The sequence below is a fragment of the Aulonocara stuartgranti genome, assembly GCF_965226115.1.
Source record: "Aulonocara stuartgranti genome assembly, chromosome: 3".
Lineage (NCBI taxonomy): Eukaryota > Metazoa > Chordata > Actinopteri > Cichliformes > Cichlidae > Aulonocara > Aulonocara stuartgranti.
Genome location: NC_138941.1, coordinates 40,939,945 through 41,079,067, shown reverse-complemented (window position 1 = coordinate 41,079,067; position 139,123 = coordinate 40,939,945). Strand labels below are relative to the sequence as shown.

The following is a 139,123-nucleotide window of genomic DNA, read 5'->3' as shown; positions in this document are numbered from 1 at the left end:
AAGTAGTGAAAAGCTAGTACAACTAACTTTTCATTGCACTAATTTGCACCGATATCTGTATCAAGCCTCACTGTGCCCACTGTGGTGTCATAGCTTTGTTAGCTATTGGTTTTGTTTTTTATTAATTTATACATTATAATGACTATATTGCCAGGTTCGGTTTGCTGTTTGCCAAATTTAAGTTACTTATGTTGGTTTGCTAGTTATAGCTTACAATAACATTAGCTAACTTCTTGGCTAATGCTAACTGAATAAATGAACATCATTGGACAGTTGGGTCACTGATTCTGGACCAATGTTATTCTGATAATGTATGAACAACACCAACACTGAGATGTTAGATTGTGCAAATGCCACAGTACACATCTTCCAAAACATTTTCTTTGCGAAATCCTCCAAATCCTGCTTCCGTTTGTCAGCTTTGTTGGCGAAAGCCACTTTGTCCACCAGTTAGAAGATATCATGTGACACACAAACAAGTCCAGTTCTTCTTTCAACATTTCCCAGCTTCAATCAAACAATCAATCAAAACTAAACAATCAAATTTGTTAAAAACAATGAATTACACAATTTACCTTTTGGAAAATAATTCATTCAGTGACTAATATCCTTTTTCACTAAACCTGAACATATTAACTTGATTAAAAAAAAGAAAAAAAGAAGACCATGTCATTGAAAACAAACCATGTCAGATGAACTTGTTGGCATCTGAAGTCTGTAAATTACATTAAAGCTAAATAGAACAAAATCTAAAAATTAATCTACGCATAAAATCTTTGCCCAGTAATTTCTTGCCTTACAATATTTACATTTATTCTTATTTGAATACTTTATTTAAGTAAAGTCACCCAACAGTTGTTTGCTCACTGCGTGGTTCAGGCAATAGTTACTCGAAAGCTCTAAATGCAGAATGAAGAACATTTTACCTGCATGTTTATGCTGTTATGGGAATGTAAAAAACTGATTCTGCTGATCAAATTCACGTCATTTATAAATGAAAATTAAATGAAAATTTAGTTAAGCAACAGAAAATACATTGCTCGCAAAATCTCTGCAGGCTTTTGAGATGTATTATAATAAGATTCATATACACACACACAGACACACAAAGAATAAAAACAAAGAGAACATTAATCTTGAAACTGAGACCAATATTTTTATTTCATTTCAAAACATTTTTACTGTCCCTTATGTTTGAGACAGTGCCTCAGTTAATGCACTTCATTTGCCTTATATGGATCATGACCACGATGAAGCCACGAGCCTGGAGAGCTGCAGAGAAAGAGCAGATAAACATACATGTTAACATGTAAGCTACAAAAACATGACAGAGCATCACATTCTTCACTTGGTGAACTGCAGATTACGTTCTCTTGAGATTAAATGTTATTTTGCTTTATGATCTTTTCCCTTTATGATGGAAACAAAAAGTTTGAAGAGTGTGAGAAGTATACTGAGACATACAGGCAGTGTGCAGCGAGGGATTCATTTCTCTCAGCTCATTCAGCATCAGGTCTGATTTCACCGTCAGAACCTGCTGCTTTCAGCACATCTTCAAGACTGAGGTTTTCCAAAGCGATCTCCATGAGTTTCTCATCTTCTTCACTGACATTCAGGAGTTCCCCGTTGGCCAGGGCCGCCTCATCTCCAAGGAGTGCACCAACAGACATCTCAACCCTGAGTCCGGCAGCCAGAAGTGTCTCATTTCCAGACTCTGAGCCCAGGAGCTCTTCATATCCGTAGGTTGCGCCGAGGGGCTCATCCCCAAGAGCTGCTGCCAGAAGTATGTCATCATCTCCAAAATCTTCACCCAGGGCACCACCAGACATCTCAAGCCCAAGTCCTGCAACTAGAAGTGTGTCACTTCCCAACTCAGTGTCTAGGAGTTCTGCATATCCAAAGGTTGTGGCCAGAGACTTCACATCTCCAAAGCCTTCACCCAGGGCCGCCTCATCTCCAAGGAGTCCACCAACAGACACATCAACCCCGAGTCCTGCAGCCAGGAATGTTTCATTCTCCAACTCTGTCCCCAGGAGCTCACCGTAGTCAAAGGATATGCCCAGAACTTTGCCGTAACTCTGCACATTCTGTAAGAGTTTCTCATATTGTGTAGGATCTATGTCGAAGTCTTCAGGGTTGTACTCTGCTGAATCAGAAGGTGTGGGAGTGATGACATCTGTTAGTAAATGACAGGCACTCAAACAGCTCTAAGTTTAGACCTGCACCTTAGTAAATTTCTGCTTTAAATAATCCCTTACCTTCATCATATACAGCTTTGTCCTCTATCGGTGCTGCACTGGTCAGAGCAACAAGAGCAAAACCCATGAACAAGTCTTGGACCTTCATTTTCTAAAAACAAAACCCAGAAACTTCAACACTTTACAAAAATGCACCCAAACGCTCTTTAAATATTTAACACCTGATTTAGTGGGAGAAATGAAGGAACTACACTCACCTTTACTCTGTCAGTCGCTGAGTAGAAGCAGAAGTTAAGGTGTTAGATGTTTTCTGACTGTCTGACTTCAGTTATATACTCCTCTGAGGCGTGCATTTGTTTGTCCTGTTACTTTAGAGAAAAGCTCGTCCAATGAAAAGTTTCTACGCCTCTTTTGGTCACAAGGAGTGCTCCGAGATATCTGCTGCACCTCGTGCTCACATGCAGTGCAGAGAAACACAGTAACATCATCAATAAACTTCAAACACTGATCAGATGGACATTCAGAGGTGAAAGTGGGCTGAAGCCCTCTGCAGCAGAGCTTTAGATTCACGTGTTTTTGTTTTCTCCATTTAATTTAGTTTGAGTTTTTTTGTGGGTGTGATAACCTTTATGATAACTTTGATTCATCATGTAAAGGAGGCATATTTATTAAGGCAAGAGTACAGTAATACGTAGACATAAACATCTTACATTAATGCCTCCTCAGACTGGTTGTGTTGATAAATCTCACTAAACTTTAAAGAAAAAGTCCTGCATAATACTGTTTTTTGTTGCTGTTAATGTTGTGATGTGTTGCAGGTGTTCCAACTTTCAGCTTACCTTTGCTGAGCCCAGAGGGCAAGGCAAATACACGAGAGGAAAAATAAATATTTACATTTCTTTTTTTTGCTAAATATGTTTGAATGGTTTTTTTACTGGGTCCTGATAGAACATATTTAATTTATATATTGTTTAGTTTTAGCCTGTAAGAACCTTTACTCTGGCACTTGTTACCTTGACCTTTGACTAATGACATCTATCCAGTTCACTGAGGTGAGTCTATCTATGATACGTGTACGTTTTCAGACTCTGATAGGACGCAGAGGTGCGCGGAGAGGAGCAGATTCAAACCCAGAATCTTCATCATTCAAGCAGCAAAAAATAAAGAAATGTCAAGATCACTTTGTCTCTATCAGAACAGACAGTGTGGGTTAAAGCAACAAGATCCCAACACGCTAAATGTGGGACAGAGTGAATGCTTATGTGGGACAAACATGTGTTACAAATTCTGTATTTCGTTTTTTTTTCCAGAGATTTATTTGTGTTTTCATCGTATTCCAAGTCTTGTGACTTTGTGACACGTCATTCATGATGACAGGTTTTCTTTTACATCTAGTGAATAAAAGATGGACTTCAGTCAAGTCTGTCCTGCAGATAAGAGAGTCAAACAAAATGTGGGACATTTTCTAAATGTGTGTAATAGGGAGGAGGGCTAAAGATGTCCCATGCCTATGTGGGGCCAGGACCTTATCCCAGAAGACACTGGGAGATAGGTGCGGTACAACATGGACATGTAGCCCATCGATCAAAGAGAAGCAGGTTTAGGAGTCAGCTGAAAGCACATGGAAAACATGCAAACTGCACACAGAAAGGCCCACAGGTTTGACCCAAGAAGATCACTGTTATAAACGGATAAACTGACTGAAATCTCTCCAGACATCTGTGTGAAATGTTTCAGATTAAACACGATTAGTTTTGATGACTACAGTCAGGACCTTGATCACATCTGTAGACTCTTGATAAGATGACAGACTGTTGAACGCTTTCAATGTTATTTATGCACAGAATGAAGAGTCAATCCACGCCTGATCTTTATGTGGCAGGAAATATCTTTTTTCTATGAGAAGTTTCCCGACTCTTCTTTTTCAACGGCTCTTCTGCTTTCACTGAGACCCGGGGGCGAGGCAAATAATCCGAAACAAATATTGTTAACAAATATTTACTCTTTGTTCTGCTAAGTATATTTGGATAATAGATGTCTTCTTACAACAGGGAAATGTCCCATCCAGTGAAATGTTTTCTCATGTTTTGCAAGTTACGTGACACAATATGCTCCAAGCGCTTTAACACAGCGCGGAGGGTCAAGTGCAGATATGTAGCTTTGTAGAAGGTTGTAGAGAAACTGCTTTACACTTTCAGTCCACTGTTACTGTCTGTTTGATCTACACAGAGCATCAGGACTACAGGAGCACTCAGCATCAACCTGATGATGACACGAAAATGATGGAAAAATTAAAGCAGCTCAGACTTCGACTTCCACGTTAATAAGATGCTGTGGAGTTCTATCTGTCACAGGGCAGGAAGACATTTATTTCTAAAAGCAAAAGATGCAGCATGAGATTCCATGTTCCCACTAAATATATAGAAATAAATAGGAACTAGGACCTTCCATGTTGTTTTGTTCTATATCTGTATGATTGGTACGGGTTACTACAGATTCCCACCATCTTTGTTACTATTCTGTAGAATTCATTAAACTCCTGAATCTTTTCTTACCACAGAATCTGTAATACAGCTGTCGTAATCTGTACAGTTTTAATGTGCAAGTGTTAACAAAAAACCAAACAGATGCTCAGAACCTGAAGTGAAAACATGCCGAATTCCTTTTACACGGCTCGTCTACATTTAATGAGTTAGAGTAGGTACGCCCTCAGATCTGATGGAAATCCAGCTCAGAGATAAACCGTGTCAGTGTGAAGCATGCACTGCTCACTTTCTGCTGACACGCTCACCGAGGTGTTAATCCACCTCCAGAGGGAAAACTCAGTGATGCTGTTTCGGTCTGAATTATATTCCTGGAAGGTGTTAGAGATTTTTAGAGCCTCTCGGGTGCACTAAGAATTACTTTAATAATGATCATAGCAACAGCTCTCTGATGAAAACACAGCGTTTTTACAGTTTACTGTGTCACACTAAACTCTACAGTCATGGCAACAAAGCTTTGGGAGTGTCGCAAATTTGGCCTTTCATTTTTTTATTCAGAGGGTTTTCTACATTTTTATAAAGCAAAGAACAGTTTAAACATTTCACAAGTTTTAAAGACTTTTATTGGCACAAAGATCAAATCCTTCTAACCCCCCCCAAAAAATTCTTCACCTTTATTTAGCTTGAAGCAGTAATTTTGAGTAAAATGCAACTGAAATATATAAAGTTAAAGGTTTATTTATTATTATCATTTATCATAAAGGAAGATGTGCTTGTTATAAACTAAATGCATGACAAGCAGACACATTCTTACATATGACATTTTACACCATACTTTTCTTTTAGGATGGGGGGTGGGGGATGTGACTGACGGTGATCCATTCTTGCCTTATCAGTCCTTCAAGTAAGTTTTTTTGTCCATGAATCCAAAATATTAATTTGATACTGTCCAGGGGCGATCGTGGCTCAAGAGTTGGGAGTTCGCCTTGTAATCGGAAGGTTGCCGGTTCGAGCCCCGGCTTGGACAGTCTCGGTCGTTGTGTCCTTGGGCAAGACACTTCACCCGTTGCCTACTGGTGGTGGTCAGAGGGCCCGGTGGCGCCAGTGTCCGGCAGCCTCGCCTCTGTCAGTGCGCCCCAGGGTGGCTGTGGCTACAATGTAGCTTGCCATCACCAGTGTATGAATGTGTGTGTGAATCGGTGGATAACTGCATATGTAAAGCGCTTTGGGGTCCTTAGGGACTAGAAAAGCGCTATATAAATACTTACCATTTACTGTCCAGGCCTCTTAGTTACTGTCTGTGCATCGTGACACGGCGCTCCATCATGCTTGAAAATGGCCAGACTGTTGCTAAGTTGCTCCTGAAACACTGGAAGAAACCAGTGTTTGAAGATGTTTTCAGTCCTCATCCCTATCAGCTTCCTCCTCTGCCACACCAACCCTCTACATGTCCTCCTTCACTGCATCCATGAATCTTCTCTGAGTTCTTCTCCTTCTGCCTGGCTGCTCCATCTTTGTTCATAAGTCTTTGAAACTAATGATTTTTTTTTTTTTACAATAACATAGAAACGTAAACTAAATAAAAAAGGAATCAGCAAAGTGTGTAAACAACAAAACGTGTGGCACTGCCAGAGCCTTTGCCCTGACCGTACAGTACAACTGAACTTAATACACTCATCCCTCAGTGCCTTTCAACAGCTGCTGTTTGTGTTTAGTAATTTAACTCCTTTTCTGCTTGCTAGCACCAAGTTAACAACGTGTGATGAGATGCAGCCCACAGTCTTCTGCTGACTAATGAAAAGCACAAGTGCTACTGCAGCGTTCACTGTTTCTAAAGCCACTTTTGCCGCTAGTGATGTGTTAAAAACACAAAGCAGTGAGACCAGTTTTTTTGCATCTGTTCTGAAGACTGAAACTGAAATGTTACAGAAGCGTGAGGCCGGCCTTCACTTTACAGCAAGACATGTAACAAAGAAACATAAAACACAAGTTACTTTTTCCTACATCCAGCTTTTAACAACGTTTTTTGTTGTTCATGTGTTTTCTTTTACTTGCTTTCACTCGCTGAGTCTCCTTATTTTATTTTCAGTTCAATTTTTTTAATTTTATTTTTTCTATGTGTTTTATTTAATGTGTTTCGTGCTTTTGGATTGCTGTAATAAAAGAATTTCCCAACTTTCAGGTTCAGTAGAGTCGACTACATCTTATGTGGCCTTTTGTTATTTGAATTAATTTTTACTGAGCTGTGTGGTCGAATTAAAAGTGTCATTATTCAGAGCAGCTGTGTGAGATTTTCTCAGGACATCTTGGCAATGAAACGTTGTGTTTCCTACACGATCTAATGCCTTGTTTGTCCCTAAAGAACTTCATAGCTCCAGCCTTTGACCCGCGACCACAAGAGGGAGACAGGCCTCTGGTAAGAGCTCACTCACAGAGCCCAGCACACGCACAGATGCCTGAAACACACAGACCTTTTTACACTCTAAGTTTAGAGCACTGAACTTGTCCTCCATCAATATTGTAAGCACATACTGTACGGCACGGATAGATAATTTGCTCTGCAGGGTGGATAATATCGACACTTGGTCCCGGGAGCATAAATCTGAATTATTTCCTCTGAATTTAAGGAGAAATCGTCCTGGACACACGTCTCCCTTCAACATCCTCAAAGTCGGTTTAATTGGATGCTTCCTTGATTAAAACTTTCCATCATTTTGCTTGTTAAAAATTCATCCTTCCCCTAAAACCCACATTACTAAAACTGCAAGCCAGATCAGGTTAAACTGCTTTCACTGGTAATTTTATTAGGTACACCTTGCTAGTACCAGGTGGGATCATTTTCCCCTGCTGAGCTGCTTTAATTCTTCATGGCACAAATTCAACAAGGTGCTGGAAACATTGCTCAGAGAGTTTGGTTCATGTTGACGTGACTGAGATCTAGTGTCTGTGGAGGTCATTTGCATTCAGAGACGCTCTTCTGCATATGTGTGCTGTAAAATGTGGTCGAGTTACTACTGACTTCTTATCAGCTGAAACAGTCTGTTTATTCTCCTCTAACAACAACAAGGCAGAACTGCTGCTCACTGGATATTTTCTCCTTTTCAGAGCGATCTCTGTAAGATTTGTCAAAGAGAACGGTTAACAGCTTCCACAGATAAATCATCTTCCCCTCAGCACAGACTTTATGTTGCACTAGCATTCTGTAAAGAAAAGAATCGGTGAAAACGTGGCTCCTTCAGATGACTTTCAACTAAAAGTCTCCCAACCAGATTACTGGTTCTGCATAAGCGAAGCAGATAAAAAAAAATATATAAGAAAGCCAAATTCATTCCAGCTCAAGCTCAACAAAGCTCACTGAGCCCTGCTTCTACAGCCTCTCTGACAGAACTGTAGGACAAACTCCTCAAGTAACGCTTCAAAGTTCCTTTCTTGGTCTTCCTCCAAGCCCACACCAATTATCTCGCTCCAATAATCAACTCCAAATAGCTGGCAGCCGGACCAAGAGGAGACTCTCCACACCCACGTGGGCGTGGTTAATATCTCACATACACCTCAAACAAAAGCATGAATTAATCAAAACGGAACACAAGACTAAACCAAACCGAGTGTGTGGCAGCGAGGTTCCCTCATTTAGTGCCACATGTTGTAAGATAATCAGTGCAGAAACGTGTCCGTGGCTGGTTTTTTGATGATTTTGTCTGTAGATTATTACCAGTTTGACCAGTAAAGTACTGGGAAACTTTATCTGAAGCGCTCCAGGTCACATTTTTAACCTTTTCGTGCAGAAATCTCGACGTTATTTAAATGGTAAGTGAAACACTGTGTGTGGAGCAGGAGTGAAAATGGGTTAGAAGAAGAAAAGAACTCAAATTTGTACTTAAGTAGAGTACTTGAGTAAATGTATTTAGTTAGTTTAAAGCACTGTTTGGTTCACTAATAAGGAAATATTCTTGGAATCAGGGCTTTCCTATATCCTGTTAATGTCTCTGACATTTATAGGATTTCCTTCCTGGGTACACCATGCAGGTGAAAAATGCGTGGGTGTGCACCTAACCATAAACACTCCATCTTCATTACGTCTCACATTCAGCAGCACATTTTAAGGTCATTAAAAAGCGTCTCTTTCACCCCCGCGTGTGCCGAGTTTCACTTTACCTCTCATGATGTCTTAATTTCTCTAATAACTCGAGGCGTCCATTCACATCCATTTGAAGCAAATCAGGCTCATAAACACAATTTTAAAAAGATCTGTGAAAGAGCAGCCTGTGTACGCACGGCTTTATGAAACTGACAAACTCACATTTCAGAGTTTAACATACAAGTCTATCAGTTTCATGGTCGATGCGGCCTCTGTGGGAAATGTGCTTCAGCCTTAAACTTGTGAGAAGAGTGCCGCCAGTCTGACCCAGTAGCCAAAAGAAAGGGGAGTCAGAGGTCACGGCAGGAGCAGCGGCATGGTGCGACCTTTGGAGGAGGAGGGGGTTTCCTCAGCTGCAAGGAAGCACAGACTCAGAGGTCACATTCGAGATTATTGGAACAATATGTGGGACTTTCAGCCAGTCAGAAGCAATTTAGTCTAATAGTTTAATCCAAAGTTTAATATCCTGATTAAGTGGATGGGTTAGTTTTTCTTTAAGGTAGAAGAATGCTAATTATTATTATTTATAAGAGTGATATAAAATATGGGATTGGGAAATAGTTTACAAGTGAACACCGAGCTATGTTTGACTTCTGAGAGTCCGTACGAAGCGTTAAACGTTGACAGAAAAGCCTTTAACACGAGCATTAAAGTTGAATTCACTTTACATCTAAGCCGCAGCACTTTGTAGCAGCAGTGTCTGATAGATTTACCTGCACCACTGAAAGTCCACCCAGACTCACTCGTGGCACAAACAGCTTAAGGAAGAGAGCAGATGCTGTGAGCTCAAAGCCACATCGCTGTGCAGAGACATCGTTCGACACGTTTCGGGCTTTCAGCTCTCTGTGGCGCTCGACCTCAGATGAATTCTAATCCATAGGTTGCCTCTGTTCCTGAAGCAAAGCCGTGCTGTTCCTTTGATGAAAACGCTGAATTGTGCGATGGCATTTGAAGGTCACAGTCAGCATGTTGCTGTTTTGTGTTGCACAGCGCACCAGCCGCAAAAGACAGAAATGTATTTTAAAAGTGACATTTGTGTTGACCTGAAGGTGAAGCTTTAAATAATGATGGAAATGTAGAGAAAACTTAAAATTTCTGCAACACAATTCAATACATTTTTGAATTTTCTCAGCTTTTGAGGACTTTTGTTGTTGACTTTACTAACATTTACATGCTTAGACTAAAAGTCTGGCAATCTCAATTTTCTGGATCACCTTATTAGAATAAGTAAGTGATGTTAACAATAAAAAATGGCTAAAGCTGCATTTTTAACCTCCCTGAGGACGGCTTTGTTTTTCCTCCTGGTTGAAAAAAACGGGACTTTTAGTGTGCTGGTAAAAGTGGGTGTAGCAGAGTTTTGCAGTGGAAGTGTGCTGCACCCGTAACCTAGAGGTCGATGGCTCAAAAATATGATCTGCTATGAAAACATTCAAAGTCTAAACAACTGGAGTCAACCATGCACAGCAATGGGCCGCAAAGAGAGAAGTGCAGGTTGGGAGTCAAGCTTCAGGGGTGATTTATGGCAGAAAAATCACAGCAAGAGTGAAAGGAAGGCTGGTTTAGTTGAAGATGTTAAACTTGTTTGGAGAGAGAGAAATGAGTGTCTCAGAGGGTTGGCACGGGTTGAATGGGAAGGCTGAGAGAGGGGTGGTGGATGTACTGAACAAAGGGTGTTGAAGGTGGAAATGAGGAAGACCTCAGAGGAGATTCATGGATGCAGTGGAGGAGGACATAGAGGGTTGGTGTGGCAGAGGAGGATGTTAGGGGCCTGAACAGAACAGAGATATTAACTAAACCTCCAGTATTCAGTATTTGAACCATTCAAATACACTGTTAGTGCTCAGGTGAATGCACAATCTACACTGAACAAAAATATAAACGCAACACTTTTGTTTTTGCTCCCATTCCCCATGGGATGGACGTAGAGACCTAAAATTCATTCCAGATACACAATATAACCATCCCTCCCAAACAGTGGTCACAAATCAGTCCAAATGTGTGGTAGTGGGCACATCTGCTATATTGAGATAATCCATCCCACCTCACAGGTGTGCCACATCAGGATGCTGATCTGACATCATGAGTAGTGCACAGGTGTACCTCAGACTGCCCACAACAAAAGGCCACCCTGGAATGTGCAGTTTTTTGCGCTATTGGGGGTCTGGGGACCCAGAACCGGTCAGTATCTGGTGTGACCACCATTTGCCTCATGCAGTGCAACACATCGTCGCATGGAGTCTATCAGATTGTCACTTGTGGCCTGTGGAATGTTGGTCCACTCCACTTCAATGGCTGTGCGAGGTTGTTGGATATTCGTGGGAACTGGTACACGCTGTCGTATACGCCGGTCAAGCACATCCTGAACATGCTCAATGGGTGACATGTCCGGTGAGTATGCTGGCCATGCAAGAACTGGGACATTCTCAGCTGCCATCTGCCCTGAACAATGTGAACCATGATTCATCCGTGAAGCGCACACCTCTCCAACGTGCCAGACGCCATCGAATGTGAGCATTTGCCCACACAAGTCTGTCACGGCGACGAGCTGGAGTCAGGTCAAGACCCCGATGAGGACGACGGGCATGCAGTTGAGTGTCCCTGAGACGGTTTCTGACAGTTTGTGCAGAAATTGTTTGGTTGTGCAAACCAATTGTTCCAGCAGCTGTCTGGGTGGCTGGTCTCAGACGATCTTGGAGGTGAACCTGCTGGATGTGGAGGTCCTGGGCTGGTGTGGTTACACGAGGTCTGCGGTTGTGAGGCCGGTTGGATGTGCTGCCATATTCTCGGAAACGCCTGTGGAGACGGCTTATGGTTGAGAAATGAACATTCAATGCACGGGCGACAGATCTGGTTGACATTCCTGCTGTCAGCATGCCAATTGCACGCTCCCTCATTGCTTGTGGCATCTGTGGCATTTTGCTGTGAGACAAAACTGCACATTCCAGGGTGGCCTTTTGTTGTGGGCAGTCTGAGGTACACCTGTGCACTACTCATGATGTCAGATCAGCATCCTGATGTGGCACACCTGTGAGGTGGGATGGATTATCTCAATATAGCAGATGTGCCCACTACCACACATTTGGACTGATTTGTGACCACTGTTTGGGAGGGATGGTTATATTGTGTATCTGGAATGAATTTTAGGTCTCTACGTCCATCCCATGGGGAATGGGAGCAAAAACAAAAGTGTTGCGTTTATATTTTTGTTCAGTGTAGTTTTCCAGAGACAAATGTATTCATATATTTTACATGAACACTAAGCACAAGGAAGGAGACTAAATATTAAGGATAAGCGCTTCAGACACCTCCATGCACTTACAAGGACGGATACATACGTGATGCCTTCATCTGTGAAGCTGACTCCAGGGAAAATACAATCTGCAGTAGCTGCAACTGTGCATGACAAATAATGCAGGGCTGAAAAACTGTATTAGAGTGAAGCTTGGTGCAAATCGTTAATTCCGAGTGAGATAATTGTGAAAACTTTACTGAGAAGAACAATTGTTAGCTGCTATTTTTATTGTGTGTCTGGATCTGTTATGTTGACAGTTCAACAAACAGCAGTGTGACTGCCCATAGACACCACCCACACCCCACCCACAGATCACTCACACACTACAGGGGAATATAAACAGTAACGCAACTGGATAAAATTAGATCTAAAAATGTTCAGAGAACATCAGCAGAAAGTCACAAATTGTGGTTTATAAATTTAGGATAAATTTCTTTACAAGGATTCTAAAAACAAGTTTAACCGTTTAAGGTTTCACATTCCCACCATCCATCTATTTTATTATGACTATTCTACTCAGAGTCACAGGGTGCTGGAGGTTATCCCAGCTTTCATAGGGCAAGAGGCGGGTACGTCCAGGATAGGTTGCCAGTCTATCACAGAGTTAACACTGACAGGTGCACAACTATTCACTCCTACACGTCCTGGTCACGTGATATTTTGCCTTCACTGGATCATCCCCCTTCAGCCTAAATAAACTTCTTGCTTTCAGTTCAACTCCATCTGTCCAAACACGTCTGCTTTTGCATCTCCAGGAAGTTGGAGTACCCAGAGAGAACCTACACAAGCTCATGGTGAACATACCAGGCAGAACCAGGAACCTTGCTGCTCTGACGCAGCAGTGCTAATTATCACACAGAAAAATCAATTTAAAAACTTCAATTTTGATATGAATTCCTACTTCGATTACTGGATTATTGCCTGTGAACATCCATTCTGCTGTTAGCATGGTCGTCAAATTTGATATTTTGGTTGGATGGCACAGGAGATGTGATGAGGTCACTAAAACTGCAGGGTTCATCATCTGGGGACCACGTAATGCAACCAGAAGGGTTCATACCTCTCTAACTGGCACGTTTAAGATTAAACTGAACATTTTATCGTGTGCTAATTTTGTTTTAATTTTGTAACTACTGAAATTTTTTGGGATAGGCTCCGCCCACCCCCGCGACCCTGAAATGGATAAGCGGAAGCGAATGGATGGATGGATGAAATTTTTTGGGATAGGCTCCGCCCACCCCCGCGACCCTGAAGGGATAAGCAGAAAAGAATGCATGGATGATTTTTGTTTTTTTTGTAGCATTTTGGAAATGTTTCATAAAAGAAGACTTTGTAACCTGCACCTCATTGATCAATGCTCGATGTCTCAGTTAAACTTCTGACCTCGTGGAAAGACTATTTGAAATTATGAATTTCCTTTAAGTCTTCTTTGGACATTCAATTAAAACTTTGTCTTGAGAGCATTATTAGAGCCCCCTCAGAGCACACACCTGCTGCTCTCATTACAGGTCTGACTGCACAGTGCAGTTATTAATGTGCATGCAAAACACAGCATTTACTGCTGCACTTTTGTGTTTCTTGATTTTTAATGTGAAGATATTTAAACAAAAAATAGAAAGCAGGCAGTAAACCAGACAAACTGCATTGCAGTGGGTCTTCAAAGTGAGCGGATGAAATGAAACAGAAGATTTATAAAGATCATAAACACGGATCTTTATTATGTTCTTTAACTTTGACGGTGTCGCATATGTTGTGTTTACAACTTCTACCTTTGCCTACAGCACCTGAAGGCAGCACTACCGGAAAAAAGCGGAAAAAAAAGAGAAGCACTGCGCATGCCCAGAGCATCCTCCACCCGCACAGTGAGAGCCGCTGCAGAGGAGATGCTGGTGCAAAGAAAAATCATCTCTCGCATGTTTGCAGAGCAAACGTCCGGACCGAGCAGACTTTGTGACTCTGCAGGATATCCACCTGTCCTCCTCCTCCTCCTCCCACCCAGAGAGCAGCAGAGGAGGAGGAGGGACACCTTAAAGAGGAGGGAGTGGGGGTGGATGCAGCTTTATCAATAGCAGGTTGCCGCTGACGATCCAGTTCAAACTAGTTTGCTTTGAGTATGCGACTGTGGCTCTACAAAGAGCTGCGAGCTGAGAGCCAAAATAAATCTTCCACGTCCGCTGAGCTTCAACTTTTACTGATGATAGCGCGAGAAAGGCTCGGCAGGACACCAGGAAATAGTTTGGTGATGCCCAGTAATGTTTATACTAATATAAGGAATGGATGTTATACTTTTAGAGTGTATGACATCATCATATGTTCTCAGTGGGTTTTTTGCCTCCTCTAATAGGTGGTGACACTTTTTAGTCTAATCATTGTTCAGAAACCGCCTAAATAAAACTTTTTGCTGATTCTGCACAATAACCATCGCAGTCACACACAGGGAGTGCTGTGGGGGGGAAAACAAAGGAGCAGACCAAGCATCACCATCATCATCCTCATCACAGCTGCCACGGACGCGCGTAAAGCCGGCACTGCCGCCGATGTTGATGCGCGACGACTCGGCGGCAAATCGGTTAATGGCAGGTTACAAATGCGCAGTAAGCCGAGACACGATGTCCATGTTGGGGGTGATGTATGACAGGAGCTGGGCGACAAAGCGGAGGGAAGCTGTGGAGGAATCACTGCAGTGCAGCAGAGCTGTCAGTCAACCGGCAGAGGAGGCTGCACACAGCCCACTGAGAGCCGCCGCCGGGCGTTAGGCTGACCGGCAGCTGATTTCACACTTTATTGTTGAATCTCTGAGGATATTGATGCTTCCGTATCACATCAGGGCATTTCCCCATCCCTTTATTATCACAGCAGCCTCCTATCTGCGCAACAGCAACGGTGACGCCAGCTTAAGAGTCTTTCATTTTTTGCCACAGATTTATTACTTTAAGCGGCTACAGTCACCCTTTAACTTCATAAATCCCACAGGAGTTTTATTTCCTCCATCTCTCCCTCTGATCTGCACTCTCCCCTCTGCTATGATTTCCTCCTGTTTTACGCATCGCCCCCGCTTTACCTTGCGCCTTTGTGCTGCATCTCTCGCAGCCACTGTATATCACAAAATCGGGGATCCTCCTCATTGTAAGACAGCACGAAGACAGAACTGCTCAGAAGCAGCCTCTCTACGCAATCTCGCCATCGCACCCCCTCCCCTCCTCGTCGCGGGCCCACTTTCTCAAAATACACACTTCTCTGGCACACATACATAAGCCTGCTCAGATGCGGAGGGAATGAGCGAGCCTCCCTCCTCCCTCGTCCATCAGCATCTAACAGCGCACTGCCTCTACCAATCTGTGCAGCCGGAGGACCACCCCAACCCCGTGAACCCGAATCTACCCGCCCTGCTCGCTTATAAATACCGCTCGATTTACACCGGCAAGTCTTGGTCTTCGGAAACGCTCAGGGTTGCAGCAGAACATCCCCCTTTCGTCTTACCCCCCCTCCATCGTTTCGCTGTTTTTTAAGAAAATCTCACGAATCATCCATTTTTCCCCCACTATCATTACTACCCACTCTTTTTCCCCCTCCCTCTCTCCGAACTGCACTTTTTTTTCCTTCTTCTTCTTGCGGCCAGTTGCATGCATTGTTCGTCTCCCAAAATGGTTTGCGAGACTAAAATTGTTGCGGATGAACACGATGCTATACATGGGACCAAAAAAGAGTCGATCCTGTGGAGCTCTCCTCCGTCCAGCACGCCTCTGAACCCCGCCGAGGCCAAGGATGTGAGGAAAGACGTGGTTTTTATCCGCGAGTTTGAGCGCGGGGATCAAAAGGAGGTACGCCGCATCTTTTACGAGGGTATTATGGAGAGGATACCCAACACAGCTTTTAGGGGGCTCTGGCAGCAGCCCAAGACCCAGTTTTTATACGTTCTTCTGACAAGTAAGTACCCTCACACTTCCGTGTGCCGTGCAGCTTATGTGTGTTTCAGACCAACTTTTTTTTCTGGTCATACGCATCTCAAAAACTTCAAATGTAACCTCTAACATGGATTCATGTGCGCAGGTAAATGTCGCTGTTGCGCGTTTTTATTAGGTCTGCGCCCTGAAGCGATTCCTTTGAGGAACTTGCCTTCAAAATCATGCAGAAATCTGATGCTTCTTTGTTGTCGTGGCTCTGTGGGCGATGTGCAGTTAAGTTGAGAAAAAGGCTGTTGCTGCAGCAGCAGCAGCAGCAGCAGCAGCCGCCTCATACTGTGCCACACCGGCCACGCTGCTCCTACACGCCAACAAAAGGCATGGCAGGCGGCATGGTGCATGTGTTTAACCGATGTGATGACATGCCGGTGCTTCAATGAATGACTGAGTGAATTTGAGGATTGGCCCAGAGGGTGCGCGCACGTACCCAAAAAGCACTCCCCCGCCGCGCCGCCAAATACACACAAACACACATGAACACGCACGCACGCACTCCCCCCCAGTCGCCGCCTCGTCACCACCACCACCTCCGCCCCTACACAGCAGTCAATGCGCCACATCTCGTTTGGCTTTTTGTTGATGTTGCCGGTTTAGGTAAACGCGTCTTGCGTCACAACATGTACGGTTACGCACATTAAAGAATAAAAAATCGCATGAAATCTGCTTCACATACCCCCCTCTTTTTGTTGTTTGGATATTTGTCTCGATCCTTCCAACCAAATTTGATCCTGAATACTGAAAACCTCGCCTGAGCGGAAGCTTACTACCCCGCGCATTTTAGCGCTTTCTGTTTCGCTCCACCTGGAGTGCAAATGAGCGAACAAAGTAGCAACTAGGTTACTGCATGGCACGCAACATGCTACGCGCAGCATCCATCCTGCTTGCTTCTGTCTCCCTTTGCGCCCCCCAGCGTTACATCTTACTAATAACTCCCAACATGGACTGCACTGGTTGGATGAATCCAGCACTAATACGCTCTCCTCAGGCAGAACAAACTCTGTCGTTCTGTTAACTTTTGTCTCCCAGAAAATGTTTGATGAACGCGGGTTTGTGTGAAAAATTATCCAAATATTTGATTCAGCTGTTCCTGATATTAATGCTTACAGATGTCTTGTTGTGTATGTGTGTGTGTACGGGTCCGGCAAAAATCAAACATGTGATTTTCTCTTCTGACAGGTTTTGTTTATTTTTCTTCCATTTCTCCATAGTAATGTGCTTTTACATGACCAAATCCCTCACGCTGACCTGTTGTGCACCCCTCATTCTCATGGGTGCGCGCTACTACTACAGCAGGAAAGTTATCCAGAACTATCTGGACTGTGCTCTGCACACGGACATGGCTGACATAGATGCATATTACATGAAACCCACAGGTAAGAGGCAGGGAACACATCACTGTTTTCACACACACACACACACACACACACACACACACACACACACACACACACACACACACACACACACACACACACACACACACACACACACACACACACACACAAAATGTGTGTGGTTTTGTCAGTTCCCAGTGCTCCACCATCACCAGCACGCAGTTAGTGGGTGAAAAAAATGCATTGGCGCACTGAAAAGTTTGGGCCTGTAACTTTTAACAAGACAAAAAACCAAAAACGCTGTTTTTAAACACAGCTGTGTCTAAGAGTCTTCAGGCGATGCAGAGGCAAATCATCAAATATGCAGGTCGTCTCCCTGCTTTCCCACCCCTCCTCCCATATCTCTGTCTCCACTCCTTCCCCCACTCTGCTTCCTCTCTGGGCTCTGCTTGGACACTGAGGTAGGGGGCGGGGAGTAAAGGGTGGGGCGGGTGGGGGTGGCATCACAGGGCTATTGATCGTGCAGAGGAGACTGCTGATACACTTTCTGCAGTACACTCGGTGTCGGCAAGGCTCATTTCCTGCACTAAAGCTTCTAATTGGAAAAATCAATCCACTTCTGGTGTCATCTCTGACTATTCATTCTCCTCGGGAGTTTAACTCCGGGCAGCACCGACGGACAGCCACGTACACGTGTGACACACTTTTTTTCAGACATTCCCCTGCCTTGTTAACTTCGACACATTTATTCCCTGTTAACCCAGACCACGTGGCAAATATAAAAAGCAGGTGTTCATCAATTGCCCCCCCACCATTGTCTGCTTCTCTCTGACATTGTGCCCTTTGGCTTGGTAATCCAGTGCATACACAAATGCAATTTAGCATTCCCATTATTGCTGCAGGGCTGTGATGGTTTAGATGGGGTCAGGCACCACTGCTCTTGGACAATGCTAATGATTATATCCGTGCACTCTGAATGGGCCCACGGGGATGAACACCTGGGTACCAGCACGCGGTCCTGATGGAGAGGCACCGCTGACGTCACTGTGGTGCTTTGTTTAAAGTGTGTACAGAATGGCATGGCACGTAGGGGTGCGTGGTTATATAGAGGAGGAAACATTTGGCCAATAACGGGGAACTTGTTGAACTTAAAGGCCCTGAAAACAGATCATATAAGTCAGCTTCTTTCTAAGAGGAACGGGCTCTAATGCAAACACACACTTTACTGCTTAATGAAAACTGGATGTGTATTAATTTAAGGAAGCCTGCATAGTTTTGATTATTTGCACTCTTTGGTTTCTTATGACATCATAGAGAGGGGATATTCCTAATATGGTCATCTCAGGGTCACAGTTCTGGCTGTGAGCACAAAAGCCCACCGACTTGCTGTTCAAACCTGTTTGTGAGGGGCAGCCAATGAAAAAAAAGTTGGCTTAAAGGGGGAGGGTGCACTGAGGGACTGCACCAAGGTTAAGTATAAGATAAATAAGGATTATATTAAACTGTGAATAATGCAAAGCTACTTTAAGAGAGTTTAAGAGTAAACATGAGCATGCACACAGCCCACTGTATGTATAACAGTAATTAGCCCTCTTTAATGCAACGTTGGCCAAACATGGTGTTGGTTTGTTGACAGCTACGACACTATAAGCACATAACGACATTTTCTGATGGCACTTGGATGATATTTATCTGTTGCATTTCATTTGCTGCTGCTTTAATATTTAAAAACAGTGATTAAGGGATGAAAAACCCCCCCAGACATTTAAGTTAAAAAAAAAAGATAATTAATTTTTTTCCCTGGTACAAAATGAGAATAATGAAAAAAACAAAACAAACAGGTTAGTTGTTGTTATTATACTATATTTCTTATTGAACACCTATATTGCTATCGTCCCTGAATTTCAGAAGGACTTGGACAATAAACTGTCAAATCAACCTACTGGGTCCTATAAGGAAAGTTTCAATAAGATAATCAAAGTGTCTAAAAACAAAAAAGAACATGATCATGCCATATTTTAGCTTGTTAGCAGCAGATAACAGCAAAAGAATAAATCACAAGATAAATAACACGAGTTCATCTCTGAGGTTTACTTGACAACCATGCAAACACCAACTCTGTGGACTGTAGCTCTCTACGTGAGCCAAGTAGCTAACGAGTTAGCTGTGTCTGTGTGGGTGGGTCTGACAGGGAGCGTTTAAGAGTTTGCAACAGATGAGATAAGGACTTTTGTGTTCAATAATGTGTGTGTGTCTTCGAGGACTTCAAATAGGAAGTGATACAATGTTGAGTGTGTGTCTGGTGCTCGAGGCTTCTCTGTGTTTTGAGAGACGGTTTGCTGAATGTGGGAGGTCAAATAGTTTGAAACTCAGCATTGAATTTCACAATGCTTGTTTTCTTTTTCACCTTGAATGATGGGGATGTATGAGATGTGCTGCTTTAGAAGAAAGATAGAGCCAAACACAGGAAGACACGGAGTTCTTCGTGACACTGAAATAAAATATAAAAGGAATAAACTCCAATAAGCCAAGTCCACAGAGTAATAAAAGAAAAGCGATTCCTGACTGAAGACACATATCCCTCTCCACATGGCACAACTACACTAATTCATACTCTCACTTCCTGTGATCACTCACTCTGCAGCCTCTTAAGGCCAGCTGTCACTGCTTTCATTAGACCTGTAATGCTGTGTGTGTGTGTGTGTGTGTGTGTGTGTGTGTGTGTGTGTGTGAGAGCAGGCAGACAGGTTGTGAAGTAAATTGAGCTAACAATGGTTGAGAGGATAAATATGTACGTGTGTCTCAAATAAAGACTGGAGGCTTATTTCAATCCATCCATCCGATTCAGGGTTGTGGTGGGCTATCTTACCCAGCTGTTATAGGGTGAGAGGCGGGGTACACCCTGGACAGATCTGGTACAAAAATGCCACTTAATTGAAATTAAATTGATTGATTGATTATTTCAAAAATTATCTGATTTGCACTCAAACACACAATAATGTTTATAAGCTTAAATAAAAACAGCATTTAAAAGTACTCAACAAACCCTGTGAAGTAATGTAAATTTTAATCCGTTTCCTCTATTCAGTTTCATTTATATAGCACCAATCAGGAAAAACAGCTGCCCCAAGGTCAGGGGCGTAATTTCCAGGGGGGTTAGGGGGGTTATGACCCCCCCTCAATAATCACACCCAACCAATATAACCCCCCCCCCCAATAAAATTATGAATTATCTGCATAAATAGGCTGTTGATTTTCTTTACTCATTTCAGGTATTACCAGCAAAATAGTTGCATGTTTAATCATCTGGGAATTTACCCACATTTATTTATTTATTTAGACAGAGATCATGACCCCCCCCCCCCCGCCAATGTTCAGCACTGTAATATTAGAGAGAAAAAAAACAACAATTTGGCAGTCCCACATGGGCAAGCTCTTGGTGACAGCGGGGAGCAAAAACTCCCTTTTAGCAGGAAGAAACGTATAGCATGAGCGCAGATACAAAAGACTAACCAGCTACAGAAACTATTTAACAGATACAGGCGAAATAAAAGCTGACTTTATTTATTTTTCGACAAACTTTTCTTTTTGACCACATCTAGTCATTTCATTTTGGAAAGTTTAAAATCTTTTTTGTTTCTTAACAAAAAGTAGCAGCTAAAACTTTTGGTAACTTGTAAAAACAACCCAGCTGGGCTATAATATAATGAAGTTTAGTGCTGAGACTATTATTTGCTACATGTTGGAGAGACACCAAGAGATACCAAAACCCAGCTTTGTGACTGATTGCTCGTTACTAATGTGCAATTTATAGCTGCCATTATTAAGCCTTTCTACTGCTCAAACCCAAAGATCTCCAAAGCAGTCAAAGCATGCTAAAAGACTTCTTTTTGGAGTAATTAAAAAAGTCCCGGCAGCAGTCGGATCATTTATCCCCTCTTTAGTCGTTACTTGATGTGTCACTTTAGGTCATCCTAAAGCCACTTACAGCCTAAAAAGCAAGTGTAATGAAATGAGGGTGTGAGCAGACACTGAACCAAGCTCCCTGGTGAGGCGAGATACCCGCTCATTAATAGCGGCTGTTTAATGAGGCGTCATGATCACTGCAGGGTCTCATCGAGGCAGCGGACATTAAAATACCTGCTCATCTCATTGTAGCCCTGTATGTGTGTGTCTATACATTTATGCATGTGTGTGGAAGAGGGATGGGGGAGGTTTGAGCTCATTCGGTTGCAGGTGAGGGCGCAGCTTCCTCTGCTGGTACTTGTCCTTATTTTAGGACTGAACGACAGAATGAGGGAGAAAGAGTATAAGAGAGAGTGTGTGAGGGAAAGAGGTGAGACAACGGGGCATCTGAGGGAGGGGTGTTGTAAAGTATAGCATTTACTTTATGCGTGTGGGGAGGGAAGATAAATCTAGGGCTTGCTGGCCAGCAGATAGACCAGATGAGTCACAATCATGGCCTCTGCGCCAAACACAGCTCTTTACAAATTTCAGTTTAGCTTCCTTATCACTTTAAAATTCCCAATAAATTTGGGCTCAGCTGGTTGTTACTGTAGTCTGCACAGTCTGCATCCACAACAGGAGTGTTTTTGTTGACTGGTATCGCACTTGAGAAGAGTATGAGCGACATGTATTTTATTTTAAACCGAAGCGTCCAGCCCATGTTGTGATTGTCATGTCCAGTTGTGGCCCAAAATGAAACTGCAACACACAAAGGAACCTCTATGGGATATTTCATGCACATCAGCTGGGATATCTTAGTTTAATGAGCTTCTTTGGATGCTTCCCTCTACTATTCCTTAATCTTTCTGGGATTTTTTTTTCACCCTCACACCTGTATCACTCCTCCTTTTCCTTTCCTATATACTTCATCTGTGCTGAAGGGGAGCAGGTGTGGTGGAACAGCTGGGCTATCTAGAATTCTGGCAGACACAAAGTAATGTCTTTGGTCATGAAGGGAAATGAAAAACACTCTTTACTGGCTACAGTAAACAGTTTATCAGTCCCTAAGTTTGTTTGACTGAGACCTAATATTAGGGAGAAAACCTCAACAACACTACAGTCCTCTATGAGGATGGACTTGGCAACAGTGGGGAGGAAGAACTCCCTTTTTCAAAGGAAGCGGCCTCAAGTATAACAAGGCTTGGCAGTACTCTGCTGGGAGTGGGAAATGAAAGTGAAAAAAGAGAGGAGCACAGAGTGAATCGGATCATGTTGATTCCTTTACATCACTGTGTGACTGCTGTTCTCAGACTGCACACGTCCAGGTTTGCTTCACAACTTAAAAACTAGACTTTTCTCCACTTAAACAAAGAAAAATTAATACAATTTCCACAGCAGAAAAAAAGCTAAATCAACCTTGTATGCCATTTTATCTCTGCCACAAGTGAATGCTTTTTCATGTCTCGAGTCAACACCGGGGAAGCGTCGCTTAGAAAAGTCCATATTTGACTTGTTGAAAATACGCAAACGCCTCTTTGGCCTTCAGTGGTGCAGGTGGCACGCTGTTATGTCTGCGCTCCAGAAGAAGCAGACATGAAAACTCTTTGCCCTCAGAGCTGGTGCTGCTCTGATTTCATAATCAGCTGAGTGGGGCTCAGACTGCTTTTATCCACATATTTTGTCCCAGGTTCAAAATATTTTCAGCACATCTTAGAAACCACCTCAAAGCCTTGCTGGTACTTTTAATGTTGGAGCTAGATGTCCTTAAACTTACACCTTCCGTTACCAGTTTGAGGGTTTGTGCCCACATAAATAACACATTACTTAAAAAATATAATATATATCTGATTAAATACTAGGACATGTTTTAGTTTTAAGTACCATCATAAGCACGATTCCTTTAAAGGCTCTGCTGGACGCATACCACCTGGAGAATACACGCTTGTCTTTTAATTTTTCCTGCACGCTGAAAACACGTGAGCATCTGCCACTTGTCGGTTCAGTGTTTTGAGGAAGTCGATCCCATCATTAATAATAGATTGCAGTCTCGCTACCTCCGGCTTTTGTCTTACATTCTGCTTAAATCAATGGCGAACAAAGGTGCTCGTCAGAGAGACTAGATGGCGTGTCAGCGGCTTCATTAGTTTTCGCATTGTGTATTTTCTCGCTGTCTTGACTCGCTCATTACAGAGGAGCCTGTTATCAATAGACGAGAGACTACGTGCATGAAGATTAAGACTGAGTCTGCAGTTTAAGGGTCGCGATTTCTAAAGGAACAATAAATGTAGATGTAATAGGTTTGAGCTCCAGTAACGTTAAAAAGAGATAAAAAATTATTATATTGAGCAGAACTGAGTTCAGCTTATTGAGCTCAACAGTCCCAGATTCTCACGTGGCCCCTCGGACAGGAAGATTAATCGCCCACCTCTGGGTTAGATTAACATTTTGCATTCGGTCGTGAAGCCCACACGGGTGACCTTTGACCCCGAGAATCAAACCAGAGAGAGATCGAGAGAGGGCAGTCGGAGCAGCAGCTGTACGCTGATGGATGCCACGTACACATTAAAGCGCAAGTGTGCAAGAAAAAGGAAGCGTACTCGCACGCTTGCGTACAAACAACATGGAGACGTGCTGGCGGACAGGCAGGCGGCAAGACGAACAGTCGGGCGTGCGTAATGAGTTCCTCTGTGTGTGTGCTCATGAAGCGTGACAACACACACGTAGGCGCATCAGTCTGCTTTGCATTGATGAGTGCTCACGCGCACATCTGGAAACCGTGTCCTTTGTGTGACAGTCATCTCTTCTCAGCATTCGTCGCCCGTGGCCAAGGAAGATACTGCTGACGTGTGGGGTTGTGCGTGACAGGTTAATCCATATTCCCAGCATGCACTCTGACCTGAGGAGTACAGTGTATCTGTGTGTGAGTGCATTACAGAGACTCCGCCTTAAGTCTTTTTGCTTTAAAGTGAAAATAAAACAGTATTAAGGGATTTTTATATATACAAAATAACTTGGAACCCCCCAGGTCTCCCCCCCCCCCCCCCCAACCATATAAACATAATGCAAAATGCTACAAATTGAAACTCATATGTGCAAATTAATGTTTAATTAATGTTTTTTAATTTGTCATTTTCAAAAAAATGTAGTTTCTGGCGTTTATTTCATGATTCGGGCTATAACGGGTTAACCATATGTGGACCACTTATGCTAATGTGCCCAGTGGAACAAAGCGCAACATATGTGTGTGTGTTTTTAGCACTACAAGTGACAGAATGTGACCAGAACTGTCGGGAAGAAAAATAATCGTATAACACAGTCTGATAGGCACCTGATGAATACCACAGGGAGATCTCATTCCCCACAGAAGCGCGAAATGTAATGTCTGGCGGGGCCGGATTAATCGTGCAGCGATACGACACTTTCAATCCAAAGCCATAAATCACTGTTGCTTAAATTGACTTTAATGTTCCCTGCAGCAATGAGACGCCTTCTGCAGGGAAATAGAAAGAAATACTTTGGTCACTAGAAGCCTAAACAATTAGCAAACACGCCCAAATCCAAGCCGCCGCCGATCTTTCGCCCAAAAAGCATTAATACGGTGTTCGCTTCACAGAAGAGTGAGCTCCAGCAGAGCGAGGCAGCGTCTAGACGGAGCCCTTACCATATTAGGCCTCCAGGACAATCATCTTGCACACAATAAAGCCCATTCCTGTCTATGTGCTCATGTAGTTTGTAGGTATGTGTGTAATTTTTAAAATTTAATGGAGGGTTCATATCACAGCATCAGCCAGTATCTAACACTCCCACGCGCATGCATGGAGGATTATTAATATCTACTGAGCTACTGAGAGAAATTAGATCCGCCGCATTAAGAATACAGTAATCAGATTCTTACTTGTGAGAGAAAGATTTCCACAACTCAGAGCTCTTGCTCCCTTTCTCACCCTTCACTCTCTGCTCAATCTATTTCTTATCTTGACATCATCTGTATTCTCCGTGACCCCCACCCCACTCCCCCTGTAATAATGGCAGACCCCCTCCTTTGCGTTTGTATGCCCTAGCAGCAATAATGGATCCTTTCAGTCTCATCGCATTTACTGTTAACTCAGATGCTCGCCTTCCTCCTCCTCCTCTGCTGCTGCGTCTTTCACACAGGACAGCTGAATGACTTCTTCTTTTTTTGTTCCTCTTTGCTCTCTTTGACTAACTCCTTTTTCTGACTGAGTAACCTCATTCATACAACCTTCCAGTTACACACACTCGCTCACACACCAAAACATAGGCGGTACACTGTAGTACCGCTCCACTCTTAAACAGCTGCGGGAGCATCAGAGAGCTTAACGCTTTTCTCAAAGCGAGTTCCTCCTTCACTCACTCCCTCTTTCTAACTCGTGATACCTTGAAAGACTAAATTAATTGTTATTTATCATATTTAGCAGAAAAGTGGAAGCGTGTAGAAGACAGATATTTACAGCTTTAGTTAACTATTGCCCTCAAATATTTTTATGATGACCCTTCCAAACTCTAAGACAGGGAAAGTCTTTGACTCAGAGAGCTCGCCATCATCCTGTCTTAAAAGAAAGCCACCATGGGTGTGAAGTAAAGCCATGCTAGAAGCTCTGAGAGGCTCTACTACCCTGCCCACACACAGGAGTGTGTTTCCATCTTAGTGTAATTACTATGCATGCTTAGATTTGCTAACAAGCACTAAAAAAACACAGCCTCCAAGGCGGGCAGTCAAACCAGGCTGCACTGCTTTGTGCATACGTACACGCCACACTCCTCAGGTCATCAGGACACGTTTCCCAAATTGTCTGTTTAAACTGCTAAGTTTCCAACATGTTCTCATCTTGTACCAGTTTTTCAGATAGGATCGGATCTTCCTTTTACGAACAAGCTGTCCTTTAATACACCAGCTAAGACTGGTTGCGTAGAGATAACGGTCCAGCTTTTGGACCCACAAAGTCCACCTTAGGAGTTACGAGCTGCAGGTTTCTCAGGCGGGACCCCATGGGTTCACCTCTATTTTTCTTCTTGGTTAGAAAAACAGTTTGGGAATGCCCCATTCCTGGTAAAAGATAGCCGCACATCAGTGCATGAAGCAAGGCCCAGAAACACATGGATGAGCGAGTGGTGTGGAAGAACTTGACTGGCCGGCAGAGTCCTGACTTCAACCCAACACTGTACCTTTGAGATGAATCACAGAGACTGTGAGCCACGTGTTCTCATCCAAAATCATTGTTTGACCTCACAGATGTGCTTATAGAAGAATGGTTAAAAATTCCCATAAACACTCCTAACCCTTGTGGAAAGACTTCCCAGAAGCACTGAAACTGTTATAGCTGTAAAGGATGGGCCAACATCATATTAAACTCTATAGATTAAGGATGAGATGTCACGCAAGTTCAGCAAATACTTTTGGCAACATAGCCTGTGATATTCTGTGATATCAGCAAACTGCACAGTCATCTGACCCACATTTCCAGAGAGGCAGACAAAATCTCTGATCTATCGCTTCTAGTCTGCAAAGTGTTCAAATCATTGTTTCTATATCCGATAATTAAATCCAATTTGGCTGCAACATCTCCACACTTGGGGAAACTCGAGGGGCTTCCAGCTTATAATGTCAGCACTAGGAGAGTGGGGATCACTTGGGGGCTGCCCGTTGCCACAGTTGTTTGACTCGCTAACAGAAGCCTCTGGATCAGCTTAACACAAGCCTGCAGGGCCATCAAATCCTCGCGAACACGTGGGACTGATGCATGATGTCAATTTCACCGCCTGTTTAGTGTGCGTGTCTGTGTGAGGGAGCAGCAAACAGAGAAGAGGGAGATGTTGTGTGTAACGGCATAAAAAGTGAGAGTAAGGACAAAGAGAGAGAGTTAGGATTCAGAGCTCGTGAACAGATGGAGGCAGATTTCTGCTGTCCGCAGGTCGGCCTCTGCCGGTCACAGAACAGTCAGATTTACTTTGTCTGTCACAAACAGATGGCATTTTAGTACAAAACCACAGAAACACTGCCAGCACATGGAATAAGTGCTGCTGATGTTAGTTATCTGACCACAGTTATGCAACACAGCAGAAGGTTTAGAAAGTCTTTTTCTTTGAAAGATTACTGCAAGGGCACATGCATTGTCATGTTGGGTTTAAAAGTCACAAAGCTTCCAGGCTCCTAAAAGTGTCATTAAAACATCATGAATAGCACAAGTTTCTACCTCAGAAACATTTAAACGAATGTTAAATTACACTCAGGATGATTCACATCCTTCTGGCCTCTGAACCTGAAGTATTATCACTGAAAAGTTTCAGAGGGGAAAAGGAACAATTGCTCTGTATCAAAGCGAACCGTTTACAAACTGCAGCAGGAATAAAGATTGATGGTAAAACGGGCTGATATTCAGGCTCTTAGTGGTTCTGTGGTGGAGGAGCATTGTCTGCTGACATTTTTCTATGTCGGTCAAACCTCATTTGTCTGCCTGGACGTGTGTTGAGTGTCTTTGTCTGTCTGTCATCAGTCTGATTAATCCTGAGATGCAGCAAGTCCCTGATAGTGTATAAGCATCTGTAACATGACAGTGTTTTGGCCCAAAAACTCATCTTTAATTGGTATCTGACATCAGAGTCTCTGCTCCAGTATGCTGTCAGCTTTAAGTGACTGCTCTGTCATGCCTGCACTTTTAATCAGCAGTCCTCACTGAGTGGATAACGTTATTAAGCTCCAGTCAGACCTGCTCATTCAGCTGCTCCCTGCATCCCCTTTTTTCTATTTTCCATTCATTGGTTTTTCTACCCAGAGCCCTTAAGTCATTACAACAGCCATGCAAGGCGACGTTCATCTTGAGATCAGTTCCTGCCTCATCCAACTATTTTGCAACCAGTTATAGTTTTCATGTCCTGTTTAATAGTTTAAGACAGTTATACTGCTTGTTTTGTGTTCCATGCAAGAGATATTTCAGAGGTCTGACATATGATCAAAGTCATGGCAGTGTACCGGAGCAGCTGACTGTGAGACACCTTTATCCAAAAACACAAAAAGATCACCATCACAGGCTCTGTTCTTCACCTTCATGTCAAAGTTAATTATTTCCTCTCATACATGGATACAGTGATGTTAAATAATGAGGTCAGTGTATGTGCAGCTAAATACTCGGTTTCAGACAGTCTGTTTTCTGCTCTTAGCAACCTAGAGAGAGTAAATATGGTCGCTTGCTATTCAAACCTCCTGTTTGATATGGGTGGCCAATCAGAAGAAAGATGGTCCAAACAGGGGCAGATAGCCTATCCTAGAATGGATTATTTTGAAATGTACAACTATTCTAACAGAGGAAAGAATAAAAATATGGAGCTATGAGCTTAATAGGATGAGAGGCTGACAGGCTTAGCACAAAGACAGTAAAACCCTCAAAATTAAGAAACGTAGACAATAAAGAAAAACCAAACACCTGCTCTCAGCAGGTTCAGCTCCACTAACATTGGAGAGATCCCAGTTGGCTGTTTGCAGTGTTTACACGAAGCTTGGCTAACAGGCTGCTAAATCATGTCTAATATAATTCTTGCTTTCGCAGTAAGACTGGATTTTGTTTCCTGTTTCCTCCTGTTAGGTTCCTGTTTCTGGGTGGCAGTGCTCGATGGTCGTGTGGTGGGCATCGTGGCGGCGCAGGGCCACGAGGACGAGAACACGGTTGAGCTGCGGCGGATGTCGGTGGACTCTCGCTACCGCGGCAAAGGCATCGCAAAGGCGCTGGGTCGTCGCGTCCTGGAGTACGCAATGCGCAACAACTACGCCGGCGTGGTCCTCGGCACGACGGCCGTGAAGCTGGCCGCCCACAAGCTGTACGAGTCGCTGGGTTTCCGCAGAACGGGCCAGAGCGAAGACTACCGGCTACCCGGGATGAGCCGCTCGCCGCTGGAGAGGCTCTTCTTCCAGATCCGCCATACCCGCTATCGCCTGCAGCTTCGTGAGGAGTGAGAGGTGACAGGGAGAGAGAGAGCTGGAGAGTTGGAGATGGAGAAAGAGAGGGACAGAGAGAGAGAGAGCAACGACCCTCCTTCACCTGAGAGCCCTGACCACGTCCTCTCCTCTGACAGCTTTTATTTATTTTGTGTCATTAGGGATAACTTTGAGTATGACTTAACACTTCTACTATTTCACCCTTAAGTCACTAACGTTTTTACTACTATTATGCTTTTTTTTGTTGATTTTTGTATTATACTTTGACATTTTAAAGAAGAGTTTGTTTCTATTATTAATAATCTTTTATTTTTTGTATCTTTAATCCTTCCTCTCACCTGCGGGAGAGAAAAATTGGCTTTTTCCAGAAGACATCTAACTGGCACCCCCATCTCAGCACCCTCCCCAGCCCCTTTGGCATCAAGAAAATGTGATTTTGATCAACATTACCTTTCATTTACGTTTCTCTGCTCTCCTCAAACCTTCCCTCCCCACAGCAAAATCATGTTTAGTTGCTCAAGAGTGCAGTTTTCTATGTGGGGTGGGTGGATAGAGCAATGCGTGGACCGGGGGGAGTACATAGACTCCTCAAAAAAGGGTTAAGGGAGTTTTTAGCACACACTCTCCTTCATAAAAATGATTTGGTGTGTGAACAGACACACAAACCGAGTGATCCGGCTTTTAGCCACCTCTCCAAGGCACCATATTGAAGCACAGCGAGAGTGTGTTACTGACCCCGACAGTGAGAGAGAAGAGATGGCAAGGATGGTTACTGGAACATGTGCTGTGTGCATCCTGCATCATGAATAAACACAGCGCATCTTCCTCACACACACCTTCCTCTTTACTCTCCTCACTGATGGTCCGATTGGATAACAACCCCCCCTTTTCTATGTTCTTTCCCGGATCGATGAATCACCTCCTTTTCTCACTGGAGCTGTGGGGAGGGTCTCTGACTGGTTGCGGTGACAGGAGGGTGGCGCTTTCTCGCTGCAGTGTGTCACACTGACAGATCCCGAGATGAGATATAGCTGCACGTCAGAGCTTGTTATGTGTGTGTTGTGAATATGTGACTGTGTGTATGTGTGTGTACGTTTGACGAGGCTCTGGTCTGACAGCAGACCGAGTCTCAGCTGTGTGCGATGAACCTTTCTCACTGAATCAAGTATTATGAAACTAAACATTAGTACTTTCTTTGTGTACTTTTAAAATAGTTTACTGATTGAATCAAGGTCAATTCTAACACTTTGGATACAGTTCAGTGTTTAACTGATGATTAGTAATTTTATAACTTTGAAGAGGAAACAAACTTCATTTAAATATGCAAATTTTACTGTCAAAACTACAACAATTACAAAGTCGCTGCAGTCTACACTCCGCCTGCTTAATCCAGGTTATTGGGGAGCAACTTGAGTAAGACTACAAGCAATACTCACAAACCTACAGTACATGACTGAGCACAAACAGCAGTTGATTATTTTATCTGATCTATTGGCACTAGTGTTTCCCTTTCCTCCATGTACTTATATTGTGTATACAGCTGAAAAACTGAAAAACTCATGTAGCGAACGTCAGAGTTTCTCCCATAACACCTCTCTCCATCTCCATCCTCCGAGCGTACGACCACCAGTAGATTCAGCCATCCATACTCTGAGCCTCAGTTATGTTATTAAACCATTTGTAAAAAGTCCAACCTAAAGCAAAACATAACAAAAAAAAGCACATAATATATAAAAAGGGAAAAAAATACAGATGTAATTGTCACAATCTTAGCACTGGCCCTTCTTGCCTTGCTTTCCTTCCCCTCCTACCTCCCATTCATGAATCTGTCTGCAACCCTGGGCTAGACCATGCACCCTCCATTTGAACCCTCCGCTGACCTTTGACCTATCCTGCTCAAGTTTCCAGCCATTCCTGGCCCCTCTCTGCATGTGCCACAGGAGCCTTGCTGCACTGCTTTTACTACTCCATTTGAAGCTTGTCGCATCAGCCGTAGACCCCCGCCCCCTGATCTGATGTCATCTAGGCAGTGTGGCGCTGCCTGGACTGGCTGGAGCTAAGTTGCACATGATGTATGGTTGTATGGGTGTGACGCAAAAGACTCAGAGAGTGAGGGAGAAAATGCCTGTGTGTGTGTGTGTGTTCAGAGTTGGTGCAGACACTCACCAAATGCAGCACTGCCTGGATGACATTATGCCTGCCAGCCAACCAACTGTAGAATGCAAAAGCAATGCAAGTGTGGCATGCCTCTGTACCCGGTGTGTGTACGGTGCCTGCCCTAGAAAAGTGTAGAAAAAAGTGAATTGATATATATATACTACATATATATATAAAAAAAAAGAAAATAAGCTTCTTCTTTGATATAAACATATAGAAAACAAATATGTGTTTCTTTCTTCGGAAAAAAAAAAGAAAAAAGTTGTACCATTTGCATGAAATGTGTCTTTGAATGCAAATATAACTTTTAGGAGAGAAACTCCTAACACATGAATTACAATGGAAAAATGGACGTATTTTATTTTCTCTTGTTTCTTTTAAAGTAATGGTTTACGTTCTTAATTGTCATGACAAGGGCGTGAAATTAATACCAGCCACAAGCCAGTGCTTGTAAACCTTCACCGCTGTATCCGAATCTAAAAGCCTTGCAGAATTGGAAAGTAATCAGATTAATCGGTCACCAGCTGGGGGTCGATTAGCAGTAGATCCTTTCATAAATTGGAGCAGGATTGAAGGAATGTGACTCAAAGTGTGTTCTTCTTTGGTAAGATTTGCTAGATTTTCATTGAGCATTTGAAAGTTGATGATGCAAAAGGGGGAAAAAAGTCCCTGCTAAGTTGACACTAAAGGAAACACAAGTTAGATGATTAGATTTTAATTGTGCTCAATGCCTAAAATGAAACATGCACTCGTTTTCTTCTGCATCTAATTCTGAATTACACTCCCCACAATATTATAGATTATATATAAGGATATTTGTATATTATCCCCATAATGAAGGCAAGACCCTGGACGCTGGGTCCGATGACACTAAGGCTTCTTCTCCTTAACTCTTCCTTAAATTTGAGCCACGAGAAACAACGCTCTTGTAAAGGAGGCTCAGCCGCTGGTACGCTTTTATCTTTAAAATAGCGCCAATTCAAGAAATCCCACTGAAGCACTATAGAGTAAAAAAACGAGGCACGAAGGCACTGAAAGCATCAAACAGTTCTTTCAGATGTTTTCACTGGGCCGACACGTGGAGGATGCCTCACACCACCTTGATGCATCTGCTTTGAACTTGGTTGTTGCTGGAGAGTCAAAAGGGAGCCACACTTTATTTTATTGTGATGTTTCTGGAGCAACAGCTTCTCGGGAACTTCACAGAGTACCGAACACAGAAGTTAGAGCCAAACTACAGCATGAACACTAAAAGCTATGGATCAGACTATAACATTTATTTCACCTCATGTACAATCAGATATCACAGTCAGTGGGACAGAAAACACAGTGGTTATCCCTGCCAGTGTATTCAGGTCCTCCCTGCATGGCTCAGCCCGGTCTTTATCAGACTTGCTTGAGGTTGAGCCTTCCTGAGGTGGACTGTTAAAAAACGAAATAAAAAAAAAATCCTGTCTAGATCTTGTGGAGGAATGTGAAGTCTGTCGATTCTGAGCCATTTCTGCTGCTGCCAATCTCAGTTTTCTGCCTGATGAAATTTTATAAAGCTCCTTCGTGTATTATGGGAGGAACTATTATCCACATTCATACATATTCTGAACAAAAAGGGACGGTATTCAAAATGCCTTTGCCAAGGCCTTATGCACTGGAATCAAACACTGGAGTTTAAAAACGCTGTGGACTGCATGACTTGAGGTAGTTGAAGGGTGACTTTGAATTGTAAAAGGCAAAGTGCACTGACTAAAATGCATTTATTTCTAGTCTGAGTAATGTCTGTTTTCTACTTAATGTGAATGCTACACCCTGTGAAGCCTGACCTCCGTGTAAAACTGGTAGAGCATACTTAATGTTAGAATGTAGACGGTATGCAGCGTCTATCAGAGTGTATATTTAGTTACGCACCGTTCCTATGACGTATTTTGCTGATGTACAATCCAAAAACCAATCTCACCGCTGGTTTCTGTTTGTTTTTCCTGTGATTTGTTTGAGCGTGAGCTTTCCTTCCTGAGAAGGTATGCTGCATGGACGCCTCTCCTGCTGGAGAAGGCTCTTTTAGTTCAGAGGGCTTTAAAATAATAACAAAAAGATCACCTGATGCTCTTCTCTGATGGATAAAACAGAGGCACATCTTCAGCATTTATGTATTTATTTATTTTAACTCAAGTGGCCGCTTCAACTTCACGCTAGGTACAAAAACGGTTCCAGTGTCACGATTATGTCACAATATTCATTCAGTTTATCTGCTAGTAAAGGAGCATAGACCTGAAAACTGCACAAATGTACAGATCCTGTGGGTGTGTTGCGTTACTCTGATGCTGCGTGTCCGTGCTCAGCCGCTTTGTGGGCGAACATTCAAAGGCATGAATGTAAACTACCGACATTTTATGTATGTTTTTTTTTGGTCTGGTTGCTTTTTGAACGAGAAAAAGTGTAAAATAACAAAAAACAGAAAATTGGGTCTTTTGTTAGATGACTCAACCTCTCAACATTAGACGTTAGACTTTTCGTGCGATTGTAAATAGCCGCCATCTCTTCCTGCTGCTTATGTATTATTTACTGCAGCCTATCATCCTTGCTGGTTTTAACCGATCCCGATGGAGTTTTTTTTTTATTTTAGTCTCGGAAAATGGATGTCGCTTGGACTGTTCCACCTGACGAGGAGGGCGAGGGGCGAGGGAGGAATGTGCCACGTTGGCAATTGACGGCGGGTGGGGTGGGGGAGCTGTGGAGGAGGGTGGAGGAGGCAACAGAGCTCCACAGCATGGACTCCCTCTCTCTCTCTCTACCTCTGGTGAGGACTTTGCTCCACTGTGGAGAGCGCTGAAGGACTCACTCTGGACTGAGGCCACGGGTGCCAAGAACACATGAAGCACTTGTAGCACAACTGTGTCTTGTTTTGCTAATACAGTACAAGGTAGTTTGATTTTTTTTACCATTTCCTATAAAGAACATGGATAAAGTTTCTCCTGTATCATCAACTGTATGTATCATAAAGATATATATAAACAGGATACAATGTAATAGTTCATGCTACAACCCAAGGCTATTTTAGGAGGTGGAAATTTGCCAAAGGTGACAGAAACTGCTGCATTTTTAATTCCTCACACGGCTCCATTTTGTTCAGCACAGCCCTGTAATTTACTCGTTATTATCTGGAAAACTTCTGCCCATGTGCCATCTAAGCAAGCAATAAACACAAGGAGGCAAAAGAACAGAACAATGGCAAGGATTTTATCAAGAAACATGAAATGCTGCATTGATATTTACATGCCCGACACTGTAACAATTAGTATTGTAACATTACCGCTCATTTATGCTGAAGCCTGAGGGGGTGTTTGATTGTAAAATGTTTGGGGTTATTTTTTTTTTTATGTGTCTTTACATAGGGGGTGTCAAAGATCTGCTTTTTAAAAGGGGTACCGCTACATATTTGTACAGAAGTCAAAGGGAAATGACACAAAGGGGCTAATGGATGCTAAAAAAAGAGTTCAAGCAGACAGGACCAAAAAAAAAAAGATTGTGTAGTCCCACTCTGTAAATGCTTGCTTCTGTAAATCTCTTAACAGAGCTTTTATTCAACCATAAGGACTTTCTGATTAACTCGCACCATTTAAACATGCACTGCGACTTCACTTCCTACAGTCTGTCAGCACGACCGAAGCTAATCAATTAAAACCGTGCTGCAGCCGCCGAAATCACTGCTCTCAACTGCGTATCTTACCAGTGATTTTCAAAGGCTTCTTTTTTGTTTTTTAATCTACGATTTATTACCTGTAAAGCTGTAAAGTATATTTTACTGTATATAGCATCTGGGGGTCATTTTTACTCCTTTTTGTAACCATGCTTGTGGATTTAAAAATATATAAAAATATATTTTTAAAATAAGAGAATTGATTCTGCAGTAGTGCAGGTGTCTTAATCTGTGCTACCTCACAAGAGTCACACAGAAACAGCAGCAGCCACTTTCAGAAGCGCCGCCATTGTGGACTTCCTGTCTGCTTGAACTCTCTGGCGTTGTCGTACTGCGAGCCCGAACACTGCAGCTCTTTTAGCTTGTAGCACGCACACACACCAGCCATGACCATGAACATCAGGGGCTCTGGAGCTATCTAGCTATAGTAAGCTGCTGTAATGCAAAGAGGGCTTTCTCTGCCCTGGAGCCTTGTCATTGCTGTTGTCTGTTGCCAGGAAACTGACCACACAAAGCACAGCAGGGGGACTGATATGCAGCCACACTGTGGGGAGGCAGGCAGGTCAACAAGCCCGCCATGATAAAGAAATGGAAGGAGCGTAGATGGATGAGATGGATGGACTTGAAGTAGGGGGGTGGAGGTTAAACAGCATCTGAGGGAACTTTGTACCCGAGGGACCTGAAGGGGATGAAAAAGAGGCCCCTTTTCAAGTAGAACAGCCAGTACACAGCACCAGGGGCCCAGAAGGTTCACATGTATGAAGGAAGGAGGGTTAAAATCCAATCTTGCAACATGATTCTAATGTACATTATTAGACCAAGCATGGTGTGGTGATTTTTGCATATTTATTTATTCCCAGGGAGTTTGAGAAGATGGAGCATGAGATAGACAGAGAGAGAGAGAGCAAGACAGTAACACCATGTGACCTCTGTGAGACTGCAGTGGCATTTATTGAGATCTATTAGCTTTCAGTTCCCTTTCTGCCATTCGTTTGGAAGACTTCTGCATCACCACATGGGGATTACTCTTAATATTGTGATTATTAACCCTTTCTTTTATACTGAATACAATTGGAACACTGTATAGATGTAAAGATGGGATTTCTTGCATTATGATGACTGAAACATGGATGTACATATATTGTATCGATTAAAATGATGATGCATTTTACACGGTGCTGGAGTTGTTTTTTTCCCCCCAAAGAGAGCAGAGGGGAGGAGAGAAATGAGACAGCAATATTTGAACTGAAGTGACATAAATGTCAGCTGTGGGTGGGTGGGGGATATACTGCAGGTTCTACTTACACACCTCCTGGCAGCGAGGGAGAAGCTCATCTGGAGTCTTGAGAGGGATTCGGGATCGGCTCCTGTTAACGGCACAGGTCGCTGAGGTGAAGTTATCACTTAAATGACCACACTCAATAACCTCAATTACATCCTGGAAAAGAGATTAACGTTCAAGAAGTCTAATTACGTTTTTCATTTTAATTTAATGCCCGACCATTTTAACCTATCAAATCAAAGGTCAAAGCCCAAGTCAGAGTGGAGCAAAAGTGGGATACCAGCACAGTCTGCTGTGCAACTGACACTGCTAAATAAAACACACTCTGGAAAAACAAAGAAGTGTTTGTTTTACCTCCCTCGTGCTTCGAACAACTCCAAAAGCGCGAGTGTCCTCTTGAATTTGCACATACCAGGCTTTCGTTTCCCTCGCAAAGAGGTGGAGGAGGAGGAGGAGGGGGGGCTTTCACCCTTTAACCACAGAACAATGAGAGAATAGAGGGGCAGATTTCCATAACACTGTCCCTTGGTCTGGCTCTGAACTACTCAGACTGACCTGGTGAGAAACACTTCTCTAATGGAGCGGAAAAGGGAAGGTTGATTCCTCTGGAATAAAAACAAAAAACAAGGGAAACTACAGGAATTTAAGTGCATGACAAGACACTACTCATGTTGGATCTGCTGGATGTTCCACATGCACCTTTGTCCCGACAACTCCTACAATTAGCAGCCAACGTGATGTGACATTTCAAATGCATAATGGGGGGGTTAGGCTTTGTTGATCTTGTCACAAGGCGTATGGTTCTGCCAGACACATTTTGCAGGCTCGAAGGGTCTTAATTGCAGGACACTATAAAAAGTGTCTAGCTGTGGCTGCCACAGATAAAGAAAGTCGGTCAGTGTGCCTGGAAGCCGCTGAATGTGCGCGAGCGCATTCATTTCGGCTGCACGGATGGAAAGTGTGGGTGTCGGTGGACGTGCGTGCATGTACGTGTCCATACGAGCATTTGTGGAATGTGTGCGTGTGTGAGAGAGAGAGGCAAAAAAACAAGACAAAAGGGGCGAGTGGGCTGGAGCCAAGTGAGCAGATAAAAGATGAGCTGCAGAGAGCGAAGAGCAGAGAAAAATTAGATCATCTGCTCTGAGTCATGAATGCAGCCAACACGAGGTGAAGTTTATTACACACAAGTGTCTCTGAACACATCGAAGCTTCGTTGCATTAAAACAGCAAAATGTTTTAAATGCAGCTCATTTCTGTTTTAATGCTTTTTCCAAGTATGATTTATCCCTCAAAGGACTCGATAAACACGAATCCACGAAGAGCTTGCTAAAATGTAGCATGCAAATTAGCTTCAGAAATAAATGCATGAAAATGGGAGATAAACGGTGGGACCGGGAATATTTACAAGAACATGTGAGGTTTATTAAACACACACACACAAAAGGCAAAAGAACAATAAATACAAGGAAGTCTTTTCTATAAAACACCACAGAGATAAAGAGGTTAACTACTTCTTTTTTTTTTTTTAAACCTGAAACAATTTTATGAACCGATAAATATCACGCCCTCTCTTGAACATGAAGTGTTCACCTTGGCAACGACCAGAAAAACATCTAAGAAAATAGTGAGAAAACGGAGGAGGAGATGAGGAGGAGGAGAGGAAGAGGACAAGGAATCTTTTTCTGGAGGATGGAGAGAGAGCAAGAAAAAAAAACACCGAACTGGTGCGATCCAGTCTGAGGCTCCTGCCGTTGCCCCCGGATACGGATGGAGAAAAAGTAAGTGGGAGCTTCAGCTGGCTGGTTTCCATAGTGATGAGGATACAGGACAAGTGAAGGGGTACAGATGAAGAGGAGACTATGAGGGGAAGAAAGGAGCTCATCGAGGGGGAGAAGAAGCAGATTCAACAGAGAGGCGTCGCCGTCGAGGAGGTGAAGGGAGGGAGGCGACGCGCTCAAAGAGAGGGGAACATTGGAGGGACGTCAAGCTCAGACATGGACCCCCAAGACTTGCCACTGGAGACTGCCACCTTCAGGGGCACCTGGGAATCACACAGATGAAAAGGAAGGGCGTTGGCTCTTTTTTTTTTTTTTAAATACATTTTTCTTTAACATGCACCAAACACCACAAAACAACAGCAAACAAACAACAATCTGCTCCTTTTTATCAAAACATGGCAACCCATGTCCTACATCTCAAACCTTCATAAGGTTTAAAAAGAACAGCCAAATTTTTATCTTCTAATATATCAGTAATTTATTCACGTCAGACTTTTTCACTAAAGGGAAAAGCATCTGACATTTTTGTAAATTTGAGCTTGTTTATTGTGGAACATGTTTATTCTGTTTGGGCTTTCAAAAAGTGATTTGATTCAGAATAGTAGGACCCAGTGTGTTAGTTCAGTCTGTTTGCAGTAACCTGCTTACTGACTGCTTTAAGCCACAGTCCACTAGCAAGAAAATCTACAGTTTCCCATCAATCCTGCACTCCACTTGACATGTGACAAGACCATACCGCCATCTGATTTCAATTACACTTCTTTTACTCACTTTCAGATGGACTCCCAGATGATCAATGTGCTGTAGCGACTCCATGCTACTTCTTACCAGAGCTGCACAAACAAAATCTGTATTTATTTTTGAACAATAAAAAATAATGGTGCATAGCAATTATATGTTAAAGCTTAGGAAACAAGATTTTAATTCACTTAAAAAAATCTTTATTCAAATCTCAGAGTGATCTAAACACTACACTGTTTAAAACACCAACTTTACACATTTCAGGTATTTTCAGTGTGTTATATACTGTCCCCACTGTGACATGGCTCCTGTGTACAATACATTAATGCAGAGAGACGGCCCCGGAGACTGACGCACAGACAATTGGCTGAAACATATAAAGTGAAACTAATTTAAGAAACAGTTTTGCTTAAAGAAATAAAAGCGTGCTGAAGCTATTGGACTAACCTTTATTTAAGTAAAATTTGACCTGGACCTTTTTTTTAAATTGTCAATAGCTGATAAAATGATTTTCTTTACCTGCAAACTGTTGCACCTGGGAGTCCTCCACTTCATACAGAAGCTCATCATGGAGCTGAGCTATAAGCCTACACACACACACACACACACACACACACACACACACACACACACACACACACACACACACACACACACACACACACACACATAGAGTAAACACCACTGTTGCTATTAAAGCTACTAAAAATAAAGAATGAGGCATCTGACTGTTTCAGCAGACTCCTCCGTTTACTTCGCACACTGCTCTGTAATTTTGTTATATATTGGCTTTTGCTTCAACTTTGTTTACTCCAGCTGATTGTTTGGCATCATTACCAGCATTAATCCAGGATCATGCCTCATCTCTACAAATGTAGCTGGCTGGTAAACCACAGCAAGTCGTTTGTGTGTTTTGGTAAGACAAGCTCTGTCAGATCTCCTGCATAAATATGGAACATGAGCAAGTTCTGATTGTGTAGATTTAGTCCGGTATGGAGAGCCAACACGCATTTGCGTATTTTGTCTCGTCAAAGGAGAGAGGAGATTTTGGTAGTCTGTGCATCTTTGGTGAGCAGTGCCATGTTTAGAGGTGGTACCTGGCAGACAGCGAGCTGGAGGAGGAGACCAGGTTAAAGATTCTGATCATGGCCATCTTACAGAGATCCGCAGCAGAACCTGTACATACAAATAAAAACACATACACAACAAACAAGAGGCAAACCCTCCAGGTCAGAGAAGCAGTTTGAAAGCCTACTTCACATGTGAAATATAAAGAGAAGCTGAGAAAAGCATACACAAAGAGTGCTATCAGTCTTCCTACCCTGGACCACAAAGTTGACAGCTTGCCTCTCAGCTTGCATGCGGATGGCCCAGTCTGGGGAGTTGATATTGGGGAGGTTCCGTCTGCGACCCATAATGGACAGCACATAACCTAAAAGAATTGAAAAAATGAATATTTAAATGGAATAATTAATAATGATTTTTCTAAGAATAGTACATTACTTGCTCTGGTTTCCTTGGAAGATATAGTATTTTTTTTTAATATCAAAGATCTGATGATCTGGAGGTGTGTGTTAACACAATGGACATTAGGGTTGGGGGGAAAAATTGATACTGTGTAGTATCGTGATATTTTGTTTGCTAATAATGTATCGATACAGGGACAGCAGAAATCGATATTTTGTTACAAAAAAAGTTTTTGTGGACTGGAACATGCTCTGACTTCAGAGCATGTTGATCCTTTTCTGAGCAAGAATCCTGACACTGTCCAAATGTGTTTAACTTTTTTTATTGCAGCAATAAACATGACAGTTTGCTTATTTTAATTTAAGACATGTTTTATTTTAATTAAGTTTAAAACTTTTTTATTTAATGTAAAATTATATTTTGTTTTAATTTACTTTCAAATTCTTCAGTTGCTGAAGGGGCTGCATAGTTTTCATAAATTGCATAGTTCAGAATAGCTATAATTGTACCAGATGGTTGCATTCAGTTAAGTTGGACTAGACTGTAATACAAACCGTTCAGTTTGTCAACAATAAAACTGACTGAAATGAGAGAAAGACTGAGTGTGAGACTTTGATATTAGATAAAATGAATATTGATAAAGTTTAACTTTATGTACAGAATCTGAATATCGCAAAATATTTTTAAAAATTGCAATAATATCGTATCGTGGGATGTATGGTGATTCCCACCTCTAATGGACATCCCAGCAAATTCACCCCAAGGTCAGAGCATGGAGTGCTCAGAGAGACTGAAAACTCCCAAGAGCTAGATGCAAAACTCTACAGGCCTCAGTCACCAAGTTAAAAATCTAATGACAGAAAAACGAACAAGCATGGTGCCAGCTGCCAGGAGTCATGTGAAGTAAATGTATTTATTCATAGGGTCATTTAAAAACAATAAGCGTTGATCAAAGTGCTGTACAGATAAAAGATTAATATGAATAAGAATTGTATTTGCTCCTTGTGGATAAATTCAGTTGTTTTTGTCTGAGGATAAAACATCATAATACCAAGTTAAAAAAAACAAAACATCAACTACAAAACACAGGTTTAAATGCCAAATAGTAAAAATTAATTTTCAAATGGGTTTTGACGATGTGTTGGTGAGGTCCCAATTTGAAAGGGTGGATGTTCAGTTTAGGTGTAGCTACAAAAAGCTTCTCTCTAAAATGAACACAGCACAAGACGCCTGGAACAATGACATGAACACACAATGATGCAAAGACCACATCTGGAGAAAAGCTCAGCATATGAGCACAAACACCACCGGCTGTCAGCACGGTGGTGGAGGGTGATGAATGATGTGAGAGACCATCAAGTCACAGAGAAAAAGATGAATTCAAGTTATTGTTGCTACAGGTGGTTATTTTTTTTGGGGTTTTTTTACACACTAGAAAAATGTTACCTCAGTATAATCATTCAAATGACAGAGGAAAAAACAGACATAGCTACCTTGGCCTGGGGTTGCCTTTACTTGGTATCCACAGTGTGAAATCATAAATGTAACATTCCCTTTGTGTAGCAGCGTTGTACTGACAACGGTTAATGCAGCCAAAACAAACTATATTTTTTGTTTATTTCATGTTTATTTTATTCCTTGTAAAATCACAGAGACTTCATAGTTCACAAGTCAACTGTGTCAGCTGTGTTGAAGCTGCAGATGTGTTATGCTAGCAGCGGCTAACAACACAACCTAAAGCTTTGAGCCTCAAAGAGAGAGCTGCAGAGATGAGGAGCAGTCTGAACTGATAAATTCCCTTCTTTCTAATTCCACACACAATTTTTATCTCCCACATTTTCAAACTTACAGCCATCAGCTCCAACTAATACTGACTTAAGAGGCATCACTTTAGGCAAATGATCAAAATCTGAGCAGCTCCCGCTGGAGAAACAGAAGGCTTTTTACAGCCCAAGATCTACAAACAGATGGATGCAAGCAGACCTGCAGACGAAGAAAAATGCCAAAAATGGTGGTTTTAAAGCGTGCTGTACACTCGATGACCTGTCAAGAAGCAGATTATCATTCAAAGCTAAAAAACCCTTTGAGTCTTCAAACCCCCCCCAGTAACAAAAGCTGTTTTAACAACTATACTGAAAGATTCATTTACAACCACGTTTATACAGCTATAAATTTACATAGAATAGAATGCCTCTATTGTCACTATACAGTTGTACAATGAGATACAGAGCATCTCCTACTCAGTGTAAACATGCTGGGGGGGGGGGGGGGGGGGGGTGTACAGTTCTGTAGTGCTATATACATATTAACATAGGGAAAAAGACATACACACATATACATATATATATATATATATATATATATATACACACACACACACACACACAGTGGGGCAAAAAAGTATTTAGTCAGCCACCGATTGTGCATGTTCCCCCACCTAAAATGATGACAGAGGTCAGTAATTTGCACCAGAGGTACACTTCAACTGTGAGAGACAGAATGTGGAAAATAAATCCATGAATCCACATGGTAGGATTTGTAAAGAATTTATTCGTAAATCAGGGTGGAAAATAAGTATTTGGTCAATAACAAAAATACAACTCAATACTTTGTAACATAACCTTTGTTGGCAATAACAGAGGTCAAACGTTTACTATAGGTCTTTACCAGGTTTGCACACACAGTAGCTGGTATTTTGGCCCATTCCTCCATGCAGATCTTCTCGAGAGCAGTGATGTTTTGGGGCTGTCGCCGAGCAACACGGACTTTCAACTCCCGCCACAGATTTTCTATGGGGTTGAGGTCTGGAGACTGGCTAGGCCACTCCAGGACTTTCAAATGCTTCTTACGGAGCCACTCCTTTGTTGCCCGGGCGGTGTGTTTTGGATCATTGTCATGTTGGAAGACCCAGCCTCGTTTCATCTTCAAAGTTCTCACTGATGGAAGGAAGTTTTGGCTCAAAATCTCACGATACATGGCCCAATTCATTCTGTCCTTAACACGGATCAGTCGTCCTGTCCCCTTGGCAGAAAAACAGCCCCATAGCATGATGTTTCCACCCCCATGCTTCACAGTAGGTATGGTGTTCTTGGGATGCAACTCAGTATTCTTCTTCCTCCAAACACGACGAGTTGAGTTTATACCAAAAAGTTCTACTTTGGTTTCATCTGACCACATGACATTCTCCCAATCCTCTGCTGTATCATCCATGTGCTCTCTGGCAAACTTCAGACGGGCCTGGACATGCACTGGCTTCAGCAGCGGAACACGTCTGGCACTGCGGGATTTGATTCCCTGCCGTTGTAGTGTGTTACTGATGGTGACCTTTGTTACTTTGGTCCCAGCTCTCTGCAGGTCATTCACCAGGTCCCCCCGTGTGGTTCTGGGATCTTTGCTCACCGTTCTCATGATCATTTTGACCCCACGGGATGAGATCTTGCGTGGAGCCCCAGATGGAGGGAGATTATCAGTGGTCTTGTATGTCTTCCATTTTCTGATGATTGCTCCCACAGTTGATTTTTTCACACCAAGCTGCTTGCCTATTGTAGATTCACTCTTCCCAGTCTGGTGCAGGTCTACAATACTTTTCCTGGTGTCCTTCGAAAGCTCTTTGGTCTTGGCCATGGCGGAGTTTGGAGTCTGACTGTTTGAGGCTGTGGACAGGTGTCTTTTATACAGATGATGAGTTCAAACAGGTGCCATTCATACAGGTAACGAGTGGGGGACAGAAAAGCTTCTTACAGAAGACGTTACAGGTCTGTGAGGGCAAGAGACTTTCCTTGTTTCAGGTGACCAAATACTTATTTTCCACCCTGATTTACGAATAAATTCTTTACAAATCCTACCATGTGGATTCATGGATTTTTTTTTTCACATTCTGTCTCTCACAGTTGAAGTGTACCTCTGGTGCAAATTACTGACCTCTGTCATCATTTTAAGTGGGGGAACTTGCACAGTCGGTGGCTGACTAAATACTTTTTTGCCCCACTGTATATACACACATATACATATATATATATACACAAATATACAAGCCGTTCTTTTAAAAAAAAAAAGTAATATGTAATAAATAGTGTTGTGTATATACAGTTGAGTTACTGCACATAGAATTGGTATTGCACAGTGGTGGTCCATAGAGGAAGTGCGAAGAAAAAAAATTGGGGGAGGGCTGTGTTATTGGTGCATGTGTTTGCTGCTCTGCTGAGGCAGTGGGAGGAATACATGCCCATCAGGGAGGGGAGAGGGCAGCCGATGATCTTTTGTGCTGTCTTGACCACACTCTGAAGCCTCACTCTATCCGCCTTGGTGCAGCTGCCGTACCATACCGTGATGCAGTAGGTTAGCAGGCTCTCAATGGACGAGCGGTAGAAGGTCAGCAGCAGGTTGTTGGGCCTTCTTGACGGCCGCTGAGATGTTGTCTGTCCAGGAGATGTCAGCAGAGATGAGGACACCAAGGAACCGGAAGGTGTGGACCCTCTCCACACACTCCCCGTTGATGTAAAGGGGGGCCCAGTCAGTGCTGTGTCTCCTGAAGTCAACAATGAGCTCTTTGGTTTTCTTAGTGTTCAGTGCCAGGTTGTTTTCTGAACACCAGGCTGCCAGCTTCAGGACTTCCTCTCTGTAGTCTGCTTCGTCTCCCTTCGAGATGAGTCCGACTACCGTGGTGTCATCAGCAAACTTGATGATGAGAGTGTTGTTGTGGGTCGAACTGCATTCGTGGGTGTAGAGAGAATACAGGAGGGGGCTCAGCGCACAGCCCTGTGGGGAGCCGGTGCTCAGTGTGCGAGTGGAGGAGAGATGAGGGCCGAGTCTTACAGTCTGGGGCCGGTTTGTGATCATGATCAAACCTGCACCGTTTCATCCATTTATGAGAAATACTCTAGTCTAAAATAATCTAAGGTCAGTAATTATGGTTAATTATGGTTAGTTATGGTCAGTAATTAAGTGTTAAAAAAACAAACTGTACAAAGAAAATTAGATTTATTGAGAAAATGATCTTTGTTTCAAAACTAGAAACAAAAAACCCTAAACTTTAAAACATAGTGTTTTATTTTAGTATTACAGTATGATAATGTCATTTTAACACCATTATTATAAATTCACTGACCACTTTATTAAACAACAGCTTACTCCCTTAAATATCCAATCAGCCAATCACATGGCAGCAAATAATTTTGTTTAGGCATGCAAACATTCATGACTTTGAATGTGGCATGATCGTTGATACCAGATACGCTCGTCTGAGTATTTCAGAAACTGCTGATTGACTTATTTTACCCACACAACCATCTCTGGTGTTGACAGAGAATGGTCTGAAAAACAGAAAATGGCCAGTGTGCTTTGAGGTGATAGGAAGGTAAGAGAAACTCTAATAAACACTCTTTACAGGTCAGGTATCCAGAAGATCCTGTCTGAACACATAACTGCCACAGCAGCAGAAGACCACACCGGTTACCCCTCCTGTCCTGTTAAAACAGGCTACAATTCACATCAGCTCACCAAAACTGGACAACATGCTCCAACATTCAGACGGTGGGATCAGAATTTAGCATAAACAACATGAAAGCATTGATCCACCCAGGCTTAAATTACCACTTCAGCCTGTTGGGATATTTTCTTGGCATATCTTTGGGCCCCTTAGTACCAACTGATCATGATTTAAATACCACAACCTACCTGAATATTGTTGCTGACCATGTCCATCCCTTTATGCCCACAGTGCACCATCTTCTGATGGCTGCTTCCAATAGGATAACAAACCATGCCACAAAGCTTAGATGATCAAACACCACACACAAAAATATTTAGATTATGGAAATACCTGACAATTTTAACTGTCAAAACTTACTATGAAATAGTTACAAACAAATCCTAACATCAAAGCATCGAATTTAAAAAACAAACATCCATAAAAAACAATTTCCATTAGTGTGGCTACACCAATCTCTGCCATCTACCATTTATTAGTTATATTAAAACATATTTTAGGCTTTAAATATCTACAGTTAGACAATGAGAATTTTATTTATATAGCAAATTTCATTATACGCATATTCAACTCAACTTACAAGCTTGTGTAAAACAAGTTACCAATGTTGAGCACCTGTGTAAAATCTCTGCAGGTTTATGATGCCTTAAGGCAATAAAACCCCAGCAAAATATAAAAAAACAAAGAAAACAAAACAAAACAAAAAACACCAGTGATTTTGTGTGAAAAGCCATTTGTTGATAGAGCATTACAGGTGATTATGGTAACAGCAGGCTTACAAAGACACACGCAAACGGCCATCCGCACAAAAACACCGACATCCAAACGAGTCGCACCGTAAAGAAAAGAGAAACACACACATTCCTAGAAAAGTGACACGAACACACAAAGGGCAGCAAGAATGTGCACTGATGTGATACGTACATAATACACATTATCATATGCAGGTATGCAACACACACACAAGCAGCCACACTTACACACAGTGGGCCAGAACATTCCACTAACTGGACAATGGAGCAGGCTGTACAGCCAAATCCCTCTGATATCCCTTACTATGAGCTAATCCAGCTAGGACATGAAACCTGAATGACCCTCTTCCCTGAACGCACACACACACAATCCCGCACACAAGCATAAATGCGCTGGAAACAAGTGCTCTACAGATAGCAACAAACATTAACACTCTGCTCATTGTGAACTGACCCGTGACACATGCATGTGACCTTTATCCCCAGGTATGGTGGTGAATCATACTGGAATGTGTTTGTTTTCACTCCCAACAGGCTGTGTTTTTCCACTGAGAGTGACACAGGCCAGTGTTTTTCAAGTTCAGCCTGTTTTTGTGGTCAGCCTTTTGGAAGTGTTACGGCAACATCACAGAAATCCACGGCTGGGTAACCACGCTGTAGTATAATTAACATCTGGTAAATATATGCTGTGTTATTTCATAATTCATCACCATCCTCCTAATCAAATTAATATTTATAACAAAGACATAAAAAATGAGTTATAAGAGCCCATTCAGCATCAACATTATAGTCAACAAAGGCTGCGCTTCCATGCACCATAACAATGCTTAAACTAAAACTGTTTGACAGCTGGTGAGTTTCTGCCATTCAAACACAAACCCACGCAGTCCTAATCAAGCAGACTAGTTAAGTGTTAATGAACAACACTTACAGTGTTTTTTTTTTTTAATTTGTTACTTTAATTGTTGCCTTTTGTTGCCAGCAAACAGCTGCTCTTTAACAAACCCAACATTTACAATGCAACATGGCGTTTTAATTTGTTGTTTTTTTCCTGCACAGAGGAGTATGTGGACCTCCCCTAAGAGCTTTTACCAAGAGACAAAGCATGACCAGGAGTGTACCTAGTTTTATTTTTTTTTCTCAAATCGGGTTACAATCATTCAGTTATTACAATCTTTGCAGATTGATTGTGCTTAAGAAGGTAATCACCCCCCTAAAGACCCATCATGAGTAAAAAACTGCTTGAGATACATTTCTGGGTAACAGATCAACTGAAGTCCAATATTTACTGTTTTAGCTTAGCCAGTTATTGGTCATTACCAACACCTAAAGAAGCATTTTTTTCTAGCTGATAGATTTTATTTTTGTACCCGGACTCTTGCCTTCAGCTGGGACAGGCTCCAGCTCCACTCCGACCCTGATAAGCAGAAGAAAATGGATCTACTGATGGATGAGCCTTCAATTATGTTTACCTGGTAATTGCTGAGCAAGGGTGTCTGCACGTGAAAGCTGTTAGGGTAGATAATGTTTAAAGTTAACTTGAGGAGTAGTTTAGTTTAGTTTTGACGTTCCAAATACATCAATAAAAAGGCAAAACTCATAATCCAAAAGTAACACTAAGTCCATGAAAACGCAAGTAACAAAACAAACTACAAAGAAAATCAGACACATGATGATATAACAGCCACCAAAGGAATGACAGGATTATTTATACACACACTGCTTGAGGATTGAACACAGGAGGGTAACGAGTAACAGCTTAACCAAATCTAAATAACTACACAGAAGAAGTAAAACAGTGAGACTACTGACTGAGACACAAGACAGCAAACAAAAGGAGCCCTGTGGAAACTAAACAAATAACAAACTCCATTAACACCATCTAGAACTGTCACGGTCCTGGGTCTCCTGACCCAGCGTTTTTAGTTCCTTGTGATGTTTGTAATATTGTACTTGTGTGATTTATTCTATGGTTTCTAGTTTCGATCCCTTGCCCTTCATGTTTCTCTGTGTCCCCTCTGTTCTGTGTAAGTCTGTGTCTGCATGTTTGAGTTCCCCTCTGTGTCCCCTCTGTTCTTAGAGTCCTCTGCCTTATGGTTTATGTCTCTGTGTTTCTTAGTTGCTGTCTCCACTGTGTCAAGTTTGCGTCTCTGTGTGATACTTCCTGTTTTACTTTGAAGGTCCGTGTCTTATGTAAATGTGTCCTGCTTTGCTTGTCTCGTCAGTCCTGATTTCTCCCAGCTGTGCCCTCCTTCTGTGTCTCATCCCCCTCGTTACTTCCCAGTGTATTTAAACCCTGTGTTTCTCTGAGTCAGTGTCACGTTGTCCCTAATGCTGTGTGGATCTCCCTGTGTCTCCTTGTGAGTTTTAGTTTGTTGTTCCCAGTTTAGTTTAGTTTGTATGTTTTTTCCCTGCCAGCAAATAAAGCTGTGTTTTGAGTTCACTCCCCCGAGTCTGTGAGTCCTGCATTTTGGGTCCAACTCCTGCCTGCCGCACAGCGATTCATGACAAGAACTTTTATGCGTTGTGGTTAGCAACAACAGTAACACCATCGCGTGTCCGCTTGTTTATGTTCCACATAAACCTTTCACAATAAAGCTCAAGATCCTGTTGAGACTTTTCAAAATAAACTGAATCACGTGAAAGAGCAGATTATTTACGGATGAGAAGTAAAAAAAGAGCCGCCAGGTGCTAAAAAATAAACCTTAGACTCAAACATTAGAACAGGCTTTCCCCCGCAGCACGCTGCGTAATGAATACTCACAAAGAAAACGGCGGCCTTTACAACTTATGTCTAAAATGTAGAGTTTCATGCATCGGTTAAAACACTCGACTCCAGCTACATGACGCGGAGCTGGAAACACTTCCCGCAAGTCGAGCTGCCCAGATTCACAGAATTTACAGAAAATGTTCTATTTTTGTGATTTATATCGTTATCGGCCGATAGAATTCTTATATCGGGATATGAGAGTTTGGTCATATCGCACAGCCCTAGCTCACGGTGAAAAAAGACACAGAACATTTGATTCTAAACAAAATTCAAGACATTGAAAGGTTAAAACTCTGGGACCACGACAAAGACAGCTACACAAAAGTAAGTTATAAATTATGTAAGACAGAGTGGGAAAACCTCTGTAGGCTCGATTACTCCATGTGACCAGTCAAACTGTTATGTGATCAACTGTTGGTATAAAAACACAGCCTATAACAGCTTTACTCATATATAAAACGACTCTGAATATGAATCTGATTTTTATTTCAGTTTAGGTATGTAAAATATTGTAATATTTACTGACAACAGAAAAGATTTTATTGGTACTGATTGTGGTGATGTTGCCTAATGTACTGAAATGTTTTCAGCTTAATCTTAAGGTTTGATCATGTAAAATAATTAATCCCTGAAAGGTTTTCAGGGATTAATTATTTTATCACCACAGCACAAATCTTTCTCAGTCATTTCAGACCCCTGTAGGTTATAATCTATATCAGATATTATTATCATGTTGCAACCATCTAGCGACAGTGAAATACATCCACCATAAACTGAAAATCTCAAAATATTGGTGAAGTAGTATTTCAGGATTAAACTTATCTGTGAGTTACGTAGTTACTGAACAAAAGCTGTGTGCACAGCTGAGAGTTGCAGCCATTTGAGACTACATGTGCAGAGCATGAAATGTGAAATGAGCAGTGAAACGACAGCCTCCTTTTATTTTATTTATGACAAGTATTTCACAGTTCTACTGTCTGCAAAAGTCTGCAGGAGAACTGCACGCACCTGTGCATGAACAATAGGACATCGCAACAGGACGTCTTCATGAGAGTGTTTTCATATCCTTGCATAGCTAGTCCTCCCTATGTCAGTGTAGCCTTAAGAAAGCTTCACTGTTTTTTGTGATCTCTGTGATTCCCTGAATCTGAAGAATTTCAATAAAAAGTGCATGATGTGAGGAACAACAGCAGAGGCTTACCCACAGTGGTGGCAAAGAGTGTCAAACAGAGTGTCAACCATTATGAGAAATGCAGCTGTGACTGAATCATTTTTGTGGTTTGGCATAAACAATCAAAACAACCCTGGTTTTTCTTCATCTCTGCCTTGTTCCTTCTTGGCTGATGCCCTCATTTACTTCCACACAGCTCCTCCTTTTCTTGCCCCTCTGCAATTACGCCGACACCGTGATGCTGACCTCACCTTCGTATTGCCCTTTCCAATACATTTTCAGCAAATATGACAGCAGATGAGGTGGCTCTGTTCATCTCATCTCTGCTCAGTCAACATCCTTCTGAGCAAAACATTGTAGTGTCAGATCAGCTGTGCAGAGCAGGCGAGAGGCTACAGCACATATTAATCCCTGCTCCCTGAGTCACAGCACAGCAGCTAAAACAGCCAGGGACTCTGGTGTAATACAGTATGCTGCCGCTGCTAGCATTGATTCAAGAAGGCTGTTTTATCGATCAGCTAACCTGCTGCTGTGGTATAAGGGAGGGGAAGAAAAGGGAAAGATGAAACATAAAGACTGTAGCGTGGATCAAAAACGCGAGGTTGAAGAGAGAAAGGAACGAAAGAGACAGACTGATGGACAGGATGAGAGAGGGACACACAGACAAAGAGTGTGGGGCGAATAACTTCTAGAGCCGTCCCTGATGGGAGCATCACCATGGTGATGGGCTGAATTAAAGCCCCTGTTTGGCACATCATCGCTCTGGCCCTGAGAACGAGGAGGCTTCCACTGCGATCTCTGCACGGCAGTCTGAAAGAATGAGTCCATTACGGTGCTTCGATCGGCGCCCGTATTGCAGAAGAAAGGGGAAGTGATGAGCAGGTAGTGGGCTGTGTCACCAGTGCTGAGGGTGATGGAGCACCTGTCTGTGTGTAACGGCGTGTTGGTGTTTGTGGAAAAAAAAAAAGGTGTGCGCCGCTGCAGCTGGCGTGAAACACATCCACTGGTCTGACCTAATTTTTGATGTCTGCTACAAAATGAGGTTATTTTTCAACATTTATTAGACCAGATAAATGCTGTTTTTCTGCGCGGCCACAGCCTGACAAAGAATCTGAAGCTGACATAGTGACACAGCTGAATGTTTCTCACTGATGTCAGCTAATTTATCTGGTTTACTCTGTAATTAGCTAGTGTTTTTCTTAGCGAGAGGAAAGTCATTATAGCACACATAAGATAAAGTTAAGAAGGGATTAGATCCTTGGCTGGAGGGTGAGATTAGCTCAAACAGCAGTCAGTGAGTGTCAGAGGGTCTGTTCTGAAGCATCCCGCCCCCTGTTCACGCTTGGCTCGTGCACTATGCGCAATCAGGGTTAAAGTGCAGACTTTACACTATTTTGTGTTCAAGTCTCAAGTGTGCTGCGCTGGCAGTTTGGTTAGAATATAAATAAAGGGTCTCGTCCTAACCATCAGACCCTCCAGCCCCTCCCCTCTTATCCACCCCGTCCCCTTCAAGTATTGACCCAGGGCAGTTCGTCTTCTTCCTGCCAATGCAAGCACATCTCCAGCCCATCCAGCACATCTCTTCATCTCCAGCCAAACACACACAAATCCACAGAGGGTGTGGATGCTTAAGAAACCTAAAGTCTGCTATGCATGTCAAAAGTGCAGGCCTAATCAGACTGACACACACAAACGCAAACAAACCAGCAAACACTTTTAATTTTTTCTTTAACTCTTGATATATTTCTACTGAGTTCTGTGAAGTAGCTTCTTTCCTTTCAGGAATACATATTCGTTAACCTTGAGGCAAGCTTCTTATTAGATACAACACGACTGTGAATGGACACAGACCTTGTTTGTGGCTCTGCTGGATGGTTCTCTGGATGAAGCCCTGGACGTCTCTGTAGGTCTGGAGGAAGCGATCTTGGAATTGGCTGGCCTGCTCACTGCTAACCCCCAAGATACCCGACAGACGCTCGCGACCTACATGTGATAAGACGTATCAGGGAGGAGGAAACAAACAGTTCAGTCAGAAAACTATGAAATTATTGATTTATTACAGCAGCAGGAGAGCAGAAGTTACAGTTTGGCGTCTAGGCTGCGAGCTCATCACTGCCCACAAACATAACACATATCAAACTGGCGAGTGATGAATAAAATATCCCCCCCGGAGCATGCAGGCAGGCAGCAATGCAGGGCAGCAGTGGCACTGACATGCCAGTGGAGAGATGGGATATTTGAGAGGATGTGTTTAGTCTACGATGTCAGGAGACTCGGGTGTGTTAGGGTGTATGATGCAGTGTGCATTTCTCAAATGTTTTGAATTGGGCATGATGTAAAATACATGCATGTATAATCTGAGTAATGTCTGGTACATGCAGCGATTAGCTTTGTGACATTATTCACTTTCCTTGGATTTCCTCTCACATGCAAATTACTTGGAAGATGTATTCTCTGCAAGGAGAGTTTAACAGGTGGTGCTGATCACATTCACCTCAGTGGAGATAATTATAATTATTAGAATTCCTGACCAAAGATGGTGGCGACAGATAGGTGAGGCCTGAGCCCGAGAAGTTGAGAGGAGCTAAGTGAACAGAGGACAGACTGGACCAGAGGGCAGGAGAAAGGCAAAGGAAAAAAAGTAGAGCAAACTGAGGAGTGGGAGGATGAAAAGGACAAGATAAAAGATCACTGGGAGACTTAGAGGTGAGTATTTGTGTGTCGAGATGAAGACTAGAACACAAAAACCTAGTGTGGATGTGTTTGCTCAGGAGGTGTTAAAGGTGTGCAGCCTGTAGCATGAGCACAAGAGCAGGGCCCGAGCAGAGGAGTGTAGAGGGTTTGCTAATGGGCAACACAGTTACTATGTGTGTTTTTCAGTGATGGTGACAGTGATTAAAGCAGGGACTCAAAATCACAACAATCATGTAACAGAAAACACACAGCCCTATTGTGTTGGATGTGTAGGATGTCTGACCTTCACAGACAAACATCAACTGTGATTGCAGCTTGACTATTGAAATGAGAAATATTTCTTAAAATCTGGATTCCTTGAAATAAATTTGAAAAAGTGGTTTAATACATCCCAAAAACATATAAAAGGCAGTAATTTTGACTTAAAGCACATCAGGGAGAGAATGTTTACTGGGTAGCAGTGTGATACAAGGATCTGGTCAATTACACAATTTAGATACTTTAAATTCAATAAAATTAAATAAAATCAAATAGACTTTTACTCAATATTAAGTCTGTATTTGCATTGACTGGCACATTTATGCAGGAAAGAATATATATATTTAGGTTTTTTTCTATTGACATAAATACTATAAAACATACAAATACATACATCATGCACTCATATCAATATTAAAATGTATATGAGTTGGTATGCCTGTATTGCAGGTAAACAGTTTTTTAAGGAAGTATTTTCAGAAATATCCCTGGTTCCCTGGTTTTTAGCAGGCGGATGTTGGATAGATATTAATTTAGAAAGCCCCCTGCTGGCCATTATAAAGAATGCAGGTTTAAGTCGCTTCCATATTGGCATCTTTTATGTACAGTCTATAGTCTATCCTACCTTTTGTCTGTCAGCATCATTGCGTGGCCTTCTTATTTGTGGCCCCACTCTATGTATGTATGTGTACGGCTGTGCCCCTCCTCCCTGACCCGATTATTGTCTTGTTGAGCAGGATTCTTTTAGTATTCTGTAACCATAGCAACACATCCCTCCATGAAGAGCCGTCTGTCTGCGTGGATCAGCGGCTCCTTACATTCCTCTTCTTGTTTCCCTCTCGGCCCCGCCTGCTCTTTGCCAGTGCATTTCCCCTACATTACCCTCTGCACAAATCGCCACATTTTCCCCTTTACTGTATATTTTGTTCATCTGACTACCCGCTCTCACGTTGTTGCCCTCTTTCAAACACTTAATACTGACTCTGCATTTTTTCTTTAACCTTTTCCTGTGCGATTTGTCCGTGCATGTTTTGCCCCGCACGCATGTCTCACATGAGTAGCTTTGATATGTGCCTCTCATTGTTGTTATTGTTAAGGGTTTATTGAGTTTACAAAAAATGATTCATTTAGTATCGCGTGTCTGAGAGTGACTGTGTTTGAGCTGTGAGTCCAGCTCAGACTGAAATGCCACAGAACAATAAACCATCAGATTGAGAGTGTTTTTTAATGAAGCATATTAAGTCCAAAGCATGAATCTTAAATGCAGATTCTGTGTTTCAGATCATTGTCGTGATATTGTCTAACAAATCCATAGGAGCAGTAGTTCGGTTAGGTCCAGTATAGTCAGAATAAGATTGTTATTTCCAACTACATACTTCATGTTTGGTGAGACATGATCATCTTTCCATGTGCAAACACAGAATACTGGAGACAGACAGAGCAGCAGCAAGACCACTGTACAGAACAGCGCACGCAACATTAATGACAGACTTTAACTAAAAAGAATGATGGGAGGGGCTGGGGTGGGTTGCAAAGTGGCTTGCAGACCAACGCAACCTCGAGGTGGTTATGGTGACAACAAGATTAAATAGTTTAACTTTATTTTACTCAATGTTGAAAGTAATATTATTTCTTTTTTTTTGCTTTGTCCTAAAGTCAATTATATTGTTTTATTAAGTGAATTTTTTCATGTCCTACTTTTGGTTATGTAGCTTCAGTTAAATCTATAATATTCTTGATCCACAGATAGAGACACATGCTGAGCCAGGACGCCAGTGGAGCATATTCTCTACCAAGTCATCTGGATCTACAACAAAACAGAATCAATTCTTTCTTTGTCCATGCGCCACCTCTCCAACAGCTTCATGACACTCATGGCTCAGACGTTTATGTGTAATCCTGATGACAAGCATACAAACAGCAGATATTTCAGACACCAGAATCAAACAAGCAAGCTCCTGTGACACTGATCTGTGGTCACGTGTGTCCATGTTCATAAGAAAATGCACCTGTGTGTGAACCATAAATGGGTCACAAGTCACACAAACAAGTCTCTTTAAGGGCCACATGGCTGTTTTATGTATTTATCTTCCTTTCAGCTCTCTTCTGTCTATTTTTATATTAATCTTTCCCTCCATCGCCCATCCCTTGATTCAGGACTGTGATTCAGTACATAAAAGGAACAGGAAAACAGCTACAGTATGTCCCAGCAGAAATCGCTGGACATTTCTGAGTAAACACCAAGGAGCAACCTTCAGAGGTGGAAAACAAAGACAACGTAGAAATAACAAAAACTGCAGTTCCTCCATGTGCCGCTTAAAGCTGGCTTCAAAAAACAAAGTTGATCCACACAGAATAAAACTGCAGACTCTTCTTGCTGTTTTTCTTTCACTTAAGTGCTGCACAGCACTCTAAATTATCTATAATGCTGATTCATTTACCCTCTTTAAACTATGAACTGCTTGCATTTCAAAACCAACGACACTTAAACCTGTTATTCTTTCATTTGGAAACATACTCATCATTTGTCCTATTCATTGACAAAACCACTTTTCTGTGAGGTGTGTTTGTACTCACCTGCTCCATAAACAACAGAGTACACAACGCGTTTGGCATGCTCTCTGTCCTCAGATGTCACCTCTTTCTCACTCAACCCCTTCCTGAGAGACAGATTCAGAGAGAGCGAGAGATGCATTATTCCATTAGTGACAGAAATTTCACTAATATTTTATCCATTTTCACTGCTGTGGAAGTGAAGAGTTATGATTTAAAGTCGACTGAAAACACCGAAGTGATACTTGCTTTTAAAGAAAAACTGATGTTACAATAAAATAAGACTTTTTGTTTTAAAGACAAGTAAGAAAATGAAGTCTTTGGCTGACAAGTATTAAACATTTACAAATGAAAAGATGGCTACGACTAACGAGGGATGTGGGGTAAGATTTCTGTCACCAATCAGAGATTAAATATTGTTCAAGCTGATTGAGGTGTTATTGGCAGCAATTTTAAAGAAATGGCCAAAGTGACACTCGGCAGAGAAAGTAAAAAGACAGAAAGAGTAAGGGCAAAGATAAAAGCGAGAAAAAGCCCATCAGGCAACAGATTATAAGAGCAAGAAAGAGAAGCGCAGTGTGAGATGTAGACGTTAAAGCCGCATAAATACAGAAAAGAACAGAGGCTGCAGGAGAGGGGAAGACAGACAGTTATGTAATGTGACTTCCAGACAGCCGTAGTACTGGGGATCAGACTGGGTGGGATGACACGTCTGCAAAGTGGCATTTCTGGAGGGGCTGACAGGGAGCTGCCACAGCTGATCAGTGTTGCGGGAGTGCCCCACACATACCCACACTACAAGTCTGGTGAGCTTCAGTGCCAGCCTTGCATAATGACATGTGACTTCTTAGATATGATGACAGTACAGTACACTAAAATACCTCTCTGCTGTTTTCTCTCTGTGGCACACACACACATGCACAGATATGTATCTGTTAAATGACATGTGGGGGTAAATGGGGGCAACCTATGAGGTCCAAAAGTGAGCATTATCCTCCAATGACATCTGGCTGAAGAAAAAGCTATTCTGGATTTTCATTGCCCCCTGCTGGAGTGGCATCAATGCACTGAGTAAAAAAAAAAAACTGCAAAAATAAGTGTCTTTAATTCGTTGCAAGGCTAAATAACAAGCAGAGCAGCAAGTTGTCCTCTTAAAGAAGAAGTCCACATGATATTCAATCAATTCATTTTGTAATATGACAAAAACAAAAAATAAAAGTCCGGTAACAGCTATCTCTAATCAGAGAAAGCAGAGGAACATTACTGTGCTTTAGCTGAATGATGGCTGAGGCGAGGGTGAAAGTTGACCAAATATAAGTAAAAATGAGTGACAGAAAAGAAAAGAGCATAACAACAACAGGGGCAAGAGACATACATACACACCACAGCAAAAGCTGAGGGACAACTGGATGAGCAGAAGACTAATGATGCGATAGAAAGAGGAAGAGGTCTATAAGAGAAAGACACCGAGGTGGCGTAATCCCAGCGGTGCTGCGGTGACTCCAGTTAATTTGTTTAAAGGTGAAAGAGAGATAATGAAAGAGACACACTGCAAAGCCTCAGTGGAGCTGTTAATATGGTAATCTGTTTAACCGGCGCCCTCTGACACACACCTGTCTGAGATGGATGACAGGAGTGTAGGTATGACACACACCATATGCACATCATCAAAGAGACAGCACAGACCTGCACCAACACAGACACACACTCACAGAGAGGGGTAAGAATACACACTCACACACACACAAACTTCAAAAGCCCAACAATGTAATCAGCAGGATGACCAGCCCCGGGTGTCCTGCCCAGTGAAGAGAGACAGAAAAAGGCCGTTGGCATGGTAGTCATGGCAACCAGACTATTAGGATGTGAAGTGAAACAAGGGAGATTGGGAGGCAGAGAGGGAAGGAGAAACCCTGTATAGGACCAAAACTCACCTTGGCAAGTCGATCAAGGGAGAACCTGAGTGTGTGTGTGTGTGTGTGTGTGTGTGTGTGTGTGTGTGTGTGACTGATGGAGACCCACCACTGAGAGGCCAGCATGGTAAAGACGTCGGCCTGCGGGTTGGTAAAAATGCGAAGCAGCTCAGGGTCAGAGGACAGGTGAGCCAACAGGCGCAGCTCCACCTGACAAAAGTCTGACACACACATACAAACACACAGACACAGCCATGTTTATCTCTGACCGCAACCTCTAACGAAACTTCTCAGATTTAAGGTTTAATTCTCTGTCCCAAAACACGAGTCGAGTCTGTGAAAGGAGATTTACTTTGTGTCCCCACAACATGAGTAATCCCAGGCCACAAACACATGCCTTATTTGGTCATCATCTAATCACAACAACTCCACAGAAAGCAAAAGGAAAAGCTTTAGATTGTGAATATTTTAAAAAGTGTTTGACATTTTGGGCAAAGGGCTTTTTCACTCACTGGCAGTTTTGAAGATCAATACCACTTTCATGTCTGGATAGTTGATATACAGCTAGAGCCAGCAGTTGGTTAAAACAGCAAGTGTGTTTCCTTTTGAAGGTAACAACATCCTACCACCTCCACATGAAGTTACTCCCTTTTACTGTTTACAATTAATCTGAGACATTTCTATCAGAGGAAAGTGTTACTGGTGCGAAAACTACTACTTTCTGTTCCCCAACCTGCCCTCCTGAGTGGAGCAATCAATACAGACACCAAGGTCTAAAGAGCGAGAGCTTCCAGGAAGAAATAAGAGCTAAAATAAAACTGTGTGTAGAACATATCTGCGTCTTTGTGAGCCACGTGTTTCTACCAGCTGTTGATGCCAGTGTTCGATCACCAAACCAAAATGTATATGTCAAACTGCTAAGATTAAAGGTGATTAAAGACACAGTTAAAGCAGCCACTCCACAGTCCACGGGTGGTGCCATAGAGGTTCCCAGTTGGATCCAGTTGGACCAGGAGGAACCCAGGGCATTTCATCCTGGTATCTAACAGAAGTCAAGCTACTGTTGATTAGCATGTGGAGGCCTGTGCTATCCCCCCAAAATATGCCTTTCCATACAATCACTGACCCACATGATAATGGTGCTAATAGCATAACATTCACCATGGCATCTGTATAGTCTTTCATGTCTGTCACACATGCTCAGTGTGGACCTGCTCTCTTCTGAGACTGAAGCACCAGAGGCAGATCTCCCAGTTCTGGTGTTCCAGCCAATCATGATGCACGATTCTGGGCTGTGAGCACAGATCCTACTAAAGGACATCATGCCCTTATTCTGTTCATCCTTGCACAAAGAAGCACATACTGGGCCTGTTGTTGTGTTGTCTTGTTGCCTCTCCACTGCAGGATTTGTCACTTTCATTTGCACCAAAACAGGTGAAATAGATTCACAATGGTTTCTAACTAACTGGACTGACTGATATTCCTGAAGTTTAACTTTAATTGTGTTATCCTCTGATGATCAAGTGTTCCCTGAAATGAATCTCACATAACCACAGAGAGTACATAAAACAGCAGTAGTCCGAGTTCGCTACTTACTTGACATTTGACTTCAGTAAACACTTTGCTGGGGAGTTTATGACCTCAATTGCTAGTTTAAAAGTTAGGTTATAAAACATAACCTGGCTCTGATCCCCCAGTCAGAGCCATTCCTCACTAAGAACATGTGGGTTTAAAATATAACAAAACAAAAAGATGGTTAACAATGTTCAAATCATGGCTTTAAAGCAAGACTTCCCAAACCAAAGGTGCATATCACAGTCTCATATCCATCATTTATATACAGGCTATGGAGACAACACAGACAAGGCAGCCAGATTTACAATCAAAGTTTTCAGTGTCTACTCATGTAAATCAAAAGAATTGATCCAGAGGCGCTCAGCACATTTACTGACCCCGACGATCTAATTTTAGCCAGATTCAGTGAGTGCTGAAAACCAGCTGGAACATCACAAAGAGCACCTAGAGAGATTTTGTGTTGGCACTTTGGATGAAAGTAATCTTTCTCCCATTATTCCTGCCATTACCGGCCTGGGAATAAGCTACTTTCCTTACAAACATCTGCTTTATTGTTCTGATCTGGAAAACCACTGTGACTTAGTGCATAAGTTTCCACTTAATAGCACAGCCCTGAGCTTTTTCAGCCGAGTACTTTAAAACTTTACTGTACGCAGGTGTCAAAAAGCTCCCAACGGGAGCTGACTTTCTTACGTGACAATGTAATGAAGCATGCTGCAATTACACTATTGTATCTTGCTCCCTAATTCTCCATAATGCCCCTAACAACAGGGTTTCCTGTGAATACATCAATTTGATTTCACAAGGCACTTTGATTTTACTTTCCATGTCATAGCGTAATTGACGTGATTTGGATCCATTTCACTGCATCCGCCTCAGAGTGAACAAACTCTGCCACGTAAATGTGGGCTATTAGGGAAAGGACACGCAACTTTCTACATAAATGCTGTTATTAAAACCTGATGTGACTATGGGCAGCGCACATTTAAATGTCACACTGACTATAAAGTATTTTAGTTCATCTAATGGTAATTACATTTAGGCATTTGGTGAACGTGTCACCAAAATGATAAGGCCATGTACTGTGAATGACTTTCATGCTGTTTAAACTCATTGATCTCCCAAGAGAACTCACGAACTAAAGAACAAGCTAATATCGACCTACCGTGGTCACGGCCAAAGTTTTAAATAAGTCACTGATGGCATCAGTCTACTCTAAATGCTTCGTTTTAAACTGTTTATTTTACTTGTAGCTCTGTATGATGTCATAGGGAGGGATTAACGTGGCCACCTCAGGCTCACAGCTCTGTTATAAGACCATAAGCTGCACCCAGAGAAATATGTTTTCTTCAACCTTAAAAAAGCTAAAACAGTATTTTAAATAAATCTGATTCTTACTTGCAATCCAAAATAGGTGAAACGCATATTTTTAAAGACTAATATTAGTCAAAAAACCAAAATAAAAAAGTGGCAAATAAAATAGAGATAGGAGAGGAGTGAGTAACTGCAAAAGAGGAAAACAGTTTCATGGGAGTACAACTGCAGATCAAATACATGAATAAATAAACAAATAAATAAATAAAATACCTGAACTAAAAAGGCCTCTGACACCTGACCCATTTCGGAAAAGGCCTTTTCATAAGCAGAAAGATAACCAGAGGCTGAAACTACGGACAAACACAAAGAGTACACAACATGCGCACAGATGCAAACACAAACACACAGATCAGCATGTTAGGGCAGCTGCTCTCTTGTCAGTTTGGTAGATCTAAATTGAAACACCTCTTAAGATGTAGTCACACATACTCACACACAAGGAAACCCAAACACACATTTCTATTCACTCTGACAAAGCCACTGCAGTACATTACATTTACTGGTATTCCAACCAGACAGATCCCTTTCCTTTGCTTCCCTGCTCCAAAATTAAATTAAAGTCAACCAAATGTGGGGAAAAGAAACTGGAAACAGGCAGAGGAAAATATTCACTCAGGATAAAAATACCAGCTGCGGTAGGTTTCTGTTGGTGTATATGTGGATGGTGTTCTGAGGATGAATATTTTATATCCTAGTGCATTAAAAATAAGCAGCATTAAATTTGTCATTATTGTGCTAAGTCTGACAGTTTATGTAATGCTGATTTCAGGTCAAATCATTCAGTCCTACAAAGAAGGGAAGGAATTTGTAATAGCCTCCCTCGACTGTTCGGCTCACAATGTGGGTTCAAACAAACACTGATTTCCATTTAGCCAAGCTCCGAGTATAAATTGCAAAGGAAATTTTAAAAGGGATGGATAAAGGCAGAGACTCCAGGGGGTTGAATGAAGAAAAGAAAGCAGGGTGGAGGGGTGATAGTGAGGTGAAAGATGGAGGAAAAGAGACAGAGTCTTGGTTCTGCTGAGATGAGCGAGGGAGTTTCTAAAGATATCATCTCATTAATGTTTCATGAGCTCGATCACACTTCCTCCAAGCATGGCTGGCAGCCTAAGAAACATATTGCTGACCAGGATCCTTGTGTGTGTGTGTGTGTGTGTGTGTGTGTGTGTGTGTGTGTGTGTGTGTGTGTGTGTGTGTAAAGAGAAACAGAAAGGAGAAGAGAAAGTTTCTGGGCTGATATTATAGAAATATATGCAGCTAGAGTATGAAACACGTGAATCTGTGATCCTGACTTAGCCTGTGTGTGGTCTATATATGTTCTCCAAGGCCTGCAGTCAGGAAACCTTGAATCGATCCACACAGAAATAACCCTGACAGACAAAACGCTTCTCTTTAACTCAACCCTGCTTTGTTTCTACAGCACTGCACCCACCAGTAGTGCAAGAAGCTCATGCTAGTGACAACTTGACACGACTTAAACATTAATATGGACAGCATATTAAAAGAAACTGAGTAGTAGTGCCATTAGTTTTTCATGATTGAGAATAAATTCTAGAAAGAGAAAGCTGCTGATATTTTTAAATATATATTCTTTGTACATTTTTTGTGCAAATGCAGCCAGGGTTTATTCAGGAAAGAAAACAGTATCAGGATCAATAGAGGTAATCTCCCTGTAATCTGTTCAGCACTTTATTTCTTTCATTGTTTCTTTATTCTGATCAGCTTTGCTCTGTCCTCTTCTAATACTGTTCAGCTTCAGTTTGTGATAAAGAAATAAATGATTTTTTTAAACTGAGCTGCTGACTTTGAAGCTCAAAAGATACCATGGAGTAAATGTAAACAATTTCAGTGGTTCCACCAATGAAAAACTTCATAATTTTTACCACTTGTACTTAAAAAAACAGGCTTCAGAGACTTAAAGCCAAATTAAAGCCAGGGAACTAATAAATATGCTACATGAGCCATGTTTGGAGGTCAAGGTGAATTTGTTTCTCTAAAAACTTAACTTAAATTATAATTAAGTTAGCAGATTATGAGTCATGCCCGCACACAGATGTGAACAAAGTCAGCCTTTGATCTCTAAAATGTCTGCTGATACTGTAAAAGAGCACATTATGCAGCTGCTATTAACATTTTAATTTACCTTCAACTTTGTCATTCATCTGCCTGTTTGATAGTCAAACCATTTGAAAAGCTTCATAACATATTTGAATGAGGCTTTTTCTAAATTAAAATCTCTGATGAAAAGCTTGCAGGATGGCCAAAAGTATTGCTTTTATCAACTTAGAAAGCTAAAGAAATGAAAATAAAACCAATCTAATTGCAGGCCTTTAAGAAGGCTTGATGAGGGTCGGAAGCTTGCCTTGTTCTCATCTTGGCTAGCTCCCTTTCTTCCTCACTCTGCAGCTCCCACACACCAGCAGACATCTCCCAACAGAAAACAAACGAGTTCAGAAATGTAAAAATAAACAATGACACATCAGATGCACACAGGTTGCTTTGGGAAAGGGAGGATGTTCAAAATGTAGTACGAAGAACAGTTTGTTTATCTTAGGTGAAATGGGGGGGGTAGGAATCAATAGACACACACTGCTTTTACAGACTAGAAATTAATATTCAGATACCTTCTGATGCGTCTCATTGAACTTTTTATAAGGACACAGTAAAGGAACAGCGGTTGCTTTCCTGTGTAAACACACACACGGATACGCACACTGTACCAGTTCCAGTTTGGAAAGGACATCAGAGGACATGCAAGTGGCGGGGCTCTGCGAGGCCTCCCTTGGAGGGGTTGTTTCCATGGCAATCTTGCCTCTAAGTCCATGTTTTGGTGTGGGCATGTGTTGGCTTGCTGGCGCGAGCGTGTTAGAGCCTCCCTGCTCTTTGTGTATGTGTGGGATCCTCACTCTTACTCTGCTGCTGTCCTCATGCTAACCCTGTTTTATCTGCCTGGTTATGTAAGTGTGCCACACTGTCAGGACCAGCAGACACCCCGGCTTGCCACAAAGCTCTCCCAGACTGACAGTGTCCCGACTCTGCCCTATCTGCCTGCACAGCTACATCACCATTGCACCCAGGAGTGACCTTCTGATGCCAGTCGAGGTCATGTCAGCAAAAGAGGGCTGTTTGGGCTCACAGTTAGAAACTTCAGCTGAAGTACGGGACCTGAAGTCAGAACACTGATGCTGCAAATGTTTGTCAGAAAATAAAAGAAGATCAGTGAAACTTGTGTAATGCTTTAGAGTCAGATCTTTGCAACATGCATTAGTTGATAGGCAATTATATACCTGCTGATAAGAAACATGTATAATTAATGTATAATAAAATATTTAACTAGGAAGGACTCTCTCTTTAGCTGCAGTAGCTACAAAAAAACACTTAGGTCAATAAGCACAGAGCTGAATACCAATAAATACATAAATAAAGCATATAACAATTCTAATAAAGTAGCCTTTAATTTGCATTCTTAAAATGTCTATGAACTTTTGCCAGGTAATTCCTGAATCTAAATTCAGAAAAACCTGAGGTTATTGTACTCTGCCCTGAAATTCCAAGAAATACAGTATCTAATCAGATGCTTACTTTGGATAGCTTTACCTTGGTCTCCAGCCACACCGTGAGGAGCCTTGGAGTGATTTTTGACCAGGATATGTCGTTCAGTGCACATATTAAACAAATATGAAGAGCTGCTTTCTTCCATTTGCACAATATCTCTAAATTTAGAAATATCCTATCTCAGAGTGACGCTGAAAAACTAGTCCCATGGATTCCCATGATGCACTGAGTGTTTATTCTTCACTCAGCATATGTTTATACACTCTGCATTTAAAGATGAATTATTATTCATCTGTGGCTCTTTTGTCCTGTCTTCCTCCCCTCACTCCTAACCGGTCACAGCAGATGGCTGCCCCTCTCTAAGTCTGTTTCTGTTGGAGGTTTTTCCTTCCCACTGTCGCTTACTGTCTGCTCATAAAGGGTTGTTGAATTGTTGTGGGTTTCTCTGTATTATTGAAGGATCTTTACCTGACAGTATAAAGTAGCTTGAGACAACTGTTGTTGTTTGGTGCTATTTAAATAAAACAGAATTAAACAAGTGATTTTGTCTAACAAGGGCTTATGATGCTATAATTAACACCTTATCGAGCATAATTAACACATAATACATGCTGCTATTGTATGACAATTATCTTGTAAGTACCTACAATAGTCTTATTACAACTGACATTTATTACTGAGACCTTTCTTTTTACTAAGTGTTACTGAAAAGGCTTTAATTAGTCTTGTTTTACTCACATATCTCATTTTAATCTGGGCTGCTGTCAAAACAGATGTTCATACTCTTCCCACTAGGCTAGGCTACAAAAGCAGAACTAATGCTGGCACTACTACGGTGCAGCAATTCTTCCACTCTCTTAGACGTAGTTACTGTCTGGCTCGACAGTAAATGCAAAGACATGCCTGAGCAGGTAATTTCTGTCGACTCGAGAATAAATGATGTGTCAAAACATGAGCAGTGATTAAACTGCTCATGTACTCTAAGTACAAGTACAGGAGATACCTTTGTGTCCAAAGCAACATTGGGTTATTCTGCACTGACAAAGTGCATTTAAAGAGATCCGATACGCTGTATGAATCCCAAAATAAACAGATCTCTGGAATCAAAAACAAACACAGGAAGATAAAGATACCAAATGACTCTATAATATCATTTCACATGCACTTAATTAGGTTGAATTACAAGTCGTTCCATGGTGTAGTCGTGTACACATCCACTGGCAAGTAAAAAGGCTGCTGGTTCAATTCCAGCCAGAGACACAAATCCAATTTGGGGTTATGGCACAAAGGGCATTTGGTATAGAACTTTTCTAAATCAAACGTGTGGTGCTACCTGCTGTGGGAACAAGCGAGGAGCCAAAAAGGTTATGTTTTGATACGTCCCATTTCCTCACCTGCAGCAAGAAACGTGCAGCCCTCCTGAGGAATGAACATGGCCCGAGGATGCACAGTCACCACCTCGTCTTCTTTTCCTTTGAGAACCAAACACAGGCGCTGAGGAATAACTCTGTAAATCATCATTTACTGTAAAGCAAGAGATACTCCAAACTACAAATGTATAACTATACACAGGTTACAGCCTCTTGTCACTTGTCCTCAAGGCTGGATTCAAAACAGGTTTTTGCATTAAAAGTTGAAGGTGAACAAAACTTCTTGTCCAATTAACAAGAAAAAAATTATAATACACATTTCAAATGACTAATTATTGTTTTTCCAACTTAATGCAATTTATTCATTTATGATAGGATATCAACACTAATTTAGCTTGCTAGTTCATTGTTATGGAGGTATAAAATTACCCTTATTAAATTAAATTAAAGTGAAATAAAATCTCTTCTGGATCCCACTTTTACTGCTCCCTGTTTATTCTTATTTCCCCATAAACAGCTAATTTAATTACTTTTTAATGACCTCATATACTGCTAGCTTAATTTATAAAAATGTAAATATAACATAGATGTGACATAGAACATTTTTTAGGTATTGCTGTTTAAAAGAGACAGGGTGGCTGCTATCAGAGTGCAGGAAAGTTTAAATGCATACTGTATACAGACAGCTTGTTCTTAACTTACTCTTATCTGTGTTGTGATGTCGTTTATTAATATTTTTAATGCGATAATACTGGCTTTAAATAAAAAACTACTCAGTGAATGCCATCTGGTTTGCTTCACAGGTCTTTTATGGCTCAGTCACACTGGAATAAAAATAAAACTCACGATTTATTACAAACAGACTGAATGTAATTGCCAACTTGACCCCAGTTAATACCAAACTGCTGGCAGACTGACTCCGTCTAGCTGCTGTTTTATCGTCACCTTCATGCACCAAAGTTGCTTTGAAGATGGCAACTGACTATGAGCGTCCGCAAACCAGGTTCCCGTCTTTGAAGCGACCATTTCAAAGGCAAGATAAGCCACAATCTTAGCTGTTTTGTGGTCTTAGTCACTGTTTTCCCCATTGTGACTATAACATTACTGGACCATTGATCCACTGAGTGTTAATGAAGGTTATGCACTCTTTGTGCAATCAAAATGTCAGGCATTTAATAAATAATGATCAATATACTGTAAACCACACAGATGCTGAGCTTAATGGAAATGTCTTTGCCCGCTTTATCACTTCCCCTTCTTGTTAGAAATGCCATGGCTAATTGAATTCAAATTCATTTGACCCACTATATATATGTGTAGAATCTCAGTGTGTAATGTAGGGATATCTTTCTCGGCACATTTAAAACCATGAACAAAACTGAATGAAGAGTTTGTGGAGTATACAGAAAGAGACACTCAGAGGAAATGTAAGCAGGGGATTTAAAGGAGCAAGAAAAACACTTGTATCTGACTTCATAAAGGGTTAAGTTACGCTGCTGCAATACACCTTTAAGAGGAACCCAATCAGGACCAGGCTATCACAGCCCTGTGCTGAACTGAAGTGCTGACCTTTGTAAGGGAGAAATGACCACAATAACAGCCATCACACTGTGTGAACCATCACGGCCCACGTCAGCGTGATTAAAATCCCACTAAAGCTGCACACACACACACACACACACACACAAATATCATAAACACAAACTGATGCACTGCTATCCTTTGTGATTAGTGTCTCCACCTCGCACCTCAAGTCACAAAGTGATAACTGATAGGAGAATGACAGAGGGAGGGAAGCAGGGATAGTGATGGAGGAAGAGCGCGGATGATACGAGGGATGTAGCAGAGGCTGAAGAGGATTTGATGACAAGGACCTTTGGGAGCCTGAGTGAGAGGGGAGCAGAGGTGCTGATGTTAGCACCTATGAATCACTCACACAGGAAGAAATAAAAAAGGCACTGAGAGGACAGAGATAAAGCAATAAAGCTGAGTGCAGCACCAATGGCTGTGCCTGACAGCAGCGGTGTCTGTGTCAGTGGTCACGCCAAGACGGACGGACTTGTTTTAATGTTTTATTCATCATCTTGTGTTTGGGACTCGCTGTCAGCCGGCTGATCTGGTAGCTGTGAAGCAGGCAAGGATTAAACTGACTCTCCAGATACCAGATGACCTCATAAAAGCAAGGAAATCCATCCTTAAATAGGAGCTAGTAATCTGTCACAAGCTCTTTGCATCACAGTTGCATGAAACAAATGTTAGGTTGAGATGTTCAGTCAGAGACATTATAGAAGGGAGGCACAGCAATAAAGGAATGAAAAGAAAATATAATATAAAAGCAAAGACTGTAGTTTTCCCGTCTCTGTCCCCAAAGAGACAATCAACAGCTGGAGTGCTAAACATGATCAAAATGTGTTGTTGAGCTGACATACGCATTACAGCTTCAACTGTACGTCGATAACTATCTGGATAAAGACTCAATCTTTGTAATTCAGCATCTGTACATTACCACAGAGGATTTTAATGTTGTAATGTTGTAATAAGAGTATTTATTCTGATTCGGTTTCTACACTTTTTATCACTTTGTGGGCCCTTAAATTAAAGTTATGGCTCTTTTCCCATTTGTTTAGACAGGGGCCTTGAAAACTGCCCAGAGACATCATCAAGTGCCAATCAAAGATTTACTGTACCTGGGTAAAAACAGATTAATTACACTCGATTAATGTGTCGTGAGTGTCTAGTTTAGTTTATGGGATTTGGAATTTAACAAATCCAGTTCTTTAATAAATGATGGTTGTGAAACTTAGACTATATAAATATAAATGTAATGTAAAGAAATAATGTCTTAAAGGATTTAAGACAGATTCAACATCATTTTTAACATTTTAAGCTGCATTGATATGAAATAAAAAGCACTGATGAACCCTGTTCTGGACAGAGCTTCAACCTATAATCTACTTATTCGGCCTATAAACTGAAGAAAACTTCGTCTGCTCTTGCTCTTGACGAAGGCGGTCGCACTTTTCTCCTCTCCTCCTCCTCTCCCTTAGCTTCCCTGCTTAGCCTCTTATGTCCTTGTCTAGTCTTGTGTTTTTTGTATTACTTTTCCCTGGAACATTCTCTCACAGTCTGTTCTCTAAAACCTAAAAGAGGAATTATGGATTGGATCAACTGGACCCTAGATGCAATTGACACCCCTTCTCAATGAGAAGTCTGGGCTCGGGTGAGCCTGAGTGCTGAAGATATCTACCTATTCGGAACCATGGTAACAGGGTTCTTGCTGATCGGAGCAGGCTTGGCCCTGGCTTACCGAAGAATTAAGGAAGTGGAACCGGCTGTTCAAACCCCCACAAGGCTGCCCGCTGGGATTGAAACGATGGGACGAGGCGTGAGTTTCTCAAAATGGGCTCATTGAGTGCAGCACGGATAAGATCTTGGAGAGGCTACGGCTGCTGTGAATACTCAGAATAAGATCTCTGACTGCAGACTGGATTACATCTTGGAAGGGCTAGCCCGGAATAACATCTCTGGGCGCAAATTGGATGACATCTCGGGGAGGCACACTGCCGTGAGTTCTCAGAATCGGCTCCTTGAGCACAAGAAATGACAACATCACAGAACGCAAGTATGGCGAAGCTCGCGGCTCACCAACGGGAGATTGAGAGACCAGTGTTGGACTGTAGAACTGCTTTGAAATTCATATGAGCTGTTCGCACTAAAGTAAAAAATACCATCACTTATGCGGATACCCCTTTGGCGCCAGCTGCTGTCTCAAGGCTGGAGCTGAACAACAACACCCTGATAACGACTGTGTCAGGTTTTGTATTGTTGATTGTCATTTATGCTTAGAAATATCTACTTATATATGCTTAGAGTTTTATAATTAGTTTTAGATTGGTAGAGGGTTGATCCTTAATAGTCTGCAAACTTTGTGTGCATTCCAGAGCACTCTGGGAGCACGAGAGAGGTCGTACCTTGTCTTATTGTTTTATGGTAGGATAACGTATCTATATCTGTTTTAGTCTAAGTGCCTTTTGTTTAGATAAACTGCTGGACTTCCAGACCAGCAGGTTTAGGGAAGTTATTTATGGGGTCACACTCTGACCCCCACACACACACACACACACACACTTACACAACACACAGGCAAGGTACTCAATGTTTGTATGTCGACGTCATATGTTAATGAACCTATGTATATTCATGTAACCTCAATAAAAGAGCGGTGTTACGGGGGAGCAGACGAGAGCAACTGGGGTCAAGCAAAGGAACGGCGTTTGTCCGGTTCTCTCCCGTGCACGAGAAACATGAAGAACTTTGCCTACTTCGTGTCTTGCTTGCTGTGTAATTATATTGTCTTCAACGTTCCAGCGAATAGGTTCAAGCTACAAACCTATCAGACTGTGTTTAGTCTGTTCTTTCCCATTCCATGCAAGGCCACCTGGGTTGGCTGGAAGACTGTTATACACTGACACTCATCCCCCCTCCCTTTCCAAACGCCTTCAACGCTTATTCCCTTCCGATGCTGACGGTGGATCAAGGAGACCAGCGCACGCAGGCCCGGATGTACTGTCTAAATCGGCTGTCTCTCACCCTTTACCCACCCCTGTTGCTTGTCATGTGTTTCTTTGGTGTATTAAGAGTTTTTTCATGTGCTATGTGCAGAGGTGGGGTTTTTTTTCTGTTCTCAAACTGATCTCCCTGTTGGAGCTCAGTCTGAGGGGAGTTATTTTTTTCTCCTTATCTTTCCTCGTGTGGTGCATTTTCCATTGTTATACCTCTCTGACCCGTCTTCCCCATGTGATGTTTTGTGTAATGTATGTATGGTCTGATGGTAAGATGGCGCCGCCATTGCGTGCAATAGGTCGGCAGCCTTATGAAATTTCCCCTTGTAGAACTAATAAAGGTATATCAATTCAAAATTCAATCCAATTCAAGTTTGCCATCATAGCCAAATTCTGTCATAGAGTAATTTTTCTGTAGAGTTGTCAAAAAACTTTCATGTAAACTGAAGACTCCTGCTGTTTTCATGCTGGCAGTTTGAAAGTATTTACCAAATATTATAGTGTGCAGCAAGGGAAAATCACAGTAATTAAAGCTTGGAGAAAGCCTGACAAGAACACTTACTGGAAAAATAATCAGGTCTAAAACTGCCAAGTGGATGCTTGTGTTCATATGGATCATGAAAGGAACACCACATGCAGAACGGAGATAGACTGGTTTTCTGTGTATGATACACTATACAAACCCAAGTTTGTATTTTAGTAATAAATGCAACCTTAATAATGCATCCAGAGATGTTTTAATGAAAATGCGCTCTAAGAAGGAAAAATATTTCACATTCTGGTATGTTCATTTGAGGATCTTGGTACTATGTGCAGAATTACACAAACACCCATCATTGGCATGAATGTCATGTTACGTTTGGGTTTTTAATGACTTCTTGGAAGTGCTCTTTTCCCAGGGTGGAATGATTGCACAGCATACAACTTTAATGACTTGGTGCACAAGTTTGAATTTATTTAGATTTTCTCTAATTCCCACAGGGTCAAAGGTATACCTTCAAGCTACAGCTACAACCCAAACACCTTCTGGAGAAAAGTTTTATGTGAGATGTGAAAAATATCCAGTCAGAATCAAGCCAGAAGCTTGTTGATGGCTACCAAAAGTGTCTGGTGGGCGTGGAGAGGATATTTAATGAGGTGTCCGTGTAGAATGTATGCATAAATTTGAGCTTGTATATATTCTTTTCACCCTATGCGGCTATCTGAAAATCCAAAATAAATTTAAACTTGTGCACCCAACTCTTTTTAAAAGTCATTTAAGTTGTATCTGGTACTATCGTTCCACCCTGGAAAAGAGCAGTTCAAAGAAATCATTAAAAACCCCAATTTACCGCGACATTCATGCCCACGATGAATGGATGTAAACTTCTGAGCTGTACGTCCATAAAACTGATTATTATTATAATTAAATGCAACAAACTGCATTTTTAATTATCCACAGGCTGAAATCAGAAGTGTGCTACAGCTGCAGTCCTGAACTAACAAGCAAAACAAGAAGAGGCTACAGCAGGGGGGTAGTACACAAACATGTAGGAAACACATTTGACACAGTTTGGTAAGAAGGCCTTTGCTGCTGCTGCTTTATCGTCCTTTGGGTTTTTTTTTTTTTAACTTGTTCCAGCTTATTCTGCATGCTCCAAAGGAGGTCCTCCTCACTCTCTAACATACACTTGCACTGCACTTCCAATGCATCATTGTCACTCTCTGAGGTGTGTGGGAGGGTTTTTTGCTCTCTCTCTCTATTATAATAAGTGTGTGTGTGTGTGTGTGTGTGTGTGTGTGTGTGTGTGTGTGTGTGTGTGTGTGTGTAGCATACCTTGGATGTACTGCTTCCTGGTGATTTGAAGTGGCTGCCTTGGCAGGGCCTGGAAGTTCTAGTTTAGGAGAAGACATATTGTGTAAGTCAGATGGAGTTAACTCTAGACCTGTAACAGTGTCTCATTATTCCGGGTCTCCCTGTTCCTCTAAGTTATTCTCTGAAGAACCCTGAATAAGATGATCTAACTATACCTATGAAGGAAAGGTCAGAGTGCACAGTACATCTACAGACACTTGGAGCATGCTTATTAAAGCTACAAAGAAGACACAAGGTAGACAAGTAGTGTCTTTAGTCTGCAGTACTTTTGATGTTATGTGTTTTTATGGAGTATGTCAGAAATCCTCCTTTCAAAGTGTTTAAAGGAAGAGTAAAAAGAGTCCAAATCAAAGTAGCAGACTTCCAAAAAGATTCCCAGACTTTTAGTTTCAAGTTTAGATTGAGCTACTATGAAATTGGATCCTACATTTTCCACAAAGCTAACTGGGAGCATATTTTGTTAGGTTATATTTTGCCAGTTATACTTTCCAACTGGTAATGGTTTGATTTTGGCTTTGATTTAATTGTTGTTTTTATGCTTTAGTGTTCCAGTTTTCTGCCATGTTTGCCATGAGTCGTCTTTGTCTGCATGTATTATGTGTAATCTTGTAGGTTGTTTCTTGTTCTTGGTTTTACTTCCTGGTTGGTTGTCTTGATTAGCTTCACCTGTGTCTTGCTTGCCCCTAATTTAGACTCTTCTATTTGTCTTCAGTGTATAAACAGTCCTGCCTTATTCTTTGTCTTAATCTCGCTATCATTTGCGTCATCTGTTATGACTTTCCATGTTTATTACCTCTATGTGTTTTGAATTTTACAGCTTTTTGTTCATCTACAGTTACTTTTTCTGAACTGTGGGCATCAGTATGAATAATTCTTGCTTTTAGTTTTACTCTAAATTTTTGCTGTGTATTTGGGTCCTTGGGACTTTTTTTTCTGTGACAAATGCTTGTTGTAAAAAAAATGTATAGCCTAGGCTTGGTTTCTCAGATTTGGTTTCTCAGACTTCCAATATACCCACACCTTTAACGGATGCTGTACTTCAGGAAATTCATGGTTGCAGATGTCTTTATAGGGTTAGGGTTACATGTAGCTTCTCTGTTTGGCTTCTCAAACAAGTGTTACTTTTGCATCCAGTTGACACCGTGTTGTTAAAGACTAAGCCTGATATGTGTTCTGAATTTGGAGAGTGTAAAGTTATATGGATGTAAGGATTAATGTCACACTCACAATGATGTTAATGTGACTGGCTGACTGTTTTCATTAGCCCTCCAACTAAATGTTGACATTTTTTTGATGCTACAGTGGAGAAAAGTTGAGCAATTAACCTGATGAAGGTCAGATGGCCTGAGATGTTGTAATTTATTAAATAAACCAGTAACAAGCAAAGTGATGTCTGGAAGTTACATTTGATGACATTTCTAAAAACATTTGCATAATATTCATGTGCTGCATGTCCTGCTGTCTGGTTAATGTAGTGTTTAACCTTCTGGTCTCAATAGACGGGACAGCACGTACAAATCACAGGCTCGCTGACTTGTATCAAAAACGTGAACTTCAAACAACATAGCAGTTTTAATCCCAACATTGCAGTTATGTGGATTTTATTAACAGTTTGATTAATGTGAGTTCTGTGCCATAAAACAAGATTGAAGCCAACAAAATAGCCATGCTTATGCTAACTACACATCATTTTGTAAATGAAACACAAGCTTTTTAGAGATTTTATGATGTGAAAATTATAGCATTAAACCATGTAAAACAATACATAACCAAAATCTGAATCATACTTACATGTTATATTTTAGATCATCTCAATATACATTTGGACTTTAGGTTTTTGCTTTACTTTAATACTGCATTTGCTAGCAATACTTGGTGCTGCTCTCCTAGATTGTGGAGTAGGATTAGGGGTTTGCACATATGATGACTTTGACCTCAGAGGGTTAAACCTAGATTTGCTTCCAGGACGCCTAACCTGCACCAACAAACCACAAAAAATTAAGCAACTTGTTGTAAATAACTAAAATATAAATTTGTAACTTTATGGTTGGGCAGGATGGCTGCACCAGGAGCCTGATATTCCAGTGAATGCAGGCGAGTCCTTGAGTGTCCTTGTCTTTCTCTGCACCACATCACACCACCTCATTTTTATTCCTATAATTCAATGACTTGCAGAAATCCTGCGCAGCATTTATATACTGCTGGCTGCTTTGTTTGGCTAAGATAACAAAAAAGCTGAACGCCAACTTGACTCACCTGCCAACACTACAGAAGTTTTCAGAGACACATTTTAAAAGAGGAAGAGCCTGATTATCACTGGGCTCTTAGCCCACCCTGCATCCGCCCACTGAGTAACATAAGACACTGTCAATACACACACACACACACGCAAAATTACACAGATAGAGGAGGGTTTTTTTTAGCCTGAAGAAGGATGAAACGGGACAGGATGATTTCCCCAGAATGCATACATATAGTTTAATGGAGGGAGTAGAAAAGCAGGTTCAGACTCAGCACTTCCTTTTTAATCCCTGTTAATCCCACTGTACTCACCCTTTGAAATATACCTGCACAAACAGCACAGGGTCTGTGTGTGTGTGTGTGTGTGTGTGTGTGTGTGTACAAGTAGGGTGCTTGGATGTTAAAGGTTATTATCAAGGACGAGCAGGACTCATTGCACAGAAGCACACAAAAACATTCACACACAAGATAGGTTAACATGGAGAAGGAGGCACGCAAAGTAAAACACACACTAACTGAAGCAAACGCATGTTTCCGGTCATGGTCAGAGTTCGATTTGACCCTGTAATGAGCGTGTGCGAATGTTAAACACAGAGAAAAAGAAACTGCTGCCTGCTCATGCCACTAATTAATTATTTAGTAGAGGTAAGGAGAGAGATGGGGGGAGGACTGCAGTGCCAGAGAGTGGGCAGTGGAAAGAATACATTAGAAGCTGGGCAGACACCAGTGACGCGCACACACACACACACACACACACACACACACACACACACAAACGCTACGAGATACGTGACCTGGAGTGTGTATTCGTGTTGGAGTGAATGGGAAAAGGTGCAAGTAATTAGAAACATGTGTCTGCTATGTGGGTACATTGTCCTGATGTGACATGCAGTGTGTCAGGTATGACTGCTCAGCTTTCCCATCAGACACTATTGCATAGTACCGTGATGGCAGCATAAATCAACACACACACAAACACACACACACACACACACACACAATAAAAATTACAGAAACTAGTGGAGATGCTAGTTTTTTTCTAAGGTGCACTTAGAGTTTTTCTTCATTTTTCTGTTAGTGCAACACCTCATAAAGACAGCAAACAGACAGAGAAGATTTCCATATGAATGTAAATGTAAAGGCTGCTTTTCTGCTTTATTCTGTCACTTTATTCTATGCTTTGAAGAGCTTTTCTAACATCAAACACACACAAATGCTCAAATGGATGCTTCGGGGATAATCTAGGGTTCAAAATCTTGCCCAAGGACACTTTAACAACCACAGTAGAGGAGTTAAAGATCAAAACGCCGCCCTTCTGACTGGTGGATGACTGGCTCTATCTCCTGAGCCACAGCCATCCTTGATAATTCGCACCTGTTGTGTCACATTTATCGATAACAGCTTTTCTCGCTGTTGTCATTTTGTCAAAAGAAATGCTGCTTTTTTTTTTTTTTACAATCAAATCGACTGGATGGTCTTGAAGAGCAAGTTAAACCTGAGCCTGTTAAAGAGGTGATAGAAAAACAGAAGAAAGCAAAGACAAAAGAGAAAATCAAAGAGATACAAAAGGCAGGAAAAAGAGCGGGGCGGAGATCAGGAGATAAAAGATAGATAAAAGAGAAAAAGACGAACAGAGACAGAGAGAATCAAAGAATTTCAGAGCCGAGGTGCAGGAAGGCTATAGTACATGCGTCACTGCAGCTGAAGAGAGCGCATGAATGAGAAATTGTAAAATATAAAAGAGTCCAGGTCAGCTTCGTCTGCTCACTGCTGACTGTACAGTTTGGCAGAGATCCTCAAACGTATTTATAGACAGTCACCTTCCCCAGCTCTGGTCAGTACATATCATCCATCAATACACACACACACTTACATGGTTTATGCACAGTTACGCTTGAAACACGTAACATAATCATAACGTATAAATAACAATGCACCTGTTATTAAACACAGATGCTGCAATTACCTAAGTACATTCATGTGTGCCAAAGAAATTGATTAAACATTTTACGACAGGATGAAGAAATGTTGCTTTGTATTTGACTTGATGGGAGAGCAACTCCCGCTGATGGCATCACCTAATGGAGAAAAGCTTTCACTGCATCTGGCTATTTAAATATAACTTAGAATGTGAATACAGACACACACCTGCTCTGCATGTGGTCTAAGTCATTATCGCCCTTACTGTGTCACGAGGGATGGAGATGCAGTTCATTAGCAGACGCTGTAGGAGTCAGACTGAGAGGGCGCGCTCTCGCACCTTCCTTCTGATGTATTCTGCCTTCAGATTGTTTATAATTCACAGCTGAAGCACAGGCGTGCAGCAGCACAGCCACAACAGGTATACAACAACAAGCTCATGTATGTACATTTAAATGCACAGACACACAAACACAGCGGAGACACATTAGCGTTGGCACAGGAAGGGCTGTGTTAAAAAGTGGCTGTGTCGGTTCCTTTCCTCATCACATCACTGTGTGTGAATTATACAGAACTGACACATACTACTGCTGCACACCTACAACACACACATGAAATATTCTGGTTTGTTGGTCTCACACACGCATATACACACTTGTAGGAAATAAATCTGTACTATCAACTCCCAAACAGACCAACACGCTTTGCTGTGTTTTCCCTCCTGGGCTCATTGACTATGATTGAGCCACTTAATCATACAGATGTTTGTATTTTTGAGTTGTCTTCCCACCACTGGCACTGTGCACAACATCATTTTTTATTCAACATTACAACCCAGACTTGGTATTCTTCACTTCCTCCTCATGTCTTAAGCTGGAATGGGTAAATGCGTATGAAGCTGAAAGTGGCCCCTATTGGTCCTTCACTGGAGTCTGCATGGATCCCTGAAGGGACCACACAATGACACTGGTAGCTAAAGCATCTGTCAGCACAGCTGAACTGTGTTATTAAACTATAATAAATATAATAATGATCGCTTAGTTAAACCTCTAAAAGTAAACAAACCAACGAGAGATTTTGACTATACCGTCCTACCACGATAGCCATGTTGATGATGTCATCAAGCTGTGCCTGTTTGCATGGCAGCAGCTGCAAGCATGGAGCTTCCAGGTGGGGAGGAGGAGGAGGTGCTCATAAAGAAGACCGGTGCGACGTCGGTCATATGGAGCTGGTTTGTGATTAAGCAGATGGATGTTGAGCAAAAAAATATCATCTGCAAATTATGCTGGGCGACAGTAAAGAATGGCCAAGAATCAATCCAAGTGATTTATTGAATCTAGACATTCAGGCCACACTTTTAGGAGTAGAACTGGTTCATACCAGAGTAAGTTCAGTATTCACACAAAAAAACTGATCCGAATCATGTATGAGAAATCCTTTAAAGTGTCTTCTTATTGGTTAATTGGACCGTAACACCTAATTCTGGCTTCTGTAATTTCCCACTTTATTTTATCTTTAAATAAAATAGGTTCATAAAGACCTCTTGAGCTGGAATTACAGCTCTGTGTATGTTATACCATATATTCCTTTGTATCAGGTTAATGCAGTAATTTACAAGCATGTGATTTTTAAGTGATCAGCTCAAAATGAAGTGATTTCGACTTCTATGAGTGGTCTGGCACTAACTACACACAGATTGTGGGTGCAAATTGAATGAGGGGTTCACTAAAAATTTTGCCCTGCACTTCCATGCACGTAAATCTGGCCCACAGCGAGCCAGAGTGCGAGTCTCAGAGGAGCGGTGCCTTGTTAAACAGATGGGGACGACTGAATCACGCTCGTGTGGGGCAATTTAATCACACAGTGGCGATGTCATGAATCACTGCAGAACACGCGCACACATTAAAATACGCAGGCGTGTTTGTGCGCACACATGCCTGCTACGTGCGAGCACAAACATGCTGAGACACAGTGACACTGCAACAAATACACATTCACCAGAATCCATCTGCTCAACATGAGGAGAAAAGCAAACTCCTAAAAATAAGACCCATCCACTGGATACTGAGGTGATGGACAGAGGGGTAAATAAAGTTTATTTCTCTTAGACTGCAAGTTTACAAGTAAAATCATGTGAAGCCATGCTACTCTCCCAGTCTGTTCTAATTTCCAGGCGTTTACTGGCATTGCTGGAATCTCCAAATTTTCTTTTTTCCTTGATGTCTCAGTCATTTTTACAGTGCTGTTTTTCAAAATGTAGGATCAACGATGAGGTGTCTTAATGGCTGTGTGAGGCAGGCAGGAATGGAGCCAAAATGCAAGACTCACTGAGATGAAATCTAAACTCAAGAAACTAAAAATCGGAAAATACTAGAAACTAAACTTAACAGACAGACTGGCAGAACACAAACATTGAGGGAGATCACGCAGACATTAAATACACAAGACAAAAAGGGAACAGACCACAGGTGGGAACACAGCTGAACATAGTCTAACGAGACAGGGAACCAAAACAGAACCTGCTGAACACAGGAGACTATCAAAGTAAAACAGTACAACACATTTAGAGGAAGACTGACTAAATACAGGGAACAGAGGGAGCGAGACACACACAGATTATTTATGCTTATACCTTGGGCTTCTGCCAATCCTAGATTCTCTGATACTGGCCTAGTGAGAGCTGGTCATTCTTGCTAATAAACCGTAAGTAGGATTACAGAAGACAGAACAAGGGTGAGAGAGCGAGAGACAGGACTTACCAGACAGGACAGGCCACACAGAAACATGAGCGGGAAACAGACAAATTAACATGGAGACAAGACCGACTTCAAAGAGAGCTACTGCTGCAGGATGCTAGACACAGGAGGAGCGGGAATGAGGACAGAAAGCCTAAGGCTAGATAACAAACCTGGGAATACAAACATAGATCAAAACTGTAACAATTAAACTCAGAATATTAAATAAACCAGAATCAAGTCTACAACAGAAAACACTGGTGTATTTTCACCTAGTTCACAACCTTTATCTGAACCAAACCAAACCACGATGAAGACAAAATAAATGAGCTAAAAAAGTTCAAAATGCAGCACGCCTAACCAGAAAGTGAAAGGAGTCCCCAGGCTGACAGACTGCTGATTTATCCTGCCTCTGGTTGTTGTGTGAAGGCACTGATGGCAAAGGTTACTTAGTACATTATTCGGAGACATCAGTGGCATCAGACAGAATGGCAGTGCCTGACAGCCTGAGATGAGAGCACTGTTGGCAGTTCCCCTGATGATTGACAAGCTCCATAAAATTTGAGCACACACACGTACGTATGATGTCGATTAGAACATTTTAGGTGACTTCCTTCAGTTATCACATTCACAAGATTTTCAGAAAACTTGACCTCCGAGATCGAGGTCACTGAGACTCAAACTCGTCCAAGATTGTTGGTAGATACACCTACTATATCATGATCGTAATCCTACATCACGTTGTCCCAGTTATTGCTTTCACCGTCTGCCTGCCCGGTGCGGTGACGGAAATGCACCGTCAGTCTTTTATGGAGTCAAAGTTTGATGATTTGCTGGTACCTCTTTTTGTTGGTTAACTAAATGCACAGACAGAGACAAAGACAAAGGATGGGTTGCAATACTGCCTGCTATAATTTCAAGTTAAATAAAATAATAGAGGTGTGTAGTAGTATATGCAAAAAAAACGTATCCCTGCATGTTTGGCTTTGTGTTTCCAACCACTCTGGTGTCAGCAAAGAACATCACGCACACTTCAGTGAAGTGCTGGTTCAGCCTTGAGAGAGCTGCCTGTGCAAAACACTTAACGACTGAATGCAGAGCGGTCTTAAACAAAGGTTAAACTGCTTGACAAGCCCTGGAAGAAACTTAGTTGGCACTATGGGAACAGACACGGCTGCACAGTCTTAACACCAAATACACAACATCAATAAAGCAGCTCTTTTCTAATGAATCATCAATCTCGACTGAGATAGACTGCATCATATAATTGTACCCGAGACACTGGATTGATTAGGTTATGATGTGAGGAGGTAAATGTGCACAATCTGTTAGGGGGCGAAAAAAAAGTAATGTTAACTTTAAAATTTAAGAAACCGTTACTTTGAAGCCTCTGAGCAAACAACAGGGAAAAAAATAGAAAATGGAAGCAGAACAGAGTGTTTACATCTTTCTTTTGCCCTGGATCTGCATGAGTAAGTGAGCATGTTTGATGCATTTGTGGGTGCCACGAGTGTATAAATTTTAAAAACCCATAAAAGGCTTTGAAAAAGAAGAGGGGACACAAAAGGATAGCTGATACAGTGCAGAGTAGATTCAATCAGAACTATGGTTTCCTCTCTTAGAGCTGAAACCAGCAAGACCAAGGGTAAGGGAGGGGATGGAGGCGGTGGGATTTGTCTTCTTTGGTTTCACCATGTTAAAAATTATTAATATAAGGGGACGAGTACATGCGGGAAAGAGCGTTAGACAGAAGCAAAGCAAGAACAAGAAAGAGAAAGACGTGGATAGAAGAGCCACTTGGAGACTATAAATGACAAAGAAAACATACTTAAACAACAAGGGAGCAGGAAGAAGGGGACCAGGAGAGTCATAACAAATGAGAGAAGGAAAGACATGGCACAGACACGGGAGAAGCACTGAGGCTCAAACATATTTTCGCTTTCAGCAGATAAAAACAGACGAGCCAACTTGTCTCTCCAGCAAGACTCACTTCTCGCTGCGCTTTAAACTCAGCACCAGTTTCATAGCTGTCCTGCTTTCATTCAGGCGCCCCTTTGTTACTGCAGACAGCCTTCACTGTGATTGAACCCACAACAGATGAAAGCGAAACCCCCTCTGCAACGCTCCTCATTTGAATATGTGCGTGTATGTGTGTGCAGAGCGGAGAGTGGCAGAGCAACGTCTTTTTCTACCTTAAACACCAACTACAAGCTGAACCTTTTTCCACTAAAAGCAGTGGGATGTGACGTGTTAATGATCACTGAGCGAGTCTTCAATTAACGCCCAGCACATTCTGCTCTCCAGTATGATGAGAATAATAATGAGCTGACTTAAATTATGCCAGAATAAGTTTGACTCTGAAGTTTCTTCCTTCTTGCTCTCTGATGGAGAAAGATTCTTATTTCAAACCTAGCAGCACAATTTATCACCATGCTCTGCTACAGACTACCTGACATTTTAAGTAGGATGAAAAAGATATTTTATATCAACTCATATCTGCACCTATTTGTATGTGTAACATCAAATAGGGTTACCCAGACTATTTAGATCTGCATTGCTAGAGGAACTAGTATAAGATAGTTGATCTCAACCATCAGCGTGACGTGTACACAGGCACTGGGAGCAGGTGAGAGCAATTCTGGAGAGGTGGAGGTATACTCTGGAGAGAAGAGGAAATCAGCAAGAAATGAGACAGAATACATGTATGAATGAGAAGGAGACGATTGGAAAGGTGAAGACGCAAGGAGTAAAGGTACTGAAGATGGATGAGCTTAAATACCTGGGGTCTACCATCGAAAGAAAGAGGGACGGCTCAGGCTGAACAGTTTGGAGACAAAGAGAAGCAGGGCGGAGATGGTTTGGACATGTGCAGAGGAGGGATAGTTGATATATTGGGCAAAGGATGTTGAAGATGGAGCTTCCAGACAACAAGAAAACCACAGAGTGGATTCATGGATGTAGGAGGACATGTAGAGGGGGATGCTAGGGATGGAGTAAGATGGAGGCAGATGATATGCTGTGACGACACCTAAAGGGAGTCGCTGAAAAAATACGTGCAAAATTACCATAATATACTGATATTTCCTATTTGAACTGCGCTGTTATTGTATTACTCAAAGATTGGCGTATATCTTGCTATACGCTTCTGTGATTGGGTCAAACCATAAACAGTATAAAAGATGGCGGTAGCCATTGTTACTTCACCATGAGTTTCTGAAGCCTTGAGCTGAGTCTTTTTATCACTGTAGCTTAGGAACAGCTTTACTAATGTGTGCTCCAGTGGAAACTGTGTTTTCGCTTAAAAAAAAGTACCACTGGTATATCAAAACTGCAAACTGTGAAATTTCTGACATTTAGAATGACCCATGAAGTCATCACAAAAGCGTTTACAGAGGTCGGGGCAGAGGGCCATGTTCTCATACTCTTCTACAAGAGAGAACATTTGTTTGTAACCACAGGTATTGCCCCCTGGTACTGATCAGAGAGGAATACCAGCACTTCCATGTTGGCTGTATCCATCTTTTACACCCTTTAGTGGTCAAAGTGAATTATTTTATGATGTTGTGGATAATTTTGCACTCTAGGAGGAAGTGCCCACCGTCCACCATCCATGGCTGTTAGATGAGTATCGCTAGTGTCTGTCAGGCTTTTAGAGCCACAGTGTTGGATTCAGGATGATGGTTATAGAAAAAAAACAGGCGAGCACACTATCTTTTTTGTAACATTAATAAACATTAAAACATATACTAAAACAATTCACGCTTCAGATGTAACCTTCTAGTATTCTGAGGGAAAAGCATGGCATAACAATTCCTTGGGCATTTTTAGCATGTACTGGCTGTGGCAATAAGAGTTTGGAAGCAAACATGGCAAAAAAAAACCTAGGACAACATGAAGCAAAGGCCACTATGACCTCTATTTCTGTAGCAATAGAAATAGGAAAACAAGAGTAAATATACATGGCATGTACTTTAATCATTTGGTCATTAAACTTCCACATAACATGGGCACATCCATATTGCCTTGTATTATTTATTGTTGGGAACAAATTACTATCACAGTACAATAAAATCACTAAAGACCACACTGGCGCACAGCACAAACCACAAGCATTCACACGCTTAATAAGATGCTCAACCAAATCCCACATCTGAGTAACAGCAGGAACAGAGCAGTGATAAACCACAGCCGCCCACAGTCACATATATCATTTAGTAGCAGCACAATCAATTCCATGTGTAGCTCACATCGCTCACAATTTGCCCGGTGAGATTAGAAAAGTTCAGTGTCTTTGAGGCTTGGAGAGGATCTAACAGGAGAAGAACCAGCGGAGCCTGACAGCTGAGTATTGTTGAAATGAGCTATCGACCTCCCCATACCGAGACAGAAGTCGAAGTACTTTTTTGCAGTTGTCTGTTTTATAATATTATTTATTACAGGTATTTTTATTTATATTTATTATTTCATTGTCATAGCGTCAAGTTTATTTTCGCTCCCACAATTCGATCATATGCAGCCTTCAAATTGGCTTTTATAATGAACCACTGAAACTGATGATGTGACTTTTCAAATGCTTTTCAACAGTACATAGAAATGCTGCTAAATTAATCAAAGAAAGCCATCAGCACAGCTTCTCAGTAGAGCAGGGCGATATGACCAAAAATATTTATCACAATATACATTTGAAAATTTGCGATAACGATATAACTGACGATATAATTAACACTAGACAAAATACTTTACAACTCCACAACTTTATTAGTGCAAAAGAACCCCATCAATGTATTTTCACTTAAACAAGCAGCTGTTTTTTATGTGCATTAAAGCTACATAAAAATGTAACAGTGTAAATGCAAATTCCTTACTGGCAGTTTAACCAAAAGGCATTTCCAGTGGGAATTGGCCAACATGTCCTCAGCATAACCATGTATAATATCCACAAAACTTAAAAAGAGGTTATACACACAATACGGTAATTTTATGTTGAAGCACAGTACGTATCACTCTGCAAGGCTCCTGCCTACGATGGCCGTAACACTCCGACAATCCATCAAGTGGTGCGGGTTCGTAGCTTAGCAAAATCGTACTAAAACATTTGACAGATTTTCGAGCGCCGTGTACATACAATCGTTTCGAGGTCAGTAAACACAACCAGAATTCATACATAAAGCACACGGGATTATAAGGTAAGGGGGAACTGTCGATTTTCAGAGAAATCAAAGGGTTGATTTAAAGTGTGCCGTATTTTCCAAAAGACACGGTAATAACAACAGCCCACTAGCATGCTCTACCAAAAATAGTGCTTTGTTGTGTATCTGACGGACGAAAGCCAAACCAGCTCTGGTTCATCCGTTTCATTCAATGATCCTCGTTCGCCCTTCTCATTCTTCGTCGCCGCCATGCTTTTTCCGCCACGTGCGTATGAAAACAAAAGCACTGCGCATGCGCATTTTACCCATATTCTATCGCGATATTTCATTTTCTTATCGTTGCCCAACATTATACCGGTATTACCGTGAACGGTATGATATGGCCCAGCCCTACTTCTCAGGCTTACAGAAATAAAGCTTTACAATTACAGAAAAAGCACTGAGTGCATTTGGCTCAAACTATTAAACAGAGGGTGTTTACCTTCACTGTTAATACTGATAGTGTGTGTGTTATTTCAAAATGCCACCTTAATGTACCTGTACTTACAAATATAAAGAATCAATTCAATAAAAAAAACTGTATCAAAGAGTACTGGGCGACAACTATAATTTTCTGAGGTTTTTCTTCATTAATCTATGACCTCAGCACCATCTGTGTGCAATCTTACAAAGGACTGGGTATCCCTTTACTTTTGTACCAGTTACATTGTAATTGGATAATTGCCTAAAACGCTAGGCTTTAGTTTTTTTTAGCGAGGTTACCACAGGCTTTGAAACTGAACAAAACAGTGGTGTGAAAAGGTGTTTGCTCTCTTCCTGAATTCCTGGTGTTTTGCATATTTATCACACTTACATGTTTTAGATCATCAAAAAATGTTAATATTACACAAAGACAACTTGAAAAATAAAAAAATGCTGTTTTTAAATGGTGATTGCATTAATTAAGAGAGAAAAGTTATCCAAACCCACCTGGTACTGTGTGAAAAACTAATTTGTGCCTCTTGTTAAATCGTGAATTAACTGTGATTAACCCCTTCTTTTTTTTTTTTGGAAAGATGTGTTCACTTTCACTAAACACACTCAGGCCTGAATACTGGCAGACCTGCTGAATCGAGAAATCACTTAAAGAGAAGCTGTCTGACAAAGTGAAGCAGGCTAAAAGAGCTCAAAAAGCAACACATCACACCATGATCTAGAGAAACACTTGAGAAACAAAGTCACTGACATCTATCAGTATGGAAAGGGTTACAAAACCATTTCAAAGGCTTTGAGACTCCAGTGAACACACATGGAGAAAACTTGGAACAGTGGTGAAGTTTCCCAGGGGTGTCCGGCCTCCAGAAATAACTCTAAGAGCACATCGATGACTCATCCGGGAGGCCACAAAAGAACCCAGAACAACATTAAAAAACCAGAGGCTTCACGTGTCTCAGTAAAGGTCAGAGTTCATGATTCAGCAATAAGAAAGAGGCTGGGCAAAATGCTCTGTGGACTGACAGGACAAGTGAATTAGGCCAGGAAAACCACTGCATAATAATTTAAGTCAGTTTAAAAACATCAACAACACCAGTTTCTTTATTGAGATGTTACTGCTTACATTCGGAAAATCAACAATTTATATCTGTTTTCTACTTGATTGAGTCTACTGTCATTACACTTCACACACTCGGCATAAAGTATTTAACATTTTTTTGATTCAAACAACAAATCCAGATCCAGCACTTTTAACTTTCATTAGCTCTGACATCACCACAGAATGAATGCCAGTGCATTTTATGAAAAATCTGAATAATTAACGAACTCGCTGCAGTTTTCACACTTTGCAAAGTCATTCAGTGGACAGAATTTGCCCATTTCACGCATTGGTCCTGGCCCCTAGGCCTCATATTTGATTTACTAGTTACACAGACCACATTTCTAATATCTCTACCAAGAATATTATATTGCAAAGACAACTGAAGCCAACGACTGCCTGATAAAAAGGGGAGGTATATATAGCTTCTAACTAATTTTCATACCATAGAGGATAACAGTAAGAAAATGATAATTATCAACTCCGTCAAAAAAACGAATGTCTTCTTAGAATGAAGTCTTCCTCTTTGTGCCTCACCTGCTCTTTGCTCCAGGATGTATGAATATTTCAGCAGGACTATTTCTCTGACTCTGTAAAGCCATTCTAACTCAACATGCTCCCTATCAGCCAGGCGTCCAACACCCGCCCCTTTATTCACACTCATGTTTTAATCATTGAGCTGCTGTCTCTCAGCTACACCTCATAAAAAACTCTGCTCATAGAAACCTCCAGCTTGCTGTTACACAACAATCCCAAAACATCTGTTTCTATGAGAACTCAGCATTCACGACTGAGCATGTAATTACTATGCAGTCAGCTTCCTTAAGGAGTTTCTCTGACAAGGGAGAAAGCCAGAAAGAAATAGCCAATGAAAGCTTAGTTATAAAGAACACAAAAAGGAGAAGATTGTTAGGATCTTAGAAATCCACGAGCAGAAGATTTGTGTGTGTGTACAAATCTTTCGTGAGATTTTTCAAATATTATTTCTGTTTAAATACTTTAAGCAAAAAGCTCTGAAAAAGGCTTTCCTCACTCCATAAAAATGTAAAAATATTTTGCGCTGTAAGTCATTAAAATGCCAAATTTTAATTTCTCATAGATATAATCCAGCGTTTCTGTTTCTATTAATGCACATTGATGTGGCCTTTTAGGTATTCTATGCATGTGCCTTGAACTCTTAGAAAGAAACTTTCCCAATTCAGTGCGCTGAATTTTCCCAATTCAGAACCATGGATAGCTCCTCCAAGGATGCTTAATCCTGTTGCAGTGTTTTAACAGTCCAAGATGTATCAACTAATTCCAGTGCAATGAAGGCTGGGAGAGATGGGTAGGAATGCAAGGCAAGTTTGACTTACTGGGTGTTTTGCAGAGATTCTCCCAGTCACAACACTGGTCTGGTGCCACGTAGAGGAAATGTAGCTCTGACATGAAGAGACAAAGGGAGTCAAATATGAATTAAAAACAGGGAGAACCTGTAAATTTAACACATTATCACATGAACATTGCAGTCAGCTATGTTATCACTAATGTTTCCATATAGCCAAAAACAGCCTGAAAACAACAGCTGCGGTCTTGATTGCCCTGATCACTCTGATCCCGTGTTTGGACCCACACGCCTTCAACAGTGTCATGCCCAATCTGAACAAGCTGCTTGCAGAGTAGGGTGCCAGTTATGTTGCTGCAATAAGCAGGACAAAACATCAACAGCACCAACAAAAACAACACTATAGTGCTCAAGACTGCAGTGTAGTTATGTAACCCAAACATCTGCACACTGTCAAACCTATTAACCTAATAAATTAGACGACAAGATAATTACAGCATATAGTAGCTAAGGTCCCACGCAGCAGACCTTTGCTACTATTTCATGGTCTGTCTGTCTGTATGGCTTCTGTAGTATTCTTAGTTTTCCCCCATTCACTTTTAGTGATCTCCACTGCTTGTGCCTCATTGTTTGTCTGTCAGAATTTATTCACATTCACTCTCAAGGTTAGTTCCTCATGTGGCTTTTTTACTTCCCTCATTTCTTTACTCCTTATATCTACGTCTAATCCAACTCTGGCATCTGACTCTTTCAACTGTGGCTCCATTCTGACTCTTGCCTTCTTTTCGGATGTGGTGTTTTCTGGTTTTCCTAAATCTTTCTTTTTTATTGTAAGTGCGAATAAAACGTCATTCGATGTTGTGGTGTCAGCCACAGGGTCCACGTAGTTGTGACATTTTACACTTTACAAAAATCTATTTTATAAAACCACAAATACTCAAGTTATGACTGAGTAGAAATTTGTATACATTTGTTGTTGCCAGCTTTTTTCCAAAATGCCGCCAAATGAATCACGATGATCCGAAGCCAAAAAGCTTTGGAGAACACCAGGCAGACTCATTTGCACGGTTGAGTAAGCACAGATTGACAAACACAAGCTGCTGCTCCCATGCACGAGGCTTGAAAGAGGCCCATGTGGAGGGACAGTCAGGCACAGAGATACATCTCTCTTCTGCCAAATGAATACAGCAGTGGCAATAAAACAGACCAACAGCTTCGAGAGTCCAACTCAGACAACATGTTTCACTATTTCACTAATAAGTCAGCACAGCAGAGCTCATCCACACTTGTGATGACTCTGTTTCAGGAGCTGTGAAACCACATCTTGTCACAGCCTCAGAGATGGTGACATTCACACCGGCAGCTGAATTTAAAAGGTGAAGAGGAAAAACACGGGTTTGTCCAGCAGCATAAATTACTGTTCTAGTGCACTGACGCAGCAGCAAACTGTAAGCAAATGAAAACAAAAGCTGTGGGAGCTGCAGGAGTCCTTCTAGCCTGCAGCAACTTCTAAACCTTTGGTTTCACTCTCGAGTTTTTGTTGTTTCAGTCTCACAAAAAAGTCTAAAAAAATCCACATCAAGAAAAAAGAGTGCCAGTGGACTGAGTACATTTACCTTTTATACATTTTGTAGAAAGTTTGTATTGCAAAAAGATGCATGTTCAATCATCCATCTAAGGAAATTCCAAAAAGTAACTTGGATGAGTCATGAAATGCTTCTCCCACTAAAAACGCTTTGACCCGTTGAAAACAAGCAACTTTTTTGGGATGTACTGCCAAAAATATTTGCTCGTCTGCCTTCATACACATATAAAATTGAGTCACTTCCCATTCCTAACCCATAAGGTTTTGCCTGTTGCAGATATAGCAGCTTCAACTCTTCTGGGAAGGCTTTCCACAAGGTTTAGGAGTGCTTACGGGAATTTTTGACTGTTCTTGCAGGAAGACATTGGTGAAATAAGGCCTGGATGCAGCTGCTCGGCCATGGAAATCCGTTCCATGAAGCTCTCTGTGCACTGTTTTTGAGCTAATCTGAAGGCCATATGAAGCTTAGAGGTCTGTAAGACTCTGCAGAACGTTGGTCACGTCTGAGCAAAATGTGCCTCAGCACAGGGCTGATCCCTGGCCCTGTGATTTTATGTGGCCTAATGCTTTGTGACGGAGTTGCTGTCATTCCCAATGACTTCCACTTTGTTATAATACCACTAACAGCTGACTGTAGAATATTTAGTAGCTAGGAAATTTCAGGCCTGGAGTTGCACAGGTGGCATCATATCACTTAGGAATTCACTGAGCTCCTAGGAACAAACATTGTTTCACAAATGTTTGCAGAAGCAGTCTGCACGCCTGGGTGCTTGACTGTATACACCTGTGGCCACGGACGTGATTGGAACACCTGAATTCAATGATTTGGATGTGACTGAATACTTTTAGCAAAATAGTGTATAAACAGAGTTGACTCACCTTGCTCATCATGCACGACAAAATCCCATCAATAAAAGTAGATTTGATTTTGCGAACCTGTGAACAACAATGCAATTATTTGTTACAATAAAACACTTTATCTCTATACCTTATGTAACCCCCAAAAGGTAAAGCTAAACAATGATCATCTTAAAAAGAACAGATTTAATAACTTGGGAAGAAAACATCATAGTATAAAAGACAGATAAGGTCAAAACAACACACCCATTGGTTAGAGAAGTCCCACTTGTCTCATCTGGTAGTGGAACTGTATAATCATTATATAATGATCATATAATGATTTGTGATTTTGGCCAATGAACATAACCTGGATAATCCTTTCTGACTGACAAAAATTAAACTGATTTCTACAGAGCTCAACAGTGACCGCCTAGTTTTTTAGGGGCTCCTGCTCAAGAAGTGAATTTCCCATTCATTCATTTTTCATAATAATGATGATTCATAATAATAATGAACATGCCAGACCTGCCTGTAGTCCAGGATTATTTTTGGCAGAGGGTGCAGGTCCTGAAGCTGCAACAACTGCAACAAAAAGAAAGGAGACAAAGACTGAAAAGCTGCATTTTTGTGCCTTTCGTGTCAGGTACAAAAGAAAATCGATTGAAAGTCTTTATATTTTGCTTCTAGGACATGCACATGAACAAAATTTTCTGTAAAGCGGTTTTAATTAACAGGAATGCAGTACAGTGTATAAGTAGTCATATTATTTTGTGCTAAGTTTTGTTAGGGTTGGGGCAGGTTCCTCTGTGCTTTGTTATTTCAGATGCAGACTTCAGCTGGTCTGTGCTGCCCTACACGAGCTTGCTTCCACACCTCTTGTAAATCCCTTTATTGTGGCTGTGTTTTTTAAGGACAGGGTCTGGCTGTTGTTATGTGCCAGTTCATTATGTCCACAATTGTGGTATCTTGGCTCACTCAGTCTAGTGTTTGTTTCTCTGTTCCTGCCTCTAACCCTGTGTCTTTGTTTTTCTCCCAGTTTCCCTGCCTGAAGCATGTTGCCTGTTTTTGGAAAGTCAGCCAGTGTTCCCTTGACCGAAGCTTCTGTCACCCACACACCCAAATACTGCCAGTGGATTTCTCAGTCTTATCTGTGACTAGCCTGTCTCCCCACTCTCCACTGATACCCAGCTGCTCACCCCGGGCCTCCGACCTGCTCCCGAGCTCAGCCTCTCTGCACTCTCCAGTAATGCCTCAGCCTTTTCAAACCTTTTCAGTTGCTGCAACTCTCTAAATCAGTAGTCCATTCTTCCACAGTCTATCGCTGCTTTTATCACACTTGTAAATAAATCTTTACAAGACAGCTGTCTGTTCTCTGGGTATGAAAAGTGTAAAATCATGACATTGCTTAAATTTAGATTTTTCTTCAAAAAGATGATTGTATGTGAACAAAAAGGAACAATTTTATTTTGATGCAAACATGAATACAATAGCAGGAATGCAGTGTTATATTTACATCAAAGTGCAATATAAATGTTTTTTCACTAAAATTAACAAATAATTGTGATTAACAAATAATAATAATTACTATAAAATTGTCCACATTGATCTTTATTGGTGGTAATTTCAGATGTTTTTCTCTATTCACTGCTATGAATATGTTTGGGCACGCACTGTATTATAGTACAGTTTTCTTGGTGGGTATTCAAGAGTTAGGTCCTTTGATTTAAGAGCGCAATTTCTTGTTTTCATGATTTGATATACAAATTTTAGAGTTAAGTGGTTTTGCCACATACCAAGTTGGTCAGACCTGAGTGCTTGTCAATCTTCTGCTCCTTAACAGTCTACATTCAATCCATTAGACTTTCTCTCCTGGGAGGGTTACATCATTTTCACCATTAAGTTAGCACACTACCACCAGGAGGCCAGATTAGGGCTACTATATATAACTAAGGAGCTTTTAATGACATAATGTATATATCACCTTCTTTTTAATTCTAAAGTCATACAAGAAGGAGGTACACGTATTAAAGCCCTAAAAGCTGGGAACAGATGAATTTTATAAGAGGGCTGTTACATATAAAACTATTTAAAAGATAGCAAAAGCTCAAATAGGCAGAAAATGTGGGTAAAATGAACCAAACACTGACATGCAACAAAAGTCGGGCTAATAATCAGGAGGCTCGCTGCTTACGATGCTTTAGCCGATGAAACTATTCCGCGATTCGGTCGTCAGCTGTGATTGACTGCTAGTACAAAGGTGGACATAAAATCTGTCCAAGCAGCAGCTCATGTATATTTGTACAGAGATAGAGACGTGACTAAGAACAGTGACTGTGCACTGAAGTTTGAGGGGAAACATCTAAACATGAAAAAAATAAATCTTTGTCTCTAATCTAAAGACATTTTTGGATTCACAGAGAACTGAGGGTCAAACTGAAATATCTGTCTGTGTCTATACACGTGTGTGTCATACTGCAGCTTCGGATGTTGACTGCTGCTGTTTGCCGATGGTCTTGGGAAGCTTCTTGTTTTCGCAGCGCTCATGAAGACGCAGCTTCTCAAACAGAATCTACAAACATTGTAAATCCACAACATCCACAAAACATGAAGCAGACGCAAAGCGTAGAAGAATACAAACGTTTGCATATGCACGGTATACACACACACAGACACAGAAAAGCCATATACTGCACACAGTATCCAGATGTACACATGAAGGTACGTACTGTTCGTAGCTGAGTGTTGCTGGTCAACAGAAATATTTGTCCAGCTGCTCGGTGTGCTTCCTGCTCCAGTTGCTTCAGTTTAGTCTGACAGAGTTGGAAAGACAGACAAAATCACAGCAGAACGTGGCAGCACGGATCAGGTCAGCAAAGTTCACAGACCTCTAGAACAACATACTTTGGATAGACAAAAACAAAGCGGAGATGTTTGAACACCACGCTTGGTGAAAACCAACTGTCATGCACGGTGGTGGAGGGGCAGTCACTGAGTTCACCATGAACTCCTCTGTATACCAAATATTCTAGAGTCAAACGTGAGGCTATATGTGTGACAGATAACAGGAGAATGATCTCAAGCACAGCAGCAAAACTACAACAGAATGGCTGAAAAAGAAAAGAATCAAAGTGCTGTGATGGCCCCGTGCTGACATAATGAGTGGTTACTTCAAGTTATTGCTGCTAAAGATGGTTTTACAAATGACTAAATCTTAGAGGGTTACTTAGTTTCTTTTTGACATGACTGTATATGTGAAACAGGAAGTCATTTATTACACTCTGTATCTTACTAGGTGACCTTCTTCCTACACCTTTCCGTCCCATGGGAAACACATGTGATGCCTAAAACCTGCAGGACCCTGGCCCTTGAGGCCTGGATTTCCCCACCCCTGTTTTAGAAAAAACCCTTGCCGCAGGAAAGCCAGGGCAACATAAGAAACATAGAAAGAGGAAATGATGGAAAACAAATGGCACAAAAAAGAGAGGAGGGGGAAAAACAGAAACTACGCTACAGAAATGGGGCAAACAAGTGACTTGGCATAGAAAAAATGGAGAGACAGAAGAGAGGACTGAAAGATAGAAGCACTATTAAATAACTTGAAGATGCAAAGAGGATGAATCCCGAGAAGAACGCGATTGTGATAAAAAAATAAACGTGAAAGTTTTAAATGAGGACATAAAGGCGTGAAATTCATTCTTATACAATATTTAAGCTAAATGTGAAGATTTTGAGCTGTTTTTTTAATGAAGGGGACGACACCCTCATCACAGCTCACTGCAAGTCTGAACAAAGCACTTGACAGACAAACCAGGGAATGAGGTTAGAGAAACGGAGACGAGAGGAAACGAGGCGGAGTGTATCGGGGTAAATGTGTTGATGAAATGAGAGACAACAGTCTGAAAGAGCAGCAGAGTGACGGATTTGGGAATATGGGACAAAAAAATGGGTAATTGGAAGAGTTGAAAGAAAGTTGAACTGGGAAGTAAACACTGGTGTGGGTACATGGGGGAAAATGTGAGAAGTAACACTGGTTATTCATGAACTGGTGAGAACATGTTTAACACAAAATTGCATTTGGAACAAGAAGGAGAGTTCAGAGACATGACTTGACAAAAAGGTAGGGGGAAGTGGAACAACTGTGGCACAAAATCAAGGACAGCAGTGTGGCGAGAGACTAACACGAAGGGACAGAAAGAAAATGAAAGGAGAAAAATTGGGGTGAGCTGTCAGACATGTACCTAAAGTCCAAAATATGCACTTTTCTCTTGCCCAGAGCAGGCACCAGACTGCCTCATCAATATTGGATGGGAGCCCCTTAGTACTTTGCTTGACACACAAAGGCACACATACAGAAGGCACAGGGCTCTGTAGGGCAATATTTTATTGCACTTCACACCATGTGGATCAAGACGTGGACTTTTTTGATGGAAATGAAGAAATAGATGGCATCTAAATCAAGGTGGAAGAAAGCTTAAGGGACTTTTTAAACATATGTAGAGTGGAGAAGAACAATAATCAGCGCACAGATTAATTTTGATTTTGGTTTTTTGGGAGATTTTTTTTTAAAGAAATGCTACAATTGTGTTAAAAAAGAAATTTTTTTGTTGTTTTATATAAAAAGAATTGTTAAAAAGAAAATATTGGGAAAATGGATATTAAACCTAACTGTGAAATGGCATACTTTCGTTTTATATCAATCTGGAGACAAATCAGTCCCTTTGCTGAGAGGAATGTGCCGTCAGACGAGGCCCTTCTGAAAATAAAGGACAATGTCAGGCACAAAAGAACTGCTGACCTTCACACAGTCCTGTGAAAAACTAAATGAATGCCATGATTCAGTAGTTTGTAGAACCACCTTTAACAGCAATAACTTACAGTAATCACTTTCTGTATTGCTTCATCAGTTTTGTCACATCATCGTGGAGGAATTTTGTCCCACTCTTCTTTACAGTGTTGCTTCAGTTCATTGAGGTTTGCAGACATTTGTTCATGCATAGCTGTCTTAAGGTCAGATTTACAAACACGCTGCAACGGCAAAAACTGGATCTTGGTACTGTCAGTATTTGTAAGGAGAGCATCCTGATAATACTCCGGCCTTGGATTGAAGTTTTATTACACTTAAATTTAAATGGTTACAACTTCAGGACCGTGGACAGTGTGTACAGTTTTTTCACTGCGATCTCTTGAGCTGTTCTCAAACACAATTTGAGACAAAAGAGCAGGTGAGTATGTTTTGAAAGATGAAGCCTGATAGACAGGAGGGATTTTCTGGTTGGTCTTTCAACAGGTGAACTTGACAGCTCAGATAAAAACAACATCCAGCACAACAGAGTCTGGACACACATGACAGCGCACGCAGACATTTCACAAAAAGGCACACAAATGTATTTACACACAACTCTGCCACAGCCTCAAAAACTTGAGTGCCTCAGCGCGTGTGTGTGCGTGTCTCTGCAGAGGCGTTCTTCCTGCAGCACAGCCTCTTAAAGGAAAGAGACAGACTATCCGTCCTATTTATAGTAACACAGAGAGCTATCAAGACTGCCTCCACAACAACAACCCTGCTGCTGTTTGCAAGACTTGTGAGTTGAAACTAAACTGACTATGTTGTGTATTCTTTGTGCGTGTGTTTGTCCATGCCATCTGCATCTACATCTTTGTGCATCCGTGACAGTTCTCAAATTTCATCTCCAGAACTGTTTTTTACTCTTTGTGTAAACAGGACAGGCCCCCAGAGGACATCCACCCCACACTTCATGAAATCTGCTCAGAAGAAGGAAACGAGATACCATTTTTCTGTTTGTCTTATGTTTTTTGTTTGTTTTTTCTTTTTTTCCCCTGAGGTCTGTCCTGTTTCTCATATCCTGCTACTGTCATCGCTGCTGATACAGCATCTATCAACAGCTCTATGCTTTAGCAGCCAGACTAAAATACAATCAACTCAGAGTGACTCAGGACAAATCCAAGCTGACCCAGTCAACCAGACACTAAGCTTGGCCTGTATTAAAATACTGTGTGAAAGTCTTGAACTTATTTATTTATATTTTGTTAGGAAAATAGGAAAAAGTTGCAGAGATTTATTTAATGTTCACACTGATGTCTGTAGACGCTCACTTTTGTACCTCACTCCTGACTTCTTTCATAAATATGGAGGATAAAATGAACCAAAAAATGACAATTTAGATTACCATTGATTTTCAGCTCTTGTGTAATTTGACATACCTCAGCCTTTTCTTATGAGTTCCCTTCCAGTAGATGGATCAACTGAAGGACCCGAGGTTCCTATGTCAGGTTTTTGTTGGATTTTTCCTATTTCTTAACAACATAACTTTCACATACTGTTCGTCTGAAGTAGATAGCATTTTAGGCCTGACACGTCTTTTGAGGCGCTGCACACCATGCTGAGATATTCCAAATTTTCAGCTAATAGCTCTTTGAAGATCAGCAAAATGCCTAAAGAAAACATTTAAAACTGGGTCTTTGCTAAATTATCTTTTCTGTATGGGCACAACACTAGTTCATCCCTTGAGTTAGGTGTCCTTTTGTGCTTGAACGATTTAACAGGTTAAAGAAAACAAAACTGACTGAAAATGAGTAAAAAAGCTACTTTAAAAAAATTGAAAGACCTTCAGAAAGCCTGCAGTATTATTGCTCAACAGCACTTTAAAAATGAGCGGACAGGCTGGCTCCTTGGAAGCAAAACATAAAGATATAAGGGGTGACTTTCAAGCCTTTCATACAGTATCGTATTTGGTATGATCACTCAACAGCCTTTAAACATAAGAAAGAAACCAGAATATCTACAGTATATATCATGAATGTTAACTAATGCATTGGCCCAATGGGTTTTGTTGGATGTCCAGTTTTGCATTAGTCTGTAACTTATTTCACAAACTCACAGAAATAATGGTTGAATTGTTTAAAACACAGCATGCAAACACACTTTTTACAAATATTTGCACTGATCTTGATTCATCAGTGTATTCTGGTTGGGGATTAACATTTACTGCAAAGGCCAATAACTCCTGGCAGTAGTTATTTTTCTTCTAGAAATCTTTTTCTTATTTATTAATAACTCTGACTGTGAAAGTTTAAGATCTACCAGTCAAACCATTCAGTTTACCACAGAGTTTTTTTGCCATCTTACCCCCAGCAAGTCTGAAGTTCTCTTTAGTGCCTCCTTATCAACATGGATGCGGTGGCTCTCCATGGCTGAAACAAGAAAAAGAATTTATTGATTCATTAACAGCAAATCTTTCAACAGCTGACAGATTTTTATTGTGGATATAGAAAACTGGAAGAGCCCAATAAAAAAATTAATTGTCATCCAGTATTACATGCTTTTACTCTGTTTATTCAGGGATATTTTTCACAATAAATCTCACAGGGTGTGGGGTGAAGAATCTGTGAGAAGATTTCGTTGTATTTTAAAACAATTCTGAGTGTCTGGAGGGAAAAAAGTAAAGCAGTGCTCACCTGCCAGAACAGGGATCATGTTCAGCTCCATATCTGAGTAGAGCTGCCACAGCCCTTGGCTCTGGACACACAAATTATCAGTTAGGTAATCTGTTGGTGTGTGTGTGTGTGTGCATGTTTGTATGTGAGCATTTACCTACATGTAGCTCAGAGCATAGCTTCATATTAAGCCTGTAGAGCCAACAGAGACCTGAGATAATCTGAGAAACCTGAGAGAGACACAAACAAAGAGAGAAAAAAGAAAAGGGAGGAGGAACATGATTCAGGTTTGTTGTGTAGAAGTACTTTGTGAGTCATGGTTTCTTCTATAGTTAAAATTAGTATCTTTTCAGTTAAAAAAACAACACCAAAAACATGAAAACATCAACTGTCTGCTGAAATCCTTTGGTGTCAAAGTATAACTAGCATCACCTTCTTTTCTATTCGACATTTAACAAAACAGACCTTTTAATTTTCACGTGAAAATGAAATGGGCAAAAATATCGAGACCTGACATTTCGTGGCACAAACGTCTTGAGGCAATCACTGCAATCGCACACTTTTGTGGCTCTTAATCAGCCTTCCACAATCCATAGCCAGAAGTCTGGTCCAGCGTCCTTGATGCAGTTTTGTTCAGTTTGATAGGAACAGGATTATAATTGTTTGCAGGTGCCCTCGTCGTACTCATTCTTAATGTCCCTTTTCAACATGATTTGTCTGCTTGCGAGATGGAGTTACAAAAAACTGACAGACACGTGGACGTCCGCACAGAGTCCTGAATTGACCTATTCTATGTTACACACACACAGGTGCTGTACTACAGTCAGATTCTTCTCTTCAGATTGATCAGCACACACAGCGAGCAGCCTCAGAACAAACTGATGTTACAGTTTAAGATGTACGTGGTGGGTTATTATACTGTAAAAGGAGCCAGGATTGCAATAGCATCACTGTATAACACCTTTAATGAGTTAATGCACCCCATCCAGTAAAACAGCCCCATAATATAACTCAGCCCCCTTCATATCTTCTTCACTGAGCAGAGAGCTTACCAGAAAACTGCTTTTGTTGAATATGTCCAAAGGAGTTTCTCTCAGGCTCATTTTAGCTTGTTCATGTTTCTCATTTCATGTTTCATAAAAGTTGTACACAGATCTGTTTTAAAGTCCTTGTTTTTATTTTCTACTATTCAAACTTTCTTCATAAATATAGGGCGTGTGGATTTTCTTCAGTCCAGATCCAAGCAGGTTTGCAGCACTCCAGGGGACCTTAAATTTTTCAATAATTAGATGCTGTAGTCCCAAAAACGCTGCTTACAAGACTTCCAGCTCTAAGAATTTGTCCTATAGAAACATTACTTAGCAGTCAAGTGTAACAAATGCCAATTTAGACTTAAGCTTACTTTCTGGGCACCCAGGGCGGGTAATGTGTGGGGTCTTTTGCAGTATTTATGGAGAAGCTCCTGATAGCAGGAGGACGGGTCTGTGGGATCCAGCAGCCACCCTGACACCTGTGGGTCCTGGATATGACAGCCTGCCACTGCATAGGGAGAAAAGCTCATCATGATAATGAGCAGCATTTGGTTTCCTCCACACTGATCAGGGACTGGCATATGAATACTGTATAAAGTCACACCAATAAAATATGGGATGTGTTCACATTGTATATGACCAAATGTTTGCTGTAGGAGTCGTGTGCAAGCATCTAAGTGTCCAGTGTATGTTTTTCATGACTCCTGCTCTTTAATGGAAACATTTTCCAACAGCGCCACGCTGCCTTGCTTCCATAATGTGTTTTTACTATGTTTGTTGAATAAAGCTCTAATTTTCTACCAGCTGTTTGTGGCTTGGATGGTTTACTGACACTAGACTACGTGGAATAAAGAAACAGATAGGGGCATTACTTAAGTCTTTGATAAATGTGGATGTTGACAATGAATTTGCAAAGCAGTGTTGTGCATAAACAGCTAGAAGCAGGTGTACATGCGTGAAGGTCTTTAGGTAAACTGTTTTTATTTTTGTGTCATGCCTTGTTTCCAGCTGAGGTCTCGTCTGTAAAACTGCAGAACTGTACGTAGCAAATCCTTGGATTTATAGCACACCACCAGTTGACATCTCGATAGCACCTGTAGCAGCATATCTCTGTGGGACACACACACCTTTAAGTACTCCTGCTTTAGTATCAAACACTTGCGAATGTGGATCTCGATTAGACACACATATATAGAAGCACAGACCTAGTAAAGAGCTGCTGGCTCTGATGGACTTGTTGTTGGGCCCATGCAGGTGTGTGTTCTAGTTTTAAGTAGACCAGAGTGTCGTTTGGGCCGAGCGCACCCTCCGGCGTGCTGCAGTCCAGTTCGTTCTTCATTAGTATGAGGAGGCCACACGCTGGTGGAGTGAGCTTCTATATCAGGGAACAAAAAGCAGAATTACAAGAGCACAGGGGCTGCAAGTTAATGATGAAGCAAACAACAAGAGTATACAGTTTACACAGTGATGAAAGGCACAGGGCAAGCTTCAGCCAGTTTTCTGAGCCGCTAAAGATGTAAACGTTAGCTGACTGATGCAGTTTTGGTTTTCTTAATTAATGCAACCTTCAGCAATCTGAGGTTTGGTGCATGAGAATGCAGAAGTGAGCTTGAAGACTTTAGCCAATCAGCATTAAGGACCTGATCTATAAGATAATAAAAGTTACCCGCAATGAAATAATGTGTCTCAAGTTCACAAATCCTAATTTATCTTAACGTATTTATGTTATTTCATACTAATGACTGCGTAGATCATAAACATTTTGCGTCCTTACCTGTTCTGCGTCTAACTGAGTGCTTCCATCTTGGTACACCATTGTTAGCACCAACACCTTAGCCTGCCCAGCGATCTCAAGCATCTGCACCTTCTCATCTGGTTTAAGTTTTCCAGAGTACTTTACTCTAGGGTCACATGTCAAGCTTGCAGCCAGACAGCCAGCTTTGGATTGGGTCGGCGGCTCACTGTTCCTAACTAGTTTTTGGAAACCTTTGGGCCCACTTGTGGTGGGGTTGGTTTCACATGCAGCTTGCTTGGGTTTGCATGGTTTGGAAAGTGGGGGGTGAATGGAAGCCTTCCCTGGTAATTCCCTTGATAGTTTTTCCATTTTATTCTGCCTGTTTTGCTGAGTTGGGTTTGAGGCATCTAGATGTGTACACGCCCCAGACGCTGCTCTTGTTTCATGTGAAGGATTTGCTTTCCCCTGTGGTTCTCTGGCACTCTTTGACTCCCTAACTCTTCCTTCCCTTGGTTTCTCTTGTGAGGATCGAGGAGGCTCCCATTTTGGAGGGCGTCTGCTTAGGCTGATTTTGGCAGGAGGGTCAGTGTTTTCGTGCTGACATGCTTCACGTTTCCTCTTTAGGGGGAAGGAAAGTTTCATGCAAGGATGACTTGGAGAATTTTTTAGTTTTCGATTTTCTTTCTTCGGTGCTACAACAGCTGAAGTCAATTCCTGCACTGAGAAGAGGATTTGTCCAGGCGCAACAGTGATTGTTGGGGCCAGTACCAAGCTCGAGCTACTCCCTCTGGTGCTTCCATTAGTGGTCTAAGCAATAAAAAAGGTGAATAATGTGCAGAGAGCGACAAAGGACACAGAAAAAAAGAAGCAGGCACTTGAAATAGACTCCCGCTGTCCCTGCAGGTTTTGTTACACAGAACATCAATACTTCACTACTTAGAGGACTGAAGTGAATGAAATAAAAACTTCTAGTTGGACATGATTTGTTTTAGCACTTAGAATAGAAACGTAATTTAATTATTCCCATTCGCGCTTTGACGTAGCAGGATCACACAGTTTGTGAGAGAGAGCATAAAAAAGAAGGCCTGAAAAGTAAACGGATAAGAGGAGAGAAGCCAAAGAAAGAAGGATGTGAAAGTCAGCCCTGAGCACTGTGTCCCAGACAGAAACACAGCCGTGATACTGTCTGACAAACCTGCCTGAAGCTGGGACAGGGTCAAAAAAGCAGACACACACACAGACACACAATAATAGCAGCTCTACTTTGCTTCTTTGGCTGAATGACGATGATTGTTTGACTATAAATAGTTACATTAAAAAGGGTTTAATGTACCAGAGCTGAATTGCATGCAGCATACATATAATAAATATACAGTATTTATCGTCTATATTTAAATAGTGCCGTGCAAAACTTGTGTCACTCTTCATTTCTTTATATTTTCCTTCCAAGGAGCCAGACTTTCTTGTAACTTTTTAAAGAGGTCTTGAGCAATAGTTCTCCAGGCTTTCTGAAGGTCTCCCAAAGTTTTTCTTTGGCTGCTTTTTCACATATTTTCAGCCTAGTCCTTGTAACTGACCAAGTTTCTTTATTTGTGTATTAAGCCAAGTATCATTAATTTAAGCATAAAGAGTCAGCTTTGTCTACACATGATGGACAAATTAGAATGAAACTGCATCTTTAGGCTCTTTTTGATATTTGCAGCCTGTCACAAAGAGGTATTTGTTCAATTTTTTCACTGGAACTGATGAAAAATGCTTTTAAAAATAGTATTTTTTTCACCAACAAGATAATAAAAAGCTGGGAAACTTGGCATATACTGACATGCAAAGACCTGCCACAGAAGCTGAGAGATCCTTCAGCTGATCCATCTACTGGTCACTGAAGCCGCATCAGAAATGGCCTCAGTGGAAGAGCAACTGCCAAAAAGCTGTTCTTAAAGAACAAAAACAGGGAGAAGAGTTTGTGGTCTGTCAAAGTATACAAGAACTGGACTGAAAATAGTGAAAATCTAAGGTCTTATGGAGTGACAAACCCAACTTTGACATTTACGGAACACGCTCAGTCATTGGCTTCCCCAGAGCCTGGACCTCAACGTTACTGAAGCAGTGTGGGATCATCTTGAGAACATCCAACATCCAGAACATCCAAAGATGCTGAGGTTTGAATGTCCTTCAAGAAGCCTCGAGAACTATTCCTGAAAACTACATCTATAAAGTTCAATGCAAAAAAATACAATGTGAATACGCTGAACTCAATATATCAGTACAAATGATCATAACATCAAAACTGTTATGATCCCCAAGTCCCATCTACCACAAGTACAATCTCCCCTCCCTGTAACTTTAATGGCATCTTTAAAAAATGTATATTATTCATATCTTTAACTCCTTTCTTTTTATCCAAAAGCACCAGGTGTGCAAATGTTCTTTGAAGTCTTGACAAGCGATAGAGAGATGGGTATTTCTGAGGATTTTCAGAGATGATATGTGACTGTATTTATGTGCATAATTCTGCAGGTTGTTGGCTGTCGACCCGGGAGGTAGGAATTCCTGTGATTCAGCTCCCTGAGGAGAGACTTCATTCATTTCCCTGTAAACACAACCCGTTTTCCTGCTGACAAAGTCATGAACCCCCCTCATGGGTGCTGTGCTACAGGATATAGATAGAAAACCCAGGCAGACCGTGGCCCATAGCCCAGTACTGATGCATATGGAGAGAGTGAAAAGAGAGAGGGAGAATGGACTGCCGTGTCTGCTGCTGATTGTAGCAATACAGTAAAGTCCTGCCCTCTTTTTCTCTCCTTCTCCTGCTGCATCCTTCTCATTAGCTCTTCCACATTCCATGCATCCATCCAACCACCTCCCTTACTCCCTTTATAGCACTTTCTCTCTGCAGTTTGCTCTCCTTTTTCAGCTAATATGTATCATGGACTACGACTCTGTCGGGTCTTTATGACTCAGTGGAGACCCATTACTTGTTGTGTGCTGCAGTGCTGCTGACAAAACTCTTATTTCACACTAGCTACATTTATATCTATGTAAATGAGAGACACAGCAGCCTTGGTCTAACCTGAAAGCACGTATTTAAATTTTAGGACTTTTTAGTTTTTCAGTGAAAAAAGCAGAGGCAGAGATAAGCGGAAGAAACGGGGAAATAAAGACACATCAGTTAAACGTATAAGAAAAAGGACAAGTAAAAGACTGCAAGTGACAACAAAGCTTAGCAAGTACACTTTCTACCCAACTGAAGTGTCAAAGCGGATTTGTTATGGGCAAAACACTTCATGTCCTCTTCCCATCTTACTGATTATGTGAGCTAAGTAGGCATAAATTAAGCTCAGCATTTATGCCCTATGAGCATTACTTAGGGTTGCAATGTAAAGCAGTTTTTGGAATTTTGCAACATTTCTCTTATGAAACTTACTTTTGCATTGTCATGCTGCTGCTGGCTGCTACTGAGACGGGCAGCTCTAATCCACGACCAATTAGCCCCACACTCCTGGGACAATGTTGGCATAGCAGCCCTTTCTCCCTCTGAGTTCCCTAGGAGAGGATGTTAGAGCATTTTTCATCTGTTCATCACTTTTCAAGTCAGTCCTCAATCAATAAACCAGTTCTGTTATGTAAGCATGTTTGAGGCAGCATGTATGGATGCTTACACAGTGTGTGTGGCACCTCAGCAGTGTGTGATAGGACAAGGTCAGGCAACACTATAAATCTTAGCTAAGATCAAGCTGACGTTTTGCTACGACACAACTTCCAATTTGTTCGAGAGTGTTTGTGCCTGTGTGTGTGTGTGTGTGTGTGTGTGTGTGTGTGTGTGTGTACGTGTGTACAATGGGTCTTGACTCGGCATTGTCTCTGCAGCTGAGACTCAAGCACCTTCATGCAGCTGTAATGTGAGCAGGCACAAAGTCTCCCATCAGTGCTGAGTCTCTTCAGCCCTGCCATGTCATCAGTGCCAAATCAAAGAAAGAAAAATGGCTGAGAGCCACTGGAACTGATGTCTGACACAACTTTACGAGCTTTAGCACCCCCTAGAGTTGCTTTTTCTAATCCAACCATAGCTAAAACAGCCCAAGTTTTATTTTAATCTCATTTTTTCCAGGTTAAATCATACGGCAGACACTCTATAGAACTGAGAAATGAACTTCTTTCGTTTTAATTACATGTCAAATATTGTTTGTGTGATGTTATACAAACGTATACTTTATAGTCTCTTCAGGGCCCTTCAAAATCTAAACGCACACTCTCTGGGGTGAGTTTTAGGGGAAACAAACATATTCAACAGATATGACAGTGTCACTGATAGTGATTATAAAAATCAAGCATAGTTTTATTTCAGGCTAGCCAAAACTCCACCTGAGACATCACCTAATCCTCTGTTATACTTCCGATTGTAACAAATAGGACATGCTATTTAAGCTGCTTTAGTCTGTATAGTTACTGTGTATCTACAAGTCACTTTACAAGCCATCTCCACACCAGCTCCTGTGCTCTGTTTACGTTGCTGCTCCTCCTGCCTCCATTTAGTACAACAAATATTAACCCAAATGGAAATATCTCTCTTCTTTTGACTATACTGTTCCTGACTGGACTAATCTTGTGATTGCCACTCTTTTGAGCATAACAATCGTAAACCTTGAATTAACCTATTCAAATTAGCCATTATGAAGGTAAAAATCGGTGGTAAACCCAATATAAGTAAACCCCATTCAATGTCAGGATAATCATATTACAGAAACATCACTAGCAACACACTTACCTGCAGATTTATTGTCAACATCACTGTCCACAGCTGCCACTTCCTCTGCCTCTCTGTCTTCTCCCCCTTTTCCCTCTTCAGTGTCCATTCCGAGAAACTCTGCAAGTTTTCCATCATGTGTCTCACACTGTCCCTGCGCCATCTGATGATTAGCGTTTGCCATTGTTTTATTCTGAAATGTAGCTTCCATTTTGGCCTCCATCACCTCTGTCTTTTCTATGTTTTCAGCACTGTTGTCCTGGAGGCTGACGCTCCTGGCCTCAGGCTGCTCCTGAGTGTGGTCGTTCTCTGCTGTGTTGGTCCCAATCTGACCCTTGTTCTGAGGCTTTTCAGTGTAGCAGTGGCTCACATCCTGGAGTCCACTTCCTAAAGATATGGAGATCTTTTGTGGATTTTCATGTTCAACTGTTGTTGCTTTATTCTCAGTATCAAGGGAGTGTTCAGTATTGACTTCAGAGGCACTGACTATATATTCTAAACCATTTTCTTCATTCTCCCCACGTGTTTCTCTTTTAGTGCCACTGTCAACAAAATCGTCTCCGATGTCTAATGAGTTCAAATGGCTTTTAACTGTGGTGTCTTCAATGGTTCTCACAGGCACAACTCGCTCCATTTCATAGGCAGATCCTTTTGCATGAAGTGCACTCACATCTCGATTTTCTCTCTCTTTCCTTGCAGCTTCATTTACTGCGTTTTGAATTTCACGGCATATGTTTGAAATCTGTCTGGTTCCCAGCTCAGTGATCTGTTCTGTATCTGCTATCAGCACCTCATCTTCCTTCCCAACTATATTTCTCATCAACTTGGGCAAATGTGCATCACAACAGTTCTCCTGTCTTGTAATAAAGACACTAGGGAGTAGATGTGCCCTTCCAGTGTTGATTGTTTCAGATTCTAACTGCTGGTATAGCACAACTCTGTCTCCTGCTCCACCACTGGCTGCTTCAGTGGGGTCAGATAGAGGCTGCTTCCATTTTAATCGACTTCCTGGAGCTCTGGTGTCTTGTAGTTTTGTGGCAATATGCCAGCTGTCTTTACCAACCTTTTCTGTCTGTGCACCTGATGTCCTGCTTTCTCTCCCTTCATATATTTTAAGGCACGACGATACTGGATGACAAACTGCAGCAGGCTCCTCTTTATGACAATTAGATTGTTCTGTTGTTGGAAGCATGATGTCAGGAGCTTCATCGTCTGGAAATATATTCAAGATGAAAGGTGGTCTGATTTCTTTTGTTGAGCTACAAGTGAAAAGAAAATAAGCAAACAATTTTTTAAAATCCATCCTGCCAAGCATCAGCACCAGAACAGTGTCAATACATGCTAAACGTATGTCTCTCTTAATATCACCCGAATTTGCATAGTTTTAATATATCAAAGTGCAATTCCTAAAGCAGTGTTAATATATTTTGGGATTCCTTTAAACATAAGTAGTCTCTGCAATAAAACTGCATGTTTATTTGCTTTGTCTCTTACTTTTTCCGTGGTGTAGTTTCATGTTCAGAGAGCCTCTCTGGTATTTGGAAGGACAGGGTATATCTGTCTCCATGACAGAAAGTTGCTGGCGTCTCAGGAACCTCATGCTGAGAAAATGACAGAGACTGGCTGGACTTGTAAGCAGGGGGTTCAGAGCACTTTCTGTGGGAATATGTCTGTGAGTACTGATAATAGGCTTCAGTCTGCATTTGGAGAGAGAAATCCCAGTAGGAGGAGGCAGAACAGGAAGCCTGAGATGACAGGGAGCTGTCTGGTGTCTGTGAGTACTGATAGATGGCCAAGGTCTGAGAGCTCTGCCTCTCACTGGAGGAATTATAGTGAGCGGTGGAAAGGGAAGACACCTGGGGCCTGGACCACAACATGGAAAACCAATTTCTTTTATCTTGAATTAAACAGAGTACTGGGTACTGGGTCAAAGTCTTGTATCACCCATCATTTCTTTAGATTTTGCCAGAGAAATGGGAAATAAATACAGAGATTTATTGAATTATGTGCAAACAGCCATGGCAACACAGTATATGAGGTAACAGCATAGTTCTAATGAGCTTAGAAAATCAATATTTGGTATGACCACCTTTATTCATCATCAAATCCTTAACTCTCAAGCTTTTGTCTTTTCTTTCAGTAGCCTTGAGTAGATCACCATGCTTCTTGAAGCACACTCAAAGCTCTTTTTGGCTGCTTTTAGATGATCCCACACTGCTTTAATAATGTCAATGTTTGGTGTATGGGGAGGCAAATCCCTGACTGATAGCGTTTATGTGTTTGAGATCACTGTCGTGCTGAAAAAATGAAGCTGCTGGCAATCAGATGCTTCCCAGGTGGTATTACATGGTGGATCAATATCTGATGGTACTATTCTGTGTTCATTGTTCCACGAATTTTCATAAGATTGCCGAAACCACTTGCCGAAATGCAGTCTCAAACCGTAAGGGCTGCATCATGTTTTACTCCATCATGTCTTACAGATGGTTGTAGACAATCACTGCTGTATCTCCTGTTGTTCTCCACAAATATTGACGAATTTAACCAAAAATTTCACATTTGGATTCATTGATCCATTAAGGTCTATGGAAATGGATTTTCTAAGTTGCTAAGTGGTCTGTTATGTGTAGAAACAACACTGCTTCATCTGTTCGTTTGGTGACGTATATTGCTTGAATGAGTCAGTGCCTTAACATCCTAAGACCCGAACTCTTCCACAGCATGCATTTTTAATTTCTCTTTGATATTTGGGCTGATTGGGACCCGATGAATGAGACCCAGTCTCATTCATCGGGAGACCCAGTCTGATAAAAGAATTATCAGATTTTTTTTTTTTTACTAATTTGTTTCTAAGAAAAATGAGAGCCACATATGAGGATATTCGTTTAAAATTTCAATAGAACAGTAGCAGTATAATGTCCTCGTGAGTGGATATCAGGCCCTTGTAGAGCAAAATTGAGTACTTTGGTCTAAATAACCCAAAATGTGATGTCCACATATGTGGACGCCAGGTTCTAGGAGGTTAAAAGACATTCCTCTGAAAATAGTTAAGTAAAAGTATTGCCCTGATAATGAGTGAAAAAGCAGCCAAAGAAAAACTTTGGAGAACTATTGCTCAGGACCACTTATAAGGGGCGGCTCATGACTTTCGCACAGTATTCCACAATAACGATGAGTAATAATCATTAGGATCAGCTTAATATTTTGTTGAGGTGTTGATAAAGCTGATATCTGAACATTAATCTGACTTACTGATATGTGCATCTCTCCTCCTGACTCCAGCTGCTGTCTGCCCAAGACTCCCTCTGGCTGCAATTATACATCTCCACTACCACAAGCACATCAAAAGAACACAGAACTAAATACAGACAGCATTATATAACTTGCATGCAAGGCAAACTGAGCAGTAAAATGTTAAATGAGATGGGACCTACTTTATTCTTTTTCACATCTGCACTTAGCAGCAACTTATAAAACACTGATATCTATAATAATAGTTTGCAACAGCCCTCCTAGAAGTTGTATTTTACAAAACTTCAGTCTCTTTGAGTTTTCTTGTGTTTCAAATTCATACATAAATTCTATATTTTTTCTCCTCTTATTATTTTTAATGAAGTGGTTCCCAACCTTTTCCTGCTATGCCTTCACCTCCAGATTTTGTCATTCCGCAGCAATAAAAAGCAACCCCAACTTGAAATGAATGTCAGCACAAAAGCTTCAGCTGATTTTTCTCCCTCGGATAAATGGTAAATGGCCTGTATTTGTATAGCGCTTTACTAGTCCCTAAGGACCCCAAAGCGCTTTACACAACCAGTCATCCACCCATTCACACACTGGTGATGACAAGCTACGTCGTAGCCACAGCCACCCTGGGGCGCACTGACAGAGGCGAGGCTGCCGGACACTGGCGCCACCGGAGGACACAACGACCGAGACTGTCCAAGCGGGGGCTCGAACCGGCAACCTTCCGATTACAAGGCGAACTCCCAACTCTTGAGCCACGATCGCCCCTCATAAATCCTATTGCAGTGTGTTTAGAACATATTATTCCCCTCTTAATCCATGCGACCCAATGCTGTCTGTAGTTTGAGAACCACTGGCATACTGCAACAAGCTCAACTTGTCTGTGCTTCTAACCTGCCTGACTTTGTCTGCGATTGCTGGAGTAGTTTTGGTTGCATCTGGCTCCACGCAGACTTTGGGCCCGCAGAGCAGCCAAGACCTTCTGGGCTGCCCGTGACAGGGGTCCTGTGTACAATCTGTTGTTGGACCACTCCATCTCATCCCCAACAGAACAACTTAGCTCTCCCACTGGGCCCACAGAGCTTTGATTCTTCAGCTATGAAATGCCTGAATAGGACAAAGAAGAGAGCTTCTTCAGTGATAAACAGGCAAGCTTTAAACTGGCGTTTAAAAAAAAAAAATTTAACAGAAAACAAACAAAAAGAAAACATTTTCCAGGAACTTTCACCAAGTATACTGACAATAATGAGAAGCAATCACAAGGCATTTATAATAAAAATCAAAACTTCAGAAATATAGTATTTCACTTTATTTAACTGATGACTGGAGACGAAGAAAAAAAACAAGAATTTTTGAACATCAAGACTGAACAACACAATCATGGATGCTTTTCACTTATGAATGTTTACATGACTTAAACACATTCAAATGAATCCCATATAAACAGCTCCATCTCCAACACAAAAAGATGAAACTAGATTATCAGCAAAGATCATTTTTGTTTTTTCAGCTCAAGCACGGAGAGTGCCTGAGCCGCCTGTAAATAATCTCTGAAGTTTTACTGCTGCCCTCTCTTTGCAGACATTTTCCTTTCCAGATCTTCAACTATTTTCTGCAGCAGTCGGGCATCCAAGTGAAAGTAGATGTACAATTCCCTCTCCCGCCTGAGGAGGGCATTACGCTCCAGCTGAGAACGCTTGGTTTTAATTTCTCCCAGAATTTCTTGCATTAGTTGATGTAAACTCTGCAGCTGAGACTCTGCTTCCATGAGCTTCGCTGTGAGCTCCTGGAGAAAAAATAAAATAAAAAATTATGGAGGGTGAATGAGAAACAAAGATATAAGCACAGACCACACAAATAACAGATACATAAGTAATTGTAGCTGGAGTATTATTAATTAAATAATCATTTGTTTTATAATAACAATAATGATAATAATACTGAATTACATTATAAGCCTCGCTGCAGGGCCAGAAACACAATACCATATGAACCCATCTATGCAGCTTACTACAGTTGTGGGACAATAAGCAAAGATTTATGTAAATTTACATTAGTTGGTTTATTAAAAATATTAAGAGAATCACTGTCACAGAGCCTATATCGTTAATGCTATGGCAGCATTAAAAAGTGCACATTCACATTTTAAAACAGATTTTTTTAAGACCACTTTGTATGAAGGCTGAACTTATAACTGCTGAAATGTAGTAGAGATGAATAGCTAATAGTCATTGATATTAAATCCCATGCCATGCAGTAAAGCTGATCCTCTTGTGAACAATTTATTACACAGTGCTTCTGTGCCCAACAAACAAATGTAGAGTGGAACCCCGATTTACAAAAATTCAAGTTACGAAGGCACTGGACGGCAATATTTCTGCCCGTGTTACGGCAAAATACCCGAGTAACGAAATCCGCTGGCTCTGATTGGCTGAGCCTACAATGCCCACAATGCCCTCCGAAGCATGTGACAACCCCTTGGCTTCCGTACTTGCGCTTCGCTGTTCCACTTGAACGACATATTGTTGTTCTAGTTAGCAATTAGCCTATAGCCTATTGTTCAGCATCGCCTCACTCAAAACGCGCAATGGGTGCTTCGACTTACGAGTCGGGAACTAATTAATTTCGTAAGTCGGGGTTCCACTGTATTTCTTTACAATTTAACATGTAAATTTAACAAGAAATTCAGAAAACACAACGTGCTACCAGGTTATTCACCAATTGTGTCAAGTATTAGGTCTAAAAATCATCTGACTCACATGAAGGGCTGAGTGAACTCTGTCACCTTCGTTAACTATTCAAACTATAAAGTGAAAGGAAACACACCCACCTGTGCACTGGGGCAAAGGAGCTCCTGGTCAGTTAGACGTACCTGCGGGCCCAAAACCAGCTGCTGGAATTCAGTGTACAAGGCCCTGTGGAGCGACTCACAGTCGCCATAAAGACAAGCTGCTGTGAAACACTGCTCACGGCCAGCGCCAGCCAGAGCATCTTTGATCAAATGGAGGTTGTTTGCTAGATTACTAGCAGCTTGGTCCAACGCTTCATATGTTCGAAAAGGCTCTGATCGACTGTGGGCTGAATCATAGTCAAGCATCTGAAGGAGTCTGGGTAAAAAAGGGTGAAAATAACACAAAGTTATTCCAAAGTGATACAGCCTGCATTTATACAAGGATCCAAAGGGTCATAAGCCAAAAGCAGAGTGCTGAGGTGAGTCTGTCCTCCTGACTGACTGTCTGCAAACAAGAAAAATGCCACCTAACAGCTGCTAGGGTGAAGCACACATAAATAAATATATGGAGTTTCAGGTTTGATACTCAAACCTTCTGTTGGTGAGGGGGACCTAATCAAAAGGCTCAAAGGAAGAGCTAAAAGTAGATGAACTGAGGGGCAGCACCAAGATTCAGTGAAAGATAAAAGGATATTTTGAACCATTAAAAATGCAAAGCTACTCTAGCAGAGTTTGAAAATAAAAACTGTAAGGCTGGAGATCTACATTTGTACACACACACACACACACACACACACGAAGGTTGAACTGATGTCGACAAGTACATTTAATCATGTTTGTCCAGTTTTTGAAAGGGCAGCTAGTCAAATGTGCATGTGGTAAAACTGTAACTTGTTAATAAAAACTATTTTAGAATAAAGTAAATTAACATACTACGACAGCTGGCTGAACTTAAATGATTATTTATGTGTTTGGCTCGTGCTTTTTCTGTCTATAATTCCAGCTCTAAAACAAAAGCCTATAGTAGATAGAGTTCAAATCTTCTCACCTGCTGAAAGCTGCATCTTTAGAGCTGATGATAGGGTTGGGTTTAGGGTTAATTATCAGGTCAGGATGTGCCAGAGACTTGATCCGGAGAGACACTTCTTCACCTTCCTTTTTCAGCTTGCCTTTAACATCACACAGGTGCTTCTGACACGTCTTCCACATTCTTAACTCCATCTCCTGAGCCAGTAGGAGCAAGTCAAAACAGGCTTTCTGACGGAGCAAGTAGTCTCGTACCTGGGTGGACAGTGTTACACTTGATTTAGTTTGATGGATTCCAATTCCTAAAAGGACATGTAATGACAAGGAACGGTGGCTCCACAACTTTCTTAAATCTTACACAATTTCCACAATACAGGTGTCTGTTGACAGACAAAGGACCAAATACATGGCACTTACATGATGCTTACGAATATGCTAGCTTACAACCATTGCCTTTTTTTTGAAGTGAACTTAAAGTTTCAGCTGTTTTGTTCAGGGCATTTTTAAAGGCTATGGTCTTTTAAAAATGTTGTGTTTTCAAGGATCTGATATCAAGAATATCATTAATGGTTTATATGAGTTTTCAGTTTCACCATAATTGCTTTTCAACATCTGGGCCTGACCTCTTACCTGTCTGAGAGACAGGCTGAGAACGAATTATCTCACATTAAAATCTCGTAATGTAATAATCAGTGGAAATGCTGCTAACCTGATTCTGTCTGGAGGTGTAGTAGTCCTGCCTGGCCACTTGCAAAGCCAGGTCTCCCCTCACTACTGGTAAATTAAGCAGTCTGGCTGACTCCCTCAGGGCAGCAGGTACTGGTCCATGAAGCAGAGCTTCAAGCTCCGCTTCCACAGCCTGCAGCTCCTTTCTGGACACAACCTCACGCACATGTAATGAGGAGGAGGTGGAAATGCTCTGGTAGCATAAAGACAGATGTAAGAAAGCACTTTATAGAGGAAGACAAAGCATTAATAAGACAAACAGTCACAACATGTTTACTTTACCTTAGTATGAGAAGACTTGTCTGACAGCCAGTCTAGTCCAGCCCTGACGCTCTTCTCCTCAGCCATAGCCTGCATCAGTTGGTGCTGAGCAACAATATGAGACCACTGAAGTCTGGCCATCTCAGTCCTCCTGCGATCGACCAGCCGCTCCTCTCCCTCGTGCCCAGTCTCCTCCTCTTTTCCATCATCACAAGAACTGAGGTCAAGGACCTGGAAACGCTCAGAACAGGAACTCTCAACAATGGCTGATATGCCCTGGAAAAAATGTTTCTGTGTGAAGGCAGCAAGTGCTTTAGTGTTGAGCTCCTCCTGATGCAGGTATGGATCCAAGGGAAGCAGAGAGAGGAGAAAAGTGGGCTTCTGGGAAACAGGATGGTCTTTTCCCTTTGGTTTGGCTTCTGGCTGAACTGGAAAATATGATGCAAGATTGCTGACCTCATCTGTTAGGGTTTGTAACAGTGTGTTGGTGTCAGCATTCTCAGCTCCAATAGAAGAGTTGGCCTCGTTGAGCTTACATGAGGTGCTCTCCAGCTCTGCAGTGAGTCGCAGGTCAACATCTGCACGGGAAGTGGCGACAACCTGCAGCTTGTTATAACGTCGCTGCTTCAATTCTTTCTCTTTACGCAGGGCCTGGAGCTCTGCCTCCAAGTCCTCTATAGGGAAAGTCTCCTCTGCCGCAAACATAGATGATGAAGAGGATGACCCCAAGATCTTACCACTGCTCCCATGTGAATTTCCAATGGTTTTAAGAACTTCACTCAAGGCGGTTTCATCTAAAATTGGTTTGCCGGAATTTTGTAGCTCCTGAAAGGCACGTGCCTCCTCTGGGGTGAGGACGTTGCTCTGGTTGAGAGTCCGACAGACAAACCGCAAGAAGTGAAGGTTCTCCGGAGCACAGTCAAAGAGCCAGTCGAACTCTGAGGCCTTCAGTGATGATGAACCAGGATAACCCAGGCGGCCTAGGGCCTCCACAAACTGTCCACCGTCTAACATGTTTAACCTGTTTCCCACAACACTGTGCTAGTCAGTCATGCAGCAACACAATGGAGATCAAAGAAGATTAGATGAAGGCACATGAGGCAAGGAAAATATACAGCAAAGCATAATTCTGACTTTTGCAGACTAAGGATATTCTTGGGTTAATGTGCATTTTTTTCTGGTCAGCTACATTATCAGTTCAAAACACTGCATAACACATAAACATAAACTGAAAACACAGTTCATTATTGACACCCCCCCCAAAAAAAAAAAAACTAATCAAAATGCACATAATCGTAACCCTGAAATGATTTCCCCAGAGCTTCAGTATTTCATCATGGCATTTCTTAACATTCCCTGTAAAACATCATCAGAGCCATTTCTTCTTCGTTCAGTTAGCTTCACCATCTCTGCTCCTTCCAGCTTCACTGTTATACCTGCCTCTCTTACACATGTATTGTATGGCATCTACTGACTCTTCTTCTTAACAGGGTCACTTTGACCTGCTCCCCACAACACCTCTAAGTTCATATGACAAAAACCTCCACGACATCATAAAAACAATTTGGACTTAACAATTACTTAAGAAATTCTGTACACAAAATATTTTGTATACAAATACAAAATATTTGTACACAGAATTGACTAGGAATCCACAATATTACAAAAATATATAACTGATCCTGTACCTAATACTAAAAGCTAACAAATGAAAGCATGAGCTTAAGACAAAACACCGATAGCACTGACGGCTATGATAATACAACTGTCACAACTAGCTACCGAGCTACCTAAGCATACCAGCCGTTGTGCATTAACTAGCTAGTCGATGGTTAGAGAATGGCTACACTCGTAAGTACGCCTGTAAAGGGCTGCTGTATTTCGCTTGTTATCTGAACATTTTGAGTCAAACCAGACAGTAAACTGCCAACAAAATACTCACAATTTTAATTTTAAAAGAAGAAACCTCCGGTCTTTAGCGTCTTCTTCTCGCCATTTATAGGTTCGCGCCAAACATCCAAACCGAGCAGTGTTGCCAACTCCTCTTCTTCTTCCAGTTTAACGGCAGCTTGCAGCCATCGAAGTTGCATTACTGCCACCCTCTGGTGTTACTTAGACTGCACTTAGCTCTTTAAATCCTCTTAAACAACCCCATTCTTCTCAGAAACCGAAGAACCACTCCTTTCCGTTCATGACATCCTAGCCAGTCAACCACCTTTTCAAACCTGAGTTCCCCCCTAATTCCCAATTCTATCCTCATCATTCCCCTGTGGTTATCATACCTTCTGCAGATAAGAAATACATGCTCTATTGTTTCCATGACACCACACCAATTACACAGCCCCGTTAAATGCTTCCCCATCCTAAAAAGAGTGCCATTCAGGAAACAATGCCCTGTTCTTATTCTACACATGACAATCTCCTCCCGCCTATTCATTCCTGTATTTCTTTTAACTTCTACTGTATTTTGTACCCTATACAATCGTCTCCCTTTAGTTTCCTTATCCCATGCCATTTTCCATAACTTCTTACTTTCACTCCAAACAATACACTTTCCCTCAGATTTAGATAATGGTTTCTGTACCTCAATGTCTACTCTTTTAACAGCTTCCTTAGCCATTCTATCTGCTCTTTCATCCCCCACAATGCCTATATGAGTTGGTGTGTTATTACTACACTTTTGCCCTGCTCACACACTCTATGGTGAGCAAACATAACTTCATACAGAATGGTCTGATTACTACTTGTATTCCCATTTTCTATAATTAACTCAGCTGACAATGAATCAGTGCATATTATTACCCATTCTAAGGCCATCAATATGGCATACAGCTCTACTGCATACACACTCAAAAAGTTTGATGTTCTCTTCCCAAAGTTGATATTTAATTCCGGAACTACCACTAAGTTCCCTTCCACCACTCATTTCAACCCTCATCACCCTCCTGTGACTTACATACTTCCTACAACTAATAAGCACATGTTCAACCGTCTCCATAGCATTACACCAATCACACAACCCTGTCGGATGTTTCCCTATCCTAAAAAGAGTACCATTTAGAAAGCAATGACCTGTTCGTATTCTACTTATAATAACCTCCTCCTGTCTATTTAATCCACTACTCCTCTTAACTTCTATTGTGTTTTGTACCCTATATAAATGTCTCCCTTTTGTTTCATTATCTCATTTGCCAGAAGTTCTTACTTTCTGTCCAAACTATACTTTTCCCTTCAGATTCTGACAGTGGTATCTGTACATCTATATCAACTTTTTTAACAGCTGCTTTAGCCAACCTATCTGCTCTTTCAGTGGCGGTCCTAGCCTGTTTGGTGCCCTGAGCGAACACCCCCCCTCTATATTATATATATGTGAAACAGGCTCTTTGATTATAATGATGTGATGTGTAAACCTCTAAACTGAATAAATAAATTGTTTTCATGGTTATTTATCCCGAATATCGTCTCAGTATGTCTGATACAAAAGAGAAAGTTGAAACTATCAGGACAGAGTTTTGGTATGATTGTGTAACTGTGTAATCATGCATCTGGATAATGACACAAACTAGTGTGTGGCGCTTCACTTTTTTAAAAAACTAAAAGATAGAAATCAGATTATAGGATCTGTAGTGTTGTTTATTTATATTATGGTACTTATCATTTGTGATATTTATTACTGTATGCATACTTTATTAGAAGAGATGAGATTAAAAAAAAATCTCTTCTTTGCTGGTTCCATCGAAGAAGAAATGCTCAAGTAACTATGTAGCACGTACGTAATCCAATTACACAACAGTGTGATGGGGAATCGTACAATATAGGATCACGTTCATACAATATATTGTATGAACGTGATCCTATATTGTACGAACGTGATGATTATGTATATTGTAATAACGTGATATTATGTTGTTCAAACGTGAAAAGTATATTGTACAAACATGATAGTATATTGTACAAACAGGAAAAGTATCTTGTTAGAACAATAAACTTTTCACGTTATAACGTGATACACTTGTATTTTTCTTTTGCCTGGGTGGCAGCTCTACGCTTCCGTAGGAATCAGCTGTGTTTTGCTGCCCATTTTATTTCGAATCTGGCGCGAACCGGCGAGCCAGTTCCTGAATCAGTCACGTGGTACGGACTGCCCGCGAGGCCTCGAATGTCACTGCATACGTAATCAAAACGAGCTTCGACACGCGCTTCATAAAAACTTCCCCGAGATTACCCGACACAGGTATCGAAGCTTCGACACACAGGACACATCACTACACACTTCATCGGTAAGGCAAGGCTCCAGTTTATATCGTTATTTGTGGAATAATAGGATTTACTCAGCTGTACTGTTTCAGTAGAAGAGGCGAACTTAGGAAGTGCAGCTACAGGAGGGAGTTGCAACTCACTTTTAATGTGTTAGTCTGCGTCAGTATTATTTGCCAAAGAACATGGACGCTGGAGTGGGTTTTACGAAGTACATGTATGAGACAAGAGTTCATTTCTAAGTCTATGAAGACTGAAAACCGCAGGATACGCTTCCTGCTTTGTTTTGTGTGTGCGTATGACTGTACATGTGTGTTTTTGAGCATGCTAAGAAATTGTGCATTCCTAATGAATTACTGCTCCCATAACAATATCTGGGAAATTATAATCCGATAGTGACAGTATCAGATAGTTTATAGTCAGATACTTTATAGTCAGAAGAAACAGGTGTTATGAGATAATAAAAGACACTTTCTCCCATACTTAAGAAATTCTTTTGTTAGAATTTTTAAATAATTTAGCTATAACAGTCGTAATAATAGTAATAAAGATCATTTATACCAAGTGAAATAAAATATTTAAAAATCATCAGAGCCACATGCTTTGTGTTTTTACTGAAAACCTGTCTGTGGATTTTTTTTAAAAAAAGCTGTTTTTTGGTTTTTTTTTCATGTGACAAACTATGTCTGAAGTACAGTAATATACAATTTTCACTGAAGAAGGATTGGCTGTCAGCGAGTCGTTTGGCGCCAAAAAGATAAACAAGTCGTGCTTTTTCGCGGCAAAACATCCATACAGAGCGCGCGTTGCAACGCATGACTAGCGTCAGAGGCGGAGCAAAACTTTTAGCCAATCAGATTTGGAGATACAAGCTCTTCGTCCTCGCCACCCTCCCCCCATCCCCCGAAACTGGAGATCCAGCTGCTGACATCAGTCTTTAACCGTTTCTTTTAGTGATGGGAAATCCGGCTCTTTTTAGAGAACCGACTCCTTCGGCTTGACTCACTAAAAAGACCCTCCTTCAGCTCCCAACCTGATCTTCAGGTTATTTTGTTGCTTAATTAATTTATTATCAACAACAATATAAAATTATACACAAAATGAATTACTAATATAAAAAAACATGTTTTTTTTTATATATGTTTATTATATAAATATGCTTTTATTTATTCACTCCACATAAAATGTAAAAAATAAATTATAAAATACAAAAAACAACTATTTACAATTTAACTTTTAACTATTTAAATTTTAAGCTTTTTCCTTTTAAACAAATTTAAAGGGAAACAACACAAAACACTGCAAACCACAACACAATAAAATATAAATTAAAATATGCAAAAAAAACAAACAAACAAAAAAAACCAAAGATGCACGTTCTCTGGGATGATTTTTTTTGGAAGAGTGTTTTCCTGCTTGGAATTGCATACATAGGATTCAGTGCATGAATAAACTTTCTGAATCCTTTATCATCCACAACTGATGATAAAGGATTCAGAAAGTTTTATAAGACAGAAAACTCCTATCAGACTTTTCATGCTGAATAATGATAAATATTCAGTATTGAGTTCTGTCTTGCTGGGGGTCACAGACTTCTGCAAAAACTGTCTAATAGGGCTTTGGAGTTGACGTAACGCCGCAAAACTTCCAAGAATGAAAATGTGACACCAACAAAAAATGATGGCAGAGAACTCGATATCAGCTCGTCTCGCCGCTGCTATCCAAGCCTGACGTCTTCGTTTGGTAACATCAGATATATGAGATCCCTCACGTTGCTTCCAGGAGGGGAACTCATTTTCTTTACTATACTTTTCTAATGTGATGATGTTGTTGCCCCTGGCTTTCTCTCTCTCTCCCTCCTGCTCTGTTCCTGTGCTACCTCGAGTGTAACTCCCCCCTCTGCTCAGCCCAAACACAAGGCTCACGTGCGACGTGAAGCGAAAAAAGTGAGAGAAAGGATAGGGGGGAAAAAAACCATGGCTCTCGTCATTCACTTCAAAGAGCCGGCTCTAATAGCCGTTTCGTTCGCGGCCGTCATATCACTAGTTTCTTTGTATGAGACAAAAGAGTTCATTTATAAGTCGTATGATTGTACATGTGTGTATTTTTGAGCATGCTAAGCATTCCTAATGAATTTACATTAGGAAAATTCAAAAAATACATAAATTACAACTCAAATTTTAATCACAAACCCATCTTCTGAGCTGGGCAAGGCTCTGCAGCAGGCTGGGAGTCAGGACCATCAACAAAGTACAGCGAAATATTTAATTTACACAGTGTCACTAAAATCGCTCACATCTCAATGGATTTTGGCTGATTATCTTAGGAACTTAGGAACTTCCTGTGAGTGGTGAAAAGGCTGGTGATGATTTTCATGTCTTCTTATGTTTACAGAAGCAGTTAAAAGCTATATCTGCTGCCATACAAGAGAAGCATCATGGTTCAAGCCAAGTTCTGGGTAATGACTAAGCACTTTGACGGCTTCCCAAAAAACAGTGACTTTGAGCTGAAGGTGGAGGAGCTCCCTGAGCCCAAAGATGGAGGTAGGACTTTGTTGTTGTTTCTTTTCTCTCTGATAGGACAGAAAAGACCCCCCCCCCCCACACACACACACACACACACAAACAACACACATATTTATTTTGTCAAATAAATGTGTGTACCTATGTTTTCAGAGGTGCTTCTGGAAGCTGTGTTTCTCAGTGTCGACCCGTACATGAGGTGAGTAGAGAGCAGAACCACATACACTGAATCATTTTCATAGCAATGCTACGTTTAGCTCATTTTTATACAGATGAAAATGTATTTCAAAATTTATTCGACTATATTGTAACACACTGCTTGTTTCATCAGGCCGTTCAGCAGAGTTACCATGAAGGAAGGAGATGTGATGATTGGAACTCAGGTGGCCAAGTAAGAAACACAAACAGTCCAGCACACGGGGAAAGCTTTTATCCTCGGTGATGTGCATGCCTGATGTTTACTGAAAAAGAACGCGGCCTTCATCTGCTGCTAATGACCAAAGACTTTGTGTCATTCCTCACTGACTCGAGAGTAAAAACAGATGTTGAGACATTGAGTTTGTAGCACTGAGAACACATCTGCTTCGGCAGTCAGTTTTCCACACAAAGCAATGTCACACAGAGGAAAGGCTAACATGTGATAACATGAACTAATATTGCAGAAATACACATACCGATTGTACAGGTGCTTATCAGTGCTCAGTCTGGTATTTGAGTAACAAATACCTGATAAACCTCTAGACTTATAATCTTTAACTGTATTCTACAGTTTAATTTTGCGTTTTCAGCAACTAGCATTATCAAATTATCATCTCAATGAGAAGCTTTTTAATGTGATTATTATGTTGTTGTTTTCCTTTAGAGTGATCCAGAGTAAAAATCCAGCGTTTCCTGTGGGAAGCCACGTTGTGAGTGACAGTGGGTGGAGAACCCACACAATCAGTAATGGGACCGGCCTCACTCCCATCCTGCCTGAGTGGCCTAAAGATGTGTCCCTGTCTCTGGCTCTGGGTGCCATCGGGATGCCCGGGTAAGACAGATTTAAGTAACCTGCAAAGTCATTTTCTATTGGATGTTAAATCATGGCAGGATGTTCTGACTTTTCCATCAGTTATTAGGTTGAAAATTGCAACCAAATAAAAGCATTAAAATCAAAAAAACAAGTAACAGTAAGACGTGAGTGATTTTATAGAGAAATATTTACATAAAATAGTCTTCTTTTAAGACAGTAAGAGGACAAACCCCAGATGTTTTCTCCTGTTGATGAGCTGAAGCAGAGTTTCTAAGCAGTTATTTTTGTGGGTATAATTAATATGGAAATCAAAGAGGCAACAGCTGGATTTACTGTTTCCGTCTCTCTGCAGACTGACGGCTGTTTATGGGATAGAAGACGTGTTGGGTCTAAAGGAGGGTGAGACCCTGCTGGTGAACGCTGCAGCTGGAGCGGTGGGCTCCGTGGTGGGACAGATCGCCAAGATCAAGGGCTGTAAGGTGGTGGGCTCGACAGGCTCTGATGCCAAAGTGGTTTTTCTCAAAGAGCTGGGATTTGATGAGGCCTTCAACTACAAAACTGTGGGTTCCCTGGAGGAGGCTCTGAGGAAGGCTTCACCTGAAGGATACGACTGCTTGTTTGAAAATGTGAGCATTTGTGAAGTTAAATTGCAAAGCTTTGTGTTTTTGAGTGACAGCAGATTACCGCTTTTTGGCAAGTGATTGAAACTCCACGTGCCGCCATGACCACCCCGTTTCCCTAAATGTAAAATGTCCAGTCTCTCCCAAACTTCGCGGGCATGAGTCGAAAGTCAAGTTCGGAAATGTTTGATATGCGATTTGTCAGTAATGGTTAGAGCGCCACCTAATGGGACAACGATAATCATCATTGACTTCGATCAATGTCACATCAGATCGAAAATGCTGGGTGTAGGTGTTGGGCGTGGCTCGACGCGACGGGGTGCGAGGGCCCTCATAACGCTGCTTGCAGCTTTAATTTGTTTTTGTTTGTTTGTTTTTTTGTTGTTTTTAGGTGGGAGGTTCTTTTGCAACTGTTGCCCTGGAGCAGATGAAGAACTGTGGAAGAATAGCTGTGTGTGGAAGTATCTCCACCTACAATGACAGTACACCGCAGACAGGTGAGGATAGCAGGCATCATTTTTTATAGAGTTGTAAAAACTCTGTCATTGTGGTATTTTTTATTTTTTTTATGAGACAGTTAATGATGTCATGTTTTCTAAAAACAAATAGATCCTAATGCTTTCATCAATTAGCTTAATTCCTTCTTATAATCAGAAATGCAGTTAATACACCCATTAAAATTTCTCATGTATTATTGTTGTTTTCCACTAGAGGGAGACATTGCACTACTGAAGTGTGCTTTAAAAGCTGTGGAGGCACACAGAGTTATTTTAGATATGGATTGTAGTTTCCTTGCTGTGAAATATGTTTTATATTTTTCTCTCTTTAATGACCTGTGTTTTAGGTCCGTATCCCTACTTCACTATGATCATAAAGGAGCTGAAGATGGAGGGATTTATGCAAAGCAGCAGGCAGCACAAGCACCCTGAGACCCTCAAGAGACTGTTAGCTTGGGTGAAAGAGGTTAGTGGGAGCCTTTCCTTTAAGTAAAGATGTAAACATCAGTTCCCCATGTTTCTGTTGTGATGTATTGTATTTGTGATGTGTGTATTGTGCGTCCACAGGGCAAACTGCAGTGTCGGGAGCACGTCACAAAAGGCTTTGAAAACATGCCGGCTGCTTTTATGGGAATGATGCGGGGAGAAAACATGGGCAAGGCCGTCGTCGCAGTCTGAAGAGTTCAATGCAAGAGAGCCAGCATTACTAATAACTGCCATTATTACACAATCTATCAATTAATGAAGAATCGAGCAATCAGCATAACAGAATCATTTCACATTAACATTTCGCTTGTTTTTCTTGTTTTGTTTTGTTTTTTTAGTGTATTGGTACTCATCGAAACAGCAGTCGAGCGACTCTGGTACACTTTAATCATTCAAAGAAATGTGATTTCTAGTCAGAAATAAGTCGTTAATAACGAATTGTTAGTTAAATCTGAAATATTACATTGAAATTGTGATTGTAGTTTACATTTAGACGTTTTGTGTAGCACCACCATCTTCACCATTCAGCGACTGAAACCTGAATGAAATTTTACTCAAGAAAAAGGAAATTGGTCAAAGGACATCATTCTGTTACGATCAGTGCAGATGTGTGGCTGCTACGTGTACACATTATTTACTGCAGAATGATTAATCGCATGCTTTGTGTTTACTGGACCTTTCTGTGTATAAAGTTGTTGTTTTGTTTGTTTTTTCTTTGTTTGGTTTTTTTTCCTTGTGAAACAACAATTCTGTGGCTTGCTATACAGTATGAATCTGATGTTTGCAGGTTCTGCTTCTTGGGACTCCCATATCAAAGGCAAGAGCAACTTACATCCCAGCTTGTTTTCCACTAAAGCGTTACTTGTTGAAATATGATTTTGCAGTACGTGTGCAGCTCGTCTCTGCACAGGCAAGCACAAAAGTTAGTAAGTACACTAAAGTATAGTTGTTTGAATGATTTCTTTCCATCTGTATTGAAGTAATCAAATTACAACTCAGATTTTAATCACAAACTCATCTTCTGAGCTGGGCAAGGCTCTGCAGGAGGCTGAGTCAGGACCATCAACAAAGTGCAGCAAAATATTTAATTTACAGTGTCCCCAGAAATCACTTGCATCTCAATAAATTTTGGCTGATTATCTTAGGAACTTATTCCCCATAAAATTCAAAATTATTTAATAACTTTAAAGCTTGATTTTGGTGATTTGCAGCAGAAAATATGTTGAGGTTCAGATTTCAAGCTTTAAAACATCTATTGCACATTTCAACATGAAAGTGCCAGATCCCATCCTACTTTTATTCAGTGGTATTTATATCAGACTCTTCACAACAACAGTTACCCCAAGATGCTTTATATTTTAAGGTAAATATAACCGATATCAACTACGCACTGTCACATGACCCACGTCAGCTGATTTCAGGTCCCTCTCCTGATTTGCTCCTTCCAAGTCGCGGCAAGGATGAAAACCGGCTGTGGAGGGATACTTCCGGGTTCGTCGCCTCCCTTGGCTGTAAGCTAACGGCATTGTAAAAAAAGCGTTTCTCCCCTCAGTTCGTCTATAAAATCTTATCACCTCAGCGGTGAGTGTCCTTAACATCTACCAAAAACAACGTTTTAGTTGTCAGTAACGAGTCGATCGTTTCCGCGATTAAAACTACTTCATTTGGTGCGTTCCCACCGCGAGCAGAACTCCGGTTCGAAAACTGCTGTTTTTGAACACTTTTATTTATTTAAGCACTTAAATGGGCTTTCTTTGAAACAAAGTGCAATTGACTGATTATTGTTATGTGTTGCCTTGAATTCGGCGATGCTGTCTGTTTCTTTATTGTCGTTTTTGTATTTGTTTGTAGTGAACGCTAGTGATGGGCAGATGAAGCCCCATGAAGCACTGAAGCTTTTCATCCAATTGGTTCACCCCAACGCGAAGCTTCATGAAGCTTCATTTGCTCTAGCAGGACACCTACTGGACGTAAAAATAATAGCTGGCATGAATTTGAAGAGTGGCATTTTGCACACAGCCTGTAAATGTCAACAACAAAAGGAGTGTGTAAAACATGTATATTGTAGTGATGGCAGTATACTGTGTATATTTATAGTGGCAGTATGGAAAATGATTATTTGGAAATGCTTGAAATGGAAATGATCATTTACTGTGAGGTGAGGTGTGGTTGGGGTGTGGACAGTAGTTGTGCTTTTGTAACGTTGAGGTATGGACAGCTACACACTGAGGCTTTGAGCCTCAGTCCTGCCTGTTCACATTTTATTCTGTAAAAACTAAATTTTCACTGCTTTTATGACCTTTTTAGTGGGGAGAACATAGCTAGGATTTAATGATTTAACAAATCTTTTGAATCCTTTGTCCTCCACAATGCTAAATGGCTGTGAGTCCTCAATCACCATGCTGACCAGGTCTTCATCTATTTGAGATTGTTCTCCTGAGGAAAGACAATAAAGATAAAGCACAAATATAAATAGCACACACGTAACTTATAACAGTTGTATAATATTGTTATATCATTTAGTAACATTACAGCATGCTATATTATCATTGCATTTGATGGCTCACCTGGTCTTGCTCCACGATCGGTGTCCCCCTTATTCTCATGCATAGCTCTGTAGTGCCTAAGCATGGATGAGGTGTTGCTGTTATATCCCAGCTCCCTGGCACATAGCAAACACTTCACCTTGTACAAAAGTCAAGACAGCTCAACATAAATTGTATTGCACCATCAGTATCATGAAAATACATCTTCTGTTAGTGATGGGACGTTGTGTATCGAGGCTTCGGAGCGTGTGTCGAGTAATGGAGGGGGCGTTTCCGCGATGCGCGTATCGAGGCTTGCTTCATTTATGGGAGGAGCTGAAAATGATGACGTCCGAAGCCTCGCTGCCCGGCTGTACCACGTGACTGGTTCAGGAAGTGGTTCGAACTTTGCCGCGAGATATGACAGCGATATAAACCCCTCAGACTTCATTCAAAATGTGGGTGTTTGATGGAGAGTTGCGGTTAGAGAGAGTTTGGAGACCGTTTGGAGGTTTATGAGAGTGAGGAGAGAAAGTCAGGAGAGAATGGAGCCAGCTAAGAAGAGGAGGATGTCCTCCCCTGTGTGGGAACATTTTGATTCTATTCCTCCCAACAAGGTATGTACATTTCTACAGAAGATGTATTGTCATGATACTGATGGTGCAATACAATTTATGTTAAGCGGCTTTACTTTTGTACAAGGTGAAGTGTTTGCTATGTGCCAGGGAGCTGGGATATAACAACAACACCTCATCCATGCTTAGGCACTACAGAGCTTTGCATGAGAATAAGGGAACACCGATTGTGGAGCAAGACCAGGTGAGCCATCAAATGCAATGATAATAAGATAAGATAGAACTTTATTAATCCCTCGGGTGGGTTCCTCTGGGAAATTCGACTTCCAAAAAGCACAGCAACGACCGAAGTTACAGTTACAGAATTGTTATATATATATATACACACACACACACACACACACACACACACACACACACACACACATATAAATACAGAGACAAATATAAATAAAATATACGAAGGGGATAAATAGAATAAATAGGAATAAAAATACAAGTGAATTGCACATTTCAAGTATTGAGTCTATTGCACCGTTGACTATTTACAAAAGTATTGCACAAAAGGTATTGTACAGTGAGGTGAAGAGGCACTACAGCTTAGTTGTTCCCCCCTCCTTTGTCCCCCTGTCTCCCCTCCCTCTCCCCTCCAGGGAGGAGTTAAACAGTCTGATGGCGTGTGGGACAAAGGAGTTTTTAAGTCTGTTAGTTCTTGTCTTGGGGAGAAGCAACCTGTCACTGAACAGACTCTTCTGGTTGTTTATGGCCGTGTGCAGAGGATGCCCAGCATTGTTCATAATGTCCAGCAGTTTCTTTAATGTCCTTTTCTCTGCCACTGTCACCAGAGTGTCCAGCTTCATGCCGACCACAGAGCTAGCCCTCCTGATCAGTTTCTCCAGCCTGGATGAGTCCTTCTTTGCTGTGCTGCTCCCCCAGCACACCACAGCATAGAAAAGTACTCCAGCAACCACCGACTGGTAAAACATCCTCAGGAGCTTCCTGCAGATGTTAAAAGACCTCAGCCTCCTGAGGAAGTACAGTCGGCTTTGGGCTTTTTTATACAGGTGCTCTGTGTTGCATGACCAGTCCAGTTTATTGTCCACCCACAGCCCGAGGTACTTGTACTTGTTGACCACCTCCACCTCCTCCCCCTCTATCTGAACCGGCAGTGGACCTTCTCTGGACCTCCCGAAGTCCACAACCAGTTCCTTAGTCTTTGAGGTGTTGAGTTGCAGGTGGTTTGTGTGACTCGAAGCGACAAGTTCCTCACCAGACTTCTGTACTCCTCTTCCTGATCATCCCAGATACACCCCATGATGGCTGTGTCGTCTGCAAACTTCTGAATATGGCATAATTCAGAGTTGTAGCAGAAGTCAGAGGTGTACAGGGTGAAGAGAAGAGGGGACAGCACAGTTCCCTGTGGTGCTCCTGTGCTGCTGACCACTGTGTCAGACGTGATGTCCTTCAGCCTGACGTACTGTGGTCTGTCGGTGAGGTAGTCAGAGATCCAAGCCACCAGGCAGGGGTCCACCTCCATCCTGTTCAGTTTTTCCTGAAGCATACAGGGCCGGATGGTATTAAAGGCATCTGGCCCTGTCAAGAAACAGGATCCTGACCGTGCCTTTTCCCCCATCCAGGTGTGAGTGGGCTCTGTGTAGGAGGTACAGGATGGCATCCTCCACTCCGACACCCGCCTTGTATGCAAACTGTAGTGGGTCCTGGGCATGTTGTACCTGTGGTCGGAGGAAGTTGAGGAAGAGCCGCTCTAGAGTCTTCATAAGATGTGACGTCAGTGCCACCGGTCGGAAGTCATTCAGCTCATTGGGCCGGTTCTTTTTGGGGACCGGGACGATGCAGGATGTCTTCCATAGGGCGGGCACTCTCCCCAGTCGCAGACTGAGGTTGAAGACTCGTTGTAGCGGCTCCCCAAGTTCAGCAGCACACGCCTTTAGCATCCTAGGACACACCTTGTCTGGGCCTGCTGCCTTTCATGCTGTAATGTTACTAAATGATATAACAATATTATACAGCTGTTATAAGTTACGTGTGTGATATTTATATCTGTGCTTTGTCTTTATTGTCTTTCCTCAGGAGAACAATCTCAAATAGATGAAGACCTGGTTACCATGGTGATTGAGGACTCACAGCCATTTAGCATTGTGGAGGACAAAGGAGTTAAAAGATTTGTTAAATCATTAAATCCTAGCTATGTTCTCCCCACTAAAGGTTATAAAAGCAGTGAAAATTTAGTTTTTACTGAATAAAATATGGGCAGGACTGAGGCCTCAGTGTGTAGCTGTCCATACCTCAACGTTACAAAAGCACAACTACTGTCCACACCCCAACCACACCTCACCTCACAGTAAATGATCATTTCCATTTCAAGCATTTCCAAATAATCATTTCCCATACTGCCACTATAAATATACACAGTATACTGCCATCACTACAATATACATGTTTTACACACTCCTTTTGTTGTTGACATTTACAGGCTGTGTGCAAAAGGCCACAGTCTTCAAATTCATGCCAACTAATATTTTTACGGCCAGTAGGTGTCCTGCTAGAGCAAATGAAGCTTCATGAAGCTTCGCGTTGGGGTGAACCAATTGGATGAAAAGCTTCAGTGCTTCATGGGGCTTCATCTGCCCATCACTATCTTCTGTAGAAATACCTTGTTGGGAGGAATAAGATCAAAATGTTCCCACACAGGGGAGGACATCCTCCTCTTCTTAGCTGGCTCCATTCTCTCCTGACTTTCTCTCCTCACTCTCATAAACCTCCAAACTGTCTCCAAACTCTCACTAACCGCAACTCTCCATCAAACACCCACATTTTTGAATGAAGTCTGAGGGGTTTATATCGCTGTCATATCTCGCGGCAAAGTTCGAACCACTTCATGAACCAGTCACGTGGTACAGCCGGGCAGCGAGGCTTCGGACGTCATCATTTTCAGCTCCTCCCATAAATGAAGCAAGCCTCGATACGCGCTTCGCGGAAACGCCCCCTCCATTACTCGACACACGCTCCGAAGCCTCGATACAGAACGTCCCATCACTAGTGAACGCTACTGGAATGTATATATTATGCTACGTAGCCAAAATGATTAATAATTTAACCATTGTACCTTTGTGAAATATGATGATGATTCACATTGTTGCACAGAATTACAGAAAAAATGATTTGTTGAACTTGATGTGCTAATGGGCATTTTTCTGGCCTACAGGTCAGGGTTTTTTTCCCCCACACTGAATCGATCATTTTCATATTGAAATGGCGAACCGGTAGGACCATTCTTTTCACCCAGTTTGCAGTCTTTTGATTACGGACCTATTTTGCCCATTACATGAAGCTGGACCCTAAGGAGGAGTTCCTTAAAATTGAACTTGAAAAGAAACTTCAAAAAAAGGACCGAAAGGACTCTTGCACAGAGAATCACAACATTAGTTATTAATTAATTGTGGTACATTTATTTTGTGTTTTGTATTTATTATTTTGTTCCATTTCCCCTTTCCCCCCATTTATTCAATATATTTTGGGGTTTTCAAAAATATAATTTGCAGTCTCTGGTCTCGTCATTCACACCATCTAGGCTCCATACAGAACTATTTCTTCTGCGCGTCAGTCAGTAAACTCACCAATTGCAATAAAACTAGCCCTTATCTAACTTTGCGTTACATAAAGACTACAATAAGACAGAGAAACCCTTAATCAGACGAGCGAGCACTTGGGTGACAGTGGGAAGGAAAACTCCCTCTTAACAGGAAGGAACCGCTGGCAAAACCAGGTACAGGATGGAGCAACCATCTGTCCCTGCCATTTAGGGGTGATGAGAGGAAGACTGGACAAGACACCCTGTGAAGAGAGCCAGAGATTAATAATAAATAATGATGAAATGCAAAGGTGTATTTAAAAAAAAAAATACATGAAGAAAAAACACTCAGTCCATCATGGGAATCTGTCGCTGACTGCCTGTAGAGTGAAGAAAAGGACCTAAGCGCTGACACAGAGGGAGATGAAAAAAGGGTTTAAACAAAGTGAGCTGTTTATTATAGGCTGGTTTTGGTTTAAACCCTTTTATTCGACAAGAATACCAAAAAAAAAAAAAAAAAAAAAAAAAAAAGCGAAAGCAAGTAGTGCGAAAACTAAACTCAAAGACTGGGAAAGTCCTACGAGAAGCGTCAACTTAATAGGATGGTTAAGACTGCCATGAGGATTGTTGGTGCCCCTCTCTCATCTCTGGAGGAGATCTACAAACAGCGCTGCATATGCAGAGCTATCTCCATCATCAGAGACCCCCACCACCCCTCGCATGGCCTGTTCTCCATCAGCTGCAGAACCACCAGGATGCTGGATTGCACAAGCCGTGAGAATGATAAACGGACTCTGCCCCCCATCCCACCCACACAGCCATTCACACAGCTACACTGTGAGGTCCACAAACGGACTGTAATGCTCCCTATCTACACACGCACACACGTACACACATACAATACACTCCCCAGATACACACACGACCTAATTTAATCATCCCCTTCCGTGAAAGGACTGCTGCTCTCCACCCGAATGAATGTGACTTGAGTTTGTTTTAGAATTTAGATTTTATGTTATTTATCCATAACTATTGTTGCAATTCATTACTGCCTTTTACTGCTCTTTTTAAACGTATTCTTTTTAAACTGCATTATTTATTGCACTGTATTGTTTATTGCACCGTAGAGGCTGGTGAGAAACAGTATTTCATTTCAGGCTGGGTAACACCATACGAAATGACAATAAACTTCTTCTTGAGTCTTCTTGAGTCAAACTAATAATAATACTAGAACTTAACATCCTTTCAATATAATATAAGAAATCACAAATACAAAAATAAACACAAAATGCTGGGTCCTGACAAAATCCCCCAGCGGCCTTGACGAATTGCAGCGTAACTAACAGAGGAGTCGGGGTCAGCTGATCCAGGACTAACTGTATGTTTTATCAAAAAAGAAAGTTTTAAGTCTAATCTTGATGGTAGAGAGGGTGTCTGTCTCCTGAATCCAAACTGGGAGCTGCTTCCACAGAAGAGGGGCCTGAAAGCTGAAGGCTCTGCCTCCCATTCTACTTTTAAATCTATTGAGAGCATGTAACCAACACTTCTCTTTAAAGTTAGTCTTCACCCAGTGCAGTGAAACTGGCTGCCAAACTGATGGCTGGCTTGCCATCCAGAAAGCTGGAGAAACTTAGTTTGTTCATTTTTATGTTTCCATCTGGGATTTCAGCAAAAGCTTTTGCATATTAATGCGCTCTGATATTAGCAGTATAAACTGAAATTGACTGAAGGCGGAGGGGAGAGTTTGTTGAAGAAAACCTGCCAGAGAGCAGGTTAAGATCACAGATTGTGTTACCTTGGTAACTGGCACAGGGTTTAAGCGAGATATCTTTGTCAGGAAAAAACAAAAAGCCATAGTTTCCTTAATCTCAGGGTTTTTGTTTTTTCACGAAACACTGCTTTGTAACCCTGGGGCCCGTTCTTCGTACTTCGCTTACTACATCCAAGATCAAATGACACATCCAAGACCAAATCATCGCGCTAACTCTGAGCTCGCTATTCCGGTTCTCCGAACACACCTGTTGTTGACGATTAGTACAGCTGGATGAAGTAATGTGAGATCACTGGGTGGCTTAGCAGGGGCTACGCATCGATAGTAGAAACATTGATCGGCAACCCTTTGATTGATCGGCGAAAATGTCGAAGGAGCGCGCTCGGTATTTTTCGGCAGCAGAGCAAGAACTCTTGAGTGAGGGATTTCAGGAGTTTCAGAGTTTAATCAGAACGCAAGGGAACACTGCAAAGGCTGCAAAAGCAAGGAGAGAGGGCTGGCAGAAAGTTGCTGACAAATTAAACTCCTAAGTAATTTAATAATAATAATAATAATGGATTGGATTGATATAGCGCTTTTCAAGGCACCCAAAGCGCTTTACAATGCCACTATTCATTCACTCTCACAGTGGAGGCAGCTACGGTTGTAGCCACAGCTGCCCTGCGGCAGACTGACAGAAGCCAGGCTGCCATATCGCGCCATCGGCCCCTCTGGCCAACACCAGTAGGCGGTAGGGTAAATTTATTATATTACACTATATTATATTATATTATATTATATTATATTACATTATATCCTCTTTCACATTAGAGCCACAACAGGACCCACTAGAACATGGGAACAAGTAAAAGTGAAATATAAGAATATTCTACAGAATGGTAATATTTATCACTTATACTGCTTTTCGTCTCTTGGAAAGAGACCCTGAAATAATCTGTTTGTTTGTTTATAACAGCAACCAAGAAAAGGGCAGAGCAAAAAAAGACAGGTGGTGGTCCTGCACCCCCTCGTCAACAAGTTGGTTAAGTGAATAATACCCTCACGGGAAAATCGATATCTCTCAATGAGCACACTGTCGCGCTGAGCTAAAGGATCCTGTCTGTCCCGCAATATACGCTGAATTCTGAAAACTCTCCTTATCAATCTTGCACCTTCCACAATGGGTGGCTCGCGTAAACGGACAGGACATGGCTGCGACAGACTTCCCAAATCCACCTTCGCTTTTATAGCCGTGGTCTCTCATCTTGATTACACGAAGTAATTTACAATTACTACTCTGAAATATGAATTACATCTGTAATAATCAAATACATGGAATAGAATGATTAATGGTACATTTCCCTTTTTTTTAGGAAATGACCTGTATGTATCTGTATGGAATCAATAAAAGGGTCAAGTGCTGCATTATCTTTAGTTACATTGATAACATTTATTTATGGAAAAACAGTGGTAAAATATCGCTGTTGCTTTCGTATAAATGAAGCGGACATACCTGAGTGGCCGCGATCTAATCCTGTTTACATAAAGTAAACCTGCTCCCGAGCAGCTCTGTTGCTATGACAGCAAGTCGCGGATGAGCTTCGGGGAACCGAACGATCCAAGATCACGCGAAATCGTCAACAATCAAATCCAGCTAACTTACTTAGCGAGGTACGAAGAACAGGCCCCTGAGCATTAAAAGTCAAACCTCTGATATATATTTCTTTTTTTTGTTGTTGTTGTTGAAAACAACAAAATGTGGTTTAGAACTAGAAGATTTAGATTTACAGACTTCAAAACTTGGCAAGAACAGAGTTTTGTTTTGTTTTTAAGTAAAGGATTTAAAGCTGCTTTTATCTGCTTCCTTATTAACAAGGAGTCGCCACAGTGGGTAGCTCCATGTGTTTGACCTGAATAGATACATAAATAGTTACAGGTCAAATTTGATTCTAGAGCACACTGAATGTCTAGGAAAAATGTGTTTTTGTGTCTTTTGGTACTTTAGGAAAGGTCATAAAATTTCAGAATAAAAAAAATGTAACTATTTTTTACTGCTGTCAAATTTCAAAGATGGCTCAAATTTAACCCGAACAGTATGTAAAAGTTAAAGTAAATATCTTGAACCTTATTGGCAGGGTACCCTCTCTCACAGCTCAGAAGGTGTGCACAATGTCATGGTCCTGGGTCGGTGACCCAGCGCTTTTAGTTATCATTTTCTAGTTGATGATGATGATGATGATTATTGTTTGAGTTCGGTGTGTTATATTTGGTCTGCCTTTGAGTCTGTCTCTGTCTATGGTGTCACCCCATCTGTTTGTGAATCTGTCTGGTTGATTCTGATTAGTTCAATGTCTTGTCTGGTTCCATGTGTCTGAGTTTCCTGTTTTATTGTGAAGGTTTGTGTCATATGTGAGTGTGCTCAGTTTACGTTTCCCCTGTCTCGTCAGCTGTGATTTCTCCCAGGTGTGTTCCCCTCCTGTCTCTCATCCCTTGATTTCTGCCGTCTGTGTATTTAAGCCCTGTGTTTCTCTGTGTCAGTGTCGCGTCGTACCCTCAACTAGCTGTGTGTTCTGCTTCTATGTCCCTAGTGTTTGGTCTCCTGCTCCAGTTTAGTGTTTCTTTCCAGTGTTTCAGTCCTTGGTTCCTCTGTTCTGACTTTTGGTTTTCTTTTGGTGAGTTTAGTTTGTACGAGGTTTTTCCCAGCAATAAATCTGCGCCTTAAGTTTCACTTCTGTGTCTGAGTTCTGCATTTTGGGTCCACCACTCCTGCTTGCCTGCCACACAGCGATTCATGACACACAATACTTTTAGCCAATCAGATTTAGGAATAAAAGAACGTCTCCTGCCATGTCTTCTTTTAAGCTTTCACAAACCTGTCTCTGCCCACTTCCACCCACACGGACCCCACATCTTCTACTATTTCTGTGAGAAGAGAGGCGACTGGTGAGTTCCAGCTATAGAAGGTAGAGAGCTGTTAGTGAAATGCATTAAATACTATTTTTCTGGATCAGGTGACGCTGAAGAGAAGTAGCAAACAGACGCAGGGATTAGTTATCACTTTTAAGCCTTTGCCTAAGCCATTATCTCGCTACCGACCATAAAATATTTGATACAACAGTTTAATGGCCCATTGTATTGTTTCACCATTGTTTAATTAAAACACAAAGAAAGTATACGTTCACTGTGGTTCTAAAGTCTGAAACTCAAACGCATTAAACTTTAGACTTCTCCTTTTTTCTTCGTTTCTTGGGAAAGAAAGTTCCTTCCTGTTTTTAAGTGTGCATACTTGTATGTGAATGGACACCACTCTCTTTCTACTCCCAGCACTCAAAGAACTTGTGTGTGAATGTTTGTGTTTGTGTGATAAAGATGTCTGCATTTCATTTGAATTGTTCTTATAACCACAGCTAGGTCACTCATCAACTCTAAACTAGAAAATGATTTGTGTTGTTTGATGCTCACCACAGCTAAACGTCACAGAGTGAACGTCACACTTCAGGTTTTATTCAGCTCTATTTTGCACAGCGCTGGATGACTCAGCACTTTCATGTCTGTTGATAACTGTGACGGGCAATATTTCTTTACAGCGGCCATAAAAAAGAAGAATCATGGTGAAAGCTAAGTCATGGGTAATGACTCAGCACTTTGACGGCTTCCCAAAGAAAAGTGACTTTGGGCTGAAGGTGGAGGAGCTCCCTGAGCCCAAAGATGGAGGTACGTCTTTCTTCTTTCTCTCTACAGGAGAGCACCTTCTTCAGTTTTTGTCAAACATTAAGCATCGAGCACTTTAAATGAGTTTAGTTTTGTTTGCAGAGGTGCTGTTGGAAGCTGTGTTTCTCAGTGTCGACCCGTACATGAGGTGATCAGAGAGCAGCGTCACTCATTACTGAACTACTTTAATGCTCCTGATATAAATGCATATTGTAACACACCCCTGGTCCCAACAGGCCCTTCAGCAAAACCCACATGAAGGAGGGAGATGTGATGATCGGAGGTCAGGTGGCCAAGTAAGAAACACAAACACACCTGTACACAGAAAACTTGCATGATGTGCTGTGATGTGTACGTTTACTGACACAGTCTGTATCTGCTGTTAATAACACAGCGACATAAACCCTCTGATAAGTAAAGTTCCTGTGAAGTCTCAAGCTGAACATGAAAAGAAACACTGAAACTTTCTGGCCTGATTAACAGCTGAAATCATAGAAGAATCTGAGAAGACAACTGTACCTTTACTTTGTTGCTTTAACATTTAGTGTATATCATTTTTCTATGCCAGGGATTCAAAAATGCAGATAATAAAAGAAACACAGATTCCTACTGCTATGCTTGCTTGGGGAGCAGATTAAATTGATTGAAATGTCGGGATTAATGTGAAAAAGCACAAAATCACACTGATGACCAGGTAACTTCAAGACTTTGTTACAAAGACAAACTTGAAACAAAGACGCCCACCACCAAAATTAATATTTGCACAGATTAATTTTGTGTTCTGACTGTTTGCAAACTGAATTATCCCAGTGACAGGACAGACTGAAGTGAAAACAGGTGAAAGCTTTTTTGTTTTTTTTTAATATTATGTTACTGTTTTCCTTTAGAGTGATCCAGAGTAAAAATCCAGCGTTTCCTGTGGGAAGCCACGTTGTGAGTGACAGCGGGTGGAGAACCCACACGCTCAGTGATGGGACCGGCCTCACTCCCATCCTGTCCGAGTGGCCTAAAGATGTGTCCCTGTCTCTGGCTCTGGGTGCCATCGGGATGCCCGGGTAAGACAGATTTAAGTAACCTGCATGGATCATAGTCACTTTCTATTGGATGTTAAATCGTGGCAGGATGTTCTGACTCTTCCAGCAGATAGATCGATGTGAAGTTTTATCAGCTGAATCTTAAATGTAAACTAAAAGCATTTGAGAAATTCATCTTAGTGATGTAAGACATTCTTTTTAAGTGTTTGTAAGGTGTTTAAGAGGTCAGCTAAACATGGTAATAGACACCAAAGTAAGTAATGAGCAGAAAATAGTTTTATTTTAAGAATATATGTAAGTGGCTAACTCCAGATGTTTTGCTGATGAGCTGAAGCAGTGTTTGTAAGCAGTGATCTTTGTGGATATAATTAATCTGGCAATCAAAGAGGCAACAGCTGGATTTACTGTTTCTGTCTCTCTGCAGGCTGACGGCTGTTTATGGGATAGAAGAAGTGTTGGGACTCCAGAAAGGTGAGACCCTGCTGGTGAACGCTGCAGCTGGAGCGGTGGGCTCCGTGGTGGGACAGATCGCCAAGATCAAGGGCTGTAAGGTGGTGGGCTCGACGGGCTCTGATGCCAAAGTGGTTTTTCTCAAAGAGCTGGGATTTGATGAGGTCTTCAACTACAAAACTGTGGGTTCCCTGGAGGAGGCTCTGAGGAAGGCTTCACCTGAAGGATACGATTGTTTCTTTGAGAACGTGAGCAGTGGTGGTGCAGTTTCAAGCTTGCATTTAATATTTAATCATTGCTCTACTCTTCTCTTGCATTCACACTGCATTCCTTACAACATGTTATGATGTATGTAAGTGACACTGCTGCTTGGTTTTAGGTGGGAGGCCCTTCGTCAGATGTCGTCCTGCAGCAGATGAAGAACTTTGGAAGAATAGCTGTGTGTGGAAGTATCTCCACCTACAATGACAGCCAACCCCAGACAGGTTTGTTACTGCCCTAACTTACTTTTTATTTTAAAAACTCCTGAGAGTTTTGTTCCTGCTAGGGAACAACCAGGGTTAGTGCACAGACACGACCACCAGGCAGACCACCACATCTGTCTAACACTCTCAAAACCCTCTTATTGGTTTTTGGTGACCGAAAAGCTCACCCTGATTGGTCAAGGGCGGAGTCCTTCCAGGACATGAACTCTCGCACATAAGGATGATTAGTGATAAGTGTAAGGCAGGGGTAGGCAACTCCAGGGCTCGAGTGCCGGTGTCCTGCAGGTTTTAGATGTGTCCTTGATCTAACACATCTGATTTAAATGGCTAAATGACCTCCTCAACATGTCTTGAAGTTCTCCACAGGCTGGTAATGAACTAATCATTTGATTCAGGTGGGTTGACACAGGATGATATCTAAAACCTGCAGGACACCGGCCCTCGAGGCCTGGAGTTGCCTACCCCTGGTGTAAGGTGACTCCCGGAAACAGATTAAAAACAGGTTTCACAATAAAAGCATGCGATAAGCTATAAGAACTAAAAATCACACTTAAGAATATAATTAAAAGATTAAAAATGACAAAACCCTACATCTCATGTGAAAAAAGGCAAACCTAAAACAAACCACCCCGGCCCGGGATGACACACACATAACCAGCTACTCCCTGAGGTCATGTGATCAGGGCGTGCTGTCTGTACATTGTTCAAGGCTGAAAACAGTGTATCCCAGACTCTGGTTTTTATGTTCAGCATTTTTGTTGTGAAGCACTTTTGAATAAAAATATCACAACATGCTGTATAGATCAAGTTTTACTGATAATTTGTGAGTCGGCTCTGTGCACGCTGATGAATGATCTCATTCTTGTTGCCAACTGGGGTGTTCAGAGCTTTCATGACCAAACTTTAGGGATTCATTTGAATTACAGGTATAAAGGTATGTAGATGGTATTAGACTGAAGGGGAACAGTGACCTTTCTGGAGGGGGCCTGGACCCCAAAGGCCCACACAGCACTGTGAAGAACACAAAATGCATTTAATACACCTGCAACAAGTTCTTCTGAGTTAATGTGTTTTTTCCACTGGAGGGAGAAGCTGCACTGCTAAAGATCCACAAGTGCTGTGGAGGCACACAGATGGTTATTGTAGACATGAACTGTAGTTTCTGTGAGTGAAAGATGGGTTAAATTTTTCTCTTGAACGACCTGTGTTTTAGGTCCGTATCCCTACTTCACCATGATCTTTAAGGAGCTGAAGATGGAGGGATTCTTGCAAAGTAGGTGGGAGCACAAGCACCCTGAGACCCTCAAGAGACTGTTAGCATGGGTGAAAGAGGTTAGTGTGAGCCTTTCTTTTAAATAAAGATATAAACATCAGTTACCTGTGTTTCTGTTTTGATGTATTGTATTTGTGATCTGTGTATTGTGCGTCCACAGGGCAAACTGCAGTGTCGGGAGCACGTCACAAAAGGCTTTGATAACATGCCGGCTGCTTTTATGGGGATGCTGCAGGGAGAAAACATCGGCAAGGCCGTCGTCGCAGTCTGAAGAGTTCAATGCAAGAGAGCCAGCATTACTAATAACTGCCATTATTACACAATCTATGAATTAATGAAGGATTAATCAATAACTATGGAAAACAATAATTCCACATTAACATTTCAAATTCCTGATTACTTTTATAATCACAATGATATCAAAGATTAAAGCAACTCTGGGATTTAGAAATGTGATTTCTAATCTAAACAGCATTACTTTGTAATAAATCATTAAAGCTACATCTGAAACAAACCATCCACAATTGGAAGAGTGAAACTTTTAATCTCTAGACTTGAAAATTTCCTTAAGAAGGAGAAAATGGTGATAACTGTAAGACTTTCACTTTGCTGTGGTGAACAGTGTGGTTCTAGAATCTATTCTCATATTAAAATATCGATATTTTAGTACTTTGGGGTAAATTTGTAGTTTTTCATTAACAGGAACACAGTGAAAAGAAACTATATCATTCGGATCGTCTAAATGGGAAGGAACTACTTCCTCTTACGCCTTTCATAGTCATATGTGAAATACAGCTGTAGAAATGTGTCGCAGCCCCTGGCGTGCGCACTCACAACAGTGACTGAGCCTAAACGGAGTCATGTGTGGACGTATTTTACCTCCACAAACAGTCAAGACGTGGTTTGCGATGCATGTGGCATCACAGTGAGGTGTTGTGGCAACACCACTTACCTCGTCAAACACATCAGAGTAAATCATATCACAGAATATGACGAGCTTATGTTGAAGCAAACTGAAGAGGAGGAGAGGGACAGGTGCTGCTAGGGCAAAACAGACGTCTCTTGCGGAGTCCTTTAATGCTGCAGGCAGGCAACGTGTTCAAATAGCGCAAAACTTCAGGTTTTTTATTTCTATATGGTTATTCTGCATCATTAAGCAAGAAGAACAAGTAGTCTGATGTCCTGTAATCATTATGAAGCTCTATTATTACAATTACAATATATAATTCTATTATGTATTGTATTATGAAATACAATGAAACATGTTTTTGTTCAGAGTATCGGTATAGGACTTTGTAGGTGATGTCACGCCGCAATGCATTGTGGGAGTGCGGCACCATTTCAGCGAATGCAACCCCCCCTCCGTGTTGGAAGGAAGATTGCTACAAACCATACTTAAAAGCAGCTAAAAAGACAAAGGACGTTATAGACACAGATTCAAATGCAAAGAGATGGTACTTGCAAAAAATACCTTGCATTGGAAATGTGGACCCGTATGAAATAACGGCAGTGGAGTAGAAACCCTGAAGACCAACCGCTATTGACTAAGCCTGATATAGTTATACAAGGACTGTTACAGATGAACCTGCATACTGGGTTTTGCTGGGTAATATGACCAAGATACAGTCAGTGGTTGGCCATAAGATAGACTTCTCCTCTCTAGCTCTCAATCAAAACCATTGACTGTAGAAAAGATGGACGA

At 41.5% G+C, this 139,123-nt stretch overlaps 5 protein-coding genes across 16 annotated transcripts; 3 read left to right on the top strand and 2 right to left on the bottom strand.

Annotated features, from left to right (window-relative positions):
- The first annotated feature begins 14,879 nt into the window (after positions 1-14,879).
- On the top strand, positions 14,880-33,384 carry nat8l (N-acetyltransferase 8-like). Its single transcript, XM_082526387.1, has 3 exons — positions 14,880-16,038; positions 17,282-17,446; positions 28,954-33,384. Exons 1-3 carry the CDS (start codon positions 15,735-15,737, stop codon positions 29,319-29,321), a joined length of 837 nt encoding a protein of 278 aa, XP_082382513.1. The 5' UTR covers positions 14,880-15,734; the 3' UTR covers positions 29,322-33,384.
- A 4,462-nt stretch (positions 33,385-37,846) lies between these two features.
- On the bottom strand, positions 37,847-115,207 carry poln (polymerase (DNA directed) nu). 8 transcript variants are annotated; one of them, XM_082526380.1, is made up of 28 exons: positions 114,575-115,207; positions 108,783-108,995; positions 107,898-107,973; positions 106,140-106,508; positions 104,667-105,904; positions 103,326-103,444; positions 99,941-100,708; positions 99,372-99,541; positions 99,164-99,276; positions 98,538-98,674; positions 97,297-97,365; positions 97,157-97,217; positions 96,828-96,892; positions 92,407-92,490; positions 92,154-92,249; positions 90,206-90,262; positions 89,720-89,776; positions 87,287-87,352; positions 72,274-72,331; positions 65,920-65,997; positions 58,128-58,239; positions 56,130-56,212; positions 52,452-52,583; positions 40,274-40,384; positions 40,050-40,128; positions 39,472-39,539; positions 38,983-39,044; positions 37,847-38,474 (listed from the first exon to the last, which is right to left on the bottom strand). In XM_082526380.1, exons 2-28 carry the CDS (start codon positions 108,922-108,924, stop codon positions 38,388-38,390), a joined length of 4,557 nt encoding a protein of 1,518 aa, XP_082382506.1. In that variant the 5' UTR covers positions 108,925-108,995; positions 114,575-115,207; the 3' UTR covers positions 37,847-38,387. The 8 variants fall into 8 exon arrangements, 6 of the variants coding, with proteins under 6 accessions (XP_082382506.1, XP_082382508.1, XP_082382507.1 ...); XM_082526382.1 differs by lacking the exon at positions 92,154-92,249; XM_082526381.1 differs by lacking the exon at positions 65,920-65,997 and having other exon boundaries at positions 114,575-115,206.
- Positions 109,447-113,646, bottom strand: haus3 (HAUS augmin-like complex, subunit 3; the record flags this gene model as incomplete). The annotated part of the gene is made up of 5 exons (XM_082527764.1): positions 109,447-109,674; positions 110,761-110,995; positions 111,668-111,900; positions 112,355-112,564; positions 112,654-113,646. 5 exons carry the CDS (start codon positions 113,644-113,646, stop codon positions 109,447-109,449), a joined length of 1,899 nt encoding a protein of 632 aa, XP_082383890.1.
- A 1,572-nt stretch (positions 115,208-116,779) lies between the features above and the next one.
- Positions 116,780-122,735, top strand: LOC309702125 (prostaglandin reductase 1-like). 2 transcript variants are annotated; one of them, XM_082526554.1, is made up of 9 exons: positions 116,780-116,866; positions 119,284-119,432; positions 119,565-119,610; positions 119,743-119,802; positions 120,274-120,441; positions 120,776-121,049; positions 121,435-121,540; positions 121,888-122,006; positions 122,108-122,735. In XM_082526554.1, the coding sequence occupies exons 2-9, from the start codon at positions 119,327-119,329 to the stop codon at positions 122,216-122,218; spliced, it is 990 nt and encodes a 329-aa protein (XP_082382680.1). In that variant the 5' UTR covers positions 116,780-116,866; positions 119,284-119,326; the 3' UTR covers positions 122,219-122,735. The 2 variants fall into 2 exon arrangements, with proteins under 2 accessions (XP_082382680.1, XP_082382679.1); XM_082526553.1 differs by having other exon boundaries at positions 116,787-116,912.
- A 10,283-nt stretch (positions 122,736-133,018) lies between these two features.
- On the top strand, positions 133,019-138,090 carry LOC309702126 (prostaglandin reductase 1-like). Of its 4 annotated transcripts, XM_082526556.1 has the most exons (10): positions 133,020-133,140; positions 133,331-133,411; positions 134,056-134,182; positions 134,282-134,327; positions 134,416-134,475; positions 135,067-135,234; positions 135,638-135,911; positions 136,043-136,148; positions 137,362-137,480; positions 137,582-138,090. In XM_082526556.1, the coding sequence occupies exons 3-10, from the start codon at positions 134,077-134,079 to the stop codon at positions 137,690-137,692; spliced, it is 990 nt and encodes a 329-aa protein (XP_082382682.1). In that variant the 5' UTR covers positions 133,020-133,140; positions 133,331-133,411; positions 134,056-134,076; the 3' UTR covers positions 137,693-138,090. The 4 variants fall into 4 exon arrangements, with proteins under 4 accessions (XP_082382684.1, XP_082382682.1, XP_082382681.1 ...); XM_082526558.1 differs by lacking the exon at positions 133,331-133,411 and having other exon boundaries at positions 133,019-133,140; XM_082526555.1 differs by lacking the exon at positions 133,020-133,140 and having other exon boundaries at positions 133,298-133,411.
- Positions 138,091-139,123: the final 1,033 nt, after the last annotated feature.

What these genes read in the sequence shown, in the direction of transcription:
- nat8l (XM_082526387.1), top strand. Translation starts at nt 15,735, where the DNA reads ATGCATTGTTCGTCTCCCAAAATGGTTTGCGAGACTAAAATTGTTGCG. An exon ending in TTTATACGTTCTTCTGACAA is followed by an intron (nt 16,039 to 17,281) that starts GTAAGTACCCTC and finishes ATTTCTCCATAG; the next exon opens with TAATGTGCTTTTACATGACC. An exon ending in ATATTACATGAAACCCACAG is followed by an intron (nt 17,447 to 28,953) that starts GTAAGAGGCAGG and finishes TCCTCCTGTTAG; the next exon opens with GTTCCTGTTTCTGGGTGGCA.
- poln (XM_082526380.1), bottom strand. Translation starts at nt 108,924, where the DNA reads ATGGAGTGGTCCAACAACAGATTGTACACAGGACCCCTGTCACGGGCA. An exon ending in GAAACTACACCACGGAAAAA is followed by an intron (nt 105,905 to 106,139) that starts GTAAGAGACAAA and finishes TTTCACTTGTAG; the next exon opens with CTCAACAAAAGAAATCAGAC. An exon ending in CCAGCAGAGCCACAAACAAG is followed by an intron (nt 40,385 to 52,451) that starts GTCTGTGTCCAT and finishes CAATTCTTTTAG; the next exon opens with GTTATGTGCTGTCCATTATG.
- LOC309702126 (XM_082526558.1), top strand. Translation starts at nt 134,077, where the DNA reads ATGGTGAAAGCTAAGTCATGGGTAATGACTCAGCACTTTGACGGCTTC. An exon ending in CCCTGAGCCCAAAGATGGAG is followed by an intron (nt 134,183 to 134,281) that starts GTACGTCTTTCT and finishes TTTTGTTTGCAG; the next exon opens with AGGTGCTGTTGGAAGCTGTG. An exon ending in AGTGTCGACCCGTACATGAG is followed by an intron (nt 134,328 to 134,415) that starts GTGATCAGAGAG and finishes TGGTCCCAACAG; the next exon opens with GCCCTTCAGCAAAACCCACA.
- LOC309702125 (XM_082526554.1), top strand. Translation starts at nt 119,327, where the DNA reads ATGGTTCAAGCCAAGTTCTGGGTAATGACTAAGCACTTTGACGGCTTC. An exon ending in CCCTGAGCCCAAAGATGGAG is followed by an intron (nt 119,433 to 119,564) that starts GTAGGACTTTGT and finishes CTATGTTTTCAG; the next exon opens with AGGTGCTTCTGGAAGCTGTG. An exon ending in GGTGCCATCGGGATGCCCGG is followed by an intron (nt 120,442 to 120,775) that starts GTAAGACAGATT and finishes GTCTCTCTGCAG; the next exon opens with ACTGACGGCTGTTTATGGGA.